Source organism: Thunnus thynnus, chromosome 1 (genome assembly GCF_963924715.1).
Source record: "Thunnus thynnus chromosome 1, fThuThy2.1, whole genome shotgun sequence".
Lineage (NCBI taxonomy): Eukaryota > Metazoa > Chordata > Actinopteri > Scombriformes > Scombridae > Thunnus > Thunnus thynnus.
The window spans coordinates 39249420-39371315 of NC_089517.1; the positions used below are offsets into that span (position 1 = coordinate 39249420).

General features: G+C 39.7%; 1 protein-coding gene across 2 annotated transcripts; it reads right to left on the bottom strand.

The window, feature by feature from the left end:
* Positions 1-29620: 29620 nt before the first annotated feature.
* arnt2 (aryl-hydrocarbon receptor nuclear translocator 2) lies at positions 29621-121642 on the bottom strand. 2 transcript variants are annotated; one of them, XM_067597849.1, is made up of 20 exons: positions 121371-121642; positions 109458-109569; positions 102452-102499; positions 100139-100186; positions 97492-97705; positions 94489-94702; positions 87548-87650; positions 81269-81334; positions 80480-80565; positions 77141-77217; positions 74148-74282; positions 71229-71303; positions 63987-64138; positions 52685-52760; positions 51582-51705; positions 51272-51374; positions 50957-51095; positions 46389-46539; positions 34334-34479; positions 29621-34143 (listed from the first exon to the last, which is right to left on the bottom strand). In XM_067597849.1, exons 1-20 carry the CDS (start codon positions 121399-121401, stop codon positions 34045-34047), a joined length of 2199 nt encoding a protein of 732 aa, XP_067453950.1. In that variant the 5' UTR covers positions 121402-121642; the 3' UTR covers positions 29621-34044. The 2 variants fall into 2 exon arrangements, with proteins under 2 accessions (XP_067453950.1, XP_067453960.1); XM_067597859.1 differs by lacking the exon at positions 100139-100186.
* Between the last annotated feature and the right edge of the window lie 254 nt (positions 121643-121896).

Genomic DNA, 121896 nt, shown 5'->3' on the forward strand with positions numbered 1-121896 from the left:
ACTGAGTTTCTTGTCAACCTTTTCAACTGCTTTACTGTGGGTGGAGATGGAGGTGGTGCGTGGGTGGTGGTCAGACCATTGCCAATGACCAGTTCTTTTGTTTTGTTGACATCCAGCTGAAGGTAGTTACTGTATTTATACACTGTTGTGTGAGGAGAGAGATGGAGTGTTGATAGGCTGTAACAGTTATTTTCAATGAGTAGTATAACGCCCTTTTTGGTAACATTGCTGGCTTCATGAAGCTGTTAAAGTGATGCTTTTTGTCTTTCAGATTTAGGTAACTTTTAGGTTAATGTTCCTTACAGCTTTATTCAGATGTGACAGGACATGTCTGGAAAGAGACGATGTTTGCATGATATTTGGCACATGGTGCACAAAGGGGAGCATAAAGAGGGAGGTGAGTTTAAAATGTTCTGATAGCAAAGAATTTTTTTTGTTTATTCACAGGCTGCACTGATGGAATTTAAAAGTGTTTTGCTGTTTAAGTCTTAAGTAATGATCATCGCAAGTGCAAGGGACATTAACCACTGCTTCTCTCAATGAGTCCACTGATAGATTTTCATTTTCATTAAATGTTATTGGAGAGAAAATTCTGCTGCTGTTACTCTTTGACCTGATTCAGATATTCAACTTATTATAGTGGTGTTGGAAGATGAGACAAGATGCGCATTTCTCTCTCTACATGTTTGACTGTACGCTGTTGTGTTTTTTTATGTTTATCTGACAGCATGTAGTTCAGACTTGTGTCGTGTTGACAGTGATACAGAAATGTTTACAGGTTACCTGGTAAAAGTGACTTGGGTGCTTATTTAGACATGATACCAACATGTTAAATTGCCAACAGATTAACATAAAGGGCTGCATGTCTGAAAAGGGCTTTTATATGGAAGTGTCATAATATGTGTATTAGTCAATGGTGTTAAAACATCTGGAACTATAATGTGTTTTAGTAGTTTTAATGCCTTATGAATGTGAGATTAGATGAACTCAATAATGAAAAAACTGTGTAACCAACTGTTGAAGAGGAAACACACAAACAAAAACAGTGTTTGTGTGTTATGAGACATTTAGAGAAGAAGGACGGTGTGTAGTTGTCCTGGGGTCTATTTGTTGTTGACTTGTGGCACCACTTCATTCCTCACAGCACCTGCATGATCACCAGAGGAAATGTGGTCAGACAGATTACACTCAGTTTTCATATCCAGTCCCATATGCACACTGCAAACACAGAGTGCTGCCCAAGCATGATGGGAATATGAAGGGAGGACAGGGCTGGGTGGAAAATAATAAAGTTGTGTTGGGCTGGAGTGTGTAGCCGTAGGTAAACAGGCAGCAATGTTGATGGGCACAGTGGGTTGTGTGTGTGTGTGTGTGTGTGTGTGTGTGTGTGTGTGTTTGTTTCTCTCTCTCTCCAAACACTCTGTTGTCAGAGTGTTTGGAGGAGATTCATGGCAGCATGATTTAAGATAGACCTGTCAGCATGGAGACACACTGACTGCAGACAAGCATGCAGCTATGCTCCGCCAACCACAATGCACGCACACATACATACACACACTGCATAACATCTCAGTGGCTTATGCAAATTGAACACTATCTTACACATACACACTCTGACACTTACAGCACAGCAGAGGTTCCAAGCGATGGTTTCGGGGGCCTGAGGCGAGACGCTGTAAAGAGAGACCAGATGCCATTTGAACACTATTTACAACACTTGAGTTGGGACTTTTTCCAAATAAACACCATCTCTGCAGTTATCAGCTAATGACAATCAGGCAGGAGATGTGGAGTGTAGCCAGACGACAGCAGCATGTAGATGCAGAATGAAGACATCCTGAGAATGAAATATTCCTCTCTTTCTCCTCCCTACCAGTCTATCACAAACGCTGCAGAGCTTAGCAGATGTCAGAGGGGAATTTAAGAGGCTAATCGGAGTGCATGTCATGTCAGGAAGGAATGTGGGAAACTATTTCTTTTCTAATCACCTTCCAGTTTGTTCAAGAGCCGATACTGAAGAAAGATGTTAAAGTGCCAAGTGGCAGTGATGCCAAGAGCTGCCAGTTTGTGTTTATGAGAAAACTGATCTGAGCTTTGGCATTCCACACATACTTGACAGGCTTTAGAAAACTTTTTCATGGCTTATGTGGAGCTGATACAGGCCGAGTGGGAAGATGAAATGCCACAGTACATTTTAAGTATATGAGCTGTGTTTTCACAACATCGGTGATGTTGTGCAGGTGTTGAGAAAATCAAAGTTCAAGAGCTAACATCTAGTATTTACTCACACATACACTTCACAGGTCTTCTCTTTATGTTACCAGTCATCTCTCAAGTCTCTCAGAACAACTTTCACTCTGTATGTTTTTCAGGTCTCTGGATGCTGACTATCAAAGCAGAACTGTATTACTAAGATCACAATCTTGCTCTTACTCAACTGAAATGATGAATTCATAAACGCAAAAAGCACCATTTCTCAATTTGATTTACACTCTGGTGTTTTGCTGCTACAGTCTTACTTGGTCTGGTATGATCAGTAGCTTATGGAGGCTATAGTTAGCTAATGTTAGCAAACTTTGGATAGATATTGTTGTGACACTGCTGAGTCAATTCGCTGACATTACAGCCCCTTTCAGACATGCACTCCTTTATGTTAATCTGGTGGAAATTTAAAAGACTGCCCTCCCAAGAAACACAACAGGATAAGTGTTTAGGGTTTGTCCAAATACACTTTTGCTAGTTTAACAGCAGAAAAATGGTCGCAGCGCCAGGTGCATGATACAAAAGGAATGTCCTTAGTCTCTTAATTAATCATGGGTGTGTTTTGTGCATAACATGCAATAAAACAATCAAGAGTGTCATCTTCCATTCCCTTTGAAAGCCAGGTGCGCTTGCACCTTGGCGGATTGCTATTATAGTGGCGCATTTGCCAAGTAGTAAGAGGGAACGCTTCTCTGCAGAGGAAACAGATCTGCTTGTGCACAAAGTGAAAGCGCATGATGCATAACGAGCACACTGGCCCCTGCTGCTACTGGACCCCCCCCCCCCTAATTAATTTTAATCATGTAAAAAATCATCATACACAGTTGTCAGGCGCTGATCAGCTGCTGGCAGCAGCTAGGAGCTGTGCAGATCTCTTTCTTTCTTTAGTTTAATCATTTTCACCTCATTTATTTCCTCATGTGTTCCTCATGTCCTCATGTATTGATGCAACAGGAAAGTCGATCTGATCTGTTTAAATATCTACGTTTTGCCACGATTTGGTCAAATAATTAGAAAATTGCATCCGTCATTACTGCAATTAGCTAATTCTGATAAGTATTATGACTAACCATTATTATTTATTTTTTAAAATATGTTGATGTACACAATAATAATCCATCACATTGTAATCCTTTTATTTGTAATTTTTTGCATGTTTGTGCGCTGCTGTGCGTCCATGTGTGTTCACACATTGTGCACCCACCTATGTAGACGTATATTACTATCTTGATAATGTGCCCTTAAAATAACAGTCAAACACTGCGCCACTGACTTCAGACCAGGTTTTTGTTGGTCAATTATGCAATTGCTTTCTGCTGCCTCAAGATAGCAACGTGCCAACTATGTGCCTGACCACACCCCATTTTAAGACCAACGCTATTTAAACAACATAGGCGCTGGACGGGAAAATGACAGCTTCATCGGTCTTAAATTACCAAAGACACTTCCGTCACGCTTGGCACCGCTTTGTGCTGAGTGTAAGATAGGGCCCCCAGTGACAGAAGGAAGACGTTATTATAGTGACAAAATCAGTTGGCCCTATTTTAACTGCACAAATGCAACAACAAGTGAAGCATGGTAGGTCTTGTGCGCACAGACAGTGAGGGCGTCCCCATGCGCATCTGCTGTGTAGTTGCCGTGTGCAGCATTGCAAAGTGCAAAAGGGCTGGATGAAGATGGATATAGATCAACAGATGTGGTGATTATTAAACACTCTCTCAGCCAGTCACATCACTGCCCTCATAGCTCTGAAACAGCTAAACCAAACACAGTTAAGCATGATGACAGCTCAACAAACGGAAAGCTTTTCTTCAGGGAATGTCAATCACAGCTGTCGATCAACGCACTACCCTGGAGTCAGGGAAAAGATAGCCAATCCAGTCTCAAAATTTACTACAACAGCAAGATGGCTGAAGTCACTTGACATGACCGAGCACATGGCATGCAGACAATATGGCTGACAAAGAGACCTACACAGAGAAGGTGTAGGTCTCTAGACCATGTGGTTTCTTGAGACCACGTGTGCTGCCAGAGGCAAAGTGTGCAAAGCTAGGTTATAAATCTCTTCACTATGTGGTTCTCTGTTTAAGGTCAATTGGTGTAGGCTAAAGGTGCCAAGTTAGGAAGAGGTTGGTTGCATGCAAGGCCTAGTCACTGGATGTAATGTGTGTTAAATATGCTAACGTTATCTTGGTAGTGTGACCGCTGTCACCAAGTGCTTGTTCATGGGGGAATTGTCGGGTCTCTGTAAATTAAAGAGTACGGTCTAGACCTGCTCTAGGTGAAAAGTGCCCTGAGATGACTTTTGTTGTGATTTGGTGCTATATAAATAGAAATTGATTGATTGATTGATTGATTGAATAGTTCACTGAATAATATTAGACAATCAATACATGTACAGTACAATGATTGAGTTAAACACTCTTGCTTAGCTGTGCTATGCTACACTATATTTTGCTAGGCTATGCCTAGTTGTTACAGAGTCCATGGAGAGAGAGAGATGCGCTGTGGTGTGCTGCTTTTTAGCTGGTGAATCCATGGATGAGTCAGGCTGAGAAGAGTTTGGCTCCAAGGCTGAAGGATGCAAGCTTTGCTGGGAGTCAGTGGTCCAGTCGTGCAGGTCAGAGGGCCCAGGTCACTCCTTTGTACAGTCCTTACAGAGCACCTTACCTGTGCTTGTTAAATCAGCCAGCAGACTAGTTTAGTAGCTGCTGGCACTGGATAGTAACTTAGTAACTGAGTCTTAGGCAGGCTCTCACATCTTCTGCCGTAAAGAATAGAGTTCCGTGTGAGTTTGCTGTGGGCAGGCCACACAAGAGAGCAGAGAGCTGAGCAGCAGAGCTGTGAGGGGAAAGAGAGGGAGAGGAGGGGAATCTCTAGTTTTGTTAACCTGGGTCCATAGGTGGGGTTCACACTTAGGTGCGAACAACCACAGACTCTGGAGAGATTGAGTTTCTTGAGGACTCGCTTTGTTTCTTTGAGTCTTGAAACGTAGTTGTTCAGTGAGACCCAACAGAAGCATATTCATTTTTCAACAGTGATTTGTTTTGGTTTTCAAAGGCACAGACAAATGATGTTGTCCTGCTGATAGAGGTGCAGATCAGAAAAATATTTGTGTCTTTCTGGAGTTCATGGACCAATGACATATTTTTGCCATTTTAATTGGAGGACTTGTCGTGATTTAACATGTTCGTCTCATGTCTGAAAAAGCATCTTTTTCACCACCCAGAGGGAGGAGGGTGGTACAAAACGGGGAGGCATATCAAATATTTTTCTAAGCACTGGGGAGAGACTTATATTTTTTATTTTGACTTAGGAGAGGAATATACAACTTTAAATGGTTGCATTATATGTTTATTTTAAATATGTTTTTTCTTTTCAAAATATGTGTTTTACCGCCGTTTGGTGACAGGACTCAAAAAACATTTCTGAGGAAATAAACCATTCAAACCTGCCTATTCAGTTTGTATTGCAATGTGAAGTGTTAAATGAAAGAAGCCCCTTTTGTCAGGCTATCAGAATTTCGCCCCTCCACAGTTGCCGGGAACAAAATGCTGCTTTCAGCTCTGTGATTGGTGGTCCAGCTATAATTTTACAGAGGGTCAAGTAATTCAAATGACAGTAAAATTGACCAATCATAACCACATCTTCCCTCTAAATGGGCAGGCTTTGTTGTCGCTATTTCATGACAAGTTCAGCCTGCTGTGCGCTATGAATGAGTATGCACCATTAACACACTGGTACACCTGTGATGCACTGAGTAGGCTGAATCTGCACACCATTGGACAGTTATCATAGCTGGCAGATAGGCCTGATCCGCCACCAAAATTCAGCGTTGAGAGCAGTGTTGACGTCACCATGACTACATGGCCCATATAAATAAAAACGAGTCAAGGAAGACTGATAAGACAAAGAACTGATGAATGTCATTTAGGCTTAGAAAATCATATTGTGAACATTACTGTCCATGCTGGCAATTATTTATCAGCTAGGAAAGCTACCATGGCTTTTGCTCTGTTGGCTTGGTTTTGTCAGCTCACAATTGTGTGGTTGCTGCTGCTGGCTGACAGATTGCACTCCATTCAAACACATAGTTTACACAGTTTTCCTGGCCTTCACCGTTAGATGAAGCGGTGCACCGGTTTTACAAATCAACTAGTTTTCTTGTTAACTGGTTATCTTTGTTGGGCATTTCTCATGGTGACAGCAGATGTTCCAATCATGGAGAGGAAATGTAGCTGACCTTGCAAATGGCCTGATTATGATTTATATCACTCATAATTTCATAGACTAGATTATCTTTCTTAGCTTATTGATGGTTTATAGAGCTTAGTGCAACTGTGGGATCAGAAATATTCTTTATCATAATATGACATTTTCTTCAAAGTAAAACTCCCCACCCTGATTTTAAGTCTAGAGGAAAATGTACAAAGAGCGTGCTACACCTTGTGCCCAAACACATAGCCTATTTTGAAGAGAACTATATATATTGTCTCTGGGGTCAAGTTATTAACTTGTGACCACTGTTATTACAGTGATAGCAACCACACAAGCCCAGTTTGTTGCACCTCTGAAGTTAAACATTTTCCAAAGATCAGAGGTTTTTATTTTCTCCAATACTACCTAACTTTGGTATGAATATAATAAAATATGGTTATTTATGGTGGAGGAAGGGTCATGCATTTTCCCCCAGTCACTCAGGGAGGCTCAAGGAAAAACATTGTAGCTCTGGGGAGGGTCAAGATAAAAAAAGAAAAACAAAGTCACCTCCCAGCCACCTCCTCCCTCTGATAAATAACAAACAGTCCCTTCCGTAAAAGTCACAACAGTTTTACAAGGTCAGACCTGAAACATTGTTGTATCACTTTCAACACAAATCTATCATAACTGAATGCTGTCAGATAAACATAAAGAACACAGCAGCACAAAGTTAAACATTCCACCTGCTAATATCACTGTAATACATCGTTTATCTCTATCTTCATCTCTTATGCACAAAGAAAATAAAATCAGAAGATCAGATGAAATTATATGAAAGACCCTGTTTTACATTGCTTACATTGCTGAACAGACTCTCCCACAATAATAATCTGACAGCACTCTCTCCCTATATATTTTCATTCATGCCAACCACATGGACTTATAAAATTGAATGAGGGAAATTATGTGAAAATGTATCAGTGGATTCACTGTGAGGAGCAGTGGAAAGTGTCACTTAATGCTCATGATGGTCATTACAGCTTTAACAGTAAAATAAGTTTTGAAATCCATCAGTGACGCAGCCTGTGAAGGAACGAAAAACAGTCTTTATTAATTGGATCTTTATTCATCTTAATTGGAAGATTTTTAACTCACTGCTGCTCTCTCTCTTTCTCTCTCTCTTGCACCAGGTGTAAGATATGGCACTTGCATGCAGCTATTTCCATCATCTCCTATTATGATGTTCATCACTCCACCCTAACTGCATGTGGCTTTTAGTAGTTAGACTGTTTTTGCGACAGGGTTTATGTGCATAGAAAGGGGCCAATTTTGCGCCAAATGTATGAATGTCATCGCATTTACATACATACATGGCCCCTTCCTATGCACATAAACTGTTGCATAGACAGTCTAATTCACAAAGACACTAATTGCTAATTGCTAATTGCCACACACAATTAGGGTCAATCAGTCAGACATTTTGGAGGGGGACATTCAGCTACTTAAAAATAAAAATGTCCTGACAGTGAGGGGCTGCTTTATTACAAACAATTCCACCATATAAAGCTGAAATGTGTGTGTAACAGCTGACCTGTGTAGATGTGTAGCAGAACGTAGAACATTAATTATCGTCAGATCCTGACCGATCCGGTGTTAATGAACTTACCATTACTGGGCCAGGTGTGTAAATGTGCACAGCCTCTTTCTCAGTTTGGAGACACACTTATGGTTTCAGCTGCTGTGTGATGCTGCAGCCAGCTGTGACACACAGCCAGCTGTGGGCAACAAACAGAACATCAGTACTGATGTTTCTGTGAAATCCCGGATACATTCAGTGACACCTGAACAACATTATTGTTAGATTCAGACATTAATCTAACACATTTAAGACCTGCCTGAATCACATTAATAACTGTAACCTATTTTGATGGACATTTCAGTAGATTATGTTATAGATGTGAAATATTACAGAAGTAAAAGAAACAAAATATATGAAAGTTTTTTGTGATTGTGGAGAACTGTGTGTGTGTGTGTGCATCTATGCTAATTAAAGACATGCAGTTTGTGTTGGCCAGTGTTATCTTCTTTGCTGTGGTGTCCTGAGGAGGTAGAGACATGTGCTGCCAACAAACTGGGCAAGATGCTGAGGAAGGCCAGCTTTGTGATGGGAATGGAACTGGACAGTGTGGAGGCAGTGACAGAGAAAAAGATGAGAGGGAGGCTGAAAGCTATCATGGACAACCCCTCTAATCCTCCTTATGCCGAGCTGAGGTGGCTAAGGAGCACGTTCAGCCACAGACTCCTCCAGCCACGTGCCTCAAAGCACATAGGTGGCTCAGCCATCAGACTCTACAATGCCACAGCACCCGGTACCTCCTACTTCCACTGATTGAGACTCAAAACCATACACCACTCACAGGCTTTCGGACGTTTCACATGTGATGCATTCAGGGGCACATGTGGTTTTCGGACGTTTCACGTGTGATACATTCAGGGCCCCGCAACATACGGACATTTCACATGTGATAGATTCAGGGTACATGCGGTTTTCAGACGTTTCACATGTGATGCATTCAGTGCACATGTAGTTTTCGGCCGTTTCACATGTGATGCATTCAGGGGCACATGTGGTTTTCAGACATTTCACATGTGGTACATTCAGTGCACATGTGGTTTTCGGACGTTTCACGTGTGATGCATTCAGGGGCACATGTGGTTTTCAGACATTTCACATGTGGTACATTCAGTGCACATGTGGTTTTCGGACGTTTCACGTGTGATGCATTCAGGGGCACATGTGGTTTTCTGACGTTTCACGTGTGAAGCATTCAAGGGCATGTGGTTTTCGGACATTTCACATGTGGTACATTCAGGGGCACACATTGACAAGTCCCTTATTTGATCTTTCCTCGCTCCTCAATCCTCACTTGAACCAGAAATTGTTCTGGTCTGCCATCTTGAAGGCCGTCTCAAGTCTCCTATCTCTCCTCTGAGATGCGAGGAGTGAGGAGGAGTTATAGGTGAGGAAACACAAGAGCAGCCTTCATGGAAGTCTTTTACCAGCTGATACACCCCCTTGTTAGATATCAGCTATTGACTGGACACTGCAGCCGGTTGGACTGATCTGATACATCACTGCAGTTTCATAACGGAGTGAAAACAGATAACAGAGTAAACTCAGATGTATCACTCCCAAGTTTTATATTTTATTTATCTAATGTTAATTGTCAGTCTGATCAACAAAAGAACCATAAACAACTTCATTCATTTATTAGAAAGATTTTTCTTTTCATGATCTGTTATTTCCCCCATTAACTGTTATTATAGATCAAATTAAAGTCAGGGAGAGTCTGTCTGTCAGCAAGAAAGTTTAAACACATTTATATTTGACATAATTTATCATCATTTCCATTCAGTCACATCTCAGGCTGAATATTCCTGAGCGTCTGGTTTGATATAAGTTACATAATTTCATTTTTCCCTGAAACATTTAGCCCAATAAACCATTTCCAGTGTTCGAAAGACACCCTGAGCATATTCTGGGTTATTAAATAATGAATTCACTATCAGGATACCAATAAACAATGAATAAATAATATAAACGCATTCTGCCAGTAAAAATGGTTCATGTGCCTCTGAGCAAGACACAGTACAGAGTATAAATACAGAAGCGTACAGAGTGTTTCCTCTGATGAGTTCAGTATTTAATCAAACCTCACTGTATGTTAGGTAATACCTCATGTTGATCTACAGCATCTCACATTATTTTGGAATGAAAGAAATCAATGACAAGTGGTACCAATGATGACACTGTGATTAAAGCATCTGTAGCAAGGTAACTATTGGTGAATTAAGCTTACCTCTGATTCTGGCTTTTAACCCTCAGGTCTTTAAGCCTCTGAGCCATGCAGGCCTTTATGTCTGTCTCTGCAGTGCCTGGAAAGTGTCCTTGCACTTGAGCTGTCAAAATAGAAAGACAAATATTGTAAGAGAGAAAATAAGATTCATATCACAAGAGGAAAGCACTGTAAATGGTTTCAGGATAATGATGATGCAGAGGTTTTGTATAAATACAAGGACAATTTCAATTCAAACCTCTACCTGAGACATGCCAGACTGGAGAAAAAAAAAATCTAAATCTAAATCTAAATGGAATATAGATCAAAGTATGTGCTGGTGAATCTTTGTCCTTTCAGCAAGTAACATTGCTTATATCATAGCTCTGAAAAGGCTGAACTCTCAACAAATGGACAAAAAGCTTCTCAGTGAGATTATATTATTGTCAGAATGAACACACGTCACAAATCTGCAGCCATAAGCAGACACTGTGAGATTAGTTATTTAGTTCAATGACAATAGAAAAAAAAAGAAAACAAAAATACTTTGTTAAAACCATTTATATGATTTTTATCAATCCTACCCTATTTCAATCATAATCCAACTGTATCTCACGTCATAAATGATCACGTTTGCCATCATGCATTTAAAAACTACAACATGTAACACCACCACTGGACAGGAAACAGGAAACAATGGCATGCAGGATTGATGAGCCCCAGTAATACAGGTTAATGGGCAGGACAAGGCACAAAATTAGCACCAACAACCAGCCAAAAAACAATGATAATCTATTGAGTGGCTGGTGAACAAAAAAGGTAATTTTGCACCCTGTTAACAGGTTACAGGTAATATGAGTTAACCGACCAGTTTAATGTGTGTAAAAGTATGTGTGATTATTTTGTAGCAGTCTTGTGTTATTGAATATAATAATATAAAATTATATAGCTAAACACAGTGGATGTTCATGCATAATGTCACTGCACTCTGGCACTGTACTTCTCTCTGCTGGCTGCAGAGTACTTAGTTAACATTTTAAGTCAGTTGTTCTGAAACTAGATTTCGATGTTTTCTGCACTTTCTGTACAAGGGGTTGTTTAGAGACACTGAGACCAAAGACTTTTAGCAACTGAAGTTAAAACCACTAAGGATGAGCTACATTGTTTATCACTGCACATCACAGCAGCTCGGCGCTGTTTGGCAGGTCTGTATCTGTACGAAGCGGCAACCTCTGGGGCTGAAAAATGAAGCCAATGTGGAGGTGCCAAAAACTGCAGTTCCTTGAATGGCCACTTGAGGCTGGCTCCAAAAGTGAGTCATTCCCCGTAGACCCCCATGTTAAAATGCCCAACTTTACAGCAGAAATAAACATATTTACAGCCTGGTACAAAAAACAGTTTTGAAGCTAATTTCCCTTTTAAGACAACTGTATAACTTACCCATTTAAATTTTATTAAATTTTATTAAGCCATAAAGCCATGGCTTGTTTCAGCCATTCGGCCCGCCTCTTTGCCCATTTTGGATTGGCTGGCAGTTAGGCAGCGTCATGCACTGCCAAGATGGCGACAGACGGTTAAGCTCTCTTTGCGCATCCAAACCGCTCTTTAGAAACCAGCGGGTGATGTCACGGTAACTCCGTCCATATTTTTCCAGTCTATGATCTGTACACAGCACCAGTAACACTACAGCAGGAACTACACAAACTACACAATAAATACTAATAAAGATTACCTTTTTGGGAGCCTCTTCCACGTTTTGGAGGAGCTCTCTGCTCCGGCCACCTCCTCTCCAAGGTTTTTATGTGAGCAGAGTCTTCTTTAATAAAAAGTGGAAGTATTGTGTTATACCTTAAATCTTTAAAATTCTTGGTTGACTGTTAAATGGCTTAATGAAAAGAGATGGCCTGGCCTATACTTTAACCTCAGTGTGGTGGGGCCTTATAAGATCTCTCCCTCCCTCTCTCCCAAAAGTAATCTGGCACTTTATTTCAACGTTAGTTTAATAGGGTGTATAAATTATATTAGTCAGTAACACTGAATACAATTCCCATCCCAATTTATCTCTCAACCTAACTTGGTTAGTATTTCACTCTATGCGTTCTGTCCCAGCTTTATCTACTTCTGAACTGCGACTGTAACATGGACTCACTGTATTCCGGTCATCACGGTATTCCGGACACTTGACCTTTTCCCACATATTCTGTAAATAAATACTTCCAGGTCATGAGCCATATATATATTCATCTTCATCATCCAGAGGCAGTCATTTAAGAGAAATAACGCGAGTTTCCATTGTGCACGTATGAACGTTCAGAAAATTGCGCGAGGGTCTTCCAGCATGACTCGACAGGGCAGGGAGAAGCATATGTACGGAAAGTACCGGTTTTAAAACATGATCACCCGTCAGCAAAATGACAGAAACATTCTTAAAATCTCATAGAATATTAAGGAGTTAGTTATTTTTAGTTTTTTGACTTTTTGAAGGGATAACTTACACACATTTACAGTCATTGTCCGACATGAATATGAGCACCAACGGCATCTCACCGCACCAAAACACACACTATTAAAATGGGTTATTTCAACACATCTGTAACATTATTAAAGTTAACTTTTCAAGCCATAACATTAACGTAACATTACTGTGTACTAACAACACATATTTAATAACTGTTAACACTAAGTGAACTTAACAATATAACGTTAACTTAACGTTAGTGTACCGTTAAAAACTGTTAAAATGTCAAATTCATATGTGGAGACCCAATAAAAAAGGAGTTTAAGTTAACTTTAAACTTAAAGGAACTCATTTAATTAAAACTAACAAACAACAGTTAAACAAACATGAACGTTAAAATTAAAATTACTAATACAAGTTAAAGTTAATTTAAATAAAACAATTTTAAAAATTAAGAAGACTGCTGGTCATGTGGCAGAGATAACAAAATTGAAATTCTGTTGCTCCCACCACACACAGCTCACATGCTTCAGCCACTGGACATAAGCATATTCAACCCCATGAAGGCTGTCTTTAGCACCCTGGCCAGTCGCATGGGCCTGGTGAGAGGAGACATGGTTACTGGAAAGAAGCATTTCTCCTCAGTGCTGAAGCACGCCCATGAGAGGGCTATCCAGTGCAGCTGCTGTACCCACCTCCTCTTCCTGCAGTGGTGCTCCAAGCACCTCCACTGCTCCAGAGGCCACTCTCTCCATGACTTACCGTTGCTGGGTATTTTCGCCATCCCCCCCTTGTTGGAGCCGTGCTCCACTAGCCTGATCATGTCAGGGTCATTCAGCATTTTCTTCTTTGATACACATTTTCCTTTAAATATACCAACTTGGTCGTCGTCTAACCGATAAATCACTGCATCCCGATCCATTTCTCTGTCTCCGTCTGTGGCGTTAATCTGCCTCCAACGGTCAAAGATGATGATTCATTCAAGTGCACCATCCAAGATTCGTTTTCATCAAGAGCTTGTCTCACATTTACTTACAGAGAATAATAGACATATTATGTAAAGTAATTTTTTGGTGCAGATTTTACTAACGTAATACGGATTAAATGAAATGAATTAATGAAATGAAAAAATAGGTCAGACATATAATTGATCAAATAATAACTACAGAATGTATGAACGGTATTACAAAAATAAACCTACCCTATTACTCCTTAGTAAACATCAGAAAAGGGATATGTTATTTACAGCCTATAAATGCGACACCTCATATTATAGTAATATATGCATTTTTGAGATCGTTGTTGTTCACGTTTATGATCATTTATGTATTACACTCGATAATTGTGATATTTCCGTGAGGTCCCAAAGGCAGCATGGCGAACCCAGAGTGTATAGGCGGGAAGCGCGAGCTCCGTGGCTCAATACTTTTATTCATACATTCAATACACTTAGGTGGCGGTAGTAAAATGTCCAGGAAGAGAACATTTTACAAAGAGTACCTTTTCGATCCAAAAATCAAAATTCCTCTTGAAACTTGAAACATGTCTTTTATAACATGCTAAATCATGTCACATGTGAAATATCTCAGTTTATATGGAAGAAAAAGCTCGAGTTTACATGTGAAATCAATCTATGAGATGTGTCAGGCCACATAGGAAATGTTGATTTTCACATATAAAAGTTTGCATTCAAAACGTCTTTTATCACATGAAATCACATCACGTGAATATTTCATTTCACGTGTGACTTTATCCCTTTCACATGCTAAGTTTGCATTCACATGTAAAACTAAAAACTTTTTTTTTTCACATGTGAATTTAAGATACACATGTGATTTCCAAATGTGAAACTTAGGTTCACATGTGAAACCACAACATCATGTGAAATGTTTCACTTCACATGTGACATTATCTTTTTCACAGGTAAAGTTTGCAATCACATGTAAAGCTGAAAACATGTTGCCTTTTTCACATGTGAATTTTATATACATACATACATATGATTTTCCAAATGTGAAACTTAGGTTCACATTTGAAAATGTTTCACTTTACATGTGACACTATCCTTTTCACATGTAAAGCTAAAAACATGTCTTTTTTCACATGTGAATTTTAAGATGCACATGTGATTTCCAAATGTGAATTTTAAGTTAACATGTGAAATCACAACACCACATGTGAAATGTCTCATTTCACATGTGAAAGACTGAATTTCACGTGCTTTTTTCGTAATGCAATCCAATACAACAGCTCTGCCATAAATTCTACATTTACAAAGCTTACATTTTCAGTTTTTGTTGAAAATGTCAGAAAGGTGATAATTCTACTTTATGTTTATTATTGAAGCTATACCATGCCAATATACACCGCATTCCAGAAAGCACACGGCCAGAGGAACAGCAGAGATAGGGTGACTGTGGCCGGACTCCTGACAGACCTTAAGATATGACTGTAAAAGTTACTGTTAGACCTGAGAATTTGTGCTACCTACCTGGACCCAGTGAACCTTTCTTTTCCCTCCATGTAGGCTCTCTTCTTTGTTTTTTTTCATGTTGAACTGGGTCCACATGGCCAGAGGACATAATGGGTGTAATGTTGCTGAAACTAAAGGGATATTTTAGACTAATTTGGGCTTGGAAAAGAAGATGTAGTCTATTCTAAATGAGTATGAATTTATTTCCCCACTGTCATTAGAGGTTTTGTACCCATTTATGAACTTTGCACATGGACAACAAATGAAAGTGGGAAAAACTGTCTTTTCATATAAAATAATGTTCTTTAACTGTTTATGAACACACTTCGTAGATTTTAAAATGCCACAAATTAGGTTGCTACAATAATTATTATTATTATTATTATTTTTATTTTTATTATTTTTATTTATTTATTTTTTTCAGTTAAAGGGATACATTTATGGAACAGTTGCCGTGAGCAACTGAAAACGCAGGTTTAAAAATAACTTGTTGAACATTTAACGTAAGGTGGCATAAAACGTTTTACTTTTCTGCTCTCTTCTGTTCCCTTAGAGTTTCATGTTCTAATGTGGGGCTTAAAAATAATTTATTGAACATTTAAATAATGTGGCATGTTTTCCGTCTTCTTTTCCCCCCCTTAGAATAATATTTAGGTTAAAGGGACCGTTGGGCCCCTGGCACTTTCGTGTTCGGGCCCTAATGAGTTAACGGTATTCGAGATCTATTTGACTGTATATACAAATTAGTCACAGAGATACATAGTGGGAGCGACTCTATATACTTGCATGCTGTTCACCACACAAATATGGGCAACTTTTGGTCCCATAATTACAGCCACATCCACCATCTTGTGGCAGGGGTTACTTAGTGATAAGCCCTTTTTCCACATACCGCGATAATGTTGAATATCTTTTGTAACAGTATAGAGGTTGCAGTAATTGGAAGCTTACCGTTAGGTGCTTTGTTTACGCCTTATGCTTTTTCTTTTGCACACAAGATTTTATATATGTTTTTTTCTCTGTTTAAAGACCTCTTACAAATATAAGGAAAAAAAGCTTAAATAACCCAATAAAAAGGAAGTGGATACTCCAAAAACTTAGGAAAGAAAGAGGAAAAATATTTTTTCCTCAGGAAACACACTTGAGCAAAGTGAAACATGCAAAATTGGAGCTATTAGCCTCAGCCCAAGTGTTTTCCTCCTCTCACACAACAGCTAAAAGAGGAGTGGTAGTTCTCATTAAAAATAATATCATGGTCAGTAGAGGAAAATTTATCAGCGATGAGGAAGGAAGTTACATGTTTGTAACTGAGGAAATAGAGGAACAACACATAACTCTTATTAATGTATACAATCTGCCTGGAAAAGGAACAGATTTTATGAAACGAATCCTATCCTTGCTAATGACAGATGTGAAGGGAACAATCATAATGAGGGGATAGTTCAACCTGGTGATGAACCAGAAAGTAGACACTCATAGTAGAATAAAACATAAGTCAAAACAAGCAGCAGTGTAACTGGGAAAAGCTTAGAGTCGGGACTACTGTCATTGTCTACACCCCCCAAAGAAGGCCTTCACCTGTTACTCCAACGCACATAAGATGAGACTAGATTAATACTTCATGTTTAAAAACAAGATTTCAAAGGTTATAAAATGTGAAATTTTACCCATAACTCTAGCAAACCATACACCAGTCATAATGGTATTAAACTTGAAGAGGAAACAAAGGGAAACTGTATGGAGGTTAAACAACTCCTTACTTGATGATCTGTGTTTCAAGGAGAAAATAAAACATAGCATGAAGTCTTATTTTGAAATGAATGATAATGGAAGAGAGATATCTACAATACCTTGGGAAGTGCAACGGCTACAATAGGAGGACAAATAATAGCATGTTCATCTTGGAAAAAGAGGCAAAGAGAAAGAGAAAAGACAGTATTGGGAAATAAAGTAAAGACAAATACAGGAAGAGCATAAAAAAAAGGATGAACAAAGATATACAGATACAATTGAATGCAGTTTAAAAAAGCACTGGAAACAACAGAAGTACACGAAATTGAAAAGAATATCATGCTCTGTAGGCAAACCTATTATAACAGTCCAAAAGCGCTGAAAACATTAGCAATTACATTAAAGAAACAGAGAGAAAAAACTGCGATAGCCACTATTATGGACAAAAACTCCACATGTAAGAGTAGGAAATCAAAAATAACATCATGTTTTAGGGATTAATATCAAAACTTCTATACTCCAGAAGTAGTAGATGTAGACACATAAAAAATTAACGAGTACCTAGAATTTTTAAACTCCCCACAGTGACCGATAAAAAAAATAACATCTTAATACAGCCAATAGTAGAAATGGAAATTCTAAAGTTTACCCAGAAATGTAAAACCAGATGGAGTCTTCATTATGAGTTACTGTACTCAAAGATTACGGCTCACCAAGGTTTAAAATGCTCAACACAAACCACAAGCACAGAAAGCCAAGCATCACGCATTAAGCCAGTGGAAAGCCAAAACAAAATTTAATTGCCTAAGATGAAATAAGACATGGTAAAATCTTATTTACCTCACTGAGAGATTTCACTATCAATTTGATAATAGCACAGCCAAGGTTTGTCTGTCTATATTACTTAATTTGCAGAAATAGTTGATATACTATCTGCCTCGCACGGGGCACCAATTATGTCGCGGTATTATTACTACATTTAGCATTAAATTTTGCACTCATAAGAAAACGGGGCACCACCCTTCAATTGAAGGGAAATACATAAACCAATTTAAGCAGTCTCATAACCAAAGTTGATCTATAGTCTCTGCTTTGAAGAAATATTCACAGACAAAAACTTGGCAATAAATCAAACATTTATTTATAGTTAAATCTCTATCAACAAATGAATAAATGAAGTAGTAATAATGAAACTAACAGAGAAAAAAAAAGAGGAGCCTGAGTGAACAATTACAGTTCCTCCAGGATACAGAGCGAGATTTGTTTAATTCCATTCATTGACTCAATGGAATGTGTATTCAGTCTCATATAAATAAACTCAAGTCTCTGAAAGTAATCCTTTTAGTTTATCTGTGTATTCAGACCTTTTCCTGTGGTTTGTAGTCAGATGAATCAAAGAAAGAGTCGTTAAGTGGTTCCAGTCCTGCTGTTAATCTTGTTATCCTGACAAGGCATAGCTCTCTCCCAGAGGCGGAGAGCCCCGGTGCTTAGCCTGGCAAGTGTCAGATTGACACTTTTTGCTATTGAGAGGTGAAAAGCCAGTTTAGATCAGGAGGAGTCTAAGCAAAACAAAGTTTATTCACCGCCCTGTGGAATTCCACAAAATGAAGAAGACAGTCCTCACTACTATACTGTTACAGTGGCAAACGTGTATAAACAGTACAGCGTAACAATTTGACTCATATAAATATAATGTATGTTTATCTTCATACCCACTTGTCTGTAGTCATATGTCTGGTTGTCTTTGCTTAGCTTTATTGTCTTTAGCAATATGTTCACATCTTTTCCTGTACATTTGTTCTCCACACTGTGTGTACACAGAGATGGTGAAAACTGGAATCAAATTCCTTGTACATGTCAACATACTCAGCCAAGAGTGTAGTGAATATGAACATTAAAGCTTCTCTGTTTAATAGTGCTTTTCAATCACTGAAACCAACTCTCTCTTATAAAGAGTTTGCAGTGGTAAACTGTCAGCTGATCAGGTCTCAGTTCTAATCATGTCTGAAGGCAGTCAGGTCTAACAAAAGAAAATAAATGAAGTGCAATATTTGTACACCTCTGTTATTGATGGGCCTTTACTTTATACACTGATCAGTCACAACATTACAACCATCTGCCTGATAGTGTGTAGGTCCCCCTTGTTCCACCAAAACAGCTCCGACCCATCGATGCATGGACTCCACAAGACCTCTGAAGGTGTTCTCTGGTATCTGGCACCAAGATGTTGGCAGCCGTCCTTTAAGTCCTGTACATTGCGAGGTGGGACTTCCATGGATCGGACTAGTTTTTCCAGCACATCCCACAGATGCTCAATCAGATTGAGATCTGGGGAATTTGGATGCCAAGGCAACACCTTGAACTCTGTCATGTTCCTCAAGCCATTCCTGAACAATTTTTGCAGTGTAGCAGGGTGTATTATCATGCTGAAAGAGGCTACTGTGAATGGCCTCTTTCAGAGAATACCGTTGCCATGAAGGGGTGTAATTGGTCTACAATAATGTTTAGGTAGGTGGTACATGTCAAAGTAAAATCTACATGAATGGCAGGACCCAAGGTTTCCCAGCCGAACATTGCGCAGAGCATCACACTGCCTCCACTTGCTTACGTTCTTCCCATGGTGCATCTTGGTGCCATCTCTTCCCCAGGTAAACGACACACACACACACCCGACCATCCACATGATATAAAAGAAAACACGTTTCATTTAATGGACTACCCTTCTGAGGTACTTTGTAGAGCTCCTTGAGTGTTTGTGTATGAGGATAGTTGGGAAAATCTGATTGTCTTTTTGGTTTGTTTCTGTTGGAGGGATTATTTGTATGAAGTTAATCATGTTTTCATTTTGTTGTGTTTGCAGTTAGTGGACCACTGCCTTGGTGTATCTTTTTTTTTGCTTATTTTGATTTAATTGTTATCTTTTTATTTTCAATTTCAATTTTCAATTTTATTTATATAGCACCAAATCATAACAAAAGTTATCTCAGAGTACTTTTCACATAGAGCAGGTCTAGACCGTACTCTTTAATTTACAGAGACCCAACAATTCCCCCATAAGCATGCACTTGGCAACAGCAGCAAGGAAAACTCCCATTTAACAGGAAGAGACCTCAAGCAGAACCCGGCTCTAGGTGGGCAGCCATCTGCCTTGACTGGTTGGGTTAAGCGAGAAAGAGGGAGGGAGAGGTAGAGGGGGGGAAGAGACACAGGGAAGCATATTAACAGCAATACTAACAATAACAACAACAATAATAATAGAGATCACTAGTAATAATAATAGCAATAATAGCCGGAGAAGGTGTCAAGGCCGGACCATGCTGTCATCACTCATGCTCTGGAGTTTCCTGTGAGACAAGAAAGCACAAAAACTCTGTGGAAGAAGCCAAGTTAGTAACATGCATAAATGATACATGAATGCATACAGATGGAGAGGAGGAGGAGACAGGAGCTTAGTACATCATGGGAAGTACCCCAATAGTCTAGGCCTGTAGTAGCATAACTAAGGGCTGATCCAAGGCGAGCCTGGCCGGCCCTAACTATAAGCTTTATTTAAGGAAAGTTTTAAGCCTACTCTTAAATGTAGAGAGGGTGTCTGCACCCTGAACCGAATCTGGAAGATGGTTCCACAGGAGAGGAGCCTGATAGTTGAAGACTCTGCCTCCCATTCTACTTTTGGTGACTATAGGAACCACCAGTAAGCCTGCATTCTGGGAGCACAGTGTTCTAGTGGGACAATAGGGTACTATGAGCTCTTCAAGATATGATGATATCTGACCATTAAGAGCTTTGTAGGTGAGGAGAAGGATTTTAAATTCTGGGGAGAGATTTTGGGAGAAATAGATCTCTTTTCCTAGTTTTAGTCAGTACACGTGCATCAGCATTCTGGACCAGCTGGAGAGTCTTTAGAGACTTGTTAGGGCAGCCTGATAATAAGGAATTGCAATAATCCAGCCTTCCTCTTTTTGAGACAGGATGTGCCTGATTTTTGCAATATTATGTAAGTGAAAAAAGGCAGTCCTTTAAATTTGTTTTATGTGGGAGTTAAAGGACATATCCTGATCAAAGATAACTCCCAGATTCCTTACAGTGGTGCTGGAGGCCAGGGTAATACTATCTAGAGTAGATATATCATTAGATAATGTGTTTCTAAGGTGTTTAGGGCCAAGCACAATAACCTCAGTTTTGTCTGAGTTTAGTAGCAGAAAATTGCAGGTCATCCAGGTCTTTATGTTCTTGACATGCTTGGAGTTTCTTAAACTGGGTTTAACTTGGTTTCATCTGGCTTCACTGATGAATATAATTGGGTATCGTCTGCATAACAGTCAAAATTTATGGAGTGTTTCCAAATAATATTACCTAAAGGAAGCATATATAAGACGAATACTATTCACCTTATATAGTATAAAGTATCTAACTTTTGTGTGCATGGAGGATTCATCATTAACCTGTACAAACTGAAATAGATCTGATAAATAGGATTTAACCCAGCTTAATGCAGTTCCTGTAATGCCAATTAAATGTTCCAGCCTCTGTAATAGGATGTGATGGTGAATGGTGTCAAATGCAGCACTAAGATCTAACAAGTACAGATAAGTCCTTTGTCTTTTGCAGTCAGGAGATCATTTGTAACTTTCACCAGTGCTGTCTCTGTGCTATGATGCGCTCAAAATCCTGACTGAAAATCCTCAAATAAACTATACTTATGTAGAAAGTCACATAACTGATTGGTGACTGCTTTCTCAAGGATCTTAGAGAGAAAGGGAAAGTTAGATATAGGTCTATAGTTGTCTAAAATGCCTGAATCAAGAGTAGAATTCTTAAGAAGGTTTAAGAAGAGGTTTAATTACAGCTACTTTATACATAACCTGTTACTAAAGACAGATTGATGATATCTAGTAAAGAAGTGCTAACTAAGGGTAACACTTCCTTAAGCAGCCTAGTTGGGATGGGGTCTAAGAGACAGGTTGATGGTTTAGAAGAAATCGTTGTAGTCAGTTCAGGAAGGTCAAATGGAGAAAAACTGTCTAAATATATATCAGGTATTACAGTTGTTTCTAAGGTTCCTGTGTTTGGGGATAAATCGATGCCTGTTGAAGGCAGGAGGTGATGAATTTTGTCTCTAATAGTTAGAATTTTATCATTAAAGAAGCTCATAAAGTCATTACTACTGAGAGCTATAGGAACACATGGCTCAATAGAGTTATGACTCTTTGTCAGCCTGGCCAAAGTGCTGAAAAGGAGCATAGCGCTGTTTTTATTCTCCTCTATTAATGATGAGTAATAGGCAGCTCTGGCATTACAGAGAGCCTTCCTATATGTTTTAAGACTATCTTGCCAGACTAAGGGAGATTCTTCTAGTTTGGTGGTGTGGGCCTCATACTCCATGTACATGAGACAGGCAAGCCTGCATGCAGTCACAAAGCCTGATAACAAGGAAGGGCACCAAGTCAAACAAAGGGAGTCCAAAACAGACTACATCTCCAAGCATGCTCTCCTCAGTTCACATCTTGGTGTGAACTCTGCAGGAAGTCCAGAACTCTCGTCTCTCATTGGCAGAGAGAGAGGAAGCTTTGCTTTCTCCATGAGCAAGTTTACTAAAGGAGTTAACCCCGGGCATATGTCCCCCTCACCAACTGAAAGATTCTCCCCTTGCTGGACGAGCTGAGACTTCAACCCGTGTTCACCCGAACACAATCACCGGATCTGAGAGCAGACCACTGCTGCAACCCAGTGCTCTCACTGCCTGCGGAAGGAAGAAAAGTATTTCCTCACAAAGATGCGGTTAACTTCTCTGCCCCACTCTTCTTCAACTGAGTCGACTCCGCTGTTTTCTCCACCACACCACCGAGGATCAGCTTGCCGTGAAACCTGGCGACAGAGCGTGAGGATGGCCCTGTCAGCATCCGAGCCGAGGAAGCGAGCCGAAACCCAAAGATGGACTGAAACACACACCTACTCACTATCTGAAGCCACCAAGTAAGAGGCTTAAGTAAGAGGGCAGAGATAAGTTATGAAGGTGTGTTATTTTCAGCTTCAGTGCTGTTGTTTGTTGTGCGAATCGATGGACCACCAAGTCCCTTTTTTGTTTGTCCCACTCAGGACTGCTGTGTTTGTGCCATCATGAGTGAGAAAGTAAGTTGTGTATCAAAAATCAGACAACGTGCATTGCAGACTGTCGTCCATACACGTGCTCTCTGTGGACAAAGCAACCGCGTCCCGCACCCGCCTGCATGTGTTTTCACTGTACATACATGTATGTTTGCTTAGGTAGAATTTAGATAGGATAGTGATTTATTGATCAAAGCATTGGCTAACTTTGTTAATTTTGTTATTGTTTAATAAACACTGTTATATCTTTAAAGAGAAGTTCTTTTGTCATTATTGTGTTTATATATTGTGAAAAGTGGCTGATTGAGAGAGTCAGAGCTTGAACTCAAACCTTTGTTCACCTGTGAATGTTGACATCCCTCAGATATTAGCATTCTAGGTGAACTCTTTTATGAGACTACCTTATTGTCAGGCTATTGGTTTCCGGGTGGTCCCCCATTATTATTATTTCATATTAATAATTTATTAATTTTAATAATTAATAATTATCTCAGATAATTATTAATTATTGCTAATAACCAGCTGTGCTCCTCCCAGATCCAACAGTGGAACGCCAAATCCTTTCAAATTTTCACGATGTTTGCTTTAATTTGCAAGTTTGGGAGTTATACCATGGAGCTAACCTCTTATGGTTTATTAACATCCTTTTCAAAGGGGCGATGGAGTCGAGTGTTATAGTCCCCTCCTCCTCCTCTCCATCTGTATGCATTCATGTACCATTAATTTATGTTAGTAACTTGGCTTCTTCCCCAGAGTTTTTTGTGCTTTGTCATCCTGCAGGAAACCCCGGGATACTGTGAGCCTTCGCCATGAGGATGGTGGCACGGTCCTGATGGTGTCCTTCAGCAGCTATTGCTGTTATTTGTTATTGCTGGTCATATCTCTATATATTATTATTGTTGTTATTGTTATTGGTCTGATAAAATAAGATTTTGTGGAAAAACTATTAAATGTTCAATTCCGATGCCATAAGTCAGAACAAGATTGAGGGTGTAGTTACGACAGTGAGTGGGTTTATTTACACTCAGAGAAGCCAATTGACTCTCATAATGAGATAAATGCAGTGCTAAGACTGTCATTATCGATGTCCACATGAATATTAAAAATCACCTACTATAATTACTTTATCTGTAATGAGGACTAAGTTTGATAAAAACTCAGAATTCAGATAAAAATTCAGAGTACAGGCCAGGAGGATGGAACACTATAACAAATAGAACTGGCTGTTTAGTTGGTGTGATAACCCTGTCGGCACTATAGAGCACACTGCACAGTATAGATTGTGAGCTCCTCTTGTACTAGTTTATGTGCTGTTTTGCTCTGTGAATCTGATCCGGATGTTGTTAGATGGGGTGCATGTGACCCTTAATGTATTACTGCACTGTTTGTGCTCAATGTAATTTTATGTAACCATATTTTAGAATAAAAAAGATTGGTATTTTTAATATAACATTGTTCCCTATTTGTCTTTGCCTTCACAGCATTTGAACCTGCTGTCTGTGGCTGGTGGGTACCACATTATTTATGTGTATTATTTATTAATGTGTCGTTTATGTACCAAATGAGAATAAAAATGTCCTGTTTTCAATACAGGATCCTTTGCTGAGTTCTATGAGTGGTTGGGTGAAATAAATTCAACATTGAATTACCACCATTTGGGGAATACCGAGAAGACTATGTATATAGGATCATTTGGGTGGGGAAGCAAACAGGGACAGGAAGTAAAATATTGGTATCAGGCAGAGAGGAGAGACATATTGCAGATATTGAAAATTTTGAAGGAAATATATGGGCAGCCCTCTTCCCTGACCAGGTTGCAAAAACAAGTTTTTGATAGGTGTGAAGAAGAATCCATCTGCACATTTGCACACACTTATGGCCATTATTGATGATATCAACCATTGTGATGTCAAGCAGACCTGATGCAGTGATTTTGCTCTACAGAATCAATTTGTGGAGAATGTTCAAGATTTCACTTCATGCAGGGAGTTAAAATGGGCTGTTTGGCAGAATTCTAAACTAACTCATTTATCTATGAAAGGAGGTGGTGATGTGGGAGGGTGTTGATGCCAGGGGTGGTCAGAAACGACAGGTAGTAAGCTTGTATGAAATTGAGGTGAAAGATGTTGAATCCAATGCAGGCTGCTCCTCCTAAATCTAACCCAGTTATGGTGGAAATTTTGCAAATTTTAAAGCAGCAGCAGGGCCTAGCTGAAAGCACATTGAAGCAACAGCAGGCCCAAATCTCTGATTTAGCACAGGAAGTGTCTGATTTATCAGACATAGGGGCAAGGCAAGCAGGAGATTGTGGGGAACAGCCAAGATTTGATGCTAATGGTCAGTCTATATGCTTTAAATGTCAGGTAGCTGGCCATATTGCATAACAAAAAGCAGCTTCTGCACTGCACACTGCAGTCTCTTGGGATAGGTCGGCCAATATAGCTGAGCAGCAGGAAAACTTTCTCCACCTGTGGTGATGAGCGCAGCTTCAGGTGAGGTTAAAGTGGACTCACACTTTTAGGTTTCAAATGTTGTTGAATATGAATGTTTAGTTGGCAAATGCCCAACTTTGGACGTTTTATTAGGTGATGTAAAGGTTAAATGCCTCCTGGATACTGGGTCAAATGTTTCAACTAATCCAGAGATATTTTCCGAGCAGCATTTCAATCCGACACTCACAAACTGAGTGGTTCTCCCTGTCTGCAGCCAATGGTTTTGGGCATTCCTTACCTGAGTTGCTTTGAGAGGGCTAGTTTGCAGAATCACAAAAGGTAGAGGAGTTTTTGTTGTCCTGGATTGCACAGATGCCGGAGCATTACATCATAAAAGAGCTGTTCCTTGCATATTGGGCATGAATGTGATAAAGATATTTTATGAGATGGAGCAGTTAGTATCAGGGTCTGAGCAGGATTCAAGCCCTCCGTCGGTCTTCTATGAAGCTTTGCCTATTCAGCTGTTCCTGTTAGTATTACAGCTGGATCAACGTGCTTTGTGCCAGTGTTGGTTCCACCTGGTCAGGTTTCTTCATGCTCATGAGTTGCTGGGAGCGGGGGAGGGGAGCCTTCCATGTGAGTTACTCGTCTCCAATGCATTAGTTCCAGTTAAGAACGGACATGTTGCTGTGCTGGTGGTAAATGTAGGTGGTGTAGATGTGCACCTTGAGCCTTAGACTCAGCTTGGCTCCTTGCATGTTGTGGATGTTGTGTCCTCTAATACTGCCCCTGTTGTGTTTGAGTGAGTAGGTCCTCAGGAAGAGCAGGTCTTGTTGTGTGGACAGGCTTGGGGTTGCCACCAGAGTTAGCTGCAAAGGAATTCCCAGGTCTTACTGTTGTCTAGAAAGTGAGGCAGTTTTTGAGTAAGCATTATGGAATTTTTTCAAAGTCAGATATGGATTTAGGATGTACCAGCATGATAGAGCATGAAATTCCAGTTCTAGATGAGGTGAATACCCCCAAGTCAGTATGAGGAAGTCAAGATACACATAGCACAGCTGTTGCTGAGATCAGAAAACATTCATGAATCATTTTTGCAACAGTTGTATGGGTCATTTTGGAAGCTGACAGGGAACCTATTTTATATTTAATTTAGGTATTAAGACATTATTATCTACCCACTACTCACTATTATCTACCCCACCCCCTTTCACATGAATGCACATTCTGGGTGCGGTCTATGTAAAACAAAAAATTAGTCACATACACGCACACAGGGTGTGGTCTATGTAGGTGCGTAGTACATGCACAGGACGCAGAGAATGCAGCCTCCTCTGCTCCTTCGATGCAAAGGAAGGGGGACAAAAGCTCAAGAGCTCAAAAGCCATAGGGCTATAGGCTGTAGGGAAATATGCCACATTTGGGTGCAACATAACCTTGAAGCCATCCAAGCACAAGAGGGATGCACAGATAAACCATGAAGGTCAAAGTGGGAAGCAGTGCAGTTTTGTATGAAAGAAATTTCATATCTGCAGACTCATTGGGCTCAAAGGGAGGCCCACAAAAGCACCAATGTTAAATCCCATGAGGGGACGCTGGATTTAACCACAGGTCTCAGATGGCAAACTTCCTTTAAGAAACGCAGAGTGAGACTTTTAGAGAGAGTTTTAACAAGGAAAATGAATGGGTTCCTCCCTGCTTGTTTAGGAAACAAGCAGTTTAGGAGTAGGAAACCACTGTTGTATTGTCTGTCCTGATCAGAACATACTGGCCTGTCAGAGCCAGACGAAAATACTTTAGAGCTAAGAAAGTCACCAATCGCTTCAGGTGGTTGATGTGGAACTTGCATTGTACCAACAACCAGTACCCTCTCACTGCTGCACCATCACACAGAGCCCATCACCCCCTCAGGGAGGCATCTATGGACACCATATTGTGAAAAGACACCCTCCTTATAGGGGTGCCCTTGTGTAGTTGGGGGTTCTCTAGGAACTCTAACCAATAACTCATAGTGAACCGTTCTCTCTACTCACTTAGAGGCTGCGCACGCACACCATTGAGAGAAGTGAACTGCTAGCCAACTGACCTGCAGCACTGTAGGGGAGGGGCTGTCATCCTCTGGCATGCCGGGGGGTACAACATCACCAGTCTGCCCTGGTTTATTTGATTTGCAGTGTTTTGAGTACAAAATCTACATTTCATTGGATTCAACAATTGAACATTCATGATGCTGGTAGCCCAAACTTGTGACTGGCACTTCCCTCTTGAGGGGAGCCGGTGGTATCGCAGGCTTGCGAGCGCTGCCTGGCACTTGGGTTTCACATCACATCTGGGGAAGATGCTGTATAGAGCTCCTGCCCGCTTCTTCCTCAGCTCAAACTTCACCTGAATAGCTTGAGTGAGTGCCCAAACAAACCCTCAGCAGACATTGGCTCATCCAAATGAATGGCCCTATCCCTATCTGGACATCAAAGAGAATCAGCCACAGGTGTCTCTATGCCACTTCTGTAGATGCCATCCCTCTGCCAAGGGAGAGCACTGGACAATCCCACAGCGGGACACACGAAGGACATAATCCATGACAACTGTGACCTTGTTGAGAAGAGGTGCCAGTGGACTGTCAGGTGCATCTGTTGTCCAAGCTCACACATGGCTCATGGCTTAATATGTCTGAAGTATGGTGACGGAGCTCAGTGCACGAGTGGTGCCTGCCTGCACCTGGTAAATCTTCTCAAGCTGACATGCAGAGAACCTGCAGTGCTTAGATGAAAGGGCTGTGGTGCCCCCCACCATGGTTGAGGGATCCGGCAAGATAAGCTGCTAGGGATGGCTCCATAGGCAGAGGATTGAACAGACCACTTTTTCAGCTCCATCCAGATGCAAATACTGTCCATAGCTGGGCACTGTGATGTGGGTAGACAGCGGTTTGTTCCATGTCAAGTCCAAGCCTGGAAACATGGGCAAGTGACCGTTGTCGACTCAGGGAGAAGGAAAAACCCTGTGAACGTGACGGTTTCTGAGCTGGAGGAGGAGAGGGCCACTCCACCTCCAGTTTCGTAGCTGCACATCGGTACAGTGAGAAGAAGGATGTATCATCCTGGCCTAACCGACAGCAGCAGAGGTGTACTGGCCAGACGATAAAGCCTCCTGTTCATCCTCTGATAAACCATGCATGTCCAAGCCAATGTTCAGCACATCATCGTCATCATGGCAAACGGCCATCAGGGCTCCGGCTCATACTTTTCCAACCCCTCAACATACTCCATGTGGTCAGCCCAGTTACCTCCTTGCTGTCAGACTCAGATGAAGCTGGGTCTCTCATCTCGGAGAGGTTACTGCCATTTGCCGTTTGGTAGTTTTTCCCAGCACTTTCTCCACGAATGTGACCTGCCTCTGCATGGTTGAGTGCCAGAGCTGCTGAAAAGACGCATCAGACTCAGGCTCAGTCAATGGTCTTCTGGTATGGACAATCCCCAGACAGACGGGACATGCCTTGTGCTCGTCTTTTTTGTTCAAAGAGAAGTTGCATCCCTGAGGACAGGGGCGGACAGAAGACTTCTTCTTTGCCTGTTTAGGCTTGATGCTCATACCGAGACACAAAGTCCATAGATAAAACACACACAAAAGTAGTGCTCCGCAGGTAGCCAGCAGCTAACATCAACAAGGGGTGTTAAGCTAACTTCGAGCTGGCAGTAGCCTACTACAGAAACAGAGCTAACTAGCTGTAGCTAGCTAGCCTGACTCAGCGGAGGTGTTCTTCGCAAGGTGAAGAGCGTAACAACTGAAGGATGGGCCTGAGGTGTCTTCAGTCAGGTCACACGGGGGCATGATATCCCATACTATATGAGTTGTACTGAGTGACTTGACTGAAAGAGAACCGAGTACAGTATTTGAATACATGTACTAAGTTATGTTTCACCACTAACAAACACACACATACACACACATTATCTGCTTTTACATCTCATTAAAATATGGCGTATGACTGTGAAAACTGTTTCTTATCTACGCTGATGCTTCTTTTGGTCAAAAATAAACACTCTTCAAAAATCTAAATGAAATCAAAATCAAAGTTCAAAATGTGAAACATGGCCAAACAATGGAGGACTAAAACTTTGAATGGAAGCCACGTAACCAATAAGAATTTATTGTCACAAGCACAATTTGTTACACAAAAATAATGGGTCACATTTACACAATTTATACAGGTCTAGAACTCAATGTACAATTGACAGACTAACTAAGTACCAATAGTTAAATATGTACTCACATTGCACACAATATTATTAAAACCTACACAAAAAACATGTACTGTGTGAAAGTAACACAAGTCGACATAAAAATCACATTATTTACAAAAAACATCAATTTGAGATCTTTAGCAAAAGGACTCCAATGTCTGTTCAAGGTTCTCCCATCCGCCTGTCAGAGACATTATACAGTCTAGAAAGTATTATTCAGTCTCTTAATAGTTGAAAAGATTATAAAGTAATAAAGTCAAGCAGCAAGAGCTGAAGAACACCAAATACACTAGTAAATACTGCGCTTTGCTAGGACGGTATGGCGGTTTTTCCCTTTTAAAGCAGGCTGGTGAGATTAGCAGTTAGCTTTATGAAGTGCACTTTAAGCCTTAGCTTAGCAACTGTCTGCAATGAGGTTTTTTTTTCTAATTTTGTTTAATTTATACACAGAATCCTTCCATCCTCGCATCAGGTTTTTCTCTAGAGTTATGGACATCACTACATATAGGTGAACTTTACACAGTAAGGTTGATGAGGACAGTGAGGACAGCAGCTTCTCCTCTCTTGCTGCTGTTTGGCAGAGTCAGTGATGGTGTGCAAGGGGCTGCATGAGGCAGATGGGGGTGTACATATTCAATGCTCACAGAAGTCTCACTGTGTGTCTGTGGGAACAGATGGTAGGGCTGTGATATGACCAAAACCTCATATGCTGATATAGAGGTCATTTCATATCCAGTTAACGATACATCTCACAATATAGCAGATTCACTGTAAAGTCAATGAATAAATAGTTTCTGGTCTGTCAAGATGGTCAGTCAGACTTTTCATTCCCAAACTGACAGAAGTAGCCCCTCTTTTAGGTACAAGCTCCTTGATTTGTCTTTGTCCATCTTTTGCATGGATTATACTAATAAATTACTCTTACTGGCTTTTTACCCGTGAAGCTTTTATTGCACTTACAGTAACATAAAGAGTGTAGTCATCTTCAACTCATGTACTTCACCTGGTTCACTGTCTCTCCTCTGCTGCGCTGTGTGTGCAGCACACACGAAAGGCTCGGCCCCACCCTCGCTGAACCACAGAGAGCAGAGGAGAGTAGTGCGCCCATAAATGACAGAAAAACGCAGTAGAGACTCTCACACTGAGCTGAAATAAAACAAGTGCCCATAAATTAGGTAAAGTAGTGCAGTGCCCGTTCAAAACATACCTGTTTGGAACAGGCTGATTGCTTATTATTTCTTGAGAACAACATATATATGTATCAATTAAAACGATGATAAATTCATAAATTAAATGGTTTTAATCCAGACAGAAACTTCACCAGTAAGACTAAACTGAGGTTGAACTGTAAAAACAATTTATGGCCTTCCATTGTTTGATTCTGTTGCCAGTCAAACATGTCTGTGCTCCTATTGGCTTGTTTTACTTCCTCTACCTGTTTTCTTCTCCTGTTTAACTAGTTTAGTTTTTAACTTAGTTTAACTGAGCAGGGCATATGCCTTTGTCCCGCTCAGCAAGTCAGAGCCCAGAAGCCCCGTCCCGCTGTTATGTGATGGTGTTTATATCAAACAGCCCCTGCTGCACTCAGAAATGGAGCTGAGTGGCTCACTGTTTGCTTGTTCGTTCTAAGTTTATTAAATGTCTCACGTGTCCAAATAACTTCACACTCGACACTGCCCTTCCTTGTGTCCTCAGCAGCACACCTGCCAAGTGTGAAGTCGAGTCTGAGCCCAGAAGCCCTGGCTCACTGTGATGCGACGTTGTTTATATCAAACAGCCCTCGATGCACTCAGACGTGGAGGTAAGCAGCTCGCTGTTTGCTTGTTCATTCAATATTTATTAATATTAAATGTGTTGCGTGTCCAAATTGCACCAAAAGAGCATCTGTCTTCACAGTAAATCACCTGTTGAGTGTTTGATGGTTGTTGTGCTTTAGAACATAACTGCCGTGAAACAATCAGGAAATAACGATTCACAGGCTTTCTCTCTCTCAGAGAAAACTTTCTAGCACTGTCTCTCAGTTCCCCCGCCATCTCTCTCTCTTTTTCTCGTCTTTTTTAAAATAAGTTGGGAAACCTGCAAAAAACCCAAACTTTTAACGCTATTAAACGAAGAATGTCATGCCCTCCTCACTCTAATGGCAGGGTTGTACAGCTCAGATCATGAGATGCAGTAGCAAAGCCCAGAGGCCCCGCCCTGCTGCTGCAGAGCAGAGCAGCTGATGGCTTGTTTATTTAGAGTTTAAATTTATTAATATTTATCATGGCGTGTGTCCAAATTGCACCAAATTCGACATGGCACTCCCTTTGTTCCCCAGCCATACACCCGCCAAGTGTGGAGTCAATTGGATAAACAGTTCAAGAGATACGCAAAGGACATACAGACAGAGAATCATTCCTTTAGTAGATAGATTACAAATAAATAAACATAGACTCTACTGCGTTTTGCTGTCATTTATGGTCGCTACTCTGACAGTGAACCAGGTGAAGTACTCGAGTTGACAACTACACTTGTTACTTTAATGTCAGTGCAATAAAAGCTTTGCGAGTAAAAAGCCCAGAAGAGTAATTTATTAATGTAATCCATACAAAAGATGGACAGACTCCAACTGACGAAAAATCTTGCCGTAAAGAGTTTGATTTGCGACACTGAAATAAACAATATAGTATAATAACGACAGACGTTTTTCTATCATCACACAATATGTATATATATATATATTGTCATATCGCACAGCCCTAACAGATAGTGTTGGGATTTCTTGGCATTTCCATCAGCATGATTCTCTTTCCAATCACTGCAGTTATTACCAGAGGAGATTGGTCATTTCCTACTGTACTGTGATATAAATGACGTCCTGTCTAGACTGACACCAAGGCCTGATGCATAAAGAAAGATACAAAAAATCTGTTTGCACACACAGCAGAACTATGCATACACAGCTTTATGATTCAGCTGAAGAGTGTGTGTCCACATTATTTTGTCTCAGTCATTGTGAAATAAATATACATCCTCTAATAACACTAGAGCAGTCACTGTGACATTATGTACTGACACATGTGAGCCACACCAGCCTTCTGACTGATGACACCAGCAGGTCAAACATGTGACCCAGTGTGGGTTATTGCCACATCACTGTACAAACTGGGTGACCATGTATGACAATACTACGATATAAAGTAATCATGCTTGGAGGTCGAGGACTGTCGGTGCGCACATCTAAACACCAACAGTTACTGTACGGAACTTCTGAGACTATAGTGAGACATACAGCAGGATGTGATGATGTGATGCTCACACTCAGTTCAGCTCATTCATTCTAGTCTCTGTAGGCCTCCAGTAAAATGTGCACATGTACATGAACTCTCTCAGGATCTTTTCATTTGAAAAATACCAGCAAGTTTCAATGTGCACAGGGCCAGCCAATGTTTTCTCCTCAGTGCTCCAATCACAGTTGAGCAAGATCTTTGACAACTTTGGGCAACTTCTCTGAAGTAGCTGAGGCCTAAATTCCTCAACAGTTAAGTAATGACTAATTGATGCAGTGTTACCGTCTCTTTATAGTTAAATGAAATGTGATACTGTGCAGAACTCCACGTCAGCTCTAAATCAGCACCATCACTGAGATTTAAATGTTAAATCATCTGAAAACATATTTCCTGTTCAGTCAACAGGAATATTTAGGTAAGATTTAGTGCAGTGTGTGTTCCAGAAACTGGAGTTAACTTAATCCAGTCAAATCTGAAAAGTAAAATCTATATAATACTGTATAACACTGGTACTAGTCCTTTACAATTACAGCTATGATGACATGACTGACCTCCTCTAGTCATACTGACACTGACTGTACAGAGCTTCACTCTGGATTCCTATCTCGACAATTTCAGTGACTTGAACATCACAGACTACACTTTTAACTTCATCTGCGTTTGTTCAGAGCTTGAGACAATGTCCATCACTGTGAAGACAAACAGCTGATACATGTTGACTGATGTAGCTTCCATCTGACAGCACGATTCCTCTTGCAGCAATGAGGTATGTGTATGTTCACAGATACATACTGCAGGCCTTGGAGCCTGAACATGAATGGATTGTGTGTGTGTGTGTGTTTGTATGTGTGCGTGAATGACAAGTGCACCCAGACATTCACAGTGCTGCACATCAGCTGTGTGTTGGTGATCCAGCAATATAGAAACATGAGACAGAACATAAGAGATGAAATGCAAATATCAGTCCAGTTCCTCCACTGTCTATGGTGGCCAGGGCAGACCAACAGGGTGGGGGGACGGAGAGGGGGGAGGGGTTACTCAGAGAATGGTGGGAACATGCCGAGGTCAGCGAAGTCCTCAATGTTGTAGTTGGCTGTTCCCTGTGTGGGATCTCCAGCCATGGGTAACATATCCTGCAGAGACACAAGGGGGGAGGGGGGTGGAGGGTGGGTCAGAGGTCTGGGGGTGTGCTGAGGACACACACCTCTTATCACACATATCAAACACACTCTCTGTGTAGACTGGTCAGCAGCCAGCAGCTGGAAGACACTGACACACAGAGGAGTCCAAAAGCAGCACAGCCTTAGTGTGAGAGTGTGTTACCTGGAAGACTTCAGTCTGGCTGGGGTTGGGGTGTGTGTGCTGCTCCCCGGCCTGCTGGGAGTGATGCTGGTTCTGCCACTGGGACCAGACCTCACTGGGACGACCTTGGAACTGGGCTCCACTCTGACTGCTCTCCCCTGACACATCTTGAAACAAACAGAAGGTTACACGCATACTTCAACCAGATGCACAAAAAAAGGTCTACTTAGTGTCTTCAGTGGCAGCAATACAGTTAGGCTGATTAAATAGTTATTGTAGAATGACTGTTATTTTGCTTATGAACACAGAAAAAATAGTGATTTCACTGATATTTCTCCATCCAAACCACATTCGACCAGGTCTAGATCAAAAAACACTTGTCAAATCTGGACTAGATTACCAAGGAGAATCCAGAGAGTCATTAAAACACAGTTTCAGATTTGTGAAACCTTTATTATATTTGTAAAAACACAAAAAAGGTAGATTTCACTGATCTTGCAGATAGAAATTCACAGCATGATTTCATGACACTCCATTTCATTGGTTATGGCCATGTAGAGCTTCTCTTTCTCACTTAAAAACAAAGGTAGAAAAGCCTTTTGAAATACAACCACACTATATGTTTAAAAGGTCAATTTTTTAAACTGTCTAATGTGGTCTGGATGGGGAAAAAGCAGTGACATTGTCAGGTTTCACAAATCTGAAACTGTGTTTTAATGAGTCTCTAGAGTCTCCTTGGTAATCTAGTCCAGATTTAACAGGTCTAAGTACAGTGGTTTTTGATCTAGACCTGGTCTAATGTGGTCTGGGTGGAGAAATAGCAGTGAAATCTCCCTTTCTTCTGTTTTCATAGGCAAAATAAAGGTTTCACAAATCTGACAGTGGGTTTAAACAGTGTTAAGGCTTTTGCTACGATGTCTAACACTTTTTCATAAGTGTAAGTGGTAAAAAACAGGGAATCAGCTGCTAAATATCATTATTTATGTTCCCCTTTGTTCTCTCAAGCATCTGCCTGTCTTTGACTGTGCAAGTGATCAAACCAAACAGCCAATCAATGGTCATGGTCAGTATTCTAATCAATCAAAGAAGCAGTCTGTGTATTCCATCCCTGCCTCCAAAGTCTCAAAAGTTAATTTGACAAGTTAGCGAGTGTTGAGCAGTTGCGCTGGTCTTAGGCCTGTACTCACAGGACCACATTTGTGCATGTGGAGCAGAAATGCTCTTTTACGAAGATGCTTTTCTGCTTGTGGATACTGTTCTGTGCACTTGTATCATATGCACGTGCCTGTTTTTTATGTCCACTCTGGTTTTGAAATGGATGAAATGCCATATACTCTGTAATGCAGATATTTGGTTAAACTCGACAAAGCTCCTCTAGAGCTACAGAAGACGTTATACAACTGTTTTCACAGGCTGATTAGGACTTATGACAAGTAAACTGATCTTCATGTGTAAAACTGGGTGGAATACTCCTTTAAAATCAATGCTCTTGCTGAATTAATGAAAGAACACAATTAGTTGAATTATCACTAAGCCAGTTTACAGAAAATTAATCAGCAACAATCTTGATGATAAACTGGAAGAGGACTCCTCTGTGACAGGCATTTTCACTATTTCCTGACATTTTATAATGAACTAATAGACTACAAAGAATAAATGATTAACTGGGTATTTAAAATAATAACCAAATAAAAAATAATATGTATTTGCAGGCCTAGATAGCTGTAGTGGTGGTAATAAATGCAGTCAGGTGTTCCACTTTGCCTTTTTCCCACTGAAGGATGTTGAACTACCATGAATGAAACTCTTGCTCTTTGAGTATTTTCATATTAAAGTCTTGCAGTCCTCCCTTTATAGGTAGGCTTTTAATCTGGAAAAATATTAGGACATGTTGAGCTTTGTTGAAGGCAGCTTAACATTGATAATAAATATGGCTAAGAAGTAATGACTGGAATAAACTGGAGTATGAAAATATTGTTTCTGTTCAAATGAAATAAAGTATATGATGTCTCTGTGTTACTGATGCAATTAGTGCTGTGGAAATGTACATTATACCAAATTTAACATGTGAGCTGTTGTAGTAGTAGGCTACAGGTAATTCCTGGCCTTTATTAGTAACTGCTTTTTATTCGTTTGTGTTGGCTACGCCCCCAGGTATTATTTGACACTCGGCCTAAGTGACTAAATGAGAATTTAGGGTAGTTTGGAGCATTCTTTAGTGTCAAATCTTATAACAATACTTGGTTAAAATGTTCACAACTCCAACAAACTGTCATGTACACATAACCTGAGTAACTGATAGATATAGTCAAATATTCATTCTCTTTTTAAAATGCTTATGAAGCTGACAGATGGTATTGAACTTCAGCAGACCAAAAGAGGGAGAGGAGGAGAGCATTAGCCAAGGTTAAGGAGGTTCTTCCTCCATGTTAGCAGATACACAAGCGGTTATTAGACTTTTTACATGCCTATTAGAAAAATCCCTTTCTGTGAAGGATGACATTTCTCTCTCATGCTCTGCTGGCTGTAGAGGGGCCAGAGTCTTCCCGCGCTCTTCATCTAATATTCTACTCTAGGTGCTGTTACTCTCACAATGAGAGCTTAACTTTGACCCAAAGTTCAAAACATTCCAACTTGCTACTAGTAACTATTATTCTGGATCTTAGTGGGAAGTATGGTGTGCTGTTATCTTAATGCTTTTTGCACTGTGAGAAGAATACAACTTGTGAGGTAGTGAGAAAATTCTCAGATAAGATGGACTGTATCAAGTAATGACCAAGTTATTCAAATAACAGCTGGGGCTTTTCAGAACAATCCTTTAAATTCCTGTAAAAGTAGCCAAGACATACCTGAAGTAAACTGAAAGCTGTTCTTGAACCATTAGGAGTACATGCATGGTTTTGGTGTCTTTTCAAAGCTAATACTCTGAAGTTTTTCCCCAATAGTCAGAATAACTCTAAGTGCTAGTGGCATTGAGTAACAGAAGTATAAGGGTTTTATTTCCACCTGAATATTTTTTTGCAAACAGATATCTGCAGATGACCTATAGCTGGGACTTAGGCCAGGTATTAACATGCATCTTGATCACAAGTGGACAGCTCTAAGTTCATCTGTTTACATCTGGCATTATACCATCTCCACATGCGTCGTGAGTGACCACTTGTGATCAGATGTCACTTCCCCGCTCTATGTGCAAATAAACACGGACATCATTTCCGTTTTCAAAGACCAAATCCGTTAGACCGGACTCAACTTGTTTGATAACAGGATAAATATTCAGGATATGTATAAATATTCATTCAATAATGAATCTAGTTTTACTTTGCAATTTTTTTTCATCAGTGTTAAGCTACTGTCAATAAAACTCAACACTTCCTGCAGGTGTTTTACATTAAAAGCTTACACAGAAGGGTGTAATTATATGCACATCACATAGATGCATGGCTGATATAAGACAGCACCAATGGAAAAAGAATAATGAAATAGAGTAAAGAGTAATCTTCAGAAGATCTGACTTGGATAAAAAAATTGTCCATTTTAATTAAAATTAAAACTGTGGCTTTGGAGTGAGTGTGTTACTCTTTATTGTTACATTAAAACCAGGAAAGAGTGGGATTATGTCATTTGAGTTGTAATAGAGTGTTGTGTTTCATCAAAAGTAGCTTAACACTAATAGACAAAATGGCAAAGTATTTAGTATCTAGTGAGTGAGGACTGAATGTTTGGAGTTTGGATTATCAGCAATGGCAGCAAAAAGTTAACTAAAACAGGAGTTTCACAGGAACAGTGTCAGTGTCTCAGGGGGTCCAGGTCCCTTCAGCAAAACAGGGTTGTACCCCTTCCATGGATTGTACACACACACACACACACACACACACACACACACACACACACACACACACACACACACACACGCATCAAAATGTCTAAAAACAACTAGACCTATGTTATATATTATCTTGTAGCACATACACCATTTCCTCCAACATGTGACTGAACTGACAGTGCTGAGCTCCAGCTACACACTTTCCTCTCTATACAAAATATGAATATACAGACAGGCACACACATCCCTGTGAGGCTGTTTTGAGAGTCTACTGAGTACATTAAACCAAAACAGATTGATAAGCTGTCTGCCTTCCCCCTGCAGAGGAACATTCTTGCAGTTGCACAATAATAAACAGAATGTTCATCTAATCTCCATGCAGATACCAGGAAGAGGCTGATGGATGGAAGAGAGAGAGAGCACATGTAAAAAATACAAATGGAAAAGTAATTAACCAAACACATAGGAGGCTGCTTGTGTATAGAGTGGAAAGCACGACATAAGGAAAAACAAGGGCTTATCATAAATGAATACTGAAAAACACATGCAGCAACAGAGTAAATGAATGGTAGTGCTGTAACTGACTTCATCCTTCAAATCTTCTGACAGGGAAATACAGAGATAGAAAGAAAGAAAGAGAAAGTGAGCAAAATGGATGGAGAGTAAAAATCCTAAGTGCCTATAATCAGCCTGAGAGAAAATAAAGGATAGATAGGAAGAGGCTGTAGAGAGAGATATTCCATTTGGCTAATGTGCGTGTCTATTAAAAGGCCATCAAGTAGCCGTTGCATGCTGGACATGTTTTTTTTCCTACAGCAATGTGGACAACAAACAGCAGAAGTCATTAGTAGCTGGTTGATGAGCCATCACTGACTGAACGCACACTAATGCATGGCTTCAAATGGCTTCTCAGCCTTTTGTATTATAGGATTCCTCTTTTAGCCACAGTGGTGTTGTGGCTCTGCGGATGGCAACGTGGGGTCAGTAGAAAGGTCCAGCACTGTGATTCAGAGTCAAATGGTCCGACAACTATTGGATGGATTCCTGTGAAACTTTGTACAGACATTCATGTTCCCCTCATAATGAATTAGGGCTGGGCAATAAATTGACTCATTGATATGAAATTTGTTTTCACGTAAAAAAATGTGTGCAACAAAGTTTCCAGTCGAAAAGTACTGTAGATGATAGCTGACTACATTAGTTGAGTCACTACAGTCCTGTAACATCAGTGGTTGCACTACAAACGCCCCTGTTGCAGTTTATGAGACTGTCATGACTCCAGGTGGCTAGCTGGCTCTGGCTACTGTACATCAAATCTAATGATCACATCTACTAGAGGGACAGACTGAACAAAGACTCTGTACACTTATCTGCACTATTAATTTGTGTTTCTTGACAAAACATCATCTGTGGTTACGAGGAGAAGCTGGGGCAGTTGACTGTACAGCATGAAGATTCTTTGTTCTGTCTATCCCTGCCACGTAGCTAGCAAGCTAACACTAGCTAGCAAGCTAGCACTCTTCAGATATTAAGCTGATGTATTGTCAGGAAGCGCATGCAGCAGGAGTAGATGCATTAGAGTGCGTTTTTGCTCTGTGTTGGAACTAATTGCTTAGTTACAAGTTAACAGAGGGCTAACTGGACGTTAGCTGGCTTGGCCAGCAGAAGTCTCTGGGTGCACATTAAAATAGCCAGCGCGGGAATGTCCCTCCTGACATGAGATTTAAAAACTCTGTATACTGTGAAATACAGAGAGATTTATCTGGCGCTGATAGGCTTAATCAGCATGTGGTGAAGTCATCTGGGCTTGAATGTAAAGAAGATTAATTTATATGTAAAAGTTCTGCACTGCAGGTTTAAGATTGTAATTGTCTCCACACTTGAAGAAATTGCAATCCTATTTTCTTTGGCCATGTTGGCCACAAATGAATGAAGCATCCTAATATTAGCATTTAAGTACCGCTGAGAAGGAGTTGTCTACAGGTTTCATCTGTCCATCGGTTGATTTAATTCTCTTAGGCCATATTCAGACCAAATCAGGCAGTGTGCCGCAGGGTTGAGTGGTGTGGGGGTGTAGGCGTGTTTGTGCTCTAGAACATAAACGCTGTGAAACAATCAGAAAAGAACGTTTATTGATCTGATTCACTGGCTTTCTCGCTACCAGCACTCCCTCTCATCATTCACTCTCCAGCTCGCTCGACCACAGCTGCTCCCTCTTTCTCTAACTGGTGCTCTCACCTCTCTCTTTTTCTCGTCTTTTTTAAAATGAGTCGGGAAGCTGTCAGCAAAGTCTAACTTTACTTTTAACGTTATCAAACGAAGAGAAATGTCCTCTCCTCCTCCTAGTAACGACTTTGTACTACCTCATGGCACGGTTTTACAGCTCTGATCAGTCTGATCTCCAGCTGTGATTGGCCACTGCAGCATTAAGCTGCAGTAACGTCAGGTTGTGTTTCTCCCAAAGTTGACTCTGGGTCAACTTTCCTCCTGCAGGCCGGTGCAGTGCTGCTACAGCCAAAACGCCCAAAACTGAAATGCACTACCCCCATTCAAATGAATGGGAGGACTGGCGTTTTCGCCGCACCACCGATTTGATCTGAATACGGCCTTACTTGTCTCCTTATTTCTCTCATTTGTATCTTATTTCCTCCTTTTCATGGTGCAAAGAAGGAGAAATCTGCTGTCCAATGTTGGTTTTCTTTATAATGAGCATTACATCTTCACAGAGTGGCTGTGGACTCCTGTCTCTGATGTCTCAGGGCCCCACCAATCTCTTCTGCTTTATATTTTTAGTAGCATATTTCAATCAACTATTTAATTTGACTAAGGGTAACTGCTTTGAATATGAAGCAACACAGAGCTTGTATATGTTTCTATATCCTCTACAAAAAAGATGTCAACTGTCAAATCAAACAGAATTTATTCAATTTTTTTCATTAGTAGGTGACATCATCAGTCAGAAATTAAATGCAAATTTAAGGAGGAAAAAAAAAAGGCTATCTGAAGTAATATGGAGTAAGACACCAGACAGTGTGAGATGAAGTGTGTGTAGGAGGTGGTGTATGTTTAAATGAATGTGTCCTTTGGGCTGAAGCAGATATTGAGTTTCACAACATATATTTATATGTTTGTGTAAAAAGTTCATATAAAGTAAAGACACATGAATACTTATTTTGTTTGTTAAATTTGAGTGAATAACAATTTCCATAAGGAACCTGGAGATTTTTCAATGTTTAATTGTAATTAATGCAAATAAAGATAATGTTAATGATAATGTTATCTATAGAAAATACTGAAAAATGGTCATCATATTTCCCCTATGTCCTTGGTGATGTCATCAAATGTATAATTTTGTCCGACCTACAGTCCAAACCCCATAAATATTCATTTTACAATAGAAATATATAAAACAGAGAAAGGCAGCTAATCCTCACACCGGAGAAGCTGGAACCAGAGAAATGTTGGCATTTATTTTTTGATTAAAAAAAGGCTTATTCAATTATAAAAATAGTTTCTGGTGATTGACTAACTGATTAATTATTGCAGCTCTGGAATTATATTTTCAAATTATTCAATTTCAATATGTATTTTTTTATTTTGTGATTGCTTTAACTAAAAGATGGCTCTCTTAACTCAAAGGTGTGTAAGCAACGTGCTGTCTAAAATCCAGGTGTGTGCTATAAGTGTAGTGTTGCACTTCCATAAAGGTAAGGGACAGGTCATTTCATCTGTGGTCAAGATGATCACAAAGCAGCAGATGCAAAGATACCCTGAGTTTTACTCCCTTTTATATGTCAAACTCCAAACTTTCTGAATTCTAAAATACACACGATGCAGCTTGATAGCATCTTTCAGTTAGACCAACCCTGCCTGGTAAACAACTTCATCCAACTCCACTGCCTCAGTTTGTGTCCCTGTCATAATTTTGTGGTCCCCCAAGCCCAAACAGAGATACCCAGGTGATGTCACTTGACTGTCAATATCCGTGTATTTATTGAATACTTAAAAAAGCTCAACAATTCATTATTTCTTCTGTGACATATACATACATATGTATGTATATGACTGAAGATTCATCTAGAAGTTACAAATATAGCTCATATATACAATACTACGGAAAGACAACCCTAATATTAATCCATTTATTATGTCTCCATTTTTAAAATGGTCTGTGAGGAAATTGATTGAATTGTTTGCCGAAACAGTTCATCCATGTGCAGTTGTAATAACTGGAAAAATAAATTCCCTACTTTGAAGTAGTATGAATGAATGAAGAAGTATTTGCATTCAAGTGCCATTCATCCAAAAGATGCCCAGCTCACACAGGCTTACAAGACACTAATTACATTATCTATAGGGACAAGAAGGAAAACAATCTGATACATAGCTGGTATATACAGAATGTAGATATTGGATACAATGCTGACTTACAACTGACTTTAAAGTGTCATATGTTGGTGTCTCTCACCAGCACATTTACAACTCTCCCATCACTGTCCCCACAGCAGGGTGAACCACGACAACTACATTTTCGAGACACTGTCAACACAGATATTGTGTTTCTAAGTAGGTGGGGTTTTTATTTGGAATGTAATGACACTCAGTATTCTTCTACTTTGTGGCCATACACCAACATGCAGACAAGTCAGTGCAGGCAATCTGACACAACATCATTTGTGCAATTCTGTCAGAGGAAAAAGAGTTTTTCCTCAGTAGTGTTAGAAGCACTTATCAGATGCAGCCTTGCTGTGTTATTCATGGAACTCATAAAAAGGCTGGTGTGAATAAGCTGTTAATGCTATGTGAGGTGAGAAAAACAGCTTTGAAGGCCACACTGAATGATGCGTATAAATGGTGGATGGAACAGTTAATGAGTGAATCTGGCTCAGTCTGTTTTACTTCCCCATACATGTAATAACCTCTACACCAGGACCAAAATAAGCCAGAAGGTTTGAAAGCAAGGAGATGGTTTTCCTAATTGAAGTGAATGCATAGAGACTGTAACCCTGTCTCAGTTTAACATCTTAAGATAGAATCTTTTGTTTTTGGCAGACTGGGATAATCATTCATTTTCATCAGATACATAGTATATGGAGATGGTCTGTGTATACAATAAGCATGTTAATAATATGAAGTATAAACAGCTAATGATAGCTGTACAGCAGCACACTGGGCTGTAGATGCAGAAGATTTCATTACTTGTGGTGGACATTTGGCATTGAAAATGTCGAAGGAGAGATGTGGTGTAACTCTTACAATTTATGAGGCCAAATATAGCGCTGTGGAATCAGACACAACAGTGTGGAGGAGGAAGTGACCACCGCCGGAGCTACGTTACAGACAGAGGCGCCTGCAGCCGGGGTAGCTTTACAGCATTGTCCTGGGCAGAGTGAGAGCATTTGCCGAGAAGCACTTCACCTAAAAGAACAGCGTGAGAGGCTTTTCCTTGAAGGGTGCTAGCCAAAATGAAGCTGCAAACTTCAGCAGAGAAGTGAGTAATATTAACACTGAACTCTATTGAAAAAAAAACACATAATGCTTGATGATGGATCGCTTGTTAACTAGGCATTTAAGTTACATTTCTACTGAAACAAGTCCACATTTACCTACAGAATGGGTGCCAAATTTAACTGTGGCTCCTAACATTACTTTGTTTTTAAAATATCATCCATGTTGCTTGTCCTATACATACAAACAATAACAATATTTTAAATTGTGCATTTCACCTGAGCAGCTGCATCCTGCTTTGCCAGTCCCATTACTGTCATTGATCCACATAACAAATTCCAGCATGTTGTTTGTGTAATAATCCTAACACACTGGTGCATTATCCAGACTTGATGATGAAAAAGGTTTTGTAAATGAAAATAAACCTCAGCAAAATACTTGTACTTTACTGCCCACTGCATTCCATAAACACAACATCAGTAACTGATTGGATGAGACGCATGCAATGCATTCTGGTTGTTGTAGGCACTGCCGGCACGGCTATGCAAGCATGAAAACTCAATATAGCACACACTGAGGAATTCAGTACTTCAATTTACTACATTTACCATCAACACTGATTGGACATCCACATAAAAAGTGGCAAAATTTCCCTTTAATGTAATTCCACTGTCAATAATTATAATATTCAGTTCAATTGAGCCAATGATGGTGTGTAACTGGGGCACAACATATAAATCAGATGGCAGATTAATCTATACACACTGACTGTATAGAGGACTGCAGATTCTGTGATCTTGTTGGAAAGTTGGAAAGTGACCAGCTGGCCTAAATAACAACAAACACACACAAGGCTTGTAAGAAAATAAGTAATAATAAGTAATAACAAAATATGGGTCATATATCTGAGCTGCTGAATGATGTTATTATTTGCGAGTATATTACCCATCTACAAGAATCGTTGCAACCTCTGCATCATATTTCATTAATTTAGTTCTTTCCACCATACAAAGACTTCTGCAACATTATTCACCCCGATCTTGAAAATATTTATCTTTCTACCCTTTGGCCTTTGCTGCCTGTTGTGGTTCCAACAACTTCAAATTTCTACTTACCTTTGTCCACTGGAAAAGGTGACAACATGGGTAAAGTTACACATTTCCTTCTCCTTCTTATATCAGGTTTCTTGTTTTTATTTAAACGCTGACACTGTAGAGCCGACAAATGTTCTGCCCATGGACTGAAAATTTATTCATAGAGGCAATGCAAAACCTTATTATAGACCTGAGTAATAATTCAGTATAGTCATTTCATGACTTTTAGTGGAACATACAGTGCTGCTTGAAAGTTTGTGAACCCTTTAGAATTTGCTCTATTTCTGCATAAATATGACCTAAACTTGTGATCTGATTTCCATTCAAGTCCTAAAACTAGATAAAGAGACATCAATTAAACAAATGAGACAAAAACCTTACACTTATTCATTTATTTATTGAGGACAATGATCCAATCTTACATATGTGTGCATGGCAAAAGTATGTGAACCTCTAGGATTATAAAGTCATTTGAAAGAAAAAATTACAGTCAGTTGTGTCAATCTATGGGATGACAATCAAGTGTGAGTCTGGGAGGCCGTAACTTATTTAATGAAGAGAAATCTGGGTCTTCACTATCAAAGTCTGAGCTTCACTACACAGGTTTGTGGAAGTGTGTCATGGCTCAAACAAAGGAGATTTCTGAGGAGCTTAGAAGAAGAGTTGCTGATACTCACCAGGCTGGAAAGGGTTACAAAACCATTTCTAAAGAGTTTGGACTCCACCAGTCGAATGTCAGGCAGATCATGTACAAATTGAAGACATTCAACACCATTGTTACCCTCCCCAGGAGTGGTCGAACAACAAAGATCACACCAAGAGTAGGCGTGCAATAGTCCTGGAGGCCACAACGGACCCCAGGGTAACGTCTAGGAAACTAAAGGCCTCTCTTGCAGTGGCTACAGTCGATGTTCATAAGTCCACAATCAGGAGAACATTGAACATCAATGGTGTACATGGCAGAGTTGCAAGGAGAAACCCACTACTCTCCAACCGACCTTTATCCTAAAGAAAGGCTAAAATTCCTCCAAGCTGATGTGCAGGGCTGATAAACAGTTACTGGAAACATTTGGTTGAAGTTATTGCTGCAAAAGGGGGTCACACCAGTTACTGAAAGCAAGGGTTCACATACTTTTGCCTCTCACAAATATGTAAGATTGGATCATTTTCCTCAATAAATAAATGAAAAAAATTATTTTTCTTTTGTCTCATTTGTTTAATTGGGTTCCCTTTATCTAGTTTTAGGACTTGTGTAAATATCTGATCACATTTTAGGTCATATTTACGCAGAAATACAGAAAATTTTAAGGTCTTCACAAACTTTCAAGCAGCACTGCATATTATGCTCTTGGTTTATATTCCTGGTCTAAATGAATTACTTCAAGTTCAGGAGTCTGTACATGCAAAGGTTTGCCTGATGTAATGCATCAAAATTGAATTAATTGAATGACTTTAAATGAAATTTTCCATATTGTGATATAGAGGAACAATATTCAATATTATTGTTGTGGTTTTTTGATCTCAATCTTATTGATTGCCTGTGCTGCTCAGATGTTCTTCCTCAGTTACCATGTTCCTAAGATTTTGTTTGCAGACACAAAGACAGGAACACAAAGACTACCACGAGACATCAATGTTCCACCAAACAGGTGAGACATATAGGATCACTCAACCATAAATGAGGATAGGAGATGAAGGGAAGGCTCACCAAAGGCTGTGCTGCGGTTCGTCAATCCTGAGTAGGCGTTGCCGCTGGGGGAGGAAGTAGCTGGGGATGACAGGGGACTGTAGGAAGCTGGGTCAGTCTGGTAGCTGTGGCCAGAACCAATACCAAAAGGACTGGACTGGGCTTTACTGGACTGGAGAGCAGAGATACTGGTTAGATGTACAAATATAACAGGTTTTAACTGTACATTCACATCAAGGTTCACTATAATACAAGATACAGTTGTTTCCTGAAAACAAACTGGAATTATTTATTCATGCCTTCATTAGACATGGAATGTGCAAAAACTGTATTTTCAAGTTTGAACAGTCCTTGTTTTCTTGTTTTTTGGAACATAGTAAATAAATGAATTCATAGTCATATATTGCATATTTTATACACATGAAAAATGATCTGACACTGTAAATTTATTAGAACATGAAATCAGTCTGCAGTATAACCCTTAAACAATCACAATCTAACATTCCAACATTTCACTGGAACCTTTGCTTTAGATAAATGTGCATTATCCCACTACTGTGCTTGTGTAACATTATTTTCAAACTGGTAGTCAGAAGCACATTCTGGGTTTACTGTCATTTAGAGACACTTATCTGTAAATTACATGTAAAATTGAAATTTACTCAGAAAGCTTTAGGAGACTCACACTGCTTGCTCCAATAGTAGTTAATAAAAGTTGTTAAGCTGGACTCTGTATTTCCTGAATCTATAATGAAGGTGGTGAGTGCAACGTTAGAACGATCCACAGTGGCAAGTGTTCTGACAGAAAACATGTCTACAGTCACACAGCACAAGGGGCTGTGTTGGTGCGGGTGTAGTGTTTCACATGTTGTTGAGACAATGTCAACACCCTGCTCAGCAGTTTGTAATACTTTGTGGAAAGATTTTACAATTCTGGAAAGTTATCCCAGCAACAGTCGATTTATCTTTAGTCGCAAGAATTGAAGGTTAACAGTAGAAATACGGGAATGGCTACCGAACTCAAGATGAATCATATATTTATATATATATATTTATTTATTTATGTGAAATAAATTACCAACATCACTTTGCTCCTGAACAGAGCCGTACAGTATTTCAACACAGCGGGACATGTTTTTGTGGCATAATCAAAATTCTGCCAAGACAAGTCATTGTTTTCAAGAATAGTTTGGGCAAATGTGCCATTTTTCGAGGGAGCAGATGTATAAAACTCAACTAAAACTGTTTGTATGTGCATAGCCTAATTTCCACTATAATTCCAATACAATTAGCCATAATTGGATGTAGGCACGTCATTAATCATGTATTTGTGAATCGATACTTGCAAGGTTTTCCCTGGATGTTTTTGAGACAAAGGTGGCAAAGGTTGGAGGATGTGAGTGGTGCGTGTACACAGTTTGTGTGAAAAAAATGATTTGACAGTCAAAAGTGTCTGTAGGGATTTAAATTTTATCCTAAGGTGGAACAAAAAGATGAAATATAAAGGTTGTGACAAATGATTTGATACTATTACAATACTTGTGATATTCAAAACTGATTCTCGACTGAATGAATAGAAAAGGGGGCTCTATTTTCAGTCTCTTGCTCCGAGATACTGTGTGCAAAACCGTTCACTGGTGTCTTCATTCCATTGAAATACAATATGAAACAGACCTGGCTGATAAGATAAATGGTCCCCAGCCTTTTTATTTTAAAAAGTTTACTGCAATAATTAATGAATGAATTAATGTGAAAGTATCTTACAGTCTCTTGCCTGTATGAGATTAACATACTGAGGAGGAGGAGGAATGCTCCGCTGTCTTGTTATTAACGTCATGTCTCCAGCAGTGGAGAGCAGCCTCTCTGCTGCACCGTTAGCTCCGGGGAAACACACTGTTGTACACAACGCTGAGTGGGTGCAGGGTTTTTGAGGTGAAAGACTGAGCACAGAGTTACTTTCTTCATCTCAGAGTTGGTTTATGATGTTTAATGCTGCAGTGTGTCAGTCGGTCTCGTTTTGTTGCTGCTGATCGCTGCTCCGCAGAAAGTTTACAGTATACTTCACGTTCGTCTCGCAACGGTAATTATTTAGTCATTAAAACAAATCATGCTTGCAACCGCTGCATTCTATGAAGAGGAACTACAAGATAACTCTAGCGTGGGTATACTGTTGACTGTTTGGGTGCTGCACTGCCCTTGCAGTTGAGTTCCGCCTATTTTGTTCCATCAACATCACATGCCGGAATTTTCAACAAAGGCGGACGCCAGTAACACAAAGGCCTTTGAGTTATATAGGCAGGAAAAACCCTGACTTGTGCAATACTTCATTTGTGTAATACAATATGTGTCACAAAAACATGAAACAACAAAACAAAACGTGAAAAACAAAAAACAAGGTCGACTCTAAGAGTGGCAGGTTATTTTGATTTTCCAGGACATATGGAAACCCTGTGTGATGTTAGCTCTCCTTAATGTCTGTTGTGTTTAGAGGTGCTAACTTTTTCCCCCCTCATATCATCTGGGTCTAGTTACTGTGTGCTGTGACACATTTAGAGATCACTGGACAACAAAGAATTCAGTTTGGTGGAATGACCTAACAAGTGCAGCAGTGCACTGGACCAGAAGAAGGAAGACAGATGAGTTTGTTAAGAAACATATGCTCATCACATTCCCTTAGCAGGATTGTGAAACACACACACACACACACACCGAAAAGTCCATCTGTTAATAGGCACCAGAAGTGGGAGTCTGGGGTACAGAAAATGACAGAGAAAATTAGAGATTGCTGACTTCATTATTGATACGGAAGGTGTTGTTGGGCCTCATATGCCCTGTGCATGAGAAAAAGGCAGACCGGTAAACAGTCACAATGTTGATAACAAAGAAAGGCACCAAGTCAAACAGAAGAACTCAAAACGTACTTCAACTCCCATCATGCTCTGCTCAACTGACACCTAGATGTAAAATCCGTCAGAACCAAACTCTCGGCTCCCGTTGGAAGGAACCCACCAGAACGGCCCGAGGGTTCCCCCTTTCCAGCCGTGACATCACCAAGAGTATAAACACCAGAGAAACTCACCGAGCTGCGCTTCCAGCTGCAGTTACTGCTTCCAGCTGTGTCCACAGCTACAAGGAAGTAACTCCTGTACGTACGTTAAACTGTAACCAGGCCGCACAATCTCATCCTCGCTGGTCAGGTAGAGATTTCCTCCGTATTCAACGAGCACCTTACCAGATCTGAAGAAGACCACTGTGTAACACAGCACTCTTCCACCTTTTCCTGCAGAAGAAGGTGAAGGATAACTTCTATGCCCTGCTCGCCTTTAAGTGAGTCTCCTCCACAACTCTGCTGAGGATCAGCTGCCATGAAGCCGGCCCCGTCAGTATCCAAGCCAGAGGAACTGAGCTGGATCTGAAAGACTGATACATATCCTACTTGCTTCCTTAAGCGACAAAAGTAAGAGGCTTAAGTCTGGGTAGAGACAGGTCACCAGAGTGTGTGTTACTTTCAGCTTTATTGCTGTTTGTTATTAAGTTAATGGACAATGAGTCTGGTTGTTTCTGCAGATGATACTGTGAAGTATTATTGTTGTTTGCCTCTTGTTTGGTTGCGTTTATCACGTTAAACTAGTTTGTGTTTGTCCAACCGCTTGGACCACTTTGTGTTAGCTTGCCATTGTGTGTGAGACCGTGGGTTACATTTTACTTGTTGAAATCAGACCGCTGGTGAATAAGGATGTGAGTCTCTGTGAAAATAAAAAGCAAGCGCCACTTCTCCTCACGATTGCTGAGATCTTTTGTTCTTTGGTGTTTTCACCCTCCCCTCTCTACTAACCTCACTTGCATGTACACACATACACGAGCTTAGACGCTCATACACGCTACTCGGCGGTCAGAAGTGTGTTGCTAAGCAACACAGATGCTCAGTTTTGAACGACACCATTGTAGTGATCAGAGACATGTATTGAGTGGCGGTCACCATTAAATCACAGCGTCAGTTCAAAGCTCGCGGTCACATCCGCCATCTTGACTGGAACCCCACATGGTTCACGTCGGCCATCTTGTTCCTCCTTCTTCTTCTCTCACACCTCCCCTCAACACACACACACACTCACACTCACTCATACACATCTCTGTTAGTGCTGTCTATTGTGTTGCTGTTTATAACCGCTGTTGTTTATTGTTGTTTTGTTTGATAGCTGTAGTCGTATGATGGATGTACATTAATTGAAGCATTATTGATTTATGATAGATATTGCTAAAGTTGGTAAACTGTGTTGTGCATTTAAAGAGAAGTTTCCTGTGATTGTGTGTACAGATGCTGGTGACAGTGGTTGAATTCAAGCCTTCACTGTTAATATCTCTCAGATGTTGACCTTCTTGGATGAACGCCCCTTTTTGAGACTGTTTTCACTGTTTAATCATTGGTCCCTGACTTCAGGGTGGTGCCCCGCTGTTATTAATTCGTATTAATAATTTTATCAATCTTTAATAATTAATAATTATATTTGATAATTATTACTTATTGCTAATAACCAAGCCCACTCCTACTGAGTCCCAAAAGTGTGTATGTGTGTGTATTAATGTACCTGGCCAGAGAAGGGGGGTCGGTTGCCTGACCAAGCCACCTGGCCTGGGTTGAGCTGTCTGGAGATCTGAGCTAGATTCTGGTTGGATGAGCCTGATGGTTGGATGTCATTCACACCGGGAACATGGATCACAGAGGAACTGTGTGCACAAAGAGGGACACACACACACACACATATGCACAAAAAGAAAAGAGAAATAAGAGGTCCAGTCAGGTTTCTCCATGGAGACACATCACGACAGAGGCTTAACCAGATTAGTAATGGGTGTAACCTGCTGAGCATCACATGCACCAAACACAAATCAGTGAAATGTACCTGAAGCTTTTGCTAGAGTGTCCCTGCTGGAAGGGAGAGCTCTGGGAGTAGAGCTGCTGTCCTCCTGCTGTAGAGGAGGGAACCATCATCTTCTTATCTCCCGCTACACACACACACACACACACACACACACACAAAGATACACACACACACACACACCAAACTCAACATTAATAGAAATAACAGGGAGGACAGACAGCAGGTGACAAAAAAATATAATAATATACAATAAATGCTAAACAAGCAACTATCATAAGAGATGTATGTTGATGTTTCTGTGTGTGTGTGTGTGTGTGTGTGTGTGTCGTACAGCCAGAGATGCCGGTGTACATCTCCGCAAAGCGTGGGTCTCTGTCCTGGGAGAACAGGGCTTCTGTCTTGTCAATGTTTTTCCCTGCCTCATGGACTCCACTGCTGACGCTGGCAACAGGTACCTGAGTGTGGAGGTGAGGAGAGGGGAGAGAGGAGGAGGTCAGAGGGCATAAAGTCACAAAACATTACACACAAGGGGACTTCAGTTTTCAGAGGATGGTGCATAGTTTTCTAGTTCCCACTAAAAACTAAAAATAGTCTCTGAGTAGCTACCCCCCCCCCCCCCCCCATTTTATTTATTTGTTTTCTATCGTTATTTTTTCTTGATGTTTTCTTTTGTCACTGTCAATGTATTCAGTCACTGTTAATGTCAATAATTTAAATTATTAGATGGATATGTCGTGACATGGGTGAGTGTTTCCCTGTACATTGACTGTTCTCCTCACTATTGACAATCAGTAAAAAGGCTTTTGAGGAAGAAAATCATGACACAAACAATCCACACATCTACACAGATACATGTAGAAGGATTCCATCCAAATATTTTTCATGTGAATTAGCAGCAAAAAGAAAAAAAACAAATAATGTTTTGTTGTATTCCTTCATTCCTGATCCTCATCAAAGCTTGGCTATGTCAAAATGTACTGAACCTATTAAAGGCGAGTTTCAGTTTATTACAACCTTGGAGCATTGAGAAGTTTTTGCCAGTTTGGATTTATTTTCTAAGTGACACACTTGAGAAATACAGGCCTAGATGTAAGAAGCTTCATTATTCTTTATTTTTCATGCAACTTACTATATGAGTACATAGCACAACTTCTATAATATCTATGTGTTATGCATATCAACTATACATCACATGGAATGACAAACTTCTGTTTATCTGTCCATTTATCCAGCTATGTGAACTGCTGTACATTAATGCATGGTGAGTTAACATAGAGCTAAAATCTTTTTTATGAATACTAGACACATTCCTGCACTCCACAACACCTTAAAATGAGTCGGTTATTTAGTAATTATGTCTCATTATTCCAACTAAAAGGTGCATTCCTGACCAGCAAAGTGGGGTTCTGACATGATTTCGAAGCAGAGGGTTACCTGAGAAAGATCGTAGGCAGTCAGTCCATCTCTCTGGTGAACCTCCAGCTCTGCCTGCTGCTGCTGCTGTAGCTGCCTGCAATATACAGCACACCATCAGCACCAAAGACTACAAACTGACACATATATTAAATGACACATATAATAATAACCTGTCAATGACAAGTTATTTCATGGAGCAGGGGGGCACTAAAACACCTACTGATACCCCAGTAAAAGCCAGAAGACTTCTGTGGAGGACGACTGGGAGAAAAGCATGTATATTTGTGTGGATGTTACATTCAAAATATGTAAATCTATTTATATATAGTTATATCTCCATTAGCTCCGTTAGCTCATATTGTCATCTTCACATTTTTGTGAAGTATTTGGACAATATTATGCTGATGAATGAAGCTCAGCTACTTTTGGACCACTGATGACCCTGATAAAAAGGGATAGGATCATAATCTTTTTTTTTTCTTTAAGATTGAAGGATAAAACAATGGACATGCTTATTATTCCTTTTTCTCCCTCTCTCTCTCTTCGTTTCCCTTCCATGTATATATCAGTAGATTGGAATACACAATGTGGGTAGGTCATAATTTGTTTTCACTGTCTACAACCTCTTCTCATCCATACAGGTGACTTTACTTTGCTTTATTACTTTTGATTTCTAAATGTTTAATTAGATGATTATGAATGAGTACACTGGATCAGAAAATCCCTGGGAATCCCAGAGAATAATGTTTTTTTCTTAGACTTCTCACAGTTGCATTCTGTTCCTACTTATCCTGTATGTTTTGAATATGTAACCAGTGCTTACAAAAATGGAGACTGCTGTTGCGTTACTATCTATCCATGTATTATTTGTACTAAGGAGGAGTGCAAATACGCGCTTGTGTTCTTTCAGGGTGTTTTTCAACTCCCACAGTTCAGGGAAGGGGGTTGGCTGGGGAGGGAATGTGAGGGCAGGAATAAAGAAAGAATTCTCTCTTTATGCATTTATACATCTATGTATGTTAGTTACAATTTTCTTAACTGTTTTATGAAAACCTCATTTCAGTGCAGTATAGTCAAACCTAAACTCAATGCTAGGAATGCTATTTACCAAACCAATCCATGGCGATCTTACAACAAGTTCTCTGTGGAAGAAATACCTAAAATTTAAATACACTTAAAACCACTTTTGATGACTACCTGGACTATCCTGGAATATTAATGGCACACATAACCCAGTGAAGAGGAAACAAATATTCACTTATCTAAAGAGAAACAGGACAGACATGTTTTCTGCAAGAAACACATTTGAACACTAAAGAACATGAGAAATTAGGATATTCTTCAATTCCTTTAGCACCAGCTCCAGGGGTGTCTGCATCCTCATAAACAAACACTTTCCTTTTATATCAGAAAAAGTAGAACGTGACCCAGGTGGGAGATTTATGTTGGTAAAGGGTAAATTATTATCAGAAGTCATCACCTTTGTTAATGTCTACACCCCAAATTATGATGACTTAAACTTTTTCCAGTCTTTATTCTTAAAACTAAGTGAAGCAGAAGGGGAAATAATTATAGCAGGCGATCTTAACTTGACGCTAAACCCTAGGATGGATCGTTCGATAAAAACTAAGTGATAAAAATTATTTCTAGAGACTAATTCTGAGACTGCCCCATCACCCTCTATCCTCTGGGAATCTCTGAAGGCTGAGGGGACGATAATATCCTTCTCTAGCCACATGAAAAAAGAATCTTGTAAAAATCTGGAACTACTAGAGGCAGAAATAACAAGCTTGGAAAAGGAACACTTTGAAACAAGATCAGAGGGTTTATACAAGACACTCTTAAGAAAACGTAACCAATACAATATATCAAACACTTACAAAACAGAGAAAGCACTCCCTAGCTCTAGATAGAGATATTATGAATTGGGGGACAGGGGGAATAAATTATTAACTTGGCAGCTGAAAAGATATCTAAAGTAAAAAAAAACAGATACAACTACCATGTGCAACCCAAAGATGTTTTCAAAAGTTTTACAAGAATTTATACTCATCAGAATGTGCGAACACTGCAGATAAATGTGAGATACTCCTATCTTCCTTGAATATACCAAAATTACCTGAACTAGATAAGGCTCTCCTGGGACAGCCGCTATTCAGAAATGAAATTTTAAAAGCTCTTATGTCTCTTGAGTCTGGAAAAGCCCCTGGGTTAGACTGATTTACACCTGAATTCTATAAAAAAAATCCAGCATCATTTAATGAACCCTTTAATAGATATGTACCTTATTCAACTGACAACAAGACATTGCCCCCAACAACTCAAGAAGCCTTTATTACACTAATTTGCAAGCTGGACGAAGACCCCTAACTTATGGGTTTCTACCGCCCTGTTTCTCTGCTTTCAGTGGAAAGTAAATTCTTTGCCAATGCAATAGTGATGAGGCTAGAAAAATACCTTCCTTCACTCATTTGTAAGGATCAGACCAGCTTTATAAAAAATAGAGCTTCAATGAATAATCTGAGGCGCCTTTTCTACATAATATCAGAGGCTGGAAGTTCAAATGATACTCCTATAATTGGTTTGACCGTGTTGAGTGGTGTTATATGTTTAAAGTCCTGGAACATTTCAATTTCGGTAAATACTTTATTAACTGCATAGGGCTTTTATATAATAAACCTAGAGCTAGAGTGAGTACTAATGCAATCGTATCAAGCCCCTTCGCTATTGGACATAGCACAAGACAAGGGTGCCCCCTATCCCCCCTGATTTTTGCTCTCATCCTGGAACCACTAGCTCAACAAATTAGAGAGGAATCAAACATGATGGGAATCTTAATTGGAAGTACTACACACTTACTTAAAGCTACTACTTAAAGCCTTAATGAACCTGATTGACAATTTTAATAGTTTCTCAGGTTACAAAATTAATTGGACTAAAAGTGAGCTCTTCCCAATAACTAAACCAGGGCTATCTACACTGATAACCTACCCACCCTTTCAGGTCAAACCCAAGATTAAATACTTAGGAATCATGACAGACAGTAACCTTATCAACTTGAATAAACTCAATTACCTACCCCTATCACAAAAAATTGAGAAAGACTTGTTAAGATGGACAACCCTTCCTTTAAGCCGTATAGGCAGAGTAAACGTCATCAAAATGAACATACTCCCTAGACTTTTGTAAATGGAATGCACTACTTGGTTATGCCAAATATGATATATAGGAAGGTAGTCCATTGTACTACATATACACGTAATACAATTTTCAAGATGTGCTGTATAACTAAGTAGAACTCATTATTCTTATTTTAATTCTCATTTAATTTTAACTTCTTTTTTGTATACAATGTGAAATGCTCAATAAAAACAATGTTCAAATTTTTTTTACATTGATTAAAATCCCCAAGGACAAATTTGGGTGCATCCAGGAAGACTGAATCTAGTCTGTGTGTTATGTCAGCCATCAGCTGAGCAGCAGCTGTTGCATTGGCTCGTGGATGAATGTACACTAATCTGTAGAACAGCTGTTGAAATTCACGAGGCAGGTAAAAGGGGTGGAGTGAGATTGTCAACAGTTCAATATCTACAGAACATATCTTCTCTCTGACCACTATGGTATTACAGTACCTTTGGTTGACATAAAAACACACTCCTCCTCCTGGACTTTTCCTAGTAATCTCCGGTGACCGGTCCAGACAAATTGGACTTCCAAACTCACTTATAGTCAGGTCCTCGTCCCGGTCTGTTTTGCTGAGCCATGTCTCAGTGAAGGCAAGAAGACACTTAGCTTTTATTTCACTTTTAAATTTGGCCCAAGCCTCCAGCTCATCTATCTTGTTTCTGATGCACTGCACATTAAACAGCAGGATTGCTGGAAGTGGCGGAAGCCTGTGGCGGTTGTCTAGCCTGAGATTCTTGAGTCTCCAGCGTAGACCTCCTCTTCTTCCTCTTTTCCAATTATTTGTCTTTTTATCCGGTCTACACAGCTCAGCTGGGATACTCGCCGTCGAAGTCTGTAAGGACTCTCGCGGATATGACCTTCCACACCGTGGCAGGAAGAAGGGCCCAGAGGCAGCGTTGTCACACAAAAGAATGCAAAAAACTGTGCAAATGTTCCCACAGTCCACATCACTGAATCACTGCCAAGTTCTCTCACATACAAATGTTAAAAACTGGTTAAAAGAACTGCTAAAATCTGTTAAACATAAAATTAAAGGAATAGGTAGACTGCTAGGTTGCACACTGTGAAGCGCCCCACCAGCCAAATCCTTTCATAGTATGTGGGTCTAGATCCAGAGTCAGCTCCAAAATTTCCAATTCACCACAGTTCCACAGTGCAGTAAACACAGACACTCAGCATCACATGACCTTGAGGAAAAATATTCAGAGATTTTTTTTTCTTTCCATGTTTGCTACAACAGGTTTAAGGCTGACGAAAAAGCAACACTGTATTCATAAAGCTTCATATTTCACATCATATGGCTGTAGCACTGCTAGAATGGCAGTGGTGCATGTGTGTGTGTGTGTGTGTGTGTGCCTGAGTGTGTGAAGGTATGAGTTAATTTGCTTATGTGTGTACACTCTCAATTCTTCCAATATGTACATAGATGTGATTTGACAGAAAGCAGTGAAGGCAGAGAAGCTTGCTGCCACAGTAGGAAGTTACAGGCTCATTACTCAGGCTCCCCCTCATATTCACCACAGCAAACTGAGCTGGAAATTTGTTTCTGGAAAGGCTTACTTTATAGTTAGAGATGTCACAATAATTTTGCCAGTTGCTGCTGAAGAGTGCTGTGATCAGCTGCTGCACAGAGATAAAATGGACGAAGCATTGGACACATACGCAGCACCATTTATCACTGATTCCAAGCTTTCAAATCAACAGCTAGCCATTTGCCATTTAACTGATAAGATTGGCCAGGTGTATTAGGGGAAACTGTCCCATTTGGCAACTAGATTGTGCAATTACTGACAAAGACAAGAAATAAAATGGACTAGACATTTCCTCTGACTATACAACAACAGGCAGTTAAAGTGACAATTGTGCCAGCAACCTTAGTCCAGTGTGACCAATGGAAACGCATTTAAATGGATCACTGTTAGTTGATTGGCTTACATTTTACTGAAAGTGACTGCTGAGGCTGGTCTGGTCTTTTGTGGTGCCTGTTTTTTTCAGTTTCAAATGGGTTGGATTTGGTGGGCAGACTGCATGTAAGTAGAGGACACTTACACCACTGAGATGAGTATTTTCCTAACATGCACCACCATGGTTACATACAGATGGTCAATGTATGTGCACACTGAGCTGCTCATGCACACATTCAACATACAGTTCATTAATACGCACTGTAAGGCAAGTGATTACTGTGCTCTCACTTGAATATCACTTATACACAGAGGAGAGACAACACTAGGGATGGGAATCGAGAACCGGTTCCAGTTGAGAACCGGTTCTAAATTATCCAATCCATTGGAATCTTATGCCTCCAAGTTTATCAGTTCCTTTTACAAATGCCCAGCCATGTGATGTTGATGGAAAGGAATAGGTGGAACTCAACTGTGAGGGCAGCTCAGCCTCCAGTCTGTCTACAGCACACATGCTAGAGTTATCTTTGGCTATCTTGTAATTCATCTTCAAAAAAGGCAGCGGTTACAAGCATTTTTTTTTGATTTAATGAGTAAATAATTACCTTTGCAAGATGAACGTGAAGTATACTGTGAAGTTTCTATGCCGTCACTCAGAGACTAATGTTAGCAGAGCAGAGCAGCGATCAGCAGTAACAAATGAGACCACTGGCCAACACACACTGCAGCATTAAACAGCCTAAACTAACTCTGAGATGAGAAAAAGAAAAGAGAACAGAGAATAAGAAGAAAATAACTCCGTGCTCAGTTTGTTTCACCTCAAAAACCCTGCACCCACTCAGCGCCTTGGACAATGATGGCTGTCCCCGGAGCTAACAGTGCAGCAGAGAGGCTGCTCTCCATTGCTGGAGACATGATGTTAATAACACAGTGGAGCATTCCGCCTCCCCTCATTTTGTTTTTCTCATACATAGAAAACTGTAAGATTCTTTCAAATTCATGAATGTTTCATATATTCATCAGCATGCAAGGTTATTGATAAACAGTGGACATAATAATACAGTTGCGTTAACACTGAAACCCTGTGTAGGCCTACTTTTTTCCACACAGAAAACTCACCAGAAATCGATAAGGGAATCGATAAAGAATTGGACCGATAAGCAGAATTGATCATGGAATTGGTATCAATAAAATCTTAACAATTCCCATCCCTAGACAACACACAGGTATTCACCATGCTGTGAGGAGCTAAAAAAGGCATCTGTTTCTGCTCTTTGTGGTATTCTGATAAATGAGATCCTTTTTTTTCCAGAGCCCTCATAAATCAAACATATATTCTGTTAATACTTTGCCTCAGTCTGAGGGAGGTGATTCATGCATGTCACACACATGCATACACACGCAAGTGACTGATTGCTATTAGCTGTATGTTTACACAGGTAATTGGTTGACCTCACAGCGATATTAAACTCATGGTGATGGCTGCAAGGACAGCTGGGGAGGGGTAGCACATGAAATGTTACCATGTGGAGACTGAGGGACACTGACAAAGACCCTGACTACATGTACCTGATGAAAGCAGTCTGTTTGCTGTTCTTGGATAAGGCTGTGCCTGTCTACTCAAAGTATGAACTATTCCCTGCCTTAGCTGAAGCCCAATGAGAAAATCGACAGTGACACCACTGCCCCCTACTGTCTGACACCTCTGCATGCCACTGGGTATAGAATCTCATGTACTATCACCACATTGTAATTCACTGTAGGCATCTAAGAGATAAGGACAATCGGACAATCGTATGTTTGGGTTTAAAATCCCTGCCAACTGGAAGTGAAGAGGTACATGCACAGAAAAGTCACTGTATATTATTTCAATTGTATACAAAATATACTACATGCAGATATTTTGAGAAGTTTATTTCATACTATAGTCCATCTTTTGTGTATGTTTATTTCTATACATGTTTATGTAGATTTATTTATTACATTATTTTACATAGAACTACTAATGAGATCAAAGTGAATGTTTTTTTCCTATAAGGTCATCAAATCCACAATATCAAGTTTATTTTCCTTTTGGGGACAAATTAAGTAATTGATGGGACAAGTGTTTGTGGTTGTCACCCAGCCCTAGTCATAAAACAGTGACTAAAGTGTCTAAGACATTTATACAATGTGACTGAGGCAGTGACTTTGTCTGCTGCCTTTTGTTTATATGAAGTTTTATAACTAAGTTCAGGAACAAAGACTGCACAAGGAGTATTTAGGCACACCTTATCCGTTTCTTTATCCCTTTGTCTCAGTTTTCACATCCCTCCCTCCCAAAACCATTTCTAACCTTCTCTCTCCTTTGTTTGAACACAGGAACCACCGGGGCCAGTTGCTTGAAGAGATGGCTCCCCCACTCAAGAGTCTCGACCCCCAAGTTCCCTCCTCTCCCTTCTCACTGACAGCACCGGTGTATAGCCATACACCTCCGTTCATCTATCCTCAACCCTGACTCTCACCCTCATCCCTTCATTCCTCACCCTATATCCCTCATCCCTTCATCCCTCACCCAATATCCCTCATCCTTTCATCCCTCACCCTATATCCATCATCCCTTCATCCCTCGACCCCCATTCCTTTGTTGGTGCAACTTGCATTTTGGAGCTGAGTTGTGGGGCCTGAGATTCCACATCCAACAAAGGCACAGGACTCACCAAGATCAAACCAGACTGAGGACTGGGACTTTGATTTAACACCATGTTAACAATATGGAAATCAATGAAAGTAGGTAAATATTATCCCTATTGCCTTGAACATTCTTGGGACAGACACTGCTTCTTTTCAAAGGTCTGGACAGAGTCAGTATTATTCTTGACTAGCTAAAGCATCAGAGTGTTGATACTGAGAATAGAGGGAGGTGAGAAATGTGAGTTGCTGACATCACAGGTCAAATCACAGCATGAGGATATGAATTACGGCTACATCGCTACATCTGGCTGTTTCAGAAGCAGAGTGCTTTGTCTGTACCTTGCTGCAAGGCAGCTAGATTGACTTGCTGTTGATTTGGTCATTTTTGTGCTTCTACCATTGGTAACAAGGCTATGTAGTTAAATGGTTCATCCCACAGAATAGCTTATTTTCTGCCAGGCAGTATGGTGGCTGAGAAAGGCTGTGAGGTCAACTGCAGGACCACAATACTAAAAGAATATGATGGCCTTTCCCTTCTGCTTCCATCTTCTACCATAATCAGGAACTCTGAAAGCTTTAGCTCCTTTCATACTCAGAAACCACCAAGCTATTCTTGTTTATTTTTTGTGCCATAAAATCACATAGTATATTAGCAGCACAAGACACAATAGAAAACATTCTGTGTAAAGACCATAGGAGTTTATTTTGTTGCTGTTATGCTGAGTCAAAACTACTACTGATTTATTGACTAAATGATAGATTCAGCACCCTTTAACAGCAGACATCAAAGAAAAGTCATCATCATGCGGTGTATATGATGGAGGTTCCATCACAACATATGAGTTACCACTGGGCTGTTTTTCCTGGTAGGTCTAGTCTAGGCCCTTTAGTCTAATGAATGGATATCTTAATGCCACAGAATACAATTATATTTTAGATAACAGCGTGCTTCCAACTTTATGTTAAAAGTTTGTGTTTGTCCGTTTCCTGTTTCAACATGACAATTCCCCCGTGCAAAAAGCCAGCTCCATAAAGAAATGCTGTAAAAGAACTTGACTGGCCTATACAGAGCCCTGACCTCAGCCTCATCCAACACCTGAATCAGAACACCTACTGGAAGCCAGGCCTTATCACCTAACATCAGCTACTGCCTTCACTCATGCAGCCGGATTCATTCTATCTAGATGAATTACTGTTCTGTAAATATGTTTAAAAGGCATAATCTGTTATCCAAATGTAAACTGAAGGCATCCCCACTAACAAAAAGTCAAAGAATAAGATTAAAACATGCTATAAAAGGAATTAATGCAGGTACTAACACAACACAACTATATTTAAGTAAGTTTTTATTTATGTAAAAGCAATAATAAATGTGTTCTGAGTTTGACACACCAGAGAAAATGTGTAATTAACCACCCAGCCAAATTTGAATGATTAAAAAAGTTTCCAAGTATGTAAAATTAAGTTTCAAAATCATGGAATAATAAGCGGTATTCTCTGCTTTGAAATGCTGGTGCTTCTGCTGAAGGTGCTGAAAGCATGGCCCAGCTGAACAGCCTCTGAGTTAACAACGCTCATACCAAATACCAATTTAAAATAGGCCTTGTTTGTAGGTTTAGGCAAGCAACATGGATGATATTTTAAAAATAAATAATGTTAAGAGCCACTGTTCGTCGGTATGTTACATTTTCAGTTCGGTGCACTTAACTTTACTCACTCCTCTGCTGAAAAGTCCTTGGCGGCTTCATTGTGGCTGTCACCTTAGAAGCAAAAGCCTCTCATGCTGTGCTTTTTGGTGAAGTGCTGCCTGGTAAATGCTCTGCCTCTGGCTGGGGACCTCCCAGCTGAACAGCTGAAGCTGAGGGTGGCAGCCAGCGTTGGCTGCTGCTGGCAGCTCCGTCAGTCAACAGATGCTTCAGCTTGGTTTAAAAGAACTCTTGAGCGCTAATGTTGACCGAAAATGGCCTCATTCACCATAACGCTGCATTATCCAAAGTGAATTCCAGTAGTCTCCGATAAAGGTTTGTAAAACTACCCAGTATAAAAAATAGTATGTGCACTAGTGTTTATATAGTGTGTGTGTGTGTGTGTGTGTGTGTGTGTGTGTGTGTGTCAGGGCGGTGTCATGCTAGTCGCCCCTCTACATCATGGATCCACCATTTCAGGCCCACACAAATAATCCTGAACACAGAAATGGTGAAAAACAGCTTAACACTCTAACTCCACGATTCAGTACTACATAGTTCAGTCTTTTCACATGTTTTTAATAATTATTTTCTAACATGTATATTGTGTTTAGAAAGAAACGGACTTTAACATGTTTTTTGTGAAGCTGTTAAAAGGTTGTTGACCTCTGTAACTGTTGTAAACACAGCACTAAAATTGACAGATACACAAAATGCTGATTCATCATTCATCTGACTGATTTATTTGTAAGTCAAACTGTTGTCTTGGTTTAAAATTAATTGCCCATAAGTGAGTTTTGTTATTTTGTTATGTTACAAACATTGATCTATATGATGGACCATATAGACAGTGTGAGAATTGAGATTTGATTTTAAGATAGAGACTGACTGGTTCATCTATCATGCATAAAGCCTATGATTATTTATGTGTTGTAAATAAATATTGCTAATATTTGAATAAATAGTTAATATTCATTTACAAAAAAATAAATATTGTTCATATATATATATATATATATATATATATATTTAATATTTAAGTAAATATTGTTAATATTTATTTACCTAATTCATGTGCAATTGTTTCATTTCAGCTGTAGTGTAGAGAAATACACCCATGCGTCTATGACGACACTGTCAACACCTCATATCCATGACATGCATGTCCCCAGACAAAATCAGTAGTTTCAGGGGGCCTACAACCCCCCTAGAAAAACACTGTCAATCATCATTATTAAACATCAGAAGGATGATCAATGATTAGAGCTCATATTGAAACAAACTTAACAAAGTGCCTCACAATTCAGGATCAAATGAAAAGATCATTAACAAGGATAGTAAAATTCATAAATTGAATCATTTATATGTTGACACTGTTTGGATGTTTTCAGCAGTTTTTTTCGTCTGAATTCTGCGTTCGCAAACAAAATGAAAAAAGTTAATTAAAGTAATTTTCACCCGGACAAGTGACTTTTGTGCCTGGACGAGTGAAAGGTAAATTTACTTGTCTGAAGGACAAATGCCTCAAAAAGTTAATGTCGAGCCCTGGTGTGTGTGTGGTCCAGGTATTCCTCATGTTGTGGGGACGTAAATCTGTTTACACAGTCGTGTTATGGGGGCTCACCTCCCTTATGGGGACAAAAAGTAAGTACCCTTAACATAAATCATTAACTTTAAGGTGAAGACTTGGTTTAAAGTTCAGGTAAGTTTAGGGTTATGTTAAAGTTAGGGTAAGGGTTAGGGTTAGACATGTGGTGGTTATGGTTAATGTTAGGATAAGTCTCCAAGAAACAAATATAAGGCAGTGTAATGTCCTCTGAAGTTATGGAAACACAACTGTGCGTGTGTGTGTGTGTGTGTTTGGGAACTTACTTGACGTTAGTGTTGGTGCAGATGATGTACTCTATCTCATCAGAGTAGGGGTTCTGGAAGGTGAAGCTGCTGGTTCGGATCAGCATCCACTCCCTGTTCTTCATACGGAAACGGTACATCACCGACAGAACCTGACCCTTCAACTTCACCACCTGCAGAAAGACGAAACCCACTGACTAATATTGTTGTTTTGAAGACCTCACAATAATCCACCTGGGTCTGAAGGTGAAAGGAGTACTGAAGAACTACAGAGGTAATAGCTTTAAATCATTTTCATCCCATTCTGATTTCCTTCAATTTTGTAGTTGTAATTTCAGGACGCCAGGAGAGTGACACATTCAGACAGACATGTTATCGAGTCTACATTAAACCATTTTGAAAGGGCAGTCTTCTCTGAGCAAAGAACAAAGTGAGAACTCACCAACCACTGAGCCATTTATTGCAATTCAGTTTTACAACTTGTTGACAAACCAGTTTCATCTGGGTAGAGTGTAAGGAGTGTAATTTGCGGCTTTTTGAGGAGTCATTTCAGTTACACTGGTTTCTCAGTTTTGAGTTGAGCTGTCTTATAGTGGTGGTTTCTGGTGGATTTTGTGTTCTCTGTGGCGGGCTGCTGGTACCACTAATATACACTGGATCTTACTCCTCTGAGCGAATCACACTGCTTACTGTCAGTCTGAGTAATGAAAGCACTGCATTCAGCCCCAGTGTGAAACGGATCTAAAATGACTGTGAAATAAACTGCCAAGGAAGGCTGGGTCAGCTGATCACAGATATGAAGAACTTTTCAGTCCACATGGAGGGCAGAGAAGAGAACAGATGAAGAGGGGGGGTGAGGAAGAGGAAATAAAAATGTTCCACTAAAGTTCAGCTATGAACAATAAGGTTGGAATGATGCTGTTTTGACAATAAATAGGGCAGCTGCTGGGGTCTCTGACTACAAACAGATAATCAGGTCAAATTAACCAGATAATTACATTAAATAAACAAGATAACCATATTGAATTAACCAGATAACCAGACCAAATTAACAAGATAACCAGATCAAATTAACCAGATTAAACAAACTAGACAACCAGATCAAACTAACCACATAATCAGAACAAATTAACATTAAAGCTGCAAGCAGCGTTGGTCTGGTCTCTTACAAGTGTGGTGTGCTTTTATTTTGAAAGTTTGATTGACATGTGTACTGTCAGGTGTGTAGAGACAATAACTAATTGCAGCTGGAGACAGAAAAATAGCCTGCTTCCACATAGTTTTAGATACAGACTTCATTTGAACTTTAAATGAGTCACGAGACTTTGACCTACAAATCTTGAATTTACATGTTTTTTCTATCTTTTATTGTTTTTGAGATATTAGAGTGTGAGTTTTAAAGTCTTTTCTTGCTTCTCCTGTGATTTTATAATGAGTGTGTATTGCGAAATGTTTCACAGCACTGAGGGAGTGACATCACTAGGAGCAGTTGGAGAGGAAGATTTTAGAGTGTGCTTCTTGTGAAATCTCCTCATAAATTCCATGACTTTGGCCAAATCTTAAATTAAAAATCATATTTTAATAGGAAATTTCATGGCGAATCCATTGATACAGGTTTAAAAGTGGTCAGACTTATAGTTTAGACGTCAGAAGCCTCTGTTTGACACAAAGTTCATGCTTCCCCATTGTTTCACATTGTAAGGGTGATGTGGCACTGCAACTTTGAGGGCTTATAAAATCCAAACCGTTCGAGTTATTAAAAAGCTTTTAACAACTTTTTTTTCAGCATAGTGTCATAAGTCACCTATATAAGTTTGAAGCCAATACCATTAACGCCCTCAGAGGAGATAGCATTTGTTCGGGGGCCAAAATTGGGGCAAAGTCTTATTTTTTAAAGGCTAATTGCAGACTTCCTGTTGGATTCAGGTCAGGGGTGTCAGTGTATGATTTGTAGGTCTTGATGATACGAATAATTGAGTTTTGGTTTGATCTCTCCACGACATTCCTACGGGCCGTGGCGGCCATTTTAGTTACATAGGTGGCGCTAGAGAGCACATTTTGGCACTTTGGGGGTTTATTTTTACATTTTATCAAATTTTGCACCAGGCCTGTTGTGCGTGCCAAATTTGGTTTTTGAGCATGTTTAGGGGGTCAAATTTAGATCTGAAGTGGCGTAATAATAAAGAAAGAAAGAAAGAAAGAAACACATGAAAAACAACAGGGTCCTCGCCCTTAGGCATTTTGGGCTCGGCCCCTAAAAATAACCAGATTAAATAGATAGGTAAAACTGTGTGTTCTATATGTGCTTCTTTGACAATTGTAAGGCATTCTAGTCAAACTGTGTCTAGTCAAACTAGGACTACACTGTCAGTCTTTAACAGGAGCACCCAGGGACATGAAGATAAAGAAACAAAACAGAAGAAGTACAGAAGTGTTTTAAGTCCTGTCCTTCACATATGGCTGTACAGTCAGTAAAAGTGTATGTGGCTCTGTGTTACTGAATGTTAATGTTGTATGTTAAATGGATTAGGCATGCAGGATTGAGACACAAATGTTCTTTAAAATACTTTTCTTTAAATACAAGTTGTGAGTCAAGAATTGCTGTTGACCCACTTATGATTAGAATCCACTCTACTGTTGATTGAAAAGGCTAAATATTTGCAGTCATATGCAAACGGCATAATCAGTGAACCCAGTCAGGTCAGTCATTCAGCCAGGCAGCTCTCCCGTCAGTCAAAACAAACTAAGACATGCTTGTCTACTAAGAGATAAGCCAAATGAGTAATATAAGTGTTGATGGATTATGTGTGCGTGTGCATGAGCTGGATGAGAGCCAGGGGTTTCCACGATGAGCAGCATGATATGTCAGAGAAGGAAAACATTCCTGATGTTGTTGAGAATGACGAGAAGTTTTATTAAAGCCCACGAGGTGAATACCTGACCTCTCTTTTCCTGGATGGATCTATCTCTATTGCACTCATCAATCACTACAAACTTTCCTAATATACGTTAGGAAATGATATACGATATCATGGTCAGAGTAGTCTTGTAATAGCCTACGTTTATTTGTAAACAGTGAAATGTTTCACACATTTCTATAGGTTGTTGGTAGCATTATCTGAAGTTTCTCACATATACCTTTCTCAGTGTTTCTGTGACTTCCAGTTCCTGAAGAGTGAAATGTTTCATCAAAGTTTTTTTCAATAGAGCCCCATGGTGTTTTGTATAAGGCAGCGTTCAGACTAACATTAGCTGTGTGAAAAAAGCACAGACTGTATATAAAGATGGATGTAGCGAGATGTGACATCACCCATTGGTTTGCATTGGAGCTGGTTTGTAGCCCAGAGTTGTAGCTCATGGTTGGCACAACTGAAAGAGGTTTTCCTCACTGTAATCATTCCTCCTGTTCATACTGGCTATCAAAAGATCCCCTTCAAATGTGCTTTCAATGGAAGTGATGGAGGCCAAAATCCTCAGTGTGTCCACACAGTCATTTAGTGCAAAAATGCATTTTCAAGTTGATGTGAAGCTTATATGAGGCTTCAGCAGTCTGAGTTAGTCATATCAAGTGGATATCTGACACATTTACAGTCTTTTTAAGCATCAAATTCCCTCTTTATGTTTCCTCAGACAGTCTTTCCCTGTTAAGCTGTGTTGGAAGTATAGTAACAAAAAGAGAGACTGGCACTAAAAAGACTGTAATGTTGAAAGATATCTACTTGATTTGACTCATTTGAAGCTTTACATTAGCTTCAGATACATTTTTGCACAGAAGGAGGACTGTGGATTTTGTCCCCCATCACTTACATTATAAGTGCATTATGTAGGGATCTTCTGATGGTCAGTATGAACAGGAGGAATGATTACAGCAAAAAAAAACAAAAAAACGAATCTGTTTCAGTGTTCATTTTACGGACTATTGTTTTAAGACAGACTTGAAAAATTGTGAACTCGTCCTTTAAAGGTGCAGTGTGTAAAATTTAGTGGAAACAGACTTTCTGAATCGTATTTCTTGGTCTCACTGGTAACTTAAACAACATGCCCCCACCAGCGCAGCCTTGCATTGTTTTGACACAGGGCTGATTTCGGTTGGAATGCAGCCTAATGGATCTGTGGAGAGACAAGTGTCAGAGTGGATCTGTGCTCACCAATGCTCTCTTTTACTGTGGATATCCAAGAGCCCTTTTTAGAAGGTTGTGTTCCCATAGCTGCTGTTCTGTTTTAAGCACTGGGGAGGGACATGTTTTTTATTTTGACTTAGGGGAGGGACATAAAACTTTAAATGGTTGCATTTTGTACGTTTTTTCTATTCAAAATACATGTTTCTGAGGAAATAAACCATTCAAACCTGCCTATTAAGTTTGTTGGAATGTGAAGGGTTAAATGTCAGCCTATCAGAATTTTTCCCTTCCACAGTTGCTGGGAAGAAAATGCTTCTTTCAACTCTGTGATTGGTGGTCCAGCTATAATTTTACAGAGGGTCAAGTAATGAGTATGCACCATTAACACACTGGTACACCTGTGATGCACTGAGTAGGCAGAATCTGCACACCATTGGACAGTTATCATAGCTGGCAGATAGGCCTGATCCGCCGCCAAATTTCAGCGTTGAGAGCAGCGTTTACGTCACCATGACTACATGGCCCATATAAATAAAAAACAAGTCAAAGAAGACTGATAAGACAGAGAACTGATGAATGTCATTTAGGCTTAGAAAATCATATTGTGAACATTACTGTCCATGCTGGCAATTATTTATCAGCTAGGAAAGCTACCATGGCTTTTGCTCTGTAGGCCGACATTGTTGTTTTGTCAGCTGACAATTACATGGTTGCTGCTGCTGGCTGACAGATTGCACTCCATTCAAACACATAGTTTACACAGTTTTCCTGGCCTTCACCGTTAGATGAAGCGGTGCACCGGCACACTGAAATGGAGCGGACACAATGACAAACTAGCAGGGGGAAAAAAAAACTATAAAAGCTAGGAGTAACCAAGGCTAGTGAGGATTATCCATGCCTTTTTCAAGCAAACTTTTAATGAAAAGTTGGAGTTAATCTGCAAAGGAAGACCTTCACCAGAGCTAATTTGATGCAGAAAACCAAGGCTTTCTTCAACTCCAGGATTTCGTTTTCAAGTAACTTTCCTTAATGTGACCATCAAAGGGTAAAAAGAGTTTAAAATCTAATCACGGCCTAATGTTGGCTGTGAGTGCACTGTGATGTGTGTGTGTGATGTGTAGGCTTATTAAATGTTGTTGGTTTTGTGTGGTAGGTGGCTGTCATGCACCCATATTCTGCTGAAGTTTTCAGAGCTGGAATTGTCATAGATAACTTTTGCAGTACAAAAGGAGGGGACACAGTAAGTTGGGCTGGTAGTTTGCTTTTTTTTCCAGACGAGGGAAAGGGGGTCAGAGGGCCAAGGTTTAAGAGTCACGGTTCACTATTAAATGTAATGGTTTTGAAAAGGTCAGCCTTTGCTTTTTATTTTCTACAATTCTACCTACCTTTGGTATGAATGTAATAAAATATGGTTATTTATGGTGGAGGGAGGGTCATGCATTTTCCCCCAGTCACTCAAGGAAAAATTATTTGTAGCTCTGCGGAGGGTCAAGATAAAAAAAGAAAAACAAAGTCACATCCCAGCCACTCCCCTCTCTCTGCTAAATAACTAACAGTCCCTAAGCAGGCTCCGCGGTGCCCCCAAATGCAGGGCCATTTTGGAACAGTTTCTTTTTTGTTCATGAAATTCAGTAGGTTCAATGCTCTCGACATCTTCGACATAATGCATGTTTTTAAAAAAAAAACTCTGTGAAACTTTGTATCCATGTTCAACTTGGGTTTGGCATTTCGGCTCCATAGCGCCCCCTAATTACTTTTAGCATTTTTGAGGTGCTAGGGGTGCTCGAAAATTCAGTAAACTTTGCACATTCATCAGAAGTAGCGTAACTTGATATCTGATATGGGTCTTGGGTTTGGGTGTGGCAAAATGGCTCAAGGGTGCCCCCATACCTTTAAATTTGACATAGATGAAATTTGGTAACATCTCCAGACTTGGAACCATACCTTACGTCCAACAGGAAGTCAGCCATTTTGAGTCAACTTTGCTTTTTTTTTCACAAAGTGAAGCCATTTACAGGTCTTGTATTTTAACAAACTCCCCCTAGAGATTTAACCCGAGTAACTTCAAATTCAATAGGTTACATCTAAAGACCTTTGTGATGTTAAATTGCGAAGCTTTTTAGTTTTCCTTGAAACATGTTTGGGGCATTAAAGAGGAAGTTGTTGTAATTCAGCTTTACATTGTCCAATCTGCCCCAAATTTCACATGCTTGATGAGAGTACAGACCAGAACACATCTACATGTCAATATTTAGTCATAGTCATAGCGCCATCTACTGACAACAGGAAGTCAGCCTTATGTGACAATCATCATCCAATTTACATGAGACAGTTATCTCCTACATGCAATGTCCAATATTCATGAAAATGTATATCCATGTCAGTTTCCTTCTGGTAAATATATTACACTGCATTAACATTTCACTTATGTTGTATTATCTGCAAGCTACAAGAAATGATGCCTAAATGACACATATTTCATCAAATACACAATTTCCAATATGTCATCTCCAGAGCCACGTACAACACACAAGAAATAATATTTTACCCATTCAAACAGTGTCTGATAATCCTGACAATTCAGAGCCATGTCAACAGACCTCTAATAATGACAGATACCATGGCTGCCACTCCCTCCAACGAGTGTAAGGTGCCTGCTTGTTCTTTTTCTGTCCTCTCTATGAAGGTGTTATTGGAGAAAAACAACTGAGCACCTGTGACAGTAGAATTTGTAGTTGTAGAAAACAGTCATCAGTAAATTTGAAGTCACAGAGAAAAATGCTTTCTGAGTTGCAAACTTGTAGAAATTTTTCTCTCCCACAAACACAACAGTTACACCTTCTCAAATTCTTCATTGCAGATGCACAAATCCTTTTCTACAAATCACAGATAAAGAAACTCATATGCTCACATTTTTGCACATCCTCAAATCAATTCATGCAATGAGAGTTGCATACCTGTAGAATATTTTCTCATAAATACATTTTTACAAATACAAATTTACTGATATCCATGTGTGACTATTTTCTACAACTACAAATTCCACTGTTACAGGTGCTCAGTTGTTTTGCCCCAATAAAACCTTCATACTCTTCTCAATTTTTAGCCAAAAAAATCTCTGGCTTAGGCCCAGCAGTCCTACCTGTTGGAAACTTTCTCTCAGGTGACTCTGGTCCTCTGGATGGCAAAACTCCAGAATGTCTTTCCCCAGCAGGTCCTATAGGACAGGATAACAGTCAGTTACATACTGTACAGTGAGAGGTGGGACTGCAATATGCACAGATTTGTTTTCTTCTAATAAATAATCTGGTCATCAACAACAGATATCACATCTAATGCTGCACTAAAAGAAGGCTGGTATATCTACAGTTAACACAAAATGACTTCTGAATAAAGGATACATCTGGTGGCACAAACTAATATTGATAAAATATGATGTTGCATTGTTGCAATGACATTAGATCTGAATGTCATTTTGCGATAAATTAAGAGTTCCAAGTCAGTGTTTCTATAATTTCCTCTGATTTCAAAATAAAGTGAATCATTCATCAAGATGTGAAATGAAGGATAGCGGAGCTGAACGCTCAGGGCAAACCTTTTCCTTAAAGACGACAGGTAATTGAAAATGTTATAAATGCAGGCGATAATATAAATTACATGTCAGATATTTAATTTGAAAAGTAAGACATATATGGAGCAGCAAAAGACAGAAAGAATTGAAATCACATATGTCTTCCAAACAGCATGTATGTGATATGAATTATAATGTAACACTATATAACCATCTGATTTAGTGTTTTCTTGTTGAGTAACAAACATTCAACAAATGCAGAACGTGACTGGCCACAAGAATATGTGACTCATGTACATAGCTGACAGTGCAAAGTACTGCTAAGTCATGGAATGTCTGCAGAACATGAAGGGTTCCTCTGAGAACATAGTGTGACTGGATTACTGCAACAGAGCCCTTGCTATAGAATTTTATACTGGAATAGACATATCGTTTTGAAATTATATATTTTTAAACCTGTCTTTAAGTTCAATTTTACATAAACACTCATAAAATAAATTTGGCTTAAGCTATTGTAACCAAACTTGGATAATAGGTCCGAGCTGCAACGCAGTCCTGCAATATTCTGCCACTAGGGGGTGCCATAAATGCGAAAAGTTTATATCTCATAATCGGCTGCATGGATTTGTATAAATTGGGTTTGCACGATCTAGGGTGATGACTCAGTCGATGCATAAAATTTGGTAATGATCAATTAAAGTGGGCGTGGCTTATTACAACTAATCTAAATTTCTAGACATTTCACAAACTTCAAAAAAATCAAAATAAATCACCCATAAGTCCTATAGAGCTGAATATTTTTTAGCACATCCACTAAATTGTGACAAAAGTTTGCCTTACTGTTTGCCTTTGGCAACCCATGGTCAATTCAGAAGTCTGTCACTCTACAATTTTCAAAATATGCAAAAATCAGTTAACATCTATATCTCCACAAGTCTTCATTTATATGCTACCAAACTTGACACAGACATTCTCTAGATGGTAGATATCAAGTGTTCAGATCAGTCAAACAGTGAGTCCGCAGTGATATTCTATATCTTCATATAATTTGTACTGTATGCAACAGCAATAACATTTTCTATTTCATCATATTTTAAAAAACAAATTCCACTAAAATATTTGACTATACACCCGAAACCAGCCGAATGATGTGTGATTTTTTTCAGAATTTTCTCACTAACATTTTGACTGTTATTAGCGTTTTAAGTTAAACAGACAAAAATACTTAATAGAGTTTTGCATGTGATGTCATTGCCTCAAGTTGTGAGAAGGGCTATGTTAAGTCATGCTTCCAGTGGCGCAGTCAGTAAGTCACCGTTTCTGGGGATACAAAGGTCCAAGGTTCGAATCCCCACATGTCCAATTCAAACTTGCTGACCATGTGGCAGTTTATGCATGTGGCAGGTTTTCAAATTCATCTGAAGGTCATATTAAGTTGAAGACCGCCCTTTATGCTTGGAACCCATTCATTGCCGCTTGCAGCTATATTAATCATTTAGGTTTATATCAAACATCAACAAACCATCTTTCCTTATGCATTAGGAGTAATTTATATTGAGCATCATAAATATATCATGTAACCATGATATATTTTCATTTCGAAAAATAAAAAAATAAATGAATCATACAAAATATAGATTTCACCTCTTAAGTCCACATATGTTCATGCAAAATGTCCCAATTAAAAATCTTTCTAATGAGTCACTGTCAACAAAACAAAGAAAGATCATCTTACATTTATGTCTGACATCCTATAATCACCACTCTTGGCCAAAACCAGTTTAAATTGATGAACATCTAAAATTACACAAATAGTTCTGTAATAAACTGAATTACCATTTTCATGTTCAACTTGTTATGGTACTAAATCATGTCCAGGTACTTTCAGTGGAAGTCTGTGCTTCCTGTAGATGTTTTTCACATTAAAAGCTTACCAGGGAGGGAAGCCATTGTGCCCTTTGAGTAACTGGAAAAATTTTAATGTAAAAAATTGTTCAGTGAGTGTTGACTCTCATTGATGTTACCTAACGGTGGTCAAAAAAATGTAGAAATGAATGGAGTTAACTAGTGAATGAAAAGTGTATTTGTGTTGGAAGAGAAAGTGCGAGCAGCAGAGTGGTGAGTATGACATGACTCTGATATTGCACTGATGGAAATGTACATTAGACTGAATTTATCAAGAGAAAATGGGGGTATCTCACCAAAGTAATAAAAAAAACAGGAAACTAGGAACTAAAGCCTGTCTGTGATATAAACCTATTGCAAATACAGGAAGTTACAGTAAATGTCTGGTACCACGTTAAACAAGAAATAAGGAAAAAGAACTTAATTAAAAGCTCATGAACGGTTGATGGTGTCATATGAATATGTTGCAAGGACAGGGCAAATTACCTCTGTATAAAACTTACAAACAATTGATAACACTCCTATCCCCATGATGAATTTTCATGACATTCATAGTACAAAGTCTCTATAATCCTCTTAGCTAACCTGGGGCTGATAACCAATGACGTTGATGCAGCGCGGGTCGACAAAAGTGATGATGCCGTCAGAGTTGTGACGTGACAGGAACTCTGTCGGCACTGACAGGCCGTTCATATCCATAGAGACTGGAGAGCTGGTCACCTGAAGAGGGTAGGGGGGGGCACAGGCAGATTGAAGACATGTCATTGAGGCATTTGGAAGCAGATGTTTAAGAAGAGGAATGGAGAGTTGGAGCATAGATACAACAACATCAGTTTTTCACACAAAAGGCTACTGTTAACTCTGTAAAGCACTGGCATAACAATAAAGAACACTGGAATGATTCCCTCCATTTGGCCTGTGCCTGTCAGTACAGGCAAAGTGCCAACTCACTGAAGCTGGAAGTTGTAAAAGAGTTTCAGTGGACTGGCAGACAATGAGATTAGCAACAAAACATTTATAATTAATTGTTGAAAACACAGCATCCATAATTATTTTTTGCTGCTGTGGCTCAGTTCATAAAGTGTTTAATCATAAAGTACGGGGGAGGGAAACCGTAAATGAACAAACACAAAAATCCATTGATAAAATAAATAAATTAATATACAACTGCATGCAGAAATTGACTGCAAAAGTGACAAGTTTTCATCCATAGAAACACCTCAAACCACTCCTGCGGCAAATCCACTTCTCCACAGTTTGCGTGCTTAGACATTCTCTTCAAAACACAGACATATTCAAAGGGTGTCAAGCTCAGAGGCTCTGATGGAAGCAGCATATTTAGCCAGATGTTGTTGAAATGATGAGTATATGGAACATACTGAGCCTACAGAGGGACAGTACAGAAGTGAATTTTACATAATGTTTTACTTCTATTTTGTTTTTTTTATATTGTGTGTTTTCAGATCTGGAACCACCAGCAGTGATCGTAGTACAAATACAACATAACTGAGATGAAGTACAACATAACCAAGAAGAAAATAACTCTAGAAAACATGAGTATGGTTTGCCTCCAGGTCACCACAGAGCCTCCAACAAGGTTGTTGGCTGGTTAGCGGTCTGCTTTTGATCTGCGTTGTTTAAAACTGAGTCGGATTCTTCCAGCAGAACTCTCTCTGTGTGCCTGAGTTAGTGTTAGTACATTGTGTTCTGTGCACACATTTTGTACCATTCTTCAGCTAATATTTCAATATTTAGCTCTGATTCCCATTTGTTTTTTTATGTATAGCATTGAGCTTCCTTTGCTTTCCCTTAAGAATGGCAAAATGCTGAAATGACCCAAGGTCTACCCTGGTTATACACATCCACAATTATCTTAATTACACCATTTCTACTGTATATGGAGGTCAGTCCTCACATCTTTCATAAAATAGTTCCGTAATTGTTAACACCTAAAGAAATATTTGATTTGTTATTGATTTTCTCCAGAAACCTGCTTTCTTAAATTTCATGTGAACGAGAAACCTGCTTTCTGATACTATGGGATCACAGAAACCTGGTTTCCACAGGTAGATTTTACTCCCTGGAGAGCACCGATTTCTCTGCCACGTATATGCATAACCAGGTTTCTAATGAGCTTTTTACAAGTAATCATGTGCACTATAACAGACTGCAGACAGAGGAAAAAAGCGGCTCCGAGCAGGTGGATGAAAGGAGAGATCATTACACAGCGCGAAGCATCCTCGTGTCTAAAATAACAGCATCCAAAGTCTGGCTGAAACTAAAACAAAGTAGCCTGTAGATGTCTCAATAAGTCAGTTTCCACCACTGAACATTTGACTGTTTGTTAAATTCAGACACATTCACGCTGTGAGGAAGAGCGATGCTCTGTCTTGTCTGTCTGTCTCTCACTGCGCTGTCCAGCTGCTCTGACACATGATGCGCTGGATTTATAACACTAGACAAAACCAGAGCATCGCTGCGAAACGGAATGCGGCACAATAATCGTTTTATCTCGGTCTTCTTGTTTTCATAATCGTTGGAAGCCAAAATCGTAATTGAAAATAAAATTTGATTAATTTGAGCAGCCCTACTATGAAAACCACTAGAATCCACTGTAGCTGACAGTAGACTACAGAGACCACAGGCCAAACTGTCAACAGCAGTTCAAGCTCATAGATTTAAATAATCTATTCCCCTACCCAGTTATATCAAGATTAAGAAGATTAAGCCTCAAGTGCCCACTATAAAAGCATTTCCTGGAGAAAATGTCTGTCATGCTGATTAACTTGATTTTTGACATTTGAAAATATATAACTTTCATCAATGTCTTTATTTCTACAACGTGTTGTTACAAACAGGCTGTTAAGGTGATATCAGTGGCTGTTTGGATACTGCTTGTTGGTTGAAAGTGTTTTTGGTTATCTCACTCAATCAAATAACTTTTCGCCCCTGCAACAGCAACAATTTGAATTCCCCATCAACAGTTGAATTGTTTCACAAAGTAAATACTCTGTTCCTTTTTGTAGAATTTGGATGCAATTCCATCACATCCGATGAAAGATAAAGCAAATTCAAAAAGATGACGGTTTTAAAAAACGACAGTGGCATTTGAGAGGCATTTTCCACAGCTGTTGTTTGTATTTACAGTTGCGTGACTGATGTCTGACTTAGATGTAATGAATGAGTAAGAGGGAGAAATGTAGTGAACAATGTGACCAATGTGCACGGTAAAGAATAGCCGATAATTTCATGGTGTTAACATGGTGGATCGTCTTCTATGGAGAGAAGTTTTTACTGGTTATTTACTTCTGCTTTGGAACATAACCAACGCAATTTTTGAAACTAGTTGGGAAGCCAACAACATAACTTAGTTTTCAAACATTAATACACAACAAGAGATGTCCACCCCTCATCCTTATAAAAATACTAGTTCCTGAACCATTAGAGAATAATACAGTTGCAGTGCCATGGTCGGTACAATAAACCCTGTTCATGAAAATGTTCCTGAACATTTCAGGGATAGTATGCATGTGTGAAAGGGGCTAAAGTGATTGAAATGACTGTGCCACTACACACACCTGCAGTCTTCCGATGGCCACTAGGCAGTATTTCCCAGTCTGAGCTGCCTCTGTGTCTTCTTCTGGTATTGTCATACCTGAGGAGAGAGAGAGAAACAGTGAGGGTGTTGAGTCCCATTTAATAGCCATTTCTGGTAAAGTGTAAACACTTATTTTTCCATTTGCTACTTGAACTTTGCGACAGCGAGAAGTAATGTACTGCCAGACACAGCCACTGTTTTTCTGCAATGATTTATTAGTCATATTTACATCATTAAGCCTCCGCAATACAAGATTGATTTCAGCCACAATGCCAGACCCTACTGACATATTTCATTCAAACTGTCTCTTCTCTGTGTGATACTGATCATTAAGAAGAAGAGAAGGGGGGAAATAAAATAGAATGATAAATCAGTTCCATTTTAATGGCACTTCTCCCATTGTGACTACTCAATTGTTTGCTTTGAAGTCAAATATAGTCTTGCTAAATCACATAGTGTATATCAGCAAGTTTAATCACAGTGGCATTGTACACTGTGATGGCTGACTTTCTCTTTATCTAAAACTACATGGTCGTGTTGTGGCATTTTCACAACTTAATCTGGGTGGGCGTAGATACTGACTGCCTTAGCTGTACATTAAATTGCATTTCTGACATATGTATACTTAAATGTGATTGATTTCAAAAGTCCAGAAGGACTTTTGAAAGCAGATTGACAGGATGTCTAAAATCAGATTCACATCAAATTTCTAAAGATGTTCCTCTGTCAAACCTCAAATGTCTCTTTACAATTTTCTTTGCAACATGACACATGATATCCACACAGCTAAATGGCCATGAATGCTCACAACATACATCAACCTTCTCTGTTGTTGTTGTTGTCTCATCCAATAGATCAGGGAGGTGTACTATGAAGCGAGTTCAACATTCCCAGGCTTTGTGTGAGCTGGCTTGACAAACCCTAAACTCGCAGAGATAAGTGGTATCATGACATCGGTTATCAACTTTCCTGGGAACTGTTTGATATGAATCACAGAGCAAATCTTATTTGGCTGAAATTTCTTACCAGTAATAGTACAAGTGGTAATGGTAATTTAGCATCAAGTTGAAAGAGATGGGCCTCCATCAGCTCTACAGTGATTTGGTCCTCAGTTGTGGCTACATTCGTCTCTTCTAACACCATTGAGTAAGCAGATGATCAGAGCAGCGGCTGCACGGGTGCACAATGTGCAACATACAATACGTGTTTGCATGGGTGCCTGGTTATGTTTTAAAATGGGGGGAGCAAACATTGATAGATATGAGTCACGTGGTCAATGTGTGAGAGTTGGCATCCTTGTCGATAGCCATGTTACACTTAAAAGAGCTGACTCTGATTCGGCTCCTTCAAGAACATTCCATCTTCACAGTCAGATCCCGTCCGATGAGCGAGCTAACGTTAGGTGGGCGGGCTGGCAAAGTTAGCTAATGTTGGCTTGCGAATTGGTTCGGCATTTTGGCGACAGTGCAATCCTACTTTTAGCTAATCAAACATGTGTCTGGAGTCAGTGGGCCAAGCAGGTTCATTCAACATATGCTAGCCTATCTATTCCTATGTTCTATTTTCAGTCAGTGATCATAGTTAAGCTAAATGGCATGTTTCTCACCTTTGTTAACAGTCAGACTCCTGTGTGGATTGACAGCATGCTGTGGCAAGTTCAACTGAACTAACTCATAACTGGGTGGTCCAAAAATGTGTGTGTGTGTGTTTTTTTTTTATTAATTTTTCTTGTCAGTTGCTGAAAACAGTAAAATGATCACTGATATAGGCTGCTTAATTATAATCACCTGATTGTGGGGCCTGTATGATGATACGTTATTTTTAAAAAGACAAAAAGTGGGGTGGAAAAACCATAACTTTGCTTCTCCTAACTGAATAATGTGGATGTATTTGCTCCACTTGCTCCATTGCTTAGGCACCTATGTCTGCAGCAGTGTTATCCATCTGCAGTTTATGAGTGTGTGTTCGTGTGTCTCGCCTGAGGACTGTTTGCCAGCAGCATTGTGTCCAGAACATTCCGAAAGACTATTTTTAGTGCAAGGAAGTGAAGCATGTGTCAATGATTTCAACACACATATAATGTGTGTATGTGTGTTTGCCTAGAGATATTCCAGCATAACCTCAAAGTCATAAGGCGGATTTGGTACTTGATGCTGTTCGGTTCCATCACCCCAGTTTACCACATCAGCCATCTAGACACGTGGTTTGAGACTGAGGGGGTGCATACCGATCCCTGACTCTCTAAACACTGCAGAGTGTGTGTGTGTGTGTGTGTGTGTGTGTTAAGGTTAGAGAGTGCATCTGAGGCCTCGTCTGTTTTCTATCTGATGTGCCTCACGTCACTGACATACTGGGGTTATACTAGTATCAGTCAGTGATCACAGTTAAGCTGTAAAACAGTCAGACTTCCATTAGCAGGTAGTCTACTGATATGAGAGAGTTACACCTATAATCTAAACACCTTTAAGACTAAATACAGAGAAACTGAAGAACAGATTTTGGACAAATCGTGCAGCAAGGTTTCAGTTGAAAGATGGAACAAGTACAGTAGGACAAATCCTCCCCCCTTGTTCATCCTGTACACCCATGACTGCACCTCCCGACATGGAGAGATCACAGTGTAACAGTATCAATATTGCTTCCCACTCTCTGTTCCATGCTGGAAGAAAATCCACTCCAGTTTCACTCTGTTGTAAAATGTGGTGCATGCTCCCCAGCAGTTCCATTTCACAACATTAAGTGATATTCAGAGACAGCATGAATGCAAAAAAGCTCAAGATGAAAATGTTTCAACTCATGCCTATGCTGAGTCGTGTGACTTCCTGAGACAGAAGCAGAGAGGAGAGAATCTGGACTTAGGTAAGAGGAACACCCAGAGTTCCTGGTAAGTTCCTGGTAGGGGAGACACACTCCACACACAGGCTTGTTGTTAAAGCAAACATCTGTGCTGTTGGATAGGAAATTCATCTGCCAAAAGACAGACTGTAAAAATACTCTGGTGGTCAAATTCATACAAAGGCAGAGAGATTAAATCTTTGCTTTACACTGTGTCAGAACACAGACTCATGGGATGAAGCGCTGTCTTTGAAAAAAAAACTGCTCTGACACACTCTGGGTGTGATACCAGAACCATGCAGACTATTGTGGATCTGTGGTTAAACCCTGATCCAGAGCTGTGTAGAGCACACAGCTGCTCTAAGTTAGACCAGGCCATACTTACTGTGGGTAGAGACTCATGCAGGGAGGTGAAGTTTGGGTTCAGCAGGAGTAGAGACTAGGGCATAGAGTTGAGGATATGTATAAGTGCATGTTTGTTTACCTGCAGGGGGCCATGCTTTGATGTAGCCAGTGCAGTGCACAACAGAGTACTGAGCCTCTCCTTCTTTTGACGGTCCAAGGCCATTCCTGTCCGTTGCGCACATGTGCACACACACACACAAACACAAAAACACACAGACATAGAATCTGTAACATTGTTGGCTTCATTTATATCTGTTCAAGTGCTGGATTTTGGGCTGAGAAGCACTTAAACATCCATGTTCCAGAATGGCTCTACTCAAACACGTCATTAAGGAAAGAGCTGTAATGTTTGCATGATATTTGACATCTGGTGCAGGAGAGGGAGATTTGGCACTGCGAGCTGTAAAATAATGACATTAAGTGATTTTAAAACTTATTTTTTAAGTTGTATGTCATCATCTTTGTACAGCTTAATCACTGACAATTGTGAGTGGAAAGTATCTCCTGTGGCTTCCTTAATACATTTTCTTATCAATTTAATCATTTATTTAAATTGAATATTTTTATACATTCCGTCATTGCCCAAGCAGAATTAAAGATGTTGTAACTCTGATTTAACTGTTTCTTACTGTGAGACAACCTCAGAATGAGTGACCGTGTTAGCGTGGTTAGCTAACAAAGGCTTGACTCATCATTCATTTTATCTAAAAAAAAGATTCAGATATTTTTCTGTACTCCCCAGCAAGGCAGTTTTATACATTGCATAGATTGGTATTACATTGTTAAAGGTCAGAAATTCACTTTTTACTTGGATAATGATGGACATGCACATGGATCACAAACATGTTTAGAGAAAACGTTTCTGTACCTGTATCTCTTCCTCATGTTAGACAGACGGTTTAAGGAGATGTGATCCAGAGGAGCACTGCCACACCTGTACACACACACACACACACACAACAGAAGACATCTGTTACACTGCAGCACTAAATGATGTCAGCAGGCATCCATGTATCATACTAGCAGGCAGCACACATACTGTACAAATGCATGACAAACACAATAAGAAGTATGGTACTTATTAACACATATGTCACATGAGCTCCTCTTTATTTTTAATGCTTTCAATGTTTCCTAAGGTTTATTATGACCACGGTTCGTATAAACCATGTTGTATTGTGTAACTAAGCCAATGGTACTCCTTCAAGGACTTTGGTGAGGTTCTATTTGTGCTGGAGGGAAAGCAATACTGTCACAAACACTGTCCCCAAGGACAACTTCTGAGCACATGCCACTTCCAGCTGCCTTTGCTCTCTGTTAGAAGATAGATGAAGTTTAATGATCTTTTACTGAGGGTCTAATTTTACAGTTGTGGGGAAAATTAAATCAAATCAAATACATTACATAATCTAAAGAGATATGCAAAAAAATAAGAGATGACTTGTGAGATCCGTTTTGAATTGAAATGTTATAATAAAAACCATGTTCATCTAAAACCACTGGCTGACAGCAGTGTTGTGTTGGAGCTGTGCTGGGTTGGCATTTAAAATCTTACTGTTTGGAGTAAATAATAAAGGGTAAATGGACTGCATTTATATAGAGCCTTTCTAGTCTCCTAACCACTCAAAGCGCTTTACACTACATGCCAACATTCACCCATTCACACACACATTCATACGTTGATGGCAGAGGTGCATTTCCCAGAATTACTACTCTTCAACAGAAATCAAGACAATTCTAGGATACTTTCAACAACCTAGAGACTAAAATATTTTGTGGTGGTCTCGTTTGAAAACATAGGCTCAAGTTAACACAAAGTCAAGATTAAAAACTTAGGGCCCAACCGATACTGGATTTTTGGGGCTGATGCCAATACTGATATTAGGGAATAATCTTATATATACAGAATATATACATAAACGCACATTTTTTGCAATGATCCCTTAAATGTGGTTACCAAACACTTGTGATAAGATATTTAATGGAGACATGATATTTTATAGATTAACAATAAACTTTATTGTATAAAATGACATCAGTGCATGGAAACAGTAAACTTCACTGGGAATTTAATAATTATAAATTACAATAAATTAAAAAAACAAATAGAACAGAGTAGCTATATCGGCTGATATATCTGTCAGGCTCTACCTGACAGATATATCTAAAAATCTAGATTTCTCATTGTAAGAACATTTCCATTTTTGAAAATCAGGTTCACGCAAACTCTGATGGCTTGAGTTTGTTGTTGATGATCTACAATATTAAAATCATTATCAGACACTTTAAAACTGACTCTTTTCTACTTCAACTTTACATCATCCCCAATCATCCCCAGTGCGAGTTCAAGAAGCCAGTTGCTGTTGCCTGTGACCCCTCACATGGCAACCTGATCATCACCATTGCACATTAAAAACATTGCCAATACATCTCAAGAATGGCATGATGGTCATTCTTCAGATTTTTTGAGACTGTATTTATGAACTTCAGCTTCAGTGTCCTCAATCAAATATTTTGCTTCTCAAATGTGAGCATTTGCTACTTTTATCTCTTTTATATCATTGTAAATTGAATATCTTTGGGTTTGGGTTGGACATAATATAAGAACATCACCTTGGGCTCTGAAAATCTGTGATGGGCAATTTCCACAATTTATGTGGTATTTTATAGACTAGAATCAATTATTCAAATAAAGAATAACCAGATGTCTTTCACCTCTCCACACTGTTCTACTTTACTATGACTTCAACGCGCCATTTATTTGTAAAACCAAATACCGTGATTTAAAAATACCCATTAACAGTGAATTCTACCCTCTGTTTAAAAACTGGATCAGCACAGTGAGGCTGGCTGAAATTCTGCCCCTCAGCTTTCCTGCCTGCACTCAGTGAGTGACCACGCACTGCATGGCAGCAGGTCCTTCTCATGTCTTGGCCAAAAAGAGGCCTGATTACACGTCATCCCTGCTAAATGTATAGAATGAACCCCAGGTCAAACAGGTGACAGACCAAAGTTTGAAGAGAGGAGGCAGGCTCTAGCTTCAGTTGAGTTTCCTGGTGGCCAGTCTTGTCGGTCCAAGTCTTGGACTCAAGTACTACAACACTGCCGAGTCCAACTCAAGCCTTGATTTTCAGGACTTGTGACTTGACTTGACTTGGAGACTTGGACTCGGACTTCTTAACTGATATAGAGGTAATATATATATGATTTTTTGCTGGTCAAATTTTCCACACATAGCCACACTATGGTTCACATCACGCACACACAGCAGCAACTTGACCCTGATGACTCCGGAACTCGACTTGGACTCTTCTTTGGTGACTCAGACTTGGACTCGAATACTGGACACTTGAAACTTGACTTGGACTCCAGATTTAGTGACTCAACTACAACACTGGCCAGCGGTATAGTCAGAAGGTGTTTTTCAGTGGAAAGGCCAGTCTTACATAACCCTGTCTGGATCTCATAATGGCTTCCCTGAAATACTGGTCTGCAGATCATGCTGTGCTCTTCTCAGCCATGTTTATGTATGTGTCACAGAAGTGGTTGCGTTTCACTCTTCGCAGTCCCTTTCAGACAGTCCCGCCAGCATGTTGTTTGAATTATGCACAACTTGGAATAGCAACAGAACAGAAGAACATGCCGGTCCAACAAATTCCTAACAATGTAACACACTGTGGCTCTCGTGCAACTCACAGGCCTTTGTGAGAGATCCAGACAAAACAAAGCAATAGCAGCCCCTGATGGTTTTAAACTCTCTGGCTCTAACCAAACCACAGCATGTCAGAGAAAACTTGGAAAAGGTGTGTTATTTTGCTAAACTAAATGCAAGCTCTTCCAAGCTTGAGGCAGTCAAAGCTGCTTTGATGCAGTTTGTAGCCAGTGGGTAATTAGGGCTATGGGTCAAACTGTGTGACATCCTGACATGGAACAGAAAGAGACTAATTTAGCTGGGTTTAACAGGGTATAGTAGGGGTCAGCAGCTATGGAGTGGAAATGGAGTATTGTCCAACAGACAGCAATAATTATTAGAATATAGAATGCAAGCCTGTCGCTTTTAATTATCTATGAAGTATGGGGGTATCAGTCATCTGACCAACAACCCCTGGAGAGTAAAAATATTAATGCCATTACATCAGGATAAAAAAGGCACATGGCTCCAGATTCATGTGGTGTGAAATGGGTTATGGGTCCATGAACATCTCAATGTAAAAAGCAGGTATGAGTCATATGTTGTACTATTGCTGTGTGGTATTAAGGTGCCTGGTGTGTGCAGAATGTCACAGCTGTTTATATTCAAGGCTAGTGTTACCGTACAACAATTCTGCTGTCGAGCACATTTGCACTAAATCGATTCCAGTACATGTCATACATATGACAAAATACAGATAACTTAAAAAACTGCACTGAGACAAATTAAAGGAAAGAAGTGCAGCCATCTGTGCTGGTTGACCAATCATTACATGTGATCATGTTATCATGGACAGCAAAAATATGAATCTCAATCTAACAACTCATGCTGTGCAACAAAGCTTTGTTCAAACTGACAATTTTATTTAGTGTGGATCCCAAAGCTTCCAAATATGTCAGGTTGAAATGAAAAATACATGTTCTGAATTTGTCACACCACAGAAAAATGTGTTATTAATCACCTAGTCGAATTTGAATGATTAAAAAAATCACCAAGTATATCAAGTTAGGTTTCAAAATTGTGGAAAAATAAGCAGTATTCTCTGCTCTGAAATGCTGGGGGCGTGTCTGCTGAAGGCGCTGAAAACATGGCCCAACTGAACTTGAAATTTAAAATAGGCCTTGTTTGTAGATTAAAGGCAAGCAACATGGATGATATTTTAAAAATAAAGTAACATTAGGAGCCACTGTTTAATTCGGTACATATTTGTATGGAAATGTGGACTTCTTTCAGTAAAAATGTAACTTAAAGGACTACTTAACAAGCGAACTATCGCCAATCATCAGTACGTTAAATTGTCCTTTTTCCCCCAATGGCGTGTGGTGCACTTAACGTTACTGACTTCTCTGTTCAAACGGCCTCGGTGGCTTCATTGTGACCATCATAGTGACATAGTCCCCTGGGAAAGTCTCTTTGATGGAAATGCACTGTATAAATATACAATTCCATGGCAATGGGCAAACGCCATTTGCCGAGGAAGATCATGAATATTTCGTTCTGTTGAAACATTATACAGCTCCAAAGAAGAGCTGCAACATGATATTATCAGTCAGATTTGAACTACTTTAAAGCTATTTCAGAGGAAACTAAAAGCTGGAAAGCTGCATGCTAAGGCAGTGGTCCCCCACCTGGGGGTTGGACATCCACAGGATAGGAATGGTAGCAAGTACACATTGTTTGACTATAAACTGTCTCAAGCCAAAAAGGTTTGGAAAAAGTTTACATGTGTGTAAAATGTGTCACTGTTCTAAATCAAATTCTAGTATCAGTGTGATTAGTGTCAGGAAAGTGTTGCCACATAGGAAATCAAAGAGTCAAATCAAACCTCGGTCCTAAACCAGCAGTGAGAGAGTGGTCAGTCCACAGACAGCTAGACTCACTATTGACAGCTCAGCTGGACTTTCAGTTGTATTGTGTTAATATAATCATATAGCTATTTTCCACTGAAGGACAGTAATGAAACATAACATTCTAGCAATTGTGGCTGGTCCTGCTTTTGTTCCCACTGTTTTTCCACTTTGGGGATACCCAATTCAAGTTCCAGGTACTTTCAGGGGTTGGCAGGAGTAGTGCTGTTGGTCAAACAATATCTGCTTCCCAGTAGAAATGGGGATACAACACAGCCAAACACTGCAGAAACAAATTAAAGGTGAAACAATGTGCGCAGTGGTATAAACAGTAAAACTATACAGTAGTTCCACATGGCAGATGTGGATTTGTGCCACCAACCAGCTTGTGAAAGATTCATCCTTGGCATTATATATTTGTATCTCTCATTCATGTTATTATTTTCACATACCTATAAAACATGATGTGTATCTGAAACTTCCCAGGTTGTGAAATACAGTGGAAACACAAAGAGGAACCTTGTGCCAAAGCCTTCAAGTTCAGATTACAGGTTAGTAAGGTCCTGAAGTGGAAAAGAGCTTATGTGTCATCATTTTACATGTGTGAGGGGTTTTGTCTGATGTAATGCAGAACAGTGGGTAAAGCTCAATCCACTGAATATTAAAATTATTGTTCTGGGTTTTATTATCATTCATATATGGATATCAGAAAAATATTCTTATTAATATTGTGATTTTGGATTCAAAAATATTGCTCAGCCCTACTTTACTAACTCTACTAATATCTTCCATCTAGTTTCCTCCTCTGTTTTTCTCACGCTGATACACAAACCTGCATGTTATGATTATTTGTGGGAATAATAGCACGATCCATCACATATGAAACACTATTATAAGAGTGTCTGCAGGGCTGATTAGAAACTGCTCAGCAGGACTTTTGAGCAGCAGCAGAAAGTGCCATTCATGTCTTTGTAAATGTCTAATGGCTGTCACTCTGTGAGACGCATACTGCTGACTGCCTGTCCCATTACATGAATCCCTGCTGTGCAACTTCACAGCTGGCTTGCATGTCAATGGATTCCTACGCACTGCTACGGAGCAAAGATGACTTCATATCAGTGGCTCTGTTTCATTTCAGTAAGGCACATCTAATTTGATGTTCCTGAATCAATATCTAAATCTATTACTGACACAAAGATTCATAATCAACACTGCTGAAATATCACATCCCTACTGTGTACTGAAAAGCTCTGCAGGCTCTACCAAGATACAAGAAGGAGTTAAATTTAAAGGAATTTCAGTGCTTACAAAGACAAATCAATCCAATGTGACATGTGAATGAAAAGGAAAAATGCAAATGAAAACTAGTCTATAACTATCAGACATATTTGTGTGTCTGGACTAATTCCTGACCTAAAAATTGCTTGATTTCTTGTGTAAAAAAAACAAAAAAAAGTTTAAGGCTAAAATGTAAGAAAAAATATAAGACAGTGTGACACTTGTTCATAACTGGAAATGGCCTAGTAGTGGATGGACTGCTCAACGAATGAAAACCAAATCAATGATAAAACACACACACACACACAAACAGTCAGATAAAAACACACACCTCATGCGGCAGATGAAAGAGCGTCGGGAGCCCATGCACATTCTCATGGAGGACTGCTGACCCTCCTTCTTCACTGTTCCTGTCTTCAGGTCCAGAATCCGTCCTGTTAACACACAAACAGCACAGCCAAGTTTTAAATGTCAAACTTGGAGATCTCCATCACACATATGTTATTTCATTGTCATCAACTTTATTTATGGTTTGAGTTTCCAAAACATTCTTCTCCGTGCCCATGCCTCTTCTGATATAATTAAAATATCCAATTCAATTCAATTCAGGGTAAGGTATACCAGTATTATCCTACAGCACTTTATTAAACTGCATCATATCTATCATGTCAGGAGGCCTGTTCTGTTGAGCTTACAATAAAAGGCTCATCTTGGCCCCATTTATCAGACTGTGACTAACATCTGAGTGCCATTTGCATGATCTAAAAGCAAGTTCATTTCCACAACAAATTCTATTTACTGGCATTGCGATTAAGATGAAAAGAGAGAAATTCCTTTGAAATCCCAAAGAGACAGCTGGAGCTGCCAGAGCAAAGCTGGTCCAAGGCCCTCAACAACACACGCAGTTCACACTGACCCTCAAAGCCTTCAATTGGTGTTGACATGTTAGAAGAACTGTCTACACTTTTGTAAGGAGATGGTGACAATAGAACCTATTATAGTATCAGTTTATCAGTTGGTGAATTCAATTAGAGTCAAACTATTCCTTACTTTGCCAAGAGACCCAGTAGAAGTTCTTTGAAGACCCCTGAAACCACCTCAAAGGTCTCTGTTTTCCTTGACCACATGGTTTAGGTGGTTTGGTGTAGGACTGGGGCTGAGGTTGAGTTTGTGCAGGGTGGAAGAAATAAAAGGTGGTACCCCACAGCTTTATTTTGTTACTATAACCTGCAGAATCAGGCTCCATCACCATCAGAACAGGACTGATCCCTTCCAGATGGAAAAGGAATTCACAGCATTTCACAAATATGAAGTTCACTTGAACTTGACACATGACCATGATGGTGTTCTTCCACACAGGAAAATAAGCTGATGACCACAGTAAATACATAACAGACAAGATTACATCATCAACTATTTAACCAAAGAACACAAAACAAGCTCAACCACGCATGCTGGGTCATTATTGTTTTTCTCACTTGCTTCAATTGTTGAATGAAAATGTTTGAATAATGATTCTGAAAACACTGAGTTGATTTTCTTTATTAACATTATAGAAATTTCTTCTTGCTTGACCCATTGATGCACTGACTTTGCCTTGGTGGCAAAAATGGATTATAGTGCTTTTCTAATGGTTTGTTTTACTCTCAAGCACATTTATTAACATGCTCACTGTGTAAATCCTAATATGGGATTATCTAGTAAAAAAAAATTAAAAATCATTTAGGCAGTGTGGGAAGTGTAGGATTAAGTGCTTTTGGAGCTTGACTCATACTGGGAACAAAAAGTCAAAAAGTCAGGATATCTCTGCTGCCTCTGCTGTACAGATTTTTACCAGTCTTAATTAAATCCAGCTCATGTCCTCCAACATCAGAGTGTCTGGACAGGTAAAGGTCTATATACTGTACATAATATATACCTGAATATGTCTACCTGAATGTTGTCTGTTTTGTTAATTGGTAACTTCAGTGAAAGAAGGACAAAATAAAGTTTGTTTAGTTTCACTCTGTTGTGCTCTGGATGTAGAAAACTGATTGTATCTTCTACCCTGTATACTTGCTTTTTACTTCTCTCAGTGTGCGTACAGTTTTGTGGTCAAGGTGTAAATTATGGCAAGTGTGACATGAAACATCTATCATATAAATAAAGTTATTATTATTACTGGCAGTAATGTTGTCTGAACATGGGAATTAATGAACCCATCAGCAACAATGGCATTTATTACTGTTGTAATGATGTTTCCACCACAAATAATATGAGATTATGAAGAGAGTGTGCTACATATTCAACAGGACTGGAGATGTTGCTGAGTTTGGAATTTCAGAGAGATATGAAAATATGTTCTCTACTGTGATTTGACAATAACCAGACAGGCCTAGAACAGGGGCCATATCACTCAACCACATGATCTATCAACAATCTCAACACTTATATTCTTTCCTCCTAGTCCCACCAACATGTCACCATGTACCTTTTCATCCATTGTCAAGAACAAAATGTCAATGGTTTTCCATCTGATCGTCTCTCTTGGTATTTACTGGTCTCTGACAGCTAAGTTTAGGTTGTAACTCTCCCCACAACAATCATATTTCCACCAACAGGCTGACACTGAGGGAGAATCTACCTCTGTAAGGTATGAGACGCAGTGTATTCTCACTGTATCCGCAGCTTTAAAGCATTTCTTCATCCATTATGGATAGACAGACACTGTTTACTCTGTGCTGGAACGTCTTGGTGAACAACAGCTTGGTGCAGTGTCTGTGTGCAGCTTCCTCACGTCTTGTTGTCACGGTGAGGTTGCCGCTTCTGGTACCATCGTGCCTGTGCAGAGACACTATAGCACGCACTATAGCTGGAGCCACTGCATATAAGCACCAGGCTCATGGATACATTATTGTTCATCAAGAAATAGTTCCAGCATGTGATTCCTCCTAAATCCATTATTTCTCTTGTGTACAGGTTACATGAGCTAGATACAAAGTGTTAATTACTGAGTTTTAGAGGTGTAGAGCTTTGGACAGAGCCAAGCTAGCTGTTTACCCCTTCTTTCAATCTTCATGCTAAGTTAAGCTAATCATACTTAACGCACAAACATGAGATTGATATTCATCTCCTCATATCATTCCCGGAAAGAAAACCATTAAGTGTATTGTTGATTTTTTGACAGTCTGGTCTGACGAACCAGCTTTAAACCCTAACCCTAACCCTAACCATGACCCTGACCCTAACCCTAACCCTGACTTGTTGAAGGAAGTGCAAATCCACCAAAAGAATCTCAGGCTGAATCCAAACCTCCAGCCTCTAGACTTGGACCCCATACATACTGTGACATGTTTACTGTCATATTCATAAGTTCTTGACCCTCTAACCATCCTCCAACTCAAGTAATTCTCTAAACTATTTATAACAGCACTGACAGTTATGCAAGATACTGTATTTATAACAGAGAGAGAGTCTGAAAGAGAAATAAAAGTATATAAAGGTTTATCCCTTTCCTGTGACTATCCAAGCACTTCTAATATTACAATCACATCAGCTAAGGATCCTCATATTGTAGAGGATCTTTTTGGTTTGCTGGATAAAATCATTCGGTCTAGGTATATTCTTTGTGTGTGAAACATCAAGACCTCACCGCATCAATAAACTTCAAAATCAAACATGAAAAAAGTGTTGTCTTTGAAAATAAATGTAGGACAGTTGAGAGCTAGAGCCTTTCAACTGCAAATGTGCGTTAGTCCAGACGTTTGGGTTCAGCCATCGGTTTTTGTGTCTCACAGCGGTCTTTAATGTACTTCACAGACTTGCCTCTGAGCTAAGGTCAGGGCCCATATTTAGAAGCCTCAGTAGGAAACTGTAGGTTCTTTACAGCCAAAACCTTCAAGAATGATGACCATGACCACAAGATCAACACAACAGTCTTAATGTCTCTAAGGTAAAATGAAAAATATTCCAAAACACTCAGTGGATCACTCACATACTATTCCCGCCACAATAAACTACAGACAGCAACAACTGGTGTGCAGGAAACAATCACTTGTTCCACATTTAGCTGCTTAATGTTGTTCAGACCTTCCACGTCAGCGAGCTGTAAAAACATGCAGTCCTGCTACAGGCAAAACAACAAAGTTCAAACAGTGAACAGCAAAAGAAGGAGACAGAGCCTCTAAAACATACTGCTTTAGTTCCACTGACTTCACTGAATGAAATTTAACTCTGAGAACTGGGACTTCAAAGACTGTGTGTGTGCTTGTGAATGTGTGCATGCTTGTGTGTGTATTTTCATCTGTCACAGCTCTTGATGGAGATTACTGAGTTATATGGATTACATGGCCCTGCTGGGTATTCAGCATGGTTAAAAAGGCCCTCTGGGGTCAGATGGACACATTGATGAACACAAATACAAACTGAGATGCTCTGAATCCCCAGAGAACCATGGAGGGAAAGAGATTTAACAAGACAATGTTGCCCTCTAGTGAGCACTCTCAGTGCTCACTAGAGGGACACTCAGTGCCTTATAACATAACGTCTTTTTGCATCTGAAACGAGATAAAGATACTGACAATAAGTAGAAAAAGAGATCACACTTCTCCCATTTTAGCTTTGCTGCACTGGCTTTCTGTAAAATCTAGAATAGAGTTTAAAATCCTTCTCCTCACTTACAAAGCTCTTAATGGTCAGGTACCATCGTTTCTTAAAGAGCTCATAGTACCGTGTTACCCCACTAGAACACTGCGCTCCCAGAATGCAGGCTTGCAGGCTTGTTATGATTTGGTGCTATATAAATAAAATTGAATTGAATTGATAAATGATATGAAGAAGTAAACACAGAGGAAAAATCACTTGACAGGAAAGCAGACTTTATAATCTCTGCCTTAAAGTGATATTGCCTGAGCCTGAGTTTAGAGAGTTTAGACTATTTCATCTAAAGGGTTCTCCAACAATTAATTATTGCACTTCCATAAAATGATGGGACTCACAAGAGACACATTTTAAAAGCAAAGAAAAAGGAAGCAGACTGACTTTAGTTCCACCCGCCCACATGTAAAGAATTCTGACTTTTCCCCATCTCAACTTTGGTTTTTGGACTTTTTATAGCAACGCTGCAAAGTCAGAGGATAAGAAATATTTTCTCATTTAAAATTACAACAAACTTCTTGCACACCATAGAGTCTATATGGACTGTATCTGACTGTGAAGGAAAAAGTGACTCAACATAAACACATTTACTAGCACCCACACCAGTCTGATTTATGACAGTGAACCTGGTCAAAATGTTGCTTTCTAAACCTCAAAGACGTCAACATAGAGCACACAGGTCAAGTGTGGCATAACACAGTATACTGAGTCAAGTCAATTAGATTAACTTTGCACTGGTTCCTGGTTTTTTCACTTAAGAGTGGCGTCAAAAGATTGTCTGGAGAGTCAAAGTCAAGAATTGTTATGAATTTATAATTTTGTACATTGCAATAGTTCTTTCTACTGGCACGACAGCTAGTAGACACATCTAGTCTGTGTTGCAGATCTATCATAACAGAAATAGTACAACTGCACCCACAGGTAACACATTTTCTCAGGAGTACTTCTCTGAAATTGTCACAAAATCTTATCAAGTATGAGCCCCAGATGTAAAGGTGTAATTTTGATGCTTCGTTTTCGTACATACTATCACTGCCTTACATCAATAGATCCCCAACTACTGTCATGTCAAATTTCCTGAAATGCATTTTTATTTGATTTCAGTATAAACCTACTGACATATTTAGTAAATTAGCTGAGTTCATTTTAATAAAATATGGGTCATGTAGGACAATCAGGCCTGGACTGTGAAGAACCAGAGTGAGTCATAGTGGCTCTGAGCTGGTGATGTACACAGTTTATCACTGAATGATTGTCATTCACATCCACATTAATCAAGATTAACAATCTAACTATTCGATCAGTTCTACCAGGGTTATTCAATGTTGTTTCTTCTACAGAAAGGTCCTGATTCTCTCAGGTGTATCCAGCTACCAGCAGACCCAGCTGAAAGGCACCACACTGCAGTGAGGTTGACCACATTCAGGGCTGAATACATTTCTAATAAATCCTTTAAGTAAATGCAAATCCTGATTTGTCTTTTCAGAACAGCCAGAAAGAAATGACATTCTAATCCTAATAGCCATGCTGACTATAAATGTGTAATAGCCATTTAAAGAGGTAGCATTCTGTGTTCTGACACACTGGTAGATATTTTTAATGTAACTTGTATGTAACCTTTTCGATGTAAATGACAACCCATTCTTAAAACTTGGAGTCTGGACTGACCTTGACTCTCTATTTGATTAATGAAAAGAAATGATATATACTCATAGTCTCAACTCTGAAGGTGACATATGGTCTGTGTAGAAAAAAAACAGCCGTTGTGTCATCCATGCCTATTTTTGCTACAAAGTAGCCACTATGATCAGTCACCTCCTCTCATGACTCACAGCATAGAAGCTGAGTGCTGTAAAGCCCACTGACAAACTTGATTTAGCATTTATTTCTGAAATAGGCTGCATTCAAACCGACATCAGCGTGAAAAAAACGCTGCTCTCTTTTTCATTTGACACAGCGCATTGACACAGCGAGAGCTCCGACACAGAGAACTCTGGCGAAACACAGCAGAGTCCGGCAAAAAAGTTGAACCAGGCTCAACTTTTGCTGCAACGCAACGTCATCTGGCGAGGCGCTGCATTGGCCGATCACATACATTACATACAAGCACACAAGAATCTACAATAGCTTGTACACATAGCTTCTGGAGCTGCCAGAAGTCTGTGGAGGGGCAGCTTCCAGGAGCTAACCAACTGCTAATGTAGATTACAATAGCAGCACTGTAATACTGTATATTACTGGCAGGCAGAGCTTCAGTGAAACACTGTGAGCCTCACATTCAACGGCAGAACACTGTGATCATTTTTACAGTGATTAACTGTTTAACTGTTAGAATAACAGTATAATGTTGGTGACCACAGCTGCCAGTAGTTTACCCTAATTTCACTGGGAATTATGTCACAGTGTTGTAAACAGTAACTTCATTTGTATAGAAGAAAACACAGAGCCCCGTTAAAAGTCCAGTATGGGTCGGACTCTACTGTATTTGTTAGAAAAAATACCTTTAGCTCATTTTGCGCGTGACAGCTGGATTTACAGTTGGACTCCATAGTAACAACAGCAGCTGCTCCTGTCAGTTCTCTAGCTGACAAAATGATTAAAGGCAGAACAAAGGAAAAAAACATAATGGCCTTCTACCTGTCATGGAGTTTTCTGAAGTGCTGAGCTGTTCCCTTAGCTTGTCCACATCATCAGGGTGGACCTGTTCGTACAGAGTGCTGCCGAACCACTCGGACTGGGGGTGATTCAGCACTGGCGTCACAGAGTCCGACACGTATATCACCCGACCTGTCTCTGCCGCCACCACAAACAGGAAGCCATCCGCCGCCTCCAGGATCAGATGCTTCAGTTCCTACAGCCAGCAGAGAAACACATTAGCCCATGAGCATACACACAAATACAGAGTTATGTACAGGTAAGATCAAAGACAGAGTTCAAAGTGTAGGAGGTAGCCCATTGATTACCATCTGTGTACTGTATTACATTCAGTAATGAGCCATAATTACACACAAGTGTAAGAGTCCACCACTTTCAAACAAGGTTTTTATATGTAATAGAAGTTATTCTAATTAGGCAGGCTACATGCATCCTGGTTATGAGTTTGTATATGTAAACATCATACTGGTTTCAGAAAAGTGGATAGGCCTTTATCCATGTTTTCAGAGTTTTCCCTGGATTTTTTTGAGCCAAAGGTGGCAAAGGTTGGAGAACGTGCGTTTGTGTGCGCATCTTTACAGTGTTGTGTGCTTAAATTAAAAAGAATCATGATTGACAGTCAAAAGTGTCCAAAGGGATTTAAATTGTATCCCAAGATGGAACAAAAAGATGAAAAATAAAGCATTGACAAATGACAGTGTTGATTTTGTAGGCCTGGGACGATATGGTTATATCCCGATTCAACGCTATCACAATACTTGGATGCCGATTCAATTGAGAATCAATTCTCAATTCAAAACTGTTTCTTGATTGAATGAATAGAATAGGGGGCTCTATTTTCAGTCTCTTGCTCCAGTGCACTGTGTGCCAAACCTTCTGTCCTTAGTCCACTGAAATATAATGAGCCTCATACACAAACAGTGCATACACACTAATCTGTGCTTAAACCATGTGTATGAACATTTGAAGCACAAATCCAGGATTCATCAATATGTTCTTATCTGAATTTGTTCTTACTCTGTGAACACATTTAGAACTCCTTTAGACCATGCATACCCACAAATCATAAACATCCCACATCTTCAAAAATGATGTCGTCAATATTTATTCAATGTAAACAGAATATTAGAACCACATTTATTTTAAAAATGATTGGGCATAAATATACATCATTTAAAAGTGTGAAATTGCTAATAAGACACTATCGATTTACTAATTATAAAATGAATAGCTAAAATGTTGTAATCCATAAATCATCATCATAAATGTAATGAAATTATTAATATATTAAAATTGTCCTATTTCAACTTTTAGATGACAGTAGCTTATATATTGGAATTTCCATATTGGAATGTGACAGCCAGTAATTTCCCCCATCACGTTTGGCCTTCTTCTGAAACTATTGTTTGCATTTCACTAGCAGTAAACTTTTTCTACTTTTTTACCATCTTTACTGCAGCACTGCTCCAACAGAGCTTTCCTTATATAGAGAGAAGGGGTTGTGGTAGTGTGCTAATTACCCATGGCGGGCACAAGCCTGTCAACTTAGAATGATTTTGATTGACCGACATAAGCACAGTGGTAAGAACAAAATTGGCTGATGCGCAACAGTAATTTTGTGTGCAAATTAAGAACATTGCACAAATTAGTGAATGAGGCCCAATATGAAACAGAACTGGCAGATAAATGGTCCGCAGCCTTTTTGTTTAAAGTACTTATCTGCATTAATTAATGAATTAATTAACGTGAAGGCATCTTACAGTGTCTTGCCTGTATGAGATTAACAAACTGAGGAGGAGGAGGAGGAGTGCTCCACTGTGTTGTTATTAACATCATGTCTCCAGCAGTGGAGAGCAGCCTCTCTGCTGCACCGTTAGCTCTGGTTTAAGTTGTTTAATGCTGCAGTGTGTGTTGGTCAGCCGGTCTCGTTTGTTACTGCTGGAGTTCACCGCTCTGCTCCACTAACCTCAGTCTCTCAGTGACGGCGTAGAAAGTTCACAACATACTTCACCTTCATCTTGCAAAGGTAATTATTGACTCATTAACTCAAAAAATGCTTGCAACCGCTGCATTTTTTTGAAGATGAACTACAAGATAACTCTAGCATGTGTGCACTGTAGACTGTCAGAGTGCTACACAGTTGAGTTCCACATTCTTTGTTCCATCATCATCACATACTGGAATTTTCAACAAAAGGCAGCAGCCAGTAATACAAAGGCAGCCTGCCTTTGAGTTAGATAGGCAGGCCAAATCCTGGTTTTAAAAAGTTATGGCACCTGCAGACTGCACCAACTTGGTAGCAATCATCTTGTCAGAGTGTACCATATCAGTGTTGAGGCATGTCATATGGTGTGATTGAAAGCCTGAAGAATCGTAGCACTACAATGTAAATACAAAAATATATATACAAGCAGAAATGTCATCAACTCACATCATCTCCCATTCTATAAAAATGTAAAAAAAAATCTCAAAATAGGAGGATTAGAGTACAGCTGCAGTGATTGGTCAATACATTTCATCAGTGAAATTCTTTGACAGAACTATTTTGATAATCAATTATTAATTTGAATCATTTATCAAGCAAAACTGCTACTAATGTGCCTGTTTCAGCTTTTCAAATGTGATGGTTTGCTGACTAGATCACTGTAAACTGAACATCTTGGATTGGACACGGAGCTATATGGATAGGTCACCTTAGGCTGCAGGGAATTTTAACAGCCATTTTCCACTATTTTCAAATATGACAGACGAAACGATGAATCTATTCATTAAGAAAATAATAGTTATAATAGTCAATAATGTAAATAGCTAACGCATGATGTCAATAGAAGAATATAGAGGCCTGAGAGACTACAGCCAGTCAAAAAAGTTTGTCACATGTTGTCTGTTTCCACCACTTCAATGTGATAAAAAAGCACAAAGGGAAGCTTATATGTTTTATAGGCAGTGTATGTGTACTATGATAGCTGGGAATCAGTACAGCACCTGCTCAGTGAGAAAGGAGGGCTTATAGGCCCCATCAGTGGATGTGTTGCCAGTGCCCCTCATGGATTTCATATGGGAGACAGCCATGCGCAAGATGGTCAGCTTGTCAGGTTTCCGGGCCAGGGCGCTGCAGGTAGGGACCATGTCTGACAGCTCAGTGATGTACTGGGTCATTTTGTTGCGTCGGCGTCGCTCGATTTCACTGTGGTTCTCTCTGAAACAGAGAGAAAAGTTTAGACACTTTGCTTGAACAAATGAAAGCAGATCAACGGCTAGGATGCATCTGTTCATACCTCTCCAATGTTCTGACTATGCTTTACCACTGATTTTCTCAATGTCCTTACACTGCAACCTGTGATCTGTTTCTGTTATCCGTTTTCCTCTGAGGCAATATAAATAAGTCAGCCAGCAGGGAGGACACACAAGGATGTGCCAAAGAAGGCTGTTACAGGCCTCTAGGAATCATGTACACTGTATCTGGTAAAGATGGAAACTGTTTGTCTCAAGGACAAAATCCCCTGCAGATCTTGAGCCTTAACTTTGTTAATATACTGACACTTTCACTGAGGACTTAAGCTGTCAATAAATCATTTGTTCCAACATTCATGCAAAAAATAAATAAAGTTAAAGTCCCAAAAAATGTTTCCCCTCAAATGATATTCTCTTCAGAGTGGGAAATGCTTTAATACCACATGTAAAACAGACACAAAACATGAAAATAGTTCAACAAAAAATCTGTATAAACACACAATGTGAGATGTTTGCAGCTTATATCCTGGGTTAATTATGTTCAGTTTGATTCCCTCATTTTCTAACTTGGAGCATTTCAGCTCCATGTGTTGTACCATAACAAAATAGGATGTCTAGGATACAGTGCTAAAAACGCAGCAGTAATCTTTTCTGTGGTGTTTCTCTAAGTGCCTCACTATTTGTTCCAGGGGACGTGTCTAATTACTGCTGTTTGACACTGAGTGTTTTTACGATGGTGAAGCTACAGATGAAAATCTAAGTTTACGGTATATCCCATCATTATTGACTCAGATTTCATCATTCTTTCTTTTAGGACTGCCTCATCCATTTTGTGGCCGAACAGGGCTAAAACAACTAGACCCATGTTATATATGTTGTTGAGTTGTGTACTTACATTATCCCAAATGTTTCCAACAATTTTCAAACCCAGAGAAATCAGTCATTTTAATCAAGGTAACGGTCCATTTGGTCGCCTGTCAATGGCGTCATACCCCTCTACTAAAGAGTATGCATGCACAAGATGCATGCATTGGTGTTGTGTTTGTCCACTACAATGGCGTCTACCAAAGAGTATGCGCATACAATACAGTGCGTCGGCATTGTGGTTGTTCGACAGAAACTATTATAAATGGACTTTTATTCAGTTTTAAGCCACATTTTAATATTTTTTTTTTAGATCTTGGTTGTTTTTAACTATATCATTTAACAGGATGAAGGATTTTAGTCATCGGACATCTGTATCTTAAGTTATCAGAGAGACAAGCTTGACAAATGTTAGCGGTAGCTCGGCTAGCAGCTCCTACCGGAAGTCTGATGCCAGCCGAACAGCGTCAGAAAAACACAGATTTTTTTTTCGTGAAACTGTTTTACTCAGTGTTTTTACCTGTTTTAATCACAGAGTCTGTTCTGGAGGGGAGACCTCTGCAGATAATTCGGCTCTTGGTAAAACCTGCTGAACGTTTGGATCTCATGTTATCCGAGAAACAAGCTGAGCAAACATTAGCAGCAGCTCTGCTAGCAGCCCCTACTGGACATCCTGTGCCCGCTGAACAGTGTCAGAGAAACACTGATTTTTTATGTGAAACTGCTTTATTCAGTGTTTTTATCTGTTTTAATCATCAGCTCTGTTTATTTTGGAGAGGAGGAGACCTCTATGGATAATTCAGCTCCCAGTTAAAACATCCTGAACGATGAACACTGGAGTAATCCTAACCCGAAGAAGCTGGTTGTTTAACAGTGAAGACAACAACTCCCATGATCCTACGCTTCTTCACAACGTCATCACACTCCGTCTTTTGTTACTGTTGTGATTGAGAGACCCCTAGCGTATGAAATTACATATTGTGCGTTTGTATTGTGCGCCAAAGTAGCACTATACCCATGTCTTACCTTACCTCATTTATCCACAGCAGCTCTTTACATTTTATGTTGTTGGAACCGGTGAGCTGTCACTTTCTGTGCGACAAATAACTATAAAACATCATCTGGTGAACTTGGCTAACTCAACCAACCCCACTGTACCTGTTTTGGGGGATGTTCCTAAAAGACTGCCATATGATTGGTTAGGAATAGCTTAGGTAATTGTTAATACATTGTCAAGCAATGTACCTATTAGTGTTTATATTGTTTCTATCGCCCGGCCCTACTGATACCTGCAAACCTGTTGAGTGAACTACTCACACCCTAGAGTGGAATAGTTTCTATGGCCAGATATAATACAAAAAAACACTTAAAACACACCAATAATGACCTAATATATTGGTATATGAACCCTCTTGATTTTTTGGCAGCAATTATTAATATTTCACTTTGTTGTGATCAGAACAGGTATAAGCTGTGCAGGGTGTACAGTCTGTTGAATGGAAAATCCTCTGTGGCCCCAGCTGGCTAGGCCTACCTGGCATATCTCTCCTTATCCCCACCAGGAATCTGATCATCATCATACCTACAGACAAGAGAGGAGACAGCATGTAACACAATGTATGTGTCTACAGAGGAAATGCATCAATATTCCTGTCTGTAATGACTGTCACATATTAACACTAGAGCCCGACCGATATATATCAGTCAGCCGATATTAATCAGCCGATATCGGTATCATATATCGGTAGCATATGTTGTCCAATATGCGCCAATATTTGTCTTTATTTTTTAAAGTTGTATAGGCAGCATTTTATGTATATTTGATCATTTTTCTTAATTCGAGTTTAATATATATGTACATTTGGTTTTTTTTGGTTCTGTTTTTTTTATTCCCAGTCAAGTTTACTGTTTCAGAGCACTGCTGTTATTTTATACAATAAAGCTTATTGTTAATCTGTAAAATATCATGCCTCCATTACATAGCTGTGTCACAAGTGTTTGATAACCACTTTTAAGGGATCATTGCAGAAAATGAGAGTTTATGTATATATTGTGCATATATTAGATTATCAGCCGATATATCGATATCAGGATTTTTTTTACTCCCTAATATCAGTATTGGCATCCCCAAAAATCCAGGATCAGTCGGGCCCTAATTAATACATGAGAGTAGATGGTTCAAAGTGTGATGGTGACAACATGGATACAACTTAGAGCTGGAAAAAACAGCTGCCAATGGCTGGTGTGATGGGCGCAGTAACAAAAGTGTTCTGTTCTACTCTGAATAAGGACAAAGTACAAAACTAAATCTACTGGACACTACTGTAAAGTAAGTTCAGATCCAGAGAATCTATGATATCCTGTTGGTGCACAGCCTGGAGCTTTGATACTGCCAGTGTGTGGAAGAGTCATACCATGTGTGTTTGCCTAAAATCTGCATCACAACCTCATCACCCAAAACACTGTGCGTTACTGGCACATCACACACTGAGCGGGAGAGTGAACCAGAGCTCCTGGCTATAAGACACATCAGTGAATTAGCTAATTTGAGGGAATGTACAAAGTGTGGCAAACCCTTTCACAGTATGAACACCAAGCATTCCTATATTCCAGTAAATCATACATGTAATGCTACTGTCCATTATTAAGGGTGCAGTTCCTCCTGTGTTCAGCAGAGAGCAGCTCCTCCTCTCCACTGCCACCACTCAACTTAACAGAAATAAATCCACTCTGGTGTTGTCAGCTCAGGAATAAAGCACTTACATCCTACAGATTTACACACTACACAATATGAGAAGGAAGAAAAAGAAAAAACAAGTTGAGATAAATTAAATGTGAGATGACGGCTGACATGCAGTGACAGAGAAACTCTAACTCTTATAAAAATGAAAACATTTGAGAGGAATACGAAACAGTGCACTGTATTTTTGATGGAGGAAAATAACAGTGAGTCATGAAGTATCCACAGATCAGTCATTATTACAAACACAGGGTATCTGCAGGTTTCTCAAAGATACATGTAGACTTTTTAATGCTACCCGAAATGAATCTATGACCAATTTAAAACCAAAAGTCAAAAAATTAAAAGAAATTTAAAAACTTCAACTTTAACACTATACATGAAAACTGAAAGCACGTGCATACTGTACTAAGAGCCACTTTTTAAATCAAAGAGAACAGTGAAAAACAGATCCTATTGTTGTATCTGACATTTTAATACCGTATTTCCTCAAACAAAAGATGGTAATCAATTAAAAGCCTGGTCTCTGATAATGGCCGGGGGCGTGGTCGACACAAACAAATAAGAGCCGACCCCAAAAACGTTGGAGAAAAAACAAGATGGATGGATGGATAAACTCCTCGTGTCTGTTATATAATGTGCATGCCAGTTAAGCAACATTTCCACCGCTTTAATTTAATAAATTCAACATTATCATGCTATTTTCACTCAAAGCCGACCGTCTCAGAGAGGGGAGGCCAAGAAAATCCTCATCTATCGAAGGGGGTTAGCCCTGAAGTTAGCGACTACGCGTTAGCCTAACCTTACCAGGCTCACTTTAAGTGGACTGCCTTTAAGGTGGACCAGCAGTTATAACTTTAGTGTCAATCTCAGCCGCTCTTTAATAAAGAACAGAGAAATTTGTGGCTGATGAGTGTCTTGAGTTTTTGATAACTGGTACCCTCTGCAGTTGAGGCAACAAAGGCCCCGGCCACTATTAGAGGAAATACGGTATGTGCATTTCAACATTGTAGTGTAGCCAATCATGCCTGCGGATACCCTCAAAAAGGAACTGTGTAATCTTTGTGAACTACTTTAAAAACAGCTGTCTGCTTTTGGTTTTCTCACCTTGAAAATTTGCTAGGCCCCTCTCCATCTTCATCATCAAAGTCCATTCTGAGAAACAACCAGAGAAAACATAGTTACTACTTCTAATCAGACTATGAGCTGACATTGCTATCTTCAGGCTGAGTTCCTACTGTTTCTAGTAAAAATAAAAAGTTCTTTCTCATTTTGTTCTGCTGTTGCAAAGGGACAAAGTTGTGTCTGCTGACAAATAAAACCAACAGATCAATCTGTTAAAACAAATTAAATTAAATTAAAGAGTAAAGTTGTAACCTATGTACTGCATAGAAGTGGTACTGTGTCAAATAGAATATAATTGTGTCAAATAGAATATCATTTGACACAGTATCATTATTTATTTACTTGTGGACAAGCCACTTGTGGAAGTGTCACATAAAACAATATGATTTAGTAGAATTTTCATTTGTTATTGTAGCAATGTCAGATTCATGGAGAAACAGTTTTACAGTATATTTACCAGGTATCAATAGGCGTTATAGCATTTCAACCAAATCCACCGGTGGATACAGACATCACAGCACATCACTCACAGTCTAATAGCATTTATTTGTAATAACTAATTAATAACATTAACAACAAATGAAGTGTGGAAACAGTAGACACGTTGTAGAACACAGTGTAACATAAAGATAACACCAATGCAGGAACACAATAAAAGTAGTATTTATGTCCAGAAGTATGTTGCTCCAGTGCATGCTGGGAACATGCCTGCTCCCAGGACACTTCAGTGTTTTAACCTGACTGACAGTGATGTTTTTCTTCTGTATCTATCTCATGTGCTACTTTTGTCAACAACAAGTAACTGCACATTAAGGCTACTGGGACTTTCACAGGGAAGTGTTGACCATATTTGGCATTCTGGGGTGTTTCTGTATGTAAATGAGCAGACAGTATGTACCAGCAGACAGATGTAGGACAGGTGAGATTTATGATTGCTCATTGCTTCAATAAATGTGAGCACATGTTTGATAAATGCCACTTTTGTTTTCCTTTATACATATTTAGAACTTCTGCAAATGTTTTGATATGCTTTGCTCAATCAGGCCCCTGATCTGTGTGGAAATCTGATGTTTTCACATCACAAATAATAATCATATCAGGCACCAGTAAAGGCATTTAAATGTGAGTGTTACAGGTAAAATATGAGACTCTACATGTGGGTTCTTACAGGAGTTTAGTGTGGTGCGACTGTTCTGCAGGTGTGCTGTGCAACTGGGCAGAGGCCATGAATAATATAGTATTGCTTTTTTTTTTTTTAAATAAAAATATCTATTTATATAACCACTCAACCCCCAGTGTCCACCAAACATGTCTCTGTCATGTTCTGGCTTTGCTGTGGCTGCTGGAGACGAACTATTGACGTTCCAACCATAGTGCCAATGTCCACCTGACACGGGACCAGAGTGTCTCATGCAGAGCTCTTTTCTCTACTCCACTACCTTTCATACACCAGGTCTGTATGAAGGTATTATTGGAGCAAAACAACTGAGCACCTGTGACAGTGAAATTTATAGTTATAGAAAATAGTCACACATGGGTATCAGTAAATTTGATGTCAGAGAAAAATGCTTTAGGAGTTCCAAACAGTTACACCTTCTCAAATACTTCCTGGCGGGTGCACAAATCCTATTCTACGAACCATAAGTTAAGAAACTCACATTTTCGCTACAGTTGCTGCAGTGTATATGGTGCAAAACACATTCACACACCCGTATCAAATAATGTGAAGTCATGGACAAAATTTGCACATCCGCAAATAAGTATGTGAATTCATGCAATGAGAGTTGCACACCTGTAGAATATTTTCTCACAAATACATTTTTTTTTCTTGGATATTTTTTTCAGAACAAACACAAGTCAATAACTTCAACTGCTTGAACGTTATGAGTCTCAAATGCTGTTTTTTCGCTCACAAATGACAAGTTCCACATGCTCTCACTTTTACACCACATATCTCGGTGAAATGTGGAGCAAAAGTGATTTGTGCACCTGTAGAACCAGGGGCAGGTCCTGTTCAGAGGTCACAGAACCCTTTTGGACAATCAAAGGAGCTCGTTTGTGAAGGGTCCAGCAGCCAGACATTAAATTGAATTATCCAAGCATTCCGACTCAGCAGAGGAACTGGTACCTAACGTTTAAGGTATGTTTTCTGATATCACTCACCATTATACTTTTGTTTATATAATAGTTTAAATATGTGTGCTGGTCAGCTACATTGGTGATCAGCATTTCTTAGATTAGCTCCTCTTGCTAGATAATCTCTGTTGCTTTATTTAGCAATCAGCTATCAGTTTGCTATTAGTAACTGCTATACATTCTCTGTACTTATGTGTTGAAGGTGACATATAGAACTTATGAGTACTGTTTTGTGTAAACATGATAGCAGAGAACCTGAACATAAATGACTTGCAACAGTGAAAACTGTCTAATGCTGTTTGTGTTACCATGAGTCCACATCAACCAAAACTGTAATAATAATCCATGATGACAAGTCTACTGGCCTTGTATTACATTGGCTTTAATGTTGTTACTGTACATTACCTTCAAACAATTAGATGTGTAATATGGGATTCACTTTAATCACATTCACATTAATATTGAGAAACAGAATAATCACAGTCTGGTCTGCTCAGGTAACAAGTACATTAGTAAAATATAAATATTTATGATTGCTGTGAATGTTCAAACTTTTGCCCATCTCTACATTTCTTTCAAAGACTGACAAAGTGGACATGAACAATAGAGGGTCTGCTGTCCAGGCTGGAGGTGTCTTCATCTCGTGCACTGTACTGTGACACAGACTGCTTCTGTAAATGCAATCACATGTGTAAATGAATTGTATATAGAACAGTTTGAGCTCAATGTAAGTATATGTGACCACTGAAATACAAAAGATACCGAACTTTCTTCCTTTGTTCAGTATGATTATTATTGTCACCTCACAATAAACTTAGCTAAAGTTCAGATAATTATTGTTCTTCCAGCTGAAGAGACACTTCATCCCTGTCTATTCTTTGACTGTCTAGTAAGTGTTTGTATTTTGTTGTTTTTTTTGATGTTACCCTGCTCCACTACACCTGATTCAAATGAATGGGTCCTTATCAGGCTTCTGTAGAACCTGGTGACGAGACGATCATTTGAATCAGGTTTGTTGGGAGAGGGAAAAATCTATGAAATGAAGGACATGTCATAAACACTGCAATAAACAGTTCGCATGAATAGCATCGCAACACTCATATGGTTAGGAAAACAAAGCCAGCATTAGTAAACAAGCACTGATACATTTAAGCCCACGGCCCTCTGATTTAATACTTTATCTATTTTACATAGAATAAACCTGAAATTAAAATAAAATACTGGATTTCAGTCACAGCACAGCTCCAATAAATATGACCTATCGCTCACTCACTTAGAAAACACCATTAATCTCATGTTAAGTCCATAGTCATGATATGATATTCACCTGCGAAGACCCACCCTGATCTGTCATTTTTCTAGAAGGCAAAACAGTGTATCTTCAACCAACTAATTAGCGTAAACTAACGTAATGTTAAGTGTAATTTGTTAGCTAGCTTAGCGTACCTTTCGGGAAGCGTGAGTAGTTAACCTAACTAAGACACGTTGATTACCAACATAGCTGACCAGCACACATATTTAGACTACTGTATAAATAAAGGTATAATGGTGGGTGATATCCAAAAACATACCCTAAACATCAGGTGCCAGCTCCTCTGCTGAGTCAGAATGGTCAGGTAATGTTAGAAGCTGGAGATTTGATTTTGTTTTGTTTTTTTCTGTTCGGGCGTCAAGGGACAGGACAGGCCCAAACGAACCAATAAGGTCCAGCTGCTGGACCCTTCTCAAATGAGCTCCTTTGGTTGGCCAAAAGGGTTCTCTGATCTCTGAAAAGGGCCCCTTCTTGGCTCTACAGGTGCATAAATCACACTGCTCCACATTTCACTGAGATATGTGGTGCAGAAGTGAGAGCGTGCTGTCACGTTTGCTATTACAGCGCTTCCAGTGTGGGCTGGGCAGGTGCCAGCCGGGTCTTACCTTCAACATCGTGGATGTAAGCTTCAAACCGGTTGCTGTATCCTTTTTATAAAATCCTGTTAGGATAGTTGACGTGAAGTTTGCAATTAACATTAATGTCAATGTTAGTGCTTCTAAAGCTGTCAGATGACAAATCAATCCTTGGCTAGTGCAAATGTTAAAAAGTGACTAACGTTATATGGTTTCATGATCAAATTGCATCAATGATACAGTAATATGACAGCAGAGCAGCTTGTTGTGTGCAGAATGTTGAGATTTAATATTTCTGTCCTTTTCTGCTGTCCTTTCTTGCTGCTCCCATAAAACATGATAAAACTTGACAGTTTGACTCTTCATATCAGTGTAAGTGACAGTTTAACAACTGTATTAGGGATGTCAACGGTCAACCTTTAATCAGTTAACCGCTGAGAATATTTTTGACCAGTTACACATGTCACTGGATGTTACACATGCAAATCAACTTACACGGTGTATAAGTTGATTTGCACACTCCACCAACGGCTAGACAATTACGTGTTCACAGCATCACATATTCTTTTTGAATGGATAAAGTAGCGGTGCAAAACCGACCAACTTGCATTATGGGTTGTTTGTAGCCTTAAAGAGGACCTATTATGCTCATTTCAGTTGTATTTTTTTATTTTTGGACTCCACTAGAGTAACTTGGGATGATTCACAGTTCAAAAAACTCCTTATTTATCTCATACTGGCCCTTTATGCAGCCCCTAAATATACACAGTTTCTCTTACACTCTATTTTAGCTCCTGTCTCTTTAAGGCCCTCCTCCCAATGAGCCCACTCTGTTCTGATTGGTCAGCTTTACATATCAGAGTTGTGTAACTTCACCGTCAATGCAAACCAAACATTTCCTGCCTTACTGCTTCAAATTAAAATAACTTATTTTACTTTACTGTGCCGTGTAACAGCGTTGTGGCTTGGTGTAACTACTCGCAGAGCAGAGCAGCAAACTTACGCAATGTGCACGTAGCAGTTGTCCATATAAAGAAATCCGTCACGAACTGACGTCAGCAGCAATAACTTCAACCAAACGTTTCCGGTAACTATTTGTCAGCCCTGCATATCATCTTGGAGGAATTTTAGCCCAGTCTTCCTTACAGAACAGTCTCAACTCAGGGATGTTGGTGGGCTTCTTTGCATGAACTACATGCTTCAGGTCCTTCCACAGCATTTCTATAGGATTATGGTCAGGACTTTGACTCAGCCATTCCAAAACATTAACTTTCTTCTGCTCTAACCATTCTTTGGTAGAGTGACTTGTGTGTTTAGGCACATTGGTCATTGTTACTGCATGACCCACTTTCTGTTGAGCTTCAGTTCACAGACGGATACCTTGACCTTTTCCTATAGAATGTGCTGGTACAACTCAGAACTCATAGCTCCTTCAATGATTGCAAGCTGTCCTGGTTCAGAGGCAGCAAAGCAGCCCAAACCATGATACTACCACCACCATGTTTCACAGATGGGTTAAGGTTCTTATGCTGGAATGCAGTGTTTCATCACCAAACAAAACACTTCTCATTCAAACCAAAAATTTCAATTTTGGTCTCATCCATCCACAGAACATTTTTCCAATCACTTTCTGGCTTATCCACGTGGTCTTGAGCGAACCGTAGACGGCAGCAATGTTCTTTTTGGAGAGCAGTTTCTCCTTGCGACTCTGCCATGCACACCGTTGATGTTCAATATTCTCCTGATACTTGACTGCTCTTCTGCTACTGGGCTGCCTTTGTTACTTAACTTTTCAATAATTCATTTTTGGATAACTTTTGTATGGCATTGCACCTTTACTTGATAACTGACAGAAGACCACAAAAAGAAACATTAGGAGTAAAAAAGGTGGTTAACCTGTCACAAAGGTCTTTTGATTCAGATGAGAGACACTGCAGTAACAGGGTATACATCACATGTAAATGACCTTTCTGATAATAGTGCCAGGCCTGAAAAAAAATGAGACACTGTTACCAAGGGCTGGGCGATATTTCATATTGATCAACATCTATAATTATAACAATATACATTTAATACCACTTAAAAGTACCCGATGGAGTTTTGTACCACAAGTAGCCCTATGGCACAACGCTTTTATGAGTTGTTCCTGGATTTGTTTGTAATACACATGCACACAGGACATGACACACATTCCTGCTGTCACACTATTCTGCTGATCAGCAGTTGGTGACAGATACATACCAAGAAATGTAGCAACTCCATTGCAAATGCAGTGACAAACACAGCTGTACACAGCTCTACAAGGAAATTCTGCGGGGCAATTTGAAGTTCAAGAGATTTTTTTTTTTTCAGATTTTTCAGATTGAATCCTTAATAAATCATAAGGTCTGTAAAGGTTATAGAGAGGGGACTTTAGCACAATCAGGTTTTGACAGCCATATTGCTTTTTTCCAAATTCTGTGCAGAATTTGTGTCAGATCTGTGGTTGTTTATCCATGCAGCCAAATCTCTGACTCTTGTATCGCTTTTCTGATACGTATCAGTTAACCTTTACACCTCTACAGTATATTCATTTTAAGAACATTTCTGCCATTTCCAAGTCATTCGCAGCTACGAGCAAAAGTAATTAATTTATCTCGATTGAGGTGCCACTTTCTCCTCTGTGAGCGAGTCCAAAAGGAACAATGAGGCTCTGTAGCTGCTTCACACACATTGTGAAATGACTGACATGTTGTTCTCCTGTCCTTTAACAAGACTGTAAAGGAGACTGTATATAACCTAGGCATCGGAATACCACCGTTCAAAATGCTACTAGCTAATGTGACAGGTGATCCAAACTAAACTTTTATCAGCATCTGTGGACTGTTGGGTGTTATTCTCAGCCCCTCCTGAGAAATTGTTTGGAAGCTCTTCAGTAAAAGGATGTATTTGTAACGGTTAACTCGGCAGTAGTGAAGATACTCACCCTCCCGATCTCCTCTTGCCCCCGCGGCCCGGCACAGCTCCTCCCATCCTCACTTGGCCGGCCCCGACTGCCCCCGCCATTGCTACTGTCCCTGGCAACTCACTGCCCATCTCTGGAAGACACAACACGAACAGCAGAGCGGCAGAAAGTGAGAGGGAGTTGCTACATACACCATTAAACCTGCAGTGTTTCCTGTTTGTAGAATTTATCCGGACAGCTGTTGGGCAGTTTTCTATACTTGTGCAGAGGGCTGTCAGTCTGTAACTGTTGTGGTAAAAAGGACCCAGACAGGCTCTCTTTGACCCAGCATAAACTAAATGCTGTTCAAGTTCAAATGTAGCTTTAAACAATCTGCATTTTTTGAAGCATACTATATCTTACAATTATTGAAATAGACATAAAACAGCTGTAATGATAAAAAAAAAACTGTTCTGTCAGACACACGCACATTAAACAGATGACTGAAAAACACCTCCTGTATAGACAAGTCATCATGAAATCCAAAAAAATAAAACTGAAAAATTCTCCCTTTTGGTTTCTGATTTTTTTCCCCCCCAGATATGTATGCTGTAGCAAAAAAAACACATACAATTCAATTTTGAGTAGGACATTTTCATCAGAATAGAAACCCACAACATTTCAAATGATACTCAGTCCTAATTATAGCATTCTGTCATATCATTTTTACTGATAAAAACACAGTATCTCCGTCTCAAACACCAAACTTGCAGATTCATATGAGACATCGTACATCACCAAAAGGCAAATGTACATTTAGTTAAACCACGGCACTGACACAACTAACATCTAAGTCTATTTCAGTCTGTTTCCGCACCATCTTCCACAAGAGGACTGGGATTCGTAGAACAATCGATATAAACAGGCCCACATACCACAACCTGAGGCTCCAGTTAACAGCAGCCTGGACACCTAATTCTATCTGATGATGTTTTAGAATGATACACTTCAGGAAGCTTTTATTCAGTGATGAAGGATGTGCTGGCAGTTCCTTTCAATATGAAGGCGCTGTGCAGTGGGACATTGTCACTATGACTAGAGAGGAAATACACTGCATTTCAATTCAGCCTCCATCTTCCTCTCATATTTACCTCTTTCTCTCTCTCTCTCACTGTCCCTCCGTTATTGTCTCCTTCACTCATCCACAAATCCATTCCAGTTGCCTTGTTGTTTTCCCCTCCATCTCTCCGCTCTATTCACTCACTAACTCATTCAGCCAGATGCAATGGATAGGCCAAACAAACCCTCCAGTATGCCCCAGTGCACCAAGTAACATAGTTAATATTTGATACAGTGTGCATTCCCCCCCCCTACATCTTTGCTTCCAGAGAAACACACACACTTACACAAACACGCTGCAATGCAGGGCCTTCCGAGACGCAGTCTTCCATCATTCATTCATGAAGTGGGTATGAGTAACACACAGCTCTCAACTAGCATTATCTGATGAAGAGACAGATTCGTCTGACAATCGGTGTGGTCGTTCACCCTGGCAGGAACAGCACACACACACACACACTGCTGCCTTTCTTCTTGCAGTAAACAGCCACTCTTACTACATGACTACGACCCTGATGATGTGCAGCCCTTCAAAATATTACACTTCAACTTTAAAGACATACATTGCTTTTTTTAAGCAGTCTGATTTGATTGGTGGGGTGTCCTGTAGGACACCCCACCAACGATATGTCAAAATTTTCCTACTGGCCACCGTCAGCCCAACAACTGGTGATTGCTAATATATTTGCCAGGTATGTGGTGCACGGAGGGACTCGAGAGAGACTAAGCAGCCGGACATTTCTCTATTCTCTGTTTAAGAGTGGCTGAGATTGTCACTACGATGAGAATAGCTGGTCCAGCTTAGGCTACCTCATTGTTACTACCTTCAGGGCTAATCGCCTTCACTTAAATCAGGCGGCCTCAACGTCACACACCCACTCCCTCTCTTTCTCTCTCTCTCTCTCTCTCAACCGCACACTTGCTACGCGCTAGGGCTGTAGTCTCCTGGTTGACCAGTTCTCTCGTCCGACTAAATTCTCATTGATCGAATAATCGCCATGTTGCTTTCATAAGGACAGAAGTGCTACATCAACAGCTTTCCAGGATTAATCCATTATTTTCTGCAACGGGAGGGACAGACTAACAAACTACCTGTGAAAACAGGGGTGTATTCAAAACACCCCCGTTGTTTTCACGACTTTGAACTCACCCGACCTAATGGAGACCGCTGGGTCTAAGTCGTATTCAGACCAAATCAGTGGAGTGGAGGTGTGGGTGTGTCTTGTGCTTTAAAACATAATCGCTGTGAAACAATCAGAAAAGAATGTTTTATTGATCTGATTCACCGGGCTTTCTCGCTACCAGCGTCGCCCTCTCTTCATTCACGCTCTAGCTTGCTCGACCGCAGCTGCTCTCTCTCTCACCTATATGTGTTGTTATCGGGATACTAAATGACCTATATCAGGATTTGAGATTTTGGTCATATATCAATCAGCGCTAGTGTTTGCCGGACTTTAAGTGCTGCGAATGTTTTGTGTGGGTACCGCTCTGGAGACACCATACTCACAATCGGACAAAATCAATGAAAGAGTTGATAAAATCCACCATCCACATATTCTGGAAGTGAAGTAACTTAAGCGATATCTCACGACTGGCCGTGGTATATTGTGATTATATCACAGCTGCCCGTGGTTGCTATGCAATGTGTGTCCTATGTGTGTAGCAGTGAAGTCGGCCTAAGGACTCTTTCAGAGCAGCCTGGAACGGCATGACTCCTTCTTACCGGTGTTCAACACCCCCATGCACAAGGACATGCCACACATGTCCACAGTGTGAGCCGGGCTCTTTCATGATGCTACACCAAACAACACTGGACCTGCGGAGATGACGCCTCTACCACGACAAAACACCTCAACACTAAAGGCATAACATGGCTTTGTGATCAAGGATTGATTTCCAATAATGTTAAAATGAAGAAACTATTTCTTTAGAGAAGTTGAATTAGCTTTCCCTTAGCATTCCCCCATTGCAATACATTAAGCCTCAAGTCACACACTTCCAGCCATTCTTGCTGAATAACTTTCTTTATTATTTTTATTACCATTTATAGACCTTATTTATTTATTTGACTTTTCCTATATATTATCTTATACTTCATCATGTATCTTCAAGACGTTTAGCTGTTAATAAATGTCTTCATTTATCCTAAAAGTGGTTGGTTGTTTCTTTGAGCTGCAGTAAACAGACGTCACTGTTTGAGACTAGAATTTACAATATCGACTTATTCATTGATTAAATTGAACAAGGGTTAGTGCTTCCTCCTGGCACTAACAAATCTTAACCAAAAAGGAGGTGGTGCTCACAATAACGAGGTCATTTAAATAATTAAGTATTAATACATGGATACATTGAACGTCTCTGTATCTCTCTATACAAAGCAAGGAATCTCCGTCTGTCTGCATGTCTGCATGTATGTTTGTTTGTTTGTTTGTTTGTCCCTCAAGGAAATGCAATGTCGATGTGTAAAGTTGTTTGGTGGTTCTCGAGAAATATATAAAAAATACCTCTAAACTGTTTTGTTGTTGATTTGTTTCTTCTTCTGCCCCTGGAGTCAATGAGCAGAAATACAGACAATGACTTTCTGCCATTGCAGTCCACACTGTGGTCAGAGATGGGATTACATCAGCAGTGATAAGAACTATCATAGAGAGTGAACTAAAAAAGTTCCAACTGTATTCCTGTTCCTCATGTGCAGGAACTTTGTATGTATGTTCAAGACATAGTGCAGTGAAGCAGGGCCTGTTTGATATAAACACTGTCACATCACAGCGGGGCGGGGCTTTTGGGCTCTGACTTGCTCAGCAGGACAAAGACGTGCGCCCCACTCAGTTAAACTGCCGGAGAGAGAAGAACAACAGAGATGGATCGGCAGCAAAATCAACCAATGGAAGGCTGTAAACTGCCTCTATGGTTCAAACTCGGTTTATTGTCACTGGTTTAATTTGTTAAATCCTTATTGTTTTAATTGATATGTTTGTCAGTTGATACATCAATATGTGGTTCTCCAGAAATAATAAGTAATCGGCCTGCCCTGCTTTAAAATGCATGTTAAGTGTTCCAGGTTTTCCTTGGTGCAGCATCTTAAAGCAACACGTCTATTGCAGATCACACATACATCTTCAGACAGCCAAAAGCTAAAAAGCCCTGAGGTCAAACACATTAATGAGTCTATTGGGAGACCAGGGGGAATGCTGCACATGTTCTCCTTTTCAATCAGTGCTCTACAAGGTTGTTTCGTCTCTCTCTCTCTCTCTCTCTCTCCTGCCATCCTTTCTTTCTTCCCTAAAGACAACTTTTTCCCCACTGCCATCAAAAGGCCTTGGGACATTTACCATTCAAAAAGAACAATTAAACCTCTGAAAGAGATGCACAAACAAAGTCATATTCAAGCTGATTGTTTTATTTGGTTATGTTTCTGGTGTCGTAAAGTGCTCTTGAATGCAAACTGACATAAGTGGGGGCAGATTTACTAGAACAGTGGTTCATGTCCAGGACACCTGAACTGACACAAATTAGTCCACGGACCACCCATTTGATATAATGTTGTCACAGGGTCCCCCATCTAATAAGATTTTTGCTAGTAGATGTTTTATTACAGAAAGTGTATGAAACCCATGACCAAAATAGTCATACATTCAGTCATTGGACCATATTTTAATGATCTAAGTGCACGGTGTGAAACACATAACCATGCTTAGGGTGTGTCCACATCCACTTTTGCTAGTTTAACTGTGGAAAAAATAATCACAGCCAGCTTGCACCTTGGTGGATCGCTATTATAATGGTGCATTTTCCAAGTAGTAAGAAGGAACGCCTCTCTGCAGAGGAAACAGATCTGCACATGCACAAAGTGAAAGCGCACAATCCATTACGAGCACACTGGCCCCCCCGCTGCTACTGGTCCCCCCCCTTCCTGAATAACTGGTAAAATCAGCGAGGTTTTAATGGCTGAAAGTATGGAAACCTGATCACTGTAATCTCAAAGTTGTTAAAGAATATTTGTTAAATATTGTTCAAAAATTAAATCATTCATATCAATCATGTAAAAATGTAGTTTAGCTCTCCAAGGTGCTGATCCTGCTGCTGACAGCAGCTAGGAACTGTCCACAGTTCTTTCTTTTCTTTAATCATTATCTCATTTATTTCCCCATGTCTTCCTCATGTCCACATGTATTGATGTAGCAGGAAAGTCGATCCGCATCTGATCCATTGTTGATATCCGTTTTCTTGACAGACACCCTCCAGCCTGACAGGTCTGTTTAAATACCTACGTGTATTGTGACAATTTGGTCAAATAATTACACAATTTATTCCGTCATTACTCAGTCGTTACTGTAATTAGCTAATTCTGTTAAATATTATGACTAACCACTACGACATGTATTTTTAAAAATATGTTGATGTACACGATAATAATAATTCACATTGTAATCCTTTCATTTGTAATCTTTTGCACGTTTGATAATGCGTCCTTAAAATAACAGTCAAACACTGCGCCGTTGAATCGCTTTCTGCTGCCTCATAATAGCAATGCCAACAATGCGCCTGACCACACCCCATTTTAAGACCAACACACCCATGGGTGCTCTGATGGGTGCAAGTGCATTTGCTATTTAAACAATGTGGGCGCTGGATGGGAAAATGACAACTGCATCGGTCTTAAACTAGCAAAGATATTTGCGTTGTGCTTGGCGCCGCTTTGCACCGGGTGTAAGATCATTTCTTTTTAATTGTGCTGCGGACTATCTTGGCCAAGTTCCCTTGAAAAAGACATTGTTCATCTTGCCTGGACTTTAGTGTTTGACACGTTCAGTGCTGAAACAATTAGTTGATTGAAAATTCTAATAAAATTGATTATTAATTGTTTCTCAAATAAAAATCCCAGACATTAGCTGGTTCAAGGCAGTTTTCTACTGCTGTATATAACTGATTACCTGGGTTGGGTTTTAGAAATAAAACATTTCAAGACATCACTTTGGGCTCAGGTAACTTAAATGCACAATATGTAATTTCTGCCACTAGTGTTCTCTTAATCAAAACAGCATGTGATGACGGTGTGAAGTAGCGTGGGATCATGGGAGTTGGTGTCTTCATTGTTAAACAAACCAGCTTCTCCAGGATAGGATTACTTCAGTGTTCGTCGTTCAGGATGTTGTTAACCTCTGTGTCGTTACTTAGGAAACTATTGGTAGCGTAAGTGTCTGTTAAGGAATACGGCATTGCGTAGTATGTTTGCGTAGCGAGTGGTAAAGAGCGAGTGGCAGAGAAGTGACGGCGGATGCGAGCGGAGCAGAGGAAAAGGTTAGTAGTAAGTTGTCAGTCTGGCAGTAGATGTACAGTACAGACTATAGTGTGTCAGTTAATAAATGCTAAAAAGTCATGTCTGTTGTTTCCCCAAGTGCTGGAAAAGTGAAGGGGGTTAGCTCCAAAGTTAGCAACAATAGGTTAGCCTAACCTGAAGAGGTAAAACGGAGAAATGTGAGTTCACTGTGTGGCTGCTGAGTTCACTGTGCACTCTGTCCCCTTACATTCATAGAGTATGGTTATGTTATGAGTAGTCTATTATGATATCTAGTAAAAGTCTTCAACATGCAGCCCTGTCAGCAGAGAGGAAGCCCATATTGAATGACATATTGAATAGGGGTGTAACAGTTCTGAAACCAAGACTGAAACCGCCACACAAACGTCCACGCTCTCGACTCGCTGTCCCTCCTCCCCCCCCCCCCCTGCCACCACTGCAGGTGCAGCCTGTCATTATGTTACTAATGTTGCTAATGTAATTAAACCAGAAAATGAATTTGATCCATTCATCCCAGTAACATTTGGAAAGTCTAGGAGAGCTGAATGATTGAATTAATATCCCCGTTCAAGTTAGCAGAGAGCTAACCAGAAGTTAGCCATCTCAGCCAGTGGAAGTCTCTGGTGCGGATTACCGTAATTATCAGTAATGCAGTAACAAAAAACAGTGTGAATGCAAACAGATCAGGAAAACGAAGAAGCTTCATACTAAAATATGAGCAAATATACTTATCAAATGGACGGAAGTAGAAATAAAGGCCTCTCTCTAATATAAGCCTGCTTCCAATACTTCCCCTCTGCAGTTGAGGTAAATAAATAAAGCTGTAGTCATCCAAAGAAAATGTTGGTCGACTAAAATCGTATATAATCTTCAACTAATCGATTAGTCATGCGGGGGGGGCTCCTCGCTCTTTCCCACTTGCTACGCAAACATACTCCTTAACAGAGCCGTGCTACCAGTGGTTTCCCAGGCAACGACAGAGGTTGATTCACGTACCAGAACAACGCTGCACAGAGACTCCCAAACGCTGTCGAATATTAACAAATATAATTTTTTTGGCCTGGCGGGGGTTCTCGTTGTGTCATTATGAAGAAACACAGATTCAGTTAACGTTCAGTACGTTCAGTAAACGTTGAGTACAGTCAGACCCTGCGGTCTCCATCAGGTTGGGCGAGTTCAAAGTTGTGAAAACAAGGGGGGTGTTTTGAATACACCCCCGTTTTCACAGGTAATTTGTTAGTCTGTCCCTCCCGCCGCAGGAAATAATGGATTAATCCTGGAAAGCTGTTGATGTCGCACTTTTCTCCTTATGAAAATAACACAGAGATTATTCGACCAATGAGAATTTAGTCGGAAGGAGAGCATATCGACCAACTAATCGACCAGTCGACCAGCAGACTACAGCCCTATAAATAAAGGCCCCCGCCACTATTAGAGGAAATACGGTGATTTTGTTTACTTAGTATGTAAACTGGTCTTAAGAGAAGCGTTCCATTATTTATTAATTATTTATTTTTGTCTACATAATTAATTTATGTGAACTTCGTTTATAAAGGCCATCTACCTTCACAGTGTTCTTTAGTGTTCTTGATATTCCAAATTGAATATTAAGAGATATTCAGTAGTACTTACAAAGGTACTTACTTATTAGTATTATTAGGGCCTGAGCACTGAACCTTTTGAACATTTATTATTATTATTATTATTATTATTATTATTATTATCATTATTATTATTATTATTATTATGGCCCGAACACCAAATGGTGAAAATTTCAAAGCCAAAGCCCCCACCTATATATATATATATATATATATATATATATATATATATATATATATATATATATATATATATATATATATATAAATATAAAAGCTCAGTTGTTAAATTAAATTGCAATATGAAGCATGATACCTTCCTCTTTTAAACATGGTAGAGAATGAAACAACAGTCTATGACCTTATAACTTACAAACATGAACACACGTCTTGTCTTGCACCTCAGTTTGTTGAACAAGCCACCAAACAAATATTCATCGCTAACGTCATTTTGCAGCTAGAAGGCTAATAAGCTGGTCATCTGCAGCACATTAAACATCATGTGAATAATGTTATACCTGCAGATGTCACTTCGGACCCGTTAAATGCTGGTTTGGTCGATGCTCTTCTAAATTCCTGCTAGCGACATGCTGTCTGTCCATGACTTGTACTTACAGCAGTTTGTTTACTTTGTCTTAAATGAGACATTACATTTTGAAATTAATCCGCAGTTCACATGCGTGCCGAACTGTTGGGGGGGGGCGATCCGTATGGATCACGGATCAACTACGATCCGTTGCACCCCTAGTTGTAACTGTTTGCGCCCTTCCACTGTTCTAGCAGCTATGTTCATATCTGCCTCAGTCATATCTGCCTTTTGTTATTCATCAAACCATTCAATGTAATCTCAAACATATAGTGAGAACAGTCGTATTACCCCCAGACCCAACAGATGTTATCTTGGCAATGGTTAGGCTTTTATAGTGTCAAGGGCGAGGCCCACATTGGCATCATCTTTTCATATTAGCTGAACATATTTTGGAGATAAGTTCAAATCCACCATCACTCCTATTTGCTGTTTAAATGTTTAAATCTAAAGTTGGATTGTGGAGTTGTAAACTATGTAAGCACTAGTGGTAGCTACATCACTTGGAGGTTATGTAGCCTAATTGAAATTGTGCTCTTTGAAATGTTTCAGGCAGATTAAAGAGAAACTGACAAACACGGATATCAACAACCAATTACTGGTATTGGAAGACTGACATGCACACGTGTGCTAAAACTATGAGGTACCACCTCTGCCTTATTTTGGGCCAGGAGAAATCCTGCTCTGAATCGATTATTTTTCAGGTTAATCGACATTTGAAGACGTTACCTTGGGCTCTGGGAAATTGCGATGGGCATTTTTGACATCTGTCTTGTTTTGTCTGACCAACAGTCCACCACCCAAAAATAATCAGTTCAAGATAAGAGAGAAAAGCAGCAAAATCTCACGTTGGAGAAGCTAGAATCAGAGAATATTACACATTTTGCTTGATAAATTACTTGTCACCAATCAAAATGGTTGTGGATTAATTTCCTGTTGATCTGATGACTACTTGATTAATTAAGTGTTTAGGCATTAAACAAAGCTATTATTTAAATCAGCATTTCCTTCTAGCTTTCAATACTTGATAGTATTCTATACCTCCTGTATATTTTACAACCCTGAAATCATCTTTGTCCCCTGTAGACACGCAACCCTCATTAGATCATTTCACTTGTCATGTCTCACATGCTCTTACACCAATTGGATCTGGGTGACAGCCAGTTGGAGATAATCTTACAGTGACACAGCGTTCCCACTTCCCCAGTGATCCGGTCTGAGATCATCGCACCTGATGGTACTGGCATGCCAGGAGAAACGGTAATGCTGGTCTTGGATCAGTAGGCTAACTTTGTCCTCCTCTGGCTACAGCAGCAACAGCAGCAGCAGCATTAGGCCTGACTTAATTCTAACTGGGTGTCATCACTGGATAGAGGAGCTGCACGTAGCTCTCACTGCACACTTCCACCCAACATCTGAGTGGGTCTTTACATTACAACAAGCATAACATGCAGAGGGATCATAATCAAAGCAATAGGTTTGTTACAGGCCTGTAGCTGTTTGGCTACAGTATGACCCTCATCTCAACTGACAAGACAGCAAGTTCTTTACATGAGAAAAGGAGGCAGGGTTTTGGTTTGTCTTCTCACAGTGGCCCTTTATTATCTGACAGGGTTATTTTCTCCTCTGTTCATTGTTCATTCCAACCAACACCTAATCTCAACACTCTGTATGCAGCCAAGGTGCCAATAACCAGCCAGTTCTTTATTTATATTCCCTTTTCATTTACATTGCCAATGAAGTGACACAGAGCGTGAGGTAGAGTATGGTTGACCTGTTTTCATATGGAGGTCTCAGAAGCTCTGAGACTGTGTCCTCTACACAAGAATAATTACTTTTCCTGTCCCTCTCAATTTGGACAGATCCTTTTCGTGTTTTTTTTCTTTCACCCACATATTCCTCAAGTCCTACTTGGAGAGGCTGTAAGCAAAGGACGCCACGCGGTATCATTTATACCATGATTTTTTTATAATAATGCCTTATCATAACAATTTTAAGCAATGTCCACAGTGACATGCAACTGCATTGGTACATTGCTTCAGTACATTTTGTACAATTAATTAATTAATTCAATTGTAATTCATTTCTGGTATTGTTATGGCAGTGAGCGTATTAAAGTAATTAACTGGATTGTTTGAAAACTGCTTTATTATGAACCTCATATAGGAGTCATTAAAAATGAAATAAAGTAATGATCGCAAGATTGTTACAGTATATTTGTTTAATTTATTTACTAAAGTTACATTGACTTCTCTGGAGGTAAGAAAGGCCAACTGTGATTCTATTAATGTACATATATTCAAATTCAACTGAACATAAATTCACATGAGCAAAGCCACTCAGAGAAAACTGAGAGAACATCACGCCAGACTCCGTTTATGAATCTAAGAATTTACTGTTTCTTAGCTTACCAGGAAATATACATAGCACGTAGAGTTTCATGCAAAACTTATTACATCTTAACACTGAAATACATTAAATCGGCAAACATGTGAACCACCAAACACCAATCATTCCAACTAAATCTGAATTTTAATTACTGATCTACGCAACTCTGTAGTGCCCTCACTTGTTAGTACGGGAGGGTGAGAAATGAGTGAAAAGCATGGATTCTGAAAGTTAAGACATTATTCAAATACAGGTCATTTGGTAACCTTGTGGCTGTATGCCGGATTACAAAACTACATTGAAAGGTTGGTGAAATGTTTCAGTCATGCTCTCTTCACTATGTGCCTCTAGCTTCAAGTAAAAATCTGCTAAATTGCCTTATTTTTAAATACGGTTTGGCATTCCGTGGTCCATGAGCGCGGTGTACCAGGACGAACATCTCTCAAGCGTTTCTATACAATATGGAATCAACAGGCGAGGAACAGAGAAATACAAATCTAGCGGACACTGTCATCCCCGCTTCATTTTTACTCCAGATGTTAAAAAGCCTCCGAAGTAACATATAACAAGGGCAATGCTGCAGAGCGATGATATGCAAAATAACCTTTGTATCACTGAGAGTGAGGAAAGCGGAGGGTAGGCGAGATGAACGCATTAAGCTAGCTTTACCGAGAAGAACATCGCCAAAATATACGATACCAAAGGGGCGTGATTGCAAATAATTACACAACAACCAAGTCGTTTTAACATTCGGCCATGTAAGTTTGCCGTAAATCTGTAAAGAATAGCAGTGTTGTGAATGGCAGTTTAGTGGGGGAAGGGGGATGGATGCTGGAGCCAGGCTTCGGCGGCCTGGCGGCGGCTTCGACCCTCTTCTGCAAGTCTGAACAAAACGCAGCTTCTTTTTCTCTACTGTAATATAACATTAGTAAACACCAATAACAGACTGGGTGCTGACTTACCGGACGGGTTGACCGCGGCGGGAGTTGCCATGTTTCCTCAACGGAGAAAAATAACAAAACGGCAGCAATGGAGATGACGCACAATACGGCTGGAGAGAGCCCCGTGAGAGACCGTATAAACTCCGCGGGATTGGCACGCGAGGCTCGGTCCAACCGCCTCACATCCGTTAACGCGGAGGAAAAAATAATTTGGATGCAACAGACTGATGAAAGCCTGTCTTTTGTACGGAAATTATATTTAGTGTATATTTTAGGAAAATTCCCTCCAAGAACGGACTTATTAAAATGCAAGATGTCTGAATGGTAGCACCGCGAGATTTTAGGGCTGCTTGAATAAATTAATGTTATAGTCTACAGTGTAACTGGTGCAGTGATGAATGTACTGTCAGGCTGTATGACATTTGAAATATAATGCTGTACTGTATTAAGTTTGGTTGGCATGTTTGTTAAGATATTCTACTTGATCTGTCTTCTGCCACTAAAAGCAGCCCGTTGTCGATCACTACTCCTGGAACAGTGTGGGTTA

Excerpts from the sequence above, each read along its gene's own strand:
- arnt2 (XM_067597849.1), bottom strand. The coding sequence starts at position 121,401 with ATGGCAACTCCCGCCGCGGTCAACCCGTCCG. Across the intron at positions 109,570-121,370 it reads CGCCGCGGTCAACCCGTCCG|AGATGGGCAGTGAGTTGCCA; the intron begins GTAAGTCAGCAC and ends TGTGTCTTCCAG. Across the intron at positions 34,144-34,333 it reads GCCAGACTGAAGTCTTCCAG|GATATGTTACCCATGGCTGG; the intron begins GTAACACACTCT and ends GTGTCTCTGCAG.